This window comes from Gorilla gorilla, chromosome 1, assembly GCF_029281585.2.
Source record: "Gorilla gorilla gorilla isolate KB3781 chromosome 1, NHGRI_mGorGor1-v2.1_pri, whole genome shotgun sequence".
Lineage (NCBI taxonomy): Eukaryota > Metazoa > Chordata > Mammalia > Primates > Hominidae > Gorilla > Gorilla gorilla.
The window spans coordinates 187,154,491-187,298,669 of record NC_073224.2 but is presented as its reverse complement, the minus strand read 5'-3'; the positions used below and the strand labels follow the sequence as shown (position 1 = coordinate 187,298,669).

At 42.6% G+C, this 144,179-nt stretch overlaps 3 protein-coding genes, 1 non-coding gene and 3 pseudogenes across 5 annotated transcripts in view; 4 read left to right on the top strand and 3 right to left on the bottom strand.

Moving 5' to 3' along the window:
- The window catches only part of COA7 (cytochrome c oxidase assembly factor 7), a 13,976-nt gene extending 2,000 nt beyond the window's left edge, over nucleotides 1-11,976 (bottom strand). The window contains exons 1-3 of the mRNA XM_004025806.5: nucleotides 11,792-11,976; nucleotides 6,276-6,416; nucleotides 1-1,741 (exon numbers count right to left, since the gene is read on the bottom strand). The exon at nucleotides 1-1,741 is cut by the window's left edge and continues 2,000 nt beyond it. Of these exons, the coding sequence (XP_004025855.2) occupies nucleotides 1,293-1,741; nucleotides 6,276-6,416; nucleotides 11,792-11,897 (696 nt within the window). The 5' untranslated portion in view covers nucleotides 11,898-11,976 and the 3' untranslated portion in view covers nucleotides 1-1,292. The remainder of the gene's footprint in view (nucleotides 1,742-6,275; nucleotides 6,417-11,791) is intronic.
- Nucleotides 11,977-22,677: 10,701 nt separating this feature from the next.
- LOC101141323 (NADH dehydrogenase [ubiquinone] iron-sulfur protein 5-like) lies at nucleotides 22,678-22,998 on the top strand (annotated as a pseudogene).
- A 16,430-nt stretch (nucleotides 22,999-39,428) lies between these two features.
- Nucleotides 39,429-140,526, top strand: ZYG11B (zyg-11 family member B, cell cycle regulator). 2 transcript variants are annotated; one of them, XM_019018638.4, is made up of 14 exons: nucleotides 39,429-39,728; nucleotides 69,833-69,998; nucleotides 84,349-85,103; nucleotides 93,200-93,340; nucleotides 97,168-97,344; nucleotides 102,304-102,368; nucleotides 108,680-108,779; nucleotides 109,122-109,172; nucleotides 114,099-114,260; nucleotides 114,372-114,419; nucleotides 126,455-126,652; nucleotides 126,779-126,831; nucleotides 129,491-129,588; nucleotides 134,641-140,526. In XM_019018638.4, exons 1-14 carry the CDS (start codon nucleotides 39,699-39,701, stop codon nucleotides 134,829-134,831), a joined length of 2,235 nt encoding a protein of 744 aa, XP_018874183.1. In that variant the 5' UTR covers nucleotides 39,429-39,698; the 3' UTR covers nucleotides 134,832-140,526. The 2 variants fall into 2 exon arrangements, with proteins under 2 accessions (XP_018874183.1, XP_063554655.1); XM_063698585.1 differs by lacking the exon at nucleotides 39,429-39,728 and adding an exon at nucleotides 67,782-67,919.
- Nucleotides 67,697-67,838, top strand: LOC115932048 (uncharacterized; annotated as a pseudogene).
- LOC101139472 (small ribosomal subunit protein uS15-like) lies at nucleotides 85,453-86,005 on the bottom strand. Its single transcript, XM_055349069.2, has one exon. The coding sequence runs from the start codon at nucleotides 85,982-85,984 to the stop codon at nucleotides 85,529-85,531; it is 456 nt and encodes a 151-aa protein (XP_055205044.1). The 5' UTR covers nucleotides 85,985-86,005; the 3' UTR covers nucleotides 85,453-85,528.
- Nucleotides 114,494-114,645, top strand: LOC115932090 (uncharacterized; annotated as a pseudogene).
- Nucleotides 117,306-117,410, bottom strand: LOC115932195 (U6 spliceosomal RNA). Its single transcript, XR_004068517.1, has one exon. It is a non-coding gene; the product is annotated as a U6 spliceosomal RNA (small nuclear RNA).
- Nucleotides 140,527-144,179: the final 3,653 nt, after the last annotated feature.

Here is a 144,179-nt window from a genome sequence, read left to right as displayed (position 1 = left end):
GGGAGACAACAGAAAAAGCAAATTTTTTTTTTTTTTTTTGAGACGGAGTCTCACTCTGTCGCCCAGGCTGGAGCTGGAGTGCAGTGGCGCGATCTCAGCTCACTGCAAGCTCCGCCTCCCAGGTTCAAGCAATTCTCCTGCCTCAGCCTCCCCAGTAGCTGGGACTACAGGCGCCTGCCACCACGCCCGGCTAATTTTTTGTATTTTTTAGTAGAGACGGGGTTTCCCTGTGTTAGCCAGGATGGTCTCGATCTCCTGATCTCGTGATCCGCCCGCCTTGGCCACCCAAAGTGCTGGGGTTACAGGCGTGAGCCACCGTGCCCAGCCACAAATGTTCTTAAAAGGCACAACCACCACAAAGAACATACTCTCTACAGTACCTGGAATCTGGAAAGAACACTAACACAAACCGTAGGTCACTCAAAATTGTTCATTCACAGGGACAGTTAAGGCTCAGTTCCAGGGGACAAATGTGTCACAAAGTCCTTGTTTACAAACTCCTAGCTGAAGCTGCCTTGGGAAGAATCTGCTCCCTCAGCATGATGGGCAGTGCCAGGCGACTACACTGGAGGTGCTAATTTTTAACTGCCAATGTCTTTTCTAGACGATGGCAGGCTGATGTTTCATCTTCTTCAGCAACCCTGAAGCATAACAGCCTTTAAGCTGTATGTTGCACGTCCCTCTTGATCTCTGTGAATTTACTGAAAGATATGACTCTAAAGGCAAAATGAAGCCCACACCAATGATTATGTAAGTCAGAGGGTGGTAGCTGTGACTATTTAACTGTTCTTAGTTCTTTAAGACCTCAATTACGTAAACCGAGATACGTTCTGATTTTCAAGCCATCCTAACCAAAATAATAATGATGAAAATGATGATAGCTGATTCCTTTAGGCCCCGGGGCTGCTAATTTTTCAAACTTCCTGCTATCCTCCCTTCCCTACCACCAATCTCCAGGGCTGTCTAGTTTGCTCCTATTTTTCACAGAGTTGCCAGAGTTTGAAAACTAAGACCCCCATAAACATGGCTATCTTCACAGAACATCCAGATGAAGGAATATTGACTGTAATAAACATTGTACAGAACACCCAGGTAAAGGAATATTGACTGAAATAAACATCGTAGGCTATACTGCAGTAGCTGGGGCAATGGATCCATGTAAATGGAGCTACAAATTCAAGTCCCAAGTTTTTTTGCTCCAGCAGGTTGACCTTCAAGGGCTGCATCAGTCTTCAGAAACAGGAGCTGCCAGCCTCAAGCAGTTTGTTGCCTGGGAGGGAGGGTGGACAACATTACCCAAATGTTAAGGGTTGCACACCTTTCTGCTGTTCTTTGTGTAGCTGCTGGGCTCGATTTTTTAGCACCTCGGCCTTGGCCTCATCCTTATCAACACCATCTCCCAGCTTGTACATGCGACTGGCATTGGCACAGGCCCAGATATGACCCAGGTCACAGGCTTTCATGGAGTATTTACATGCCAGGTCCATGTCCTTGGGAAAGCCTGGGGCACCCTGCAGGAACATGGCACTGAGGTTGAAGCAACTGGAAGTATAGCCACCATCACAGGCCCTTGTGTAGTAGTCCCTGGCCTTTCCCAGGTCAGGCTGGCCATCCTCATTAACCTGTCCATCATGTGCCAGGAGGCCAACGTTGTGACATGCTGCTATTGACTTCTTCCCAGGCTTCTCACACGCCATCAAAAAGCACCTGGCGGCAGCTTTCAGGTCCTGGGTCAGACCACCTGAGAGGAAGGAAAGTAGGAAAAAATAAACCCAAGCCAGGGCACAACCTAAATGTCTCAGGCCAAAGTCAGCGAATAATTTTTTTTTTTTTTTTTTGGAGAAAGTGTCTTGCTCTGTTACCCAGGCTGGAGTGCACTGGCATGATCACGGCTCACTGCAGCCTCAACCTCTGGCTAAAGCAATCTTCCCATCTCAGCCTCCCCAAGTAGCTGGGACTACAAGCACACACCAACCACTATGCCTGGCTAATTTTTAAATTTTTTTGTAGAGACAGGATCTCACTATGTTGCCTAGGCTAGTCTTAAACTCTGGGACTCAAGCGATCCTCCCACCTTGGCCTTCCAAAGTGCTGGAATTACAGGCGTGAGCCACCACACCTGGCCAACAACAATTCCTGAATAAAGTTTAAGGCTGAGCACAGTGGCTCACACCTGTAATCCTAGCACTTTGTGCAGGATGATTGCTTGAGGCCAGGAATTCGAGATCAACCTGGGCGACAGAGCAAGACTTTACCTCAAAAAGAAAAAAAAAATGTCCATACTATGAGCTCAGGCAGCATGAAAGGTAGCCTGGCATAGTGCACAGACCTCCTAGCTTTCTCAGCCGTAGAATCTTTTATTCAAATGATACCTTATGAGGAAACTCAAACAGGTAAAGGAGGTGAAAATTGGGAATGATAATAATATCTACCTCATGGCGTTACAGTGAGAACATGGCATATGACAAGCACTTAATTGTTTATTAATTTAAACATACAGTGGGCCCTCCATATCCATGGGTTCAACCAACCACACATCAAAAATATTAGGGAAAAAATAACAACACAATTAAAAAATACAAAATATATAAAATAGAACAATTATTTACTCAGTATTTACATTGTATTAGATAGTCTAAGTCAAGATTGTCCAACCCATGGGCCTGGGATGGCTTTGAAAACGGCTTAACACAAATTCATAAACTTTCTTAAAACATTATGAAATCATTATTATTTATTTATTTTTTTTTTTATTTTTGAGATGGAGTCTTGCTCTGTCGCCCAGGCTGGAGTGCAGTGGCGTGATCTTGGCTCACTGCAACCTCCGCCTCCAGGGTTCAAGCGATTCTCCTGCCTCAGCCTCCTAAAATGCTGGGATTACAGGTGCATGCCACCACGCCGGGCTAATTTTTGTGTTTTCAGTAGAGACGGGGTTTCACCATGTTGGTCAGGCTAGTCTTGAACTCCTGACCTCGTGATCCGCCTGCCTCAGCCTCCCAAAATGCTGGGATTACAGGCATGAGCCACCTCACCTGGCCTATGAGATTTTTTTTGTGATTTTTTTTTTAAGCTCATCAGCTATCGTTACTGTATTTTATATATGGCCCAAGACAATTCTTCTTCCAATGTGGCCCAGGGAAGCAAAAAGATTGAACACCCCTGTTCTAAGTAATTGATTTAAAATACACAGGAGGCCAGGCGCGCTGACTCACGCCTGTAATCCCAGCACTTTGGGAGGCCGAGGTGGGCGGATCACCTGAGATCAGGAGGCTCAAGACCAGCCTGGCCAACATGGTAAAACCCCATCTCTACAAAAATACAAAAATTAGGCTGGGCGCGGTGGCTTACGCCTGTAATCCCAGGACTTTGGGAGGCCGAGGCGGGTGGATCACGAGGTCAGGAGTTCGAGACCAGCCTGGCCAACATGGTGAAACCCCGTCTCTATTAACAATACAAAAAAATGAGCTGGGTATGGTGGCAGGGGCCTGTAATGCCAGCTACTCGGGAAGCTGAGGCAGAATAGCATGAACCCCAGAAGTGGAGCTTGCAGTGAGCGGAGATCGTGCCATTGCACTCCAGCCTAGATGACAGAGCATAACTCTGTCTCAAAAAAAAAAAAAAAAGAAAAAAAAAAAGATGATTTTAAGTGTGAAAAGAGCATGGAGGAAAAGTATAGTGCAAGGCAGGCAAGCGGGGAACAGATCATGCAGGGTCACATTAAGGACCCCTGAATTTAATCTTAAAAACAATGGGAAATCACTAACAAATAATTTTAAGTAGAAGTGGTGGCAGGGCTCACTTTTTTTAGTTGTTTGTGTGTGTGCAAAACTTCAAATCTCCATGTACCATTACTCAATCTCAAAAAATATAAACATTTTAACATTATTCTTTTAAGTAACCATTCCAAATCCACCTAGAAATAACCATCATTATCATTAAGTGGACACCATTCCAGTCATCTTTGTAGCATGTGTTCAGATTAAATGCTGGCTAGTTGAATGGATACTAGATAGAAGCGTTTGGAAAAATTGGATCACAGATACTATTTGTAAGTAAAAAATTTAACTTTGATTTTACTTGAATTTATCAGAAGAAAATCAAACTGAAGTGAAACTAAGTAAACTGCTGACCTACAAATTAATATTTCTAGCCCATAGTGACATTTCCTAAATAAGCCACTAGGGCTATCAAGAGTTTAGAAAAAAATATTAAAAGGTTAGAATCATTTTTATTTGCATTTATTTATATTTATTTATTTATTTATTTAGAGACAGAGTCTTGCTCTGTGGCCGAGGCTGGAGTGCAGTGAAGCAATCTCGGCTCACTGCAGGCTCCACCTCCCGGGCTCAAGTGAGCCACTGCACCTGGCCTAAAATTTAGTTTAAAAAATTACAGTGGGGCCGGGCACGGTGGCTCACACCTGTAATCCCAGCATTTTGGGAGGCCGAGGCGGGTGGATCGTTTGAGGTTAGTTCAAGACCAGCCTGGCTAACATGGCGAAACCCCATCTCTACTAAAAATACAAAAATTAGCTGGGTGGTAGTGGCACACGCCCCTGTAATCCCAGCTACTCGGAAGGTTGAGGCAGGAGAATCACTTGAGCCAGGGGCTTGTGGTGAGCCGAGATCATGCCACTGCACACCAGCCTGGGCGACAGAGTGGGACCCTGTCTCGGGACCCTGTCTCAAAAAAAAAAAGACATCCTTGGCCAGGTGCAGTGGCTCACACCTTACCCTAGCACTTTGAGAGGCCAAGGTACAAGGATTGCTTGAGGCCAGGAGTTTGAGACCAGCCTGGCAACATAGTGAGATCCTGTCTCTATAAAAAATAAAAAATTAGCTAAGCATGGGGGCACGTGCCTATAGTTCCAGCCACTGGCGAGGCTGAGGCAGGAGGATTGCTTGAGCCCAGGAGCTCAAGGCTGCAGTGAGTTATGATTTTATCACTGCACTCCAGTCTGAGAAACAGAACAAGATCCTGTCAAAAAAAAAAAAAAGCTGCCTGTCAAAGGTCCTATTAGTTATTTGTGTGTGTGTGTGTGTTTTTGTGTGTGAGACAGAGTCTTGCTCTGTTGCCCAGGCTGGAGTGCAGTGGCGCGATCTCAGCTCACTGCAACCTCTGCCTCCAGGGTTCAAGTGATTCTCCTGCCTCAGCCTCCTGAGTAGCTGGGATTACAGGTGTGTGCCACCACGCCCAGCTAATTTTTTTTTGTATTTTTAGTAGAGACGGGGTTTCACCATGTTGGTCAGGCTGGTCTTGAACTCCTGACCTCATGATCCACCCGCCTTGGCCTCCCAAAGTGCTGGGATTACAGGCGTGAGCCACTGCGCCTGGCCTGTGGTGGTTTTAAATATGTCCATAAGTTCTTTAATATTCCTTCCTCTTCAAGAAGTGGAATTTAAGTCCTTCCCCTTAGTGTAGGCTACATCTAATAAATATGTGATAGAAATGAAAAGTGTGTGACTTCCAAAGATAGGTCATAGAAGACACTGTGGATTCTATCTTGTTGTCTCCTTTAAATTACTCACTCTGGGGGAACCCAGACGCCATGTCATGAGGACACTCAAGCAGCCCATGGAGAGAACCATGTCATGACGATCTGAGCTCTCCCAATAACAGCTGGTAAGGAACTAGAGGCCTCTGCTACCAGCCGTCAGAGTGAGTCATCTTAGAATTGGAAACTCCAACTTCAGTCAAGCCTTCCAATGTCTACAGCCCTGGCTCCCTGGCCAATGTCTTGACTATAACCTCATGAGATACCCTGAGGTACTCCCACTAAACCACTCCCAAATTCTTGACCCACAGAAACTATTGAGGTGATTTGTTATTTAGCCATAGATAATGTAAACACTATGCCAGTGATAACTACAATTAGAGTACAAGGAGAAAAGACAGAAGGAAGACAATAATTACTGACCCCTTACTCTGTGCCAAGCACATGCTGATGCCTTTTCCTATACTGTCCTATTTAATCCTCATGACCCTACAAAGCAAGTACTATTTCCCTCCAATTTACAGGTGATGTAACTGAGGCACAGAGTCGAAGTGATTGGCTCAAGGTCCCACTACTTGCAAATAGCATTCCCTAAGGTTTACCTAACTTGAAAGGCTGTGTTCTTCCCCCCATCACTCTGCTGAACTCCTACCTCTCCATCTTCCTGCAATGCACTTTCCCAATGCCTGTGAGACCCTTCTGCAAGAGCTTATCATGGGGCTCAGGTGTGAGGCCAGCACTGCTATCAATGACAAGGACCCAAAAGGCAGGCCCTCCTTACCTTTTCCAGTCACATAGTAGGCCCCCAGTTTGTAGCAGCTATCACTGTGCTGGTTCTCTTCACAGTTAAACTTCAACACCTTGGCAGCCTCATCAAAATTCTTCCGGATCCCTTCCAAATAGTCCACCAGCCGATAGCAACCTGCGAGAAGAGGGCAAGGGCTGTTCTTCATGTCTGGGGCTGCTGCTCGCAGTGGGGACTTGGGGGTAGGGGGTGCCCAGGTGTGGCAGGCCAGGCTATGTCTTTTAAGACAGCCCCTGTCCTCCTGATGTGTGGCAAGTTGACCTTACCACAAAGAATGTAGGTGGTGTTTAGCCATTCCTACAAATGGCATTGTCTCCCCACAGCCATGGACTGAGCAACGTATGGCTTGGGGAGACCTCAGCCCCTGCATTGGCTCCACCACTCACCAGCCCTTCTGCTCCCTGTCAGCCATGCCCAAGTATCCACTGACTTCCATGATTGAAACTTTGCTAGTTTTGGAATCTCTCATGAAGTTAAATGGTAAAAACAGTGAAAACCTAAAAGGCTCATAGGCTAGTCTTTGTAGCAGCAAGAAAAGGGTGCTGGGCCAGGCTCGGTAGCTCATGCCTGTAATCCCAGCACTTGGGGAGGCTGAGGCAGGAGGATCACTTGAGGTCTGGAGTTCGAGACCAGCCTGGACAGGGTAAAACCCTGTCTCTACTAAAAATGCAAAAAAATTAGCCAGGAGTGGAAAAATATAAAAAAATTAGCCAGGTGTGGTGGCGCACACCTGTAATCCCAGCTACCTGGGAGGCTAAGGCAGGAGAATCGCTTGAACCCAGGGGGCGGAGGTTGCAGCGAGCCGAGATCACGCCACTGCACTCCAGCCTGGGTGACAGAACGAGACTCTGTCTTAAAAAAAAAAAAAAAAAGAAAGAAAAAGAAAAGGGTGCTGTAATGACTATAGCTTACTCCTCAGCCAGGGTAGGAACATGAAAGCCAAAGAGAAAGAGTAGAGGCGGCAGCTTCTATGGAAATAGGCTCCACTTCCTTGGCAGTCTCCCAGTCCCAGTAAACCTCTTTCCTTAATCTCTCTCCCCTCTTCTTCACCCCCAGTGACAACATATATCTCTCATTCATTTTCGTTCAACAAATATTTGAGCATCTCTATGCATCTATGTACCAGACATGGTTCTAGATGCTGAGAATATACTCATTTGCCCTCCTAAAATTTACATTCATGGGGAGGAAATACAATAAGTAAATAAATGAACAAAATTTATTCAAACAGTAATAAATGTTATGATTATAACAACTCAGAAACAGGAAGTGAAATACTGCATGTCCTCACTTATAAGTGGGAGCTAAATACTGTGTACACATGGACATAGGGAGTGTGGAATAATAGACACTGGAGATTGGGAAGGGTGGGAGGATGGTGAGGGATAAAAAATTACCTAACGGGTACAAGTGCATTATTTGGGTGATGGTTGGTTACATTAAAAGCCCAGACTTCCCCAGCAATTTGGGAGGCCGAGGCAGGCAGATCACCTGAGGTCGGGAGTTCTAGACCAGCCTGACCAACATTGAGAAACCTCGTCTCTACTAAAAATACAAAAATATTAGCCGGGCACGGTGGCGCACGCCTATAATCCCAGCTACTCGGGAGGCTGAGGCAGAGAATCACTTCAACTCGGGAGGCGGAGACTGCGGTGAGCCGAGATGGCGCCATTGCGCTCCAGCCTGGGCAACAAGAGCAAAACTCCATCTCAAAAAAAAAAAAAAAAAAAAAAAAAAAAGCCCAGACTTCACAATCAGGCAATATATCCATGTAAGAAAACTGCACTTGTACCCCTTAAATTTATACAAATAAATAAATAAATGCTATGACTGAAATAAAACAGGACAACTGTTTGCTGTCAACTTTGGGTGAATGGCTAACAAAGACTGAGCCACTGGGGAGGGGCTCACCAAGGACTGTGACCTCAATAACAAGAAAGCACTAGCTATTTAAAGACAATGAAATGGGAGTGGGGCAGGGATTTGGAAAAAATTTAAAAATAAAAAATAAAAAATGAAATTAAAAGACAATAAAATGGGCAGGGGCACAAAGTCCTGGCACAAGGAACAGTAAATACAAAGACCTGAAAGAGAGAATAAGTTTGGCATGAATAAGGTACAACATAGCTGAACCAAGGAGGAGGGTCAGGAAATGAAGAAGGAAGGTAGGGACCAGACCACAGGCCTTGTGAAACAGGATGGAGTTATGATTTTTTCCAACTGAAACAGTAAACCACTGGAGGGTTTTAAGAAAATAAGTAATATGATTCAGGCCAGGTGTGGTGGCTCATGCCTGGAATCCCAGCACTTTGGGAGGCCAAGGCGGGTAGATCACTCGAGGTCAGGAGTTCGAGACCAGCCTGGCTAACATGGTGAAATCCCGTCTCTACTAAAAATACAAAAATTAGCCAGGCTTGGTGGCGCACGCTTGTAATTCCAGCTACTTGGGAGGCTGAGGCTGGAGAATCACTTGAACCCGGGAGGCAGAGGTTGCAGTGAGCTGATATCGTGCCACTGTACTCAAGCCTGGGCAACAGAGCAAGACTCAGTCTCAGGAAAAAAAAAAAAAAAAAAAAGCCAGGTGTGGTGGCACACGCCTGTAATCCCAGCTACCTGGGAGGCTGGGGCAGGAGAAGTACTTGAACCTGGGAGGCAAAGGTTGCAGTGAGCTGAGATTGCACCACTGCACTCCAGCCTGGGCAACAGAGTAATACCCTGTCTCAGAAAACAAACAACCAAAAAGCCACCAAAACCAAACAAACAACCCCACCCCCCAACAAAAATGTTACTCTGGTATATATGTTCATATATGCCTGAGTATGGAGGAATTTAAGTATGTGAGGGTATATAATTGGGCATTGATAACAAATAGGTTATTTTAAAATCTAATATTTAACATAACAAAATTGAAATTAAAATATCAGTTTATCTGCGAGTAGAAATGGATTTTAAGGGAGTAAAGTGCAAAGAGAGGGACAGGTTAGAAGGCGACTTCAGTTATCCAGGTAAGAAAGTGTGACATGCAAGGAACTACTACACCAGTCGCTACGGTAACTATAGCCTCTTCTCAGGTCTCGTAAAGTGCTGCAGCCAGTCCTTTTGATATATCCACCCTTCCCAATTCTAAGAACTTGCTTCTCAGACATGTTTTGCTCTCCATTGCCTACAGAGCAAAGTCTATATTCCTTACCCTGGCATTCAAGCCCTGACATACTGTGGGCCAGATTCCCGCTTCAAACGTACTACATCCTGACTTCAACCTTCCAAAAGATAGCACTTTGTTCTCCCACCCTCTCCTCCATTTAATCAACACTTGCCCAGCCCTCCAGACCTCCCCTCAAAGTCTTCCCTAACCACCCTGTTCCTTAGTGACCCCAATTCCTCTAAGTTCTTTCTATACTTAGGACATGGACCAGCTCTCAAAGAACAACCCCAGGTTCTTCTTTTTTTTTTTTTTGAGACTTTGTTTCACTCTTGTTGCCCAGGCTGGAGTGTGATGGCGCGATCTCAGCTCACTGCAACCTCCACCTCCCAGGTTCAAGCCATTCTCCTGTCTCAGCCTCCCGAGTAGCTGGGATTACAGGCGCATGCCACCACGTCCGGCTAATTTTTGTATTTTTAGTAGAGACAGTTTAATCATATTGGTCAGGCTGGTCTTGAACTCCTGTCCTCAGGTGATCTGCCCACCTCAGCCTCCCAAAGTGCTGGGATTACAGGCGTGAGCCACTGTGCCCGGCCCAACCCCAGGTTCTTTTTAAGCCATCATACTGCAGAGCAACTCTGTGTCATGACTATGTTATGATATGTATATGGTTGTGTTATGGTCTATGTTACGGATTAGCCTCAAGGAATAGCTATGTCATTTCTGCAAACTAAACTGACTAAACTGCAAGCTATTAGAAGGTAGGGCCAGTGTCACTTTTTTTCTTTTCTTTTTTTTTTTAGTAGCGACAGGGTTTCATCATGTTGCCCAGGCTGGTCTTGAACTCCTGGCCTCAAGTGATCCTCCCGCCTCACCTCAGCCTCCCAAAGAGCTGGGATTACAGGCTTGTGCCACTACACCAGTCCTTTATTTGAAAGAAAAAAAAAAAAAAGGCTGGGCACAGTGGCTCACACCTGTAATCCCAGCACTTTGGGAGGCCAAAGCAGATGGATTGCTTGAGGTCAGAAGTTCGAGACCAGCCTGGCCAACATGGTAAAACCCTGTCTCTACAAAAATACAAAAATTAGCCGGGCGTGGTGGTGGGTGCCTGTAATCCCAGCTACTTGGGAGGCTGAGGCAGGAGAATTGCTTTAACCCAGGAGGCAGAGGTTGCAGTGAGCTGAGATCGAGCCACTGTACTCCAGCCTGGGTGACAGAGTGAGACTCAGTCTCAAAAAAACAAAAAAATTAAAAAGTAGGCAGTGCGCAGTGGTTCATGCCTGTAATCAAAGGCAGGAGGATCACTTGAGCCCAGGAGTTGCGACCAGCCTGGACAACGTAGTGAGATACTATCTCAAAAAAGAAAGAAAATACAAAAAATAAAAATAAAGCAAGAAGAAGAAAACCACCCAAAGGTATTAGCTGCTCTGGGTGGACCCCTCTGGTCACCACCATCCACCTATACTCTTAAGTCAATTCAATGTTCACACAACACACGGGACACATTTGTGATTCAGGGCGTCTTCGCCAGCTGTTACCTATGGTAAGAACTGCATGGTTCACTCCCTTACCTTCTTCAAGGCTTTATTCAATTGCCACTTTCTCAGTGATCTTCCCTGATCACTCAATTTAAAACTGCCCTCCTGCCCTCCTGATACCCTTCACCCAGTCTTTTTTCCACGGCACTTACTACTTTCTTTTTATTTTATTTATTTTTTTTGAGACGGAGTCTCACTCTGTCGCCCAGGCTGGAGTACAGTGGCGCGATCTCTGCTCACTGCAAGCTCCGCCTCCCGGGTTCACGCCACTCTCCTGCCTCAGCCTCCCGAGTAGCTGGGAATATAGGCGCCTGCCACCACGCCCGGCCAATTTTTTGTATTTTTAGTAGAGACAGGGTTTCACCGCGTTAGCCAGGATGGTTTCGATCTCCTGACCTCGTGATCCACCCGCCTCAGCCTCCCAAAGTGCTGGGATTATAGGCGTGAGCCACGGCTCCCGGCCGGTACTTACTACTTTCGAACACGATTTCATGAATTACCTGAGGCTTATTGCCCGACTCCCCGCACTAGCTTGGAAGCTCCACGAGGGCAGGGAGTTTCATCTGTTCACCGATGGATCCCCAGTCCCTAACCCAAAAGCCCCAGCACGTCTCTTCCTACCCGCCCCGGCCTCCTGGCTCGGTCTTCCCGGGACACATCGCCCTTCCCAACACACGCGGTCACCGCGATCCACAGACCCCGTCCCCCGCCCGCCACGTGATTCCTTCTCCAGCCTCTCAGAGGTCGCAGACAAGACCTCTCCGGGCACGTCCCTCCCCGACGGGTCGCCGGGCTGCGCTGGAGCCGCTCACCGTCCGGGTCCTTCTCGTGGTAGCAGTGGTAGTTGCACTCCACCTCCATGTTCTCCAAAAAGGACTTGACCTGCTCCTCATCCTGGAAGTCCACCAAGCCGGCCATGGTTCGCGCTGGCCCAAAGACGGTCACGTGAGCCGGCGGAGGGGGCGGGGCGGGGCGTGAGGCTGACGCCAGCCGCGGCGCTCTCCCGGGATCCCGGGGCGAGCCAAGCGAGCCTGCGCTTCCCAGCAGCCATCGCGCCGTTGAGGGCGCTGGCAGCCACGCTTCCAGGGCTAACCGCCTTCCTGAAACTGGGGGCGGTCTCTTTGCAGCACCTTATCTATGCTCGCTTTGTAGCCTTAGTGATTTTCCACCTACAGTCATTTATCTATGTATAATCCCTAAGCGCCTACTGTGTGCCTCACCAGTGCATTGTTTAGGGATATGACAGCTAGGAATATGGTCCCTGCCTTCAAAGAACTTGGAGTTCAATAGGAAGACATTCGCTTTTCCATTCAGCAAGCATTTAGAGGAGCTTCTATATGTGCCAGGTGTAGCTGGACAAAGTGCAGTGAGCAGTCTGATTCATCTCTCTTCTTCCCAGACCTGTCTTGGCCACCAACATAAATTACCTAAGCAATGAATGGCTGTGGGAGATGTTGACTGGAACACAGTAGCAGTGAAGGGTGTAGCAACGTCACTGTTATAACACCTAGTACTCAAACAGTGCTGAACTTTGTTCCAGGCTCTAAATGCTTTATATGAATTAACTCATTTAATTCTCATTATGTATCATGTCACTGTAAACACACAGTGACACTGTGGGTAGGTATTATTATTATCCCTATTCTACAGATAAGAAAACTAAAGTACAGAGAAATTAAGTAATTTGTCCAAGGTCACACAGTGAGGGAGTTGGTATGCAATAATAATTTTTTTTTTTAATAAAAGAATGAATGAGGCCGGGCGCGGTGGTTCACGCCTGTGATCCCAGCATTTTGGGAGGCCGAGGTGGGTGGATCATCTGAGGTCAAGAGTTCGAGACCAGCCTGGCCAACCTGGTGAAACTCTGTCTCTACTAACAATACAAAATTAGCAGGGGTCTCTACTAAAAATACAAAATTACAGGGAGCACACCTGTAATCCTAGCTCTTTGGGAGGCTCAGGCAGAAGAATTGCTTTAACCTGGGAGGTGGAGGTTGCAGTGAGCCTAAATTGCGCCATTGCATTCCAGCCTGGGCGACAAGAGCGAAAAAGAATGAATGAGGTAGAAAAGGAACATGTCAAGGAGATGGGGAGGAGGAGAGGAAATTTACCTACATTTTGCTTTGTTTTCCTGCTCCTGTTCCTGCTAAGAATCATCAGTTCCATAAAGCCTAGATGGAAAGTTCTCCTAAGACAGCCACTTCCTATTCATCTTTTTTTTTTTTTTTTTTTTTTTTTTGAGACGGAGTTTCGTTCTTGTTGCCCAGGCTGAAGTGCAATAGCGCGGTCTCAGCTTACTGCAACCTCCGCCTCCCATGTTCAAGCGATTCTCTTGCCTCAGCCTCCCGAGTAGCTGGGCTTACAGGTGCCCACCACCGGCTAATTTTTTTTATATTTTTAGTAGAGACAGGGTTTCACTATATTGGCCAGGCTGGTCTTGAACTCCTGACCTCAGGTGGTCCACTGGCCTCGGCCTCCCAAAGTGCTGGGATTACAGGTGTGAGCCACCACACCCGGCTGACTTCCCATTCATCTTTGAATTCCATCCAGCCCTACTTTTGAATTCTCAATGGAGCTAAATCCATGGCTTCCCATCGCCTATAACAATGCCTTCCAAATGGCTCCATTATTAAGCTATCCCCAATGGCAGCAAAGAATGGACTATTTCCAACCACTTCTTTATTGGAAGGCAGCCAATAATGTCTGAAATCCCAGTTTTATTTTTTAAATTCATAGGATTTTACATTCAATTCCCCATAATACATCTTTCATAGGATAACAGAAGATTGCCTTTTCTCCCCCAAGCCTTTGAGTAAAATTGACATTCCAGGCAATATACCACATTTACCTGTGGTTTCTTATACCCTGATCACCTTAGGGGACTCCTCAGTACACATGGCCCAGGATGGGAATCCTTGAACTTTGGTTTGAGGTCATCTTCTTTAGGATGGCCTTCAAGACCCTGTGCAATCTGATTCTAGCCTTATATTCTGCCTCTCTTCCCCCACATCCCACCAACCTTCTGTTCTCTGAATAGATCCCAAGTTTGTGTCCCTGTTTACCTCTGCTCTTGATGCCTGGACCACCCTTTTTGACACAAATCGGAAATACTCTCCTATGTAAAGTCTTCCCAGACACAACAACTACACACATTCAAATTAGATTTAGATGCTCCCATTTTGGTGTTCCACACCACTTGGTTTATTCTGGTATAGTGTAGTAGGAAAGAAAGAACTGGCTTTGGAGTGGGGACAGATCTTAGTTCAGAATCCATGTTCCATGTTTATTAAATTGTAACCTTAAACCAACCATGTTTGTGAGTCTGAATCCTCTCCTGTAAATGCAGATCCATTTGTAATGGCTGTCAGAAGGACTACAAGTTCATGTATGCAATGTGCTTGGCAGAGCGCCCGGCTCAAAGTCATTCCTGTTCCAGGAATGTTTCTTGTCATGCCAATAATGGCATGAAAGTCTGTGTTCCCCACCAGACTGTGACCTCTGTGTCCTGTATGCTGGTCACAGGGCCAAGAATAGAATAGGGCTCGATGATAGAATAGAGCAGGGTGATGTCGATTACCAAAATCTGGGAATGTTTCCCTTTATTTTCTGAGTTGAACTGCATTGAAATGAGATCACCTGAGCGGTAGAGGGCACAAGAGAGTTAGTTGGTGATGAGAGGCTGAACCAAGTAAGAGGTCACTTTTTTTTGTTTTGCTCTTTCATCCAGGCTAGAGTGCAGTGGCGCGATTTTGGCTCACCACAACCTCTGCCTTACGGTTTCAAGCAATTCTCCTGCCTCAGCCTCCCGAATAGCTGGGATTACAGGCGCCCACCACAATGCCCGCCTAATTTTTGTATTTTTAGTAGAGATGGGGTTTCACCATATCAGCCAGGCTGGTCTCGAACTCCTGACCTCGTGATCCGTTTGAACTTACTGTTGCCTCTGCCCTAGAGTGCTTTTCCCCTGTATTTTTTTTTTTTTTTTTTTTTTTGGCTTGCCTTCTTAAGTTCTCTGCTTCAATTTGACATCGTCCATGTGGTCTTAGCTCATTCTTGTTATAATCACAGTGTCTTGATTGTGCCCAGCAATATTCGGTGCCCAAGTATTGTTGACTGAATTAAGAAGAGGGATTATCATTCCAAATAATTTGGTTTCCATTAATGGAACTTAGAATATCACTGACTCTTGGTCTTTTGACCCAGGTTTTTCTTAAAGCTATAAGAAACATTAAATGAAGGTCTAATTGACATACAGGAAACTGCACATAATTTTAAAGTAACAATTATGAGTTTCTACATATGTATACACCTGTAAACCATTATCACAATCAAGATAATGAGCATATTCATCACCTCAAAGTTTCCTCATGTGCCTTTGTACTTCATTCCCTCCCCAGCAACCATTAATCTGCTTTCTGTCACTGAAGATGGGTTGCATTTTGTAGGATATTATCTAAATAGAATGATACAGTAAGTACTGTTTCTTTTTGTATAGTTTCTTCGATTCGGCATAATTATTTTGAGATTCATCCATGTTACCACCTGTATTAATAGTTCATTCTTTTTGTTAGTGAATGACATTTCATGATGTAGATATATCACAATTTGTTTATCCATTTGGGTTTCCAGTTTTTGGCTTACAAATAAATCTGCTGTGAATATTTGTGTACGTGTCTTTGTATGGGCATTCATTTCCATTTTGGGGGTTCATACCTAGGAGTGGAATGGCTAGATCATATGGTAGGTATATATCTAACTTTAAGAAACGCCCAAACTGTTTTCTAAAGTGATTCTACCATTACATTCTTACCAGCAGTGTTTGACAGTTCTAGTTGCCCTACATCCTCACCATCATTTGATGTGTGGTCAGTCTTTTAAAATTTTAGCCATTATAGTGAATATAACAGTATCTTATTGTAGGTTTAGTTTGTATTTTTTTGAGTGACCAATAATGTTGGCATCTTTTCATGTGCTTATCTGCCATCTGTGTATCTTTGATGACATGTTTGTTAAAATCTTTCGCCCCCTTTTTATTGGATTGTTTTTTATTATTGCATTCTAAGAGTTCTTTATATATTCAAGTCCGTTATCAGAAGTTTTGCATATATTTTCTCCCAGTTTGGCCTGCCTTTTTTGTTTTTATAACAGTGTCTTTCAAAACCAAAAGTTTTTCATTTTAATGGTGTGTCTAGTTTATTGATTTTTTTCCTCTTGTTAATAGTTTGTGCTTTTTCTTTCGTATTCAAGAAGTCTTTGCCAAAGCCAAAGTCACTAAGATTTTATCCTATATTTTCTTGTAGAAATTTTATGGTTTAAATCTTATATTTAGAAAGCCTATGATCCATTTCAGATTAATTTTTGTATGAGGTATGAGATAATAGTTCAGGTTCACTTTATTGCATGTGGGTTTATAATTACTCCAGCACCATTTGTTAGAAAGATTATCCATTCTCGGCCTCCCAACGCGTTGGGATGACAGGCGTGAGCCACCGCTCCAGGCCTCGGGATAGGTCTTAATACCTCCTTTTTATAAAGGAGGTCCAGATAAGTAAAGTGATTTCCACCAGGTCACACAGCCCGCTAAACCTCTCCCAAAGGGTTACACGTTGGTAAAGGAGCCGCCCCGTGAGAGAGACCGGACCAATCACGTTTGCTGTGAGGTCACTTTGGAGGCCTGAGATTGGTGCTCGTGTCTAAACGGACCCGATCTTTCTGAGTGGCTGGTGCAGCTCAGGGAGGTTCCAGGTGGCTTGCCCGGGGGCTGCCCAGCTCGCCGTCCTCTGCAGATCCCCTCGGGACTCAGCATTGTGTGGGTTAGCCGTGGAGACGCCCTGCCCTTCCTGCTATGGCCAGTCAACCCCCTCAAGCCCGTGCCCGTAGAGCCTGCAGCCCTTCCTCACCTCATCACTCCCCATCCCCCCAAGACATGGAAAGGCCGTGACAGCTGCCAGCCCTGCACATGCTCTTGTTTCAACAGCGGCGATTGCACATCACGTAGTCCCCACGTGACCTGTCGGGCCTAGGGCAAGCGCAAAGCTTTCGGAAACCCGAATTATTGCAACCTTGACTTCCTGCCTGTCTCTGAGGCTCCCGGGCTGTGCTTTAAGCTGGACAGGCCCCTGCTTTACAGGGAAAAGGACCAAGGTCCAGAGAGGAAAGGGGCTTGTCCCAGGATACGCAGCAAGTTAGTGACAGAGTCATACTCTTCCCTCTGGGCAGGCACCTGTAGTCCCAGCTACTTGCGAGGCTGAGGCAGGAGAATTGCTTGACCCCAGGAGGCAGAGGTTGCAGTAAGCAGAGATCACACCACTGCACTCCAGCCTGGGTGACAGAGTGAGATTCTCTCTCAAAAAAAAGGGCCAGGAGGCCGGTGTGGTAGCTCACACCTATAATCCCAGCACTTTAGGAAGCTGAGGTGGGTGGATCACCTGAGGTCAGGAGTTCAAGATCAGCCTGACCAACATGGTGAAACCCTGTCTCTACCAAAAATACAAAAATTAGCTGGGCATGGTGGCAGGTGCGTGTAATCCCAGCTACGTGAGAGGCTGAGGCGGGAGAATCACTTGAACTGGTGAGGCAGAGGTTGCAGTGAGTTGAGATCGTGCCATTGCACTCCAGCCTGGGCAACAAGAATGAAACTCCATCTCAAAAAAGACAAAAAATAAAATTAAATTAAATTTTAAAAAGGCCGAGCATAGTGGCTCATGCCTGTAATCCCAGCACTTTGGGAGGCCGAGGCAGGTGGATCATGAGGTCAGGAGTTAAAGATCAGCCTGGCCAAGATGGTGAAACCCCGTCTCTACCAAAAATACAAAAAAATTTGCTGGGCGTGGTGGCATGTGCCTGTAATCCCAGCTACTTGGGAGGCTGAGGCAGAGAATCACTTGAACCCGGGAGGCAGAGGTTGCAGTGAGCCAAGATCGTGCCACTGCACTCCAGCCTGGGCAACAGAGCAAGACTCCATCTCAAAAAATAAAAAATAAAAATAAAAAAAGACATTTGCTGGAAATAAGCACTGGAATAGAGGTTTCAATACTAATTACTGTTCTGCCACTTCATAGTGTTTGTTCAGCTTTGGCTAAATCCATACCCTTTTATTCTCTTTTTAGATCCTCAGTCTTCTCATCTGTAAAATGGGACTCCCAATCTCTACCCCACCTTGATGCTGCGAAAAGACAAACCAACCTCAATACCTAAGTTTAAAGGGTGTTTTACATAACCATGAATGTGTTGTCTTGGCCAGGCGCTGTGGCTCATGCCTCTAATTTCAGCACTTTGGGAGGACAAGGTGAGAGGATCCCTTGAGCCTAGGAGTTTAAGACCAGCCTGGGTAACATAAAGAGACCCCGTCTCTACAAAAAATAAAAACATTAGCCAGGTGTGGCAGCATGTGCTTGTAGTCTCAGCTACTTGGGAGGCTGAGGCGGAAGGACTGATTGTGCCCAGGAATTTGAGACTTCATTGAGCCATGATTGTGCCACTGCACTCCAGCTGGGATGACACAGTGAGATCCTGTCTCAGAAAAAAAAAAAATTACCTCTCAAGAAGAACTGCTGAAAGCAGTGAAGGAAATAAGGTTTGTATATCTTTTTGCAAACCTTAAAACACTGTAAAAATTAGGTAGCACACTATTTCTAATGAGATAACTTTTTTGGGGGGTGGGGTGGAGTTTTGCTCTTGTTGCCCAGGCTGGAGTGCAATGGCGCGATCTTGGCACACTGCAACCTCTGCCTCCTGGGTTCAAGTGATTCTCCTGCCTCAGCCTCCTGAGTAGCCGGGATTACAGGCATGCGCCACCACACCGGCTAATTTTGTATTTTTAGTAGAGACAGGGTTTCTCTATGTTGGTCAGGCTGGTCTCAAATTCCTGACCTCAGGTGATCCACCCGCCTCGGCCTCCCAAAGTGCTGAGATTGCAGGTGTGAGCCACCGCGCCTGGCTCTAATGAGATAACTTATAGAACATTGTATGACTTACAAAGGCTGGACCTCAGACTACACTTTGAGTACCCAAGAACTAAATCCTTGCTACTAAAAGTGTGGCTTGAGGAACAGCAGCATCCATATCATTTGAGATCCTAGTAGACATGGAGAACCTTGGGACCCCCACCACACCTACTGAACCAAAATATGCATTTTAAAAACTATTATTATTTTCTTGAGATGGAGTTTTGCTCTTCTCACCTAGGCTGGAGTGCAATGGCACAATCTTGGCTTACTGCAACCTCCGCCTCCCAGGTTCAAGTGATTCTCCTGCCTCAGCCTCCTGAGTAGCTGGGATTACAGGCATGTGCCACCACGCCCAGCTAATTTTTGTATTTTTAGTAGGGACAGAGTTTCACCATGTTGGCCAGGGTGGTCTCGAACTCCTGACCTCAGGTGATCCACTTGCCTTGGGCTCCCAAAGTGCTGGGATTACAGGCATAAACCACCGCACCTGGCCTAAAATTATTATTATTTTTAGAGACTGGGGTCTCATTATGTTGCCCAGGCTGGGCTCAGGCAATCCTCCCACCTCAGCTTCCCAAATAGCTGGGACTACAGGTGTGAGCCACACTGCCCGGCCAGAATATGCATTTTACTGAGATCCCCAGGTGACACAGATACACAATAAACTTTAAGAAGCAATGCTGTAAATCACAGGATACATGCACTGGAATGATTTTGAAAATAATCTTCAACTCCCTCATTTTACAGGTGAGCTCACTGAGCCCAGGAATGAAAGGGACTTGTCTTTCTAAAAGACCTGTGTCACCCCCATTTGGAAACCAAAGGCTCCACAATGCCCACATCCTTAGCTCAGCATTCCAGGCCCTCCCATCTGGCCCCTACCGACCACTCCACTTGCTACTTCCCCACCTATACTAGACAAACCAATCCCTCTGACCCACTCCTCTTCTCTGAACTCCTCAGGCTGTTTTGTCTGTGTGGGCTGCTCTTCCCACCTCTCTCCAGTGTCAGTTCAAACTATGTTGCCCGACCGCTAGTCCTTGTCTAGGATGCCTTCCTAACCCTTACTGGTTGACAGTGGGCTGTGGTTAGCCAGCTGAGGGCTCCTCCACTTCCCGAAGCACTGTGGTCATCGCCTGTTTTACCAGACTGGGAGCACCTTAAAGATAGGAACCAAATCTGATTTCTTTATTTGCCTTCCAGGTCCCAACACAGAGTGAAGCACTTTGTAAGTGCTCCGTTTATGCTATGTGGTTAATAACTTATAACAGCCTCCAGATCTAATTTTTTTTTTCTTTTTTTTTGAGATAGAGTCTCATTCTGTCCCCCAGGCTGGAGTGCAGTGGCGTGATCTTGGCTCACTGCAACCTCCACCTCCCGGGTTCAAGCAGTTCTCTACCTCAGCCTCCTGAGTAGCTGGGATTACAGACACCCACCACCACGCCCGGCTAATTTTTTTGTATTTTTTTTAGTAGAGAGGGGGGGGTTTCACCATCTTGGCCAGGCTGGTCTTGAACTCCTGACCTCACGATCCACCTGCATCAGCCTCCCAAAGTGCTGGGATTACAGGCATGAGCCACCGCGCCCGGCCAACTTTCTGCTTTTAAGACTATGAAATCCCAAAGAGTAGGGACCTGATATTCTCTGCCTGCTCCATCTCATTCATGAGACTCACATGCCAGAGCACAACGGGCATGTGTTCACCACCTAAGCTGGCTGGCTCGGCTTCTGATTATAGCCATTCCCATAATGTGTGTGTGGACCCAGCTCACTGCAGCATGCTCATGGAAATCCAAATGAGGAAGAAGGGTTGCAACACCAAGGACAAGGAAGGGATCAGGTTTCAGGACAAATCATCTCAAGTCAAGGGTGAGATTTACTGCCTTCTAAAAAAAGCTCACAAGATTTCAAGCTGTGACCCCAAAAGTCTATTCCTGAGCCCTCCTGCCTGCACATAAAAACTGACACAGTGAGGTGCTCAGCCCATGTTGTTGAGTGAAAAAATTAATCTGGACTTCTAAATGTAACCAAATACTGACTGTCAGAAAAAAGCAGTTGTGCCAGAAGAGAACTGGAACTAAATGTCACATGGCATTAAAGTCTACGCCCCTAACCTTTGGCCACAAACCTTGCTATCCGCCCCAGCCTGCCTTTCCAGCTTGTTCTCTTCCCTCCCATACACACTCTTTGAACCTCATCCCAAATTATTTGTTGACCCTATAAACATCACCTGGTTTCACATTCCAGTGCCTTCACACATGTGATTCCCTATGCCTAGAATGCTCTTCCCTCTCCGTTAATTAAGGTAATTATTTTTCCTTCAAAACCCAGGTCAAGGCCAGGCACGGTGGCTCACGCCTGTAATCCCAGCACTTTGGGAGGCCGAAGTGGGCAGGTCACCTGAGGTTGGGAGCTCGAGACCAGCCTGACCAACATGGAGAAACCCTGTCTCTACTAAAAATACAAAATTAGCAGGGCATGGTGGCACATGCCCACAATCCCAGCTACTTGGGAGGCTGAGGCAGGACAATCGCTTGAACCCAGAAGGCGGAGGTTGTGGTGAGCTGAGATTGTGCCATTGCGCTCCAGCCTGGGCAACAAGAGCGAAACTCCGTCTCAAAAAAAAAAAACCAACAACAACAACAACAACAACAAAAACCCAGGTCAAGTAGTGCCTCTTTCAGGAAGCCTGCTCTGACCACTGACTGCCCCCACCACCAGGCTGGTTGCCTCTGTGCTTTAGCAAGTGCTCTGCTTCCTTTTTTTTTTTTTTTCTTTTTTGAGACAGGGTTTCACTATGTTGCCCAGGCTAGAGTGCAGTGGCTATTTTACAGGCATGACCATAGTGCACTGCAGCCTCAAACTCCTGGGCTCAGTCTATCCTCCCGCCTCGGCTTCCTGAGTAACTGAAACTACAGGCATGAGCCACCACACACAAACATGCTTCTTTTTATAAGAGTACTTACCATGTTCTTTTTCTGTTGTCTTCCTTCCCTTCCTACTAGACTTGAGTACCTTGAGGGCAGGGCCTGGGTTTTATCTATTTCTGTGTCCTCAGTGTCCAGCACACAGCATGACACAAAGGAGAGGTATTTATTGAGCACATGCCCCGTGAAAAGAATGTGCAGTAAAAGAGTTATCATCAGGGAATTTACTCCCACACCACCAAGGAATTCCTAGTTTAGGAAAGGCTCTTTTTGTTGGAGAATAAATTATTTACAAGCATCTGACCTCCTAGGAAAAGGCTAGAACAGTGAATAGTAGATGACAGGTGAGAATGACTAGGGAAGTATAATTTTATCACCATTCCAAAACACACATACATTGTTCCTGGTAGATGCATAATTTGTAGGAGATGGACACAGCACCCTCTTATAGAAGGGTCCCCTGGGCCGGGTGTGGTGGCTCATGCCTGTAATCCCAGCACTTTGGGAGGCCAAGGTGGGCGGATCACCTGAGTTCAGGAGTTTGAGACCAGCCTGGCCAACATGGCCAAACCCCATCTCTACTAAAAATACAAAAATTAGCCAGGCATGGTGGCACACACCTGTAGTCCCAGCTACTCGGGAGGCTGAGGCAGGAGAATCACTTGAACCCAGGAGGCAGAGGTTGTGGTGAGCCAAGGTCATGCCACTGCACTCTAGCCTGGGTAACAGAGTGAGACTCAACCCTGTCTCAGACAAAAAAAAAAAAAAAAAGGAGGGGGGTGGGGGCCAGAAAAGAGACAAGGGCATGAGCATTGGATCGCCATGCCTTTCTTGGATGTGCTGAAAAGGTTCAGCCTTAACATAGATTGATGGTGGACAATCCAAAGTGCTGAACAGCCCTACAAGATTCCTGCTCGATGCCAGGCTTTTCAAAAAGAATGGATAGAATGTGCACATGGAATCGTTAGTATCCAGGCAGAGAAAGAGTGCAAGATAGAATATGATGATTTTGTAGAGTGTATACTTCAGCAGAAAACGATGAGACGTCTGAGTACCATTAGGAAGCAGCGGGATAAGCTGATAAAGGAAGGGAAGTACACCCCTCCACCTCACCATGTGGGCAATGCGGAGCCTTGGCCCTGAACAGAGCAGCTGCTGATGTCTGGAGGCTGATTTTCCTGTCCTCTGTTCTCCACTGGAAAGGTTGTTTACAGAAAACCTCCTTGTCAAAGTGTGTAAAAATAAAGGATTGCTCCATTCCCCACCCCCCAAAAAAATAATGTCTAGCTTGCAGGATTTGCAGGAGGATTTTATAATAATAGCCAATACTTATATAGCAGTTACATCTTGCCAAGTCCTATTTTTTCTTTCTTTTTTTTTTTTTATTTTTTGAGACAGAGTCTTGCTCTGTCGCCCAGGTTGGAGTGCAGTGGCACGATCTCTGCTCACTGCAACCTCTGCCTCGGGGGCGCAAGCAATTCTCCTGCCTCAGCCTCCTGGGTAGCTGGGACTACAAGTGTGCACCACAACGCCTGGCTAATTTTTGTATTTTTAGTAGAGATGGGGTTTGGCCCTGTTGGCCAGGCTGGTCTTGAACTCCTGGCCTCAATAATCCACCCTCCTTGGCCTCCCAAATTCTGGAATTATATGACTAAGCCACTGTGGCTGGCCTTGCCAGGTCCTATTTTAAGAGCCTTCTATATGTAATAGTATGAATATATAGTAACTCAGTTAATCTGGTAGATGCTATGAGTTAAGTAAGATTATCACGCCAATTTTATAAGTAAAGAAACAGACACGGCTGGGTGTGGTGGCTCATGCCTGTAATCCCAGCACTCTGGGAGGCCGAGGCAGGTGGATCATGAGGTCAGGATTTCAAGACCAGCCTGGCCAAGATGGTGAAACCCCATCTCTACTACAAATAATAAAATTAGCCTGCAATGGCAGGCTCCTGTAATCCCAGCTACTCTGGAGGCTGAGGCAGGAGAATTGCTTGAACCTGGGAGGCGGAGGTTGCAGTGAGCCGAGATCGTGTCACTGCACTACAGCCTGGGAGACGGAGTGAGACTCCATCTAAAAAAAAAAGAAAAGAAAAGAAACAGACACACAGATGTGTCACATAAATTCTCTAAGATCACATGGCTAGTAAATGTGGAGCTGAGAGTGAAACCCAGGCAGAATGGCTTGCTGTAGAGTCCATGCTCCTAACAAGTACTGTACTCCATGTCACCCCTCCAATAAGAAAATTACATAAAAGTGAAGGTATCTGCCCATAATAAGGCATAACAAATATTGATAATAAGAAAGGTAATCCAGTGCCCATAGTTGATGAGATGAAATAAAATGGATTAATATTAAGGAGTAAAATATTACCTTATTGCTCCTTTTTAAAATGTCTTAACTATTACATACTCTTGCAACTGGAAGGTTTTCTGTCTGAGGTCTGGGTTAAGATGCCTAAAGGTAAACTGGCTTTGCCTTCTCTTGAGGAAATGAAAAGGTTCTTAGCACTTGAGCCAGAGGGCATTTGAGGGACAACAGGATACCATGAAATTAATTCCTTCCAGTCAGGCCATGTTCTGGGCCCTAAAGAGAGAGATAAATCTAGCCGGGCGTGGTAGCAGGCACCTGTAATCCCAGCTACTCAGGAGGCTGAAGCAGGAGAATGGTGTGAACCTGGGAGGCGGAGCTTACAGTGAGCCGAGATCGCACCGCTGCACTCCAACCTGGGTGACAGAGCAAGACTCCGTCTCAAAAAAAAAAAGAAAAAAAAAGAAAGAGGTAAATCAAATCCAGTCAATGCTCCAGAGGAGCTCTCAGCCTATTCGGGAAGGCAAACGAAAGGCACAATCCCAACAGAGTAGACTCTTCAGAGGGAAGCTCATGAAAGACAATTAACCTAATTATGGAAGGGTGATCAGGAAAGGCTGTGAGGAGGAGATGCCTCAATCTAGTAGTAAATGCAAGTGGAAGGCACATTTGAAGAAAGCAAGAAAGGGTTTCCTGGTGGAAAGAAAGCCATGAGCAAATACACAAAGGCTTAAAGTAGCACTATATATTCCAAGAGCTACGAGTAATTCAGTATAGCTAGAGCAGAGCCAGAAGACATAGAGTGCAAGTGTTGATGCTCAAAGCATAGAGACAGGCCAGATGGAAAAGTGCCTCAATTGTCAGATTAAGAGTGTGGCCCTTGGCCAGGCACAGTGGCTCACACCTGTAATCCTAGTGCTTTGGGAGGCCAAGGTGGGTGGACAGCCTGAGCTCAGGAGTTCAAGACCAGCCTGGGCAACACAATGAAACCCCATCTCTACTAAAATATAAAAAATTAGCCAGGTGCTAGTTTTTAGCCAAGATGGTGAAACCCCATCTCTACTACAAATAATAAAATTAGACAGGTGCAATGGCAGGCGCCTGTAATCCCAGCTACTCTGGAGCCTGAGGCAGGAGAATCGCTTGAACCTGGGAGGCGGAGGTTGCAGTGAGCCGAGATTGTGCCACTGCACTCCAGCCTGGATGACAAGAGGGAAATTGCCTCAAAAAAAAAAAAAAAAAAGGGCCCTTATTCTATAGGAGTTGTAGAGCCATTGAAAATTCCTGAGGCTGGGCGTTGTGGCTCATGCCTGTAATCCTAGCACTTTGGGAGGCTGAGGCAGGAGGATCATGAGGTCAAGATATCAAGACCATCCTGGCCAATATGATGAAACCCCATCTCTACTAAAAATACAAAAATTAACTGAGCGTGGTGGCACATGCCTGTAGTCCCAGCTACTTGGGAGGCTGAGGCAGGAGAATCATTTGAAGGTTTGAGCCTTGAGAGAGCTTTAAAGCACATTGAAAGATGCTCAACATCATTACTCATAAGGAAAATGCAAATTAAAACCAAAATGAGATACTACTTTGCACCCACTGGGATTACTGTAACAAAAAAGATGAACAATAACAAGTGTTGATGAGGATGTGGAGAAATTGGAACTCTTAGACACTGCTAGTGGGCATGCAAAATGGTACAGCTGTCTTGAAAAACAGTTTAGCAGTTCACTAAAAAGTTAGAGTTGGCAGGGCATGGTGGCTCACACCTGTAATCCCAGTATTTTGGGAGGCCAAGGTGGGCATATCACAAGGTCAGGAGTTTGAGACCAGCCTGACCAACATGGTGAAACCCTGTCCCTACTAAAAATACAAAAATTACCTGGGTGTGGTGGTACACACCTATAATCCCAGCTACTCAAGAGGCTAAGGCAGTAGAGTCACTTGAACCCGGGAGGCAGAGGTTGTAGTGAGCTGAGATCATGCCACTGCACTCCAGCCTGGGCGACAAAGCGAGACTCCGTCTCAAAAAAAAAATAAGTAAGTTAGAGTTACCACCTGACCCAGCAATTCCACTCCTAGGTGTATATCCAAGAGAAATGAAGGTAAATATTCACATAAAAACTTGTCCACCAATGTTCATAGCAGCATTATCCATAGTAGCCAAAATTGGAAACACCCCAAATGTCCATCATCTAATGAATAAATAAACAAAATATGATACCCCCATACAATGGAATATTAGCTATAAAATGGAGTGAAGTTCTGATACATATTGCAACATGAATGAATCTTTAAAATATAATGCTAAATGAAAGAAGGCAGATACAAAAGGCAACATATTGTATAATTTCATTAATATTAAATATCCAGAATCGGCCCTGCGCTAATCCCAGCACTTTGGGAGGCCCAGGCAGGAGGATCCCTTGAGCCCAGGAGTTCAAGACCAGCCTGGGAAACACGATGAAATCTCGTCTCTGCAAAAACCACAAAAAACTAGCTAGGCATAGTGCTGCACAACTAGTAGACCCAGCTACTCAAGACACTGAAGTGGGAGGATCACCTGAGCCTAGGAGGTCGAGGCTGCAGTGAGCCCTGGTCATGCCAGTGCACTCCAGCCTAGGTGACAGAGCGAGCTCCTGTCTTGAATATATATATATATCTCCAGAATAGGCAAATCCACAGAAATAGAGTGTAGGTTAGTGGTTACCAGGGGCCACTGAATTGTACACTTTAAAATATTGAGTTTTTTATGGCATGTGAATTATAAAGACTTGCACCAGAGTGACCCATGAGGAAAGAACAGCAATGCTGTAAGCTCAGGCTTCAAACAGGGGAACCCATCCTCCCGGAGGGTCATGAAGATTTTCGATGGGGTACACAAGCATGAATAATTTTATGGTAATCACTTCTCACAACTCTGATGTGTATACTCTTCCTTAACATTAATCTGCCTGAGAATTTACCTTTCACTTCTCCACTTTCGCAATAGCTTTTCCTTTGCTTTTAAAAGAAAAGCTATACCTTTCACTTATCCTGAATACTGTATTACTGTGAGGGTATTGTCCTGGGGTTGAAAATGTCTAGAGCCAGCCTGGCCAACGCAGAGAAACCCCATCTCTGCTAAAAATACAAAAATTAACCAGGTGTTGTGGTGCGTGCCTGTGGTCCCAGCTACTTGGGAGGCTGAGACAGGAGAATCGCTTGAACCTGGGAGGCAGAGGTTGTAGTGAGCACAGATCACGCCACTGCTCTCTAGCCTGGGCTACAGCGAGACTCTGTCTCAAAAAAAAAAAAACGAGAGAGAGACAGAGAGAGGGTCCAAAGATAAAGATTGTGATGAGTATGTAGAATGTTTTCAGACTTTAGACATGAAATAATTTTTAGTTTGACAAGGTTTAGGGTACAGCCATGGGAGTGGGTGGCTGAAGTGAAAGGGAGACTCATTAGATTAGAGGATGTCAAGGAGCAGAGAGGCCGGATAGCTGGATGGGTCATTGAGGTGGATGTTCAAGTCACCCAAGCTGTTGTAGGATTGTAATAGCCCAGTTGCTCTCAAACTTTAGTGTGAGTCAGAATCACTTGGAAGGCATATTAAAATATAGTTTAGCCAGATGCAGTGGCATGCACCTGTAGTCCCAGTTACTTGGGAGGCAGAGGCAGGAGAATCGTTTGAGCACAGGAATTCTGGGCTCTAGTATGCTATGCCAATCAGTTGTCTGCACTAAATTCAGCATCAATGTGGTGATCTCCCAGGAGCAGAGGACCACCAGGTTGCCTAAGGAAAGGTGAATTGCCAGGTTGGAAATAAAAAAGGCCAAAACTCCTGGGCTGGACAGCAGTGAGATCACGCCTGTGAATAGTCTCTGCACTCCAGCCTAGGTTACATAGCAAGACCCCATCACACACACACATCCCTCACACATACACACACAACCACACACATAGACACACCACACACACACACACACACACACACACACACACACAGTTTACTGGGCCTTACACCCAGAATTTCTGATTCAGTTGGTCTTGGTGGCCCAGTAATTTGCATTTCTAACAAGCCTCACCTGGGAACAAGGGTCGGGCCCACACTTTAGCAATTATTGGAGTAGAGTGAAGATTGAGTCAGGCGTCAAGGTCTTCTATGAATGTATTCAGTTGATGACAGCAATGAAGAGGGAGAGATAGCAACCTTAAATGGTTGATTTAAAATATGACCCTAACACTTGGATGTTTCACCTGGTAGCCAGTTCTTTGCCCACCTTGGCCACATATTTCTCCCTAACCACAGCAGAAGTTTGGGCAACCTTCAGCTCTCCTCCTTGGTTTTAAACTCTGTGTCCAAGGGCTTTAATTTCCTTTTTTTTTTTTTTTACAGATGCTATTTTTTCTTTTTTTTTTTTTTTTTTTTTGTATTTTAGTAGAAACGGGGTTTCACCGTGTTGTCCAGGCTGGTCGCGAACTCCTGAGCAATGCGCCCGCCTCGGCCTCCCAAAGTGCTAGGATTACAGGCGTGAACAACTGTGCCCAGCCAAGGGCTTTAATTTCATATTCTATGGAATACTCTTCACCTTGATGTTTGAATCAGAAATAGCTGGAGCCAGCTTTATTCTAAAACCAGCAACTTCAGGGAGAAAAAGCAGACTGAACTGCCAAACTGCTTTCCACCTCCAGAGATTTCACTATGTGTTGCGGGGTGAGGAAAGGAAAAAAAGCCAGGTGCGGTGGCTCATGCCTGTAATCCCAACACTGTGGGAGGCTGAAGCAGGTGGATCACTTAAGGTCAGGAGTTCAAGACCAGCCTGGCCAACATGGTGAAGCCCCGTCTCTACTAAAAATACAAAAATTAGCCAGACATGGTGGCATGTGCCTGTAGTCCCAGCTACTCCGGAGGCTGAGGCAGTAGAATTGCTTGAACCTGGGAGGCAGAGGTTGAGGTGAGCTGAGACCATGCCACTGCGCTCCAGCCTAGGGTACAGAGGGAGACTCTCTCTCAAAAAAAAAAAAAAAAAAAAAAGGTAAAGCTAATACTAGAGAGGTAATTTATAGAGTAAACGAATAATAGAAGGCACATTTCTCAAACTAATGTTCTTTCTGACAGTAAATATGTTTTGCACATTTATGTAATTTTCTGAAATGTAGTTCACAAGCTATAGAAGTTAACCTTCCTTATTTACATTAAAAGTCAGTAAATTGCTGGGCACGGTGGCTCATGCCTGTAATCCCAACACTTTGGGAGGCCAAGGCAGGAGAATCACTTGAGCCCAGGAGTTTAAGACCAGCCTGGGCAACATAGGGAGACCATGTCTGTACAAAAAGTAAAAACAATTAGCTGGTCATGTTAGCATACGCCTATAGTACCAGCTACTTGGGAGGCTGAGGTGTGATGATCATTTGGGTCTGGAAAGTGGAGGCTGCAGTGAGGGTTGTCATCATGCCATTGCACTCCAGCGTGAGAGACAGAATGAGACCCTATCTCAAAAAAAAAAAAAAAAAGGTAAACAAAATACAAGAAGGACTTGTAATTTATAGAAAAGACAGAGCGTGGTAAAATGTAATCTTGCTGAAGACCTTAGCGTCAGCCTAATCAGTCACATAAGCAGGCCTGGTTTGGCTGGGCACAGTGGCTCACGCCTGTAATCCCAGCACTTTGGGAGTCCAAGGCAGGTGGATCACCAGGTCAGGAGTTCGAGACCAGCATGGCCAATATGGTGACACCCTGTCTCTACTAAAAATACAAAACTTAGCTGGGAGTGGTGGCAGGCACCTGTAGTCTCAGCTACTCGTGAGGCTGAGGCAGGAGAATCACTTGAACCCAGGAGGTGGACGTTGCAGTGAGCTGAGATCACACCACTGCACCACTCCAGCCTGGGTGACAGAGTGAGACTTCATCTCAAAAAAAAAAAAAAAAGAAGGCCTGGTTTACATCACTGTACATATATACATACACATATAAGTCCAAGGAGTTTGTTTTCTTTCTGTATGAAACGTTCATTTTGTTGTTCCTTTCAATCAAGATAGGTTGAAAAGATACTTAATTGCTTTTTAATCTACCTTTTTCTTCTCTGGATATATAATTTCCGATTCCAGGCTGGCATGGTGGCTCATGCCTGTAATCCCAGCACTTTAGGAGGCTGAGGTGGGTGGATCCCTTGAGGCCAGGAGTTGAAGACCAACCTGGCCAACAGGGTGAAACCCCATCTCTACTAAAAAAACAGAAATTAGCCGGGAGTGGTGGCTCATGCCTGTAATCTCAGTACTTTGGGAGGCTGAGGTGGGCAGATCACTTGAAGTCAGGAGTTTGAGACCAGCCTGGCCAACATGGTGAAACTCCATCTCTACTGAAAATACAAAAAAAGTAGCCAGGTGTGGTGGTGCACACCTATAATCCCAGCTACTCGGGAGGCCAAGGAAGGAGAATCGTTTGAACCCAGGAGGTAGAGGTTGCAGTGAGCCAAGATCGCACCACTGTACTCCAGCCTGGGCGACAGAGCAAGATTCCATCTCTAAATAAAATAATAATAATAATTACTAATTCCATAGTCAGGAGTTCTTACCAGCTCCCCTATGAGGTTTTGGAGCCATCATGTCAAGAGGACTTTCCATGTATACTCTTAATATCTCAGAATTCTTATGGCCCATGTTAAATATTAGATACTTCCTGTCTACCCTGGAGTCATAGGTGCCTAAATAAATCAAGACTCTAGGGGCCAGGTGCAATGGCTCACGCCTGTAATCTCAACACTTTGGGAGCCGGAGACAGGCAGATCCTTTGAGTCCAGGAGTTCGAGACCAGCCTGGCCAACATGGCAAAACCCCGTCTCTACTAAAAAGACAAAAATTAGCCGGGCGTGGTGGTGCATGCCTGTAGTCCCAGATACTCAGGAAGCTGAGGTGGAAGAATGGCTTGAACCCAGGAAGTGGAGGTTGCAGTGAGCTGAGGTCATGCCACTGCTCTCCAGCCTGGGTGACAGAGATTAAGCACAGAGCCAGAATGTTAGAACTGGTGGAGAGCTTGAAGTTCACCCCTCCTGACCACTTACCCCCTCAGGACACTTTACAGATGATCAAACCTAGCCCCTATCCCCAAAGGGAGAGGAAAGATTTGTCCAAGGCCTCAGCATCTCAGGGTGCCAGATGCCTAAAGGTCATCAAATCACACCTCCCCAGTATCAGAGCCAGGGACTAGAATTCAATCCTGACTCCTGGTACAGTGCTCCTTAGTCTTTGTTGTTGTTGTTTGTTTTTTGAGACAGGGTCTCACTCTGTCACCCAGGCTGGAGTGCAGGGGCACGATCTTGGCTCCCTGATTCTAATTAACTCAACAAAAATTTAAAAAAAAAAAAACAACTGTACAGACCCTTTTAAAATTAGAACATTAAAAAAAAAGTTTTTTTTTGAGAAGAAGTTTTGCTCTGTCGCCCAGGCTGGAGTGCAGTGGTGTGATCTCGGCTCACTGCAACGTCCGCCACCCGGGTTCAAGTGATTCTCCTGCCTCAGCCTCCTAAGTAGCTAGGATTACAGGCACCCACCACCACAGCTGGCTAGTTTTTGTATTTTTTAGTAGAGATGGGGTTTAGTAGAGATGTGGGCCATGTTGGCCAGGCTGGTCTCAAACTCCTGACCTCAAGTGATCTGCCTGGCTCCTTGGCCTCTCAACGTGCTGGGATACAGCCTTGAGCCACTGTGCCCGGCAACAACTTTTTTTTACATTAGCCAAGCATGGTGGTTTGTGCCTGTAGTCTGAGGTACTCGGGAGACTGAGACAGGAGGATTGCTTGAGCCCAAGAGGTTGAGGCTGCAGTGAGCCATGAGTGTGCCACTGCACTCCAACCAGGGTGACAGAACAAAACCTTGTCTTAAAAAAAAAAAATTAGAACATCAATAAAGCCATTTCTCATTGTAAAAATTATTTTTACTTGTAGAATAAGTGGCTCTAAATTACTACTTTTAAAATTATTGATTTACTTTAAAAATAGGTTATATATTTTCATGATTAAAAAAATCAGGTCGGGTGCGGTGGCTCACACCTGTAATCCCAGCCCTTTGGGAGGCTGAGGCAGGTGGATCACTTGAGGTCAGGAGTTTGTGACCAGCCTGGCTAACATGGTGAAACCCTGTCTCTGCTAAAAATACAAAAATTAGGCAGGCATGGTGTCACGCGCCTATAATCCCAGCTACTCAGGAGGCTGAGGCAGGAGAATTGCCTGAACCCAGGAAGCAGAGGTTGCAGTGAGCAGAGATTGTGCCACTGTGCTCCAGCCTGGGTGACAAAGTGAGACTCTGCCTCAAAAAACAAAAACAAAAACAAAAATTAGCCAGGTGTGGTGGTCGGCACCTGTAGTCCCAGCTACTTGGGAGGCTGTGGCAGGAGAATCACTTGAACCTGTGAGGTGGAGGTTGCAGTGAGTAGAGATTGGGCCACTGCACTCCAACCTGGGTGACAGAGCAAGACTCTGTCTCAAAAAAGTAAAAATAAATAAAAAATAAATAAAAAGATACAAAAGATTATATACTATGAAAATCTCCCTCCTACGTGTCTCTGGCCATCCAGTTTTCTTCATTGCAGAAATGATGTAAGTTTCTGCTAAATTCTTCTGGGGATATTTTATGCATATATAAGCAATTATGAACGGATATTACTATCATCGGTTCTTACAGGAATATTAGCATGCAATACATGCTATTTAGGGCATTGCTTTTTCACTTAACAGTAGATTTTGAAGCTATTTCCCTATTAGTAGACAAAAAGCTTTCTCATTCTTTTTTAAGGCTGTAGATTATGCATTGTATAACTACACTGTTATTTAACCAGGTCTGTATTAATAAACATTTAAGCCAGGGACAGTGGCTCACGCCCATAATCCCAGTGCTTTGGAAGGCTGAGACAGATGGATTGCTTGAAGCCAGGAGTTTGAGACCAGCCTAGACAACATCAACCAGACCCCATCTGTACAAAAAGTTAATTTTTTTTTTATTTTTTCTGCCATGCCTATAGTATCAGCTACTTGGGAGGCTGAGGTGTGAGGATGGCTTGAGCTCCAGAGTTCAAGGATGCAGTGAATGATGATTGCGCCACTGTACTCCAACCTGGGCAATAGAGTGAGACCCTGTCTCTATAAATAAATAAAATAAAAATAAAACATTAAGTTGTTTTCAATCTTTTGCTATTACAAATAAGGCTTGAGCATGTGTATAAATTAAACTTTTAAAAGTGAAATTGCTGAAATAAAAAAAGGGAAATTGCTGGGTCAAAGGGAACATGCATTTAGACAAGTTATAAATGCCACCGTTAAATTATCCTCCATAGAAGTTATCCCAATTACACTCCCAACAACAAAATACGAGCATACCTGTTCAACATCACCCCTCCTTTCCACACAGTATCTTATCAATCATAGATCTTTGCCAATCTGGCAGATGAGAAATAGTAATTTCAAAGAAATTCTAATTTGCATTTATCTTATTATTATAAGTAAGAGTGAGCATTGAAGAGCCATTTCTATTTCTTTTTCTGTGAACTATCAGTTCACATCTTTTGTGCATTTTTCCCCTTGGGTTTTGTTCTTACTGATTTCAGCTCTGAATACAAATATAAACATTATTCATTTTCCTATATGAAATGCATATATATATACATATAGTCATTTGTTATCTGACTCTACTTATGGTGACTTTTGCCTTACATTTTTTATTTCTACATAGCTGAATTTATCAATCTTTTCTGTTATGGCATCTTGGTTTTGTTTTGTACTTATTTATTTATTTATTGAGATGGAGTTTCCCTCTTTTGCCTAGGCTGGATGGAGTACAGTGGCGCAATCTTGGCTCACTGCAACTTCCGCCTCCCGGTTTCAAGGGATTCTCCTGCCTCAGCCTCTGGAGTAGCTGGGATTACCACCATGCCCGGCTAATTTTTGTATTTTTAGTAGAGACGGGGTTTTGCCATGTTGGCCAGTGTGGTCTCGAACTCCTGACCTCATGATGTGCCCACCTCAGCCTCCCAAAGTGCTGGGATTACAGGCATGAGCCACCGTGCCCAGCTCTTGTTTTGTACTTAAAAAGACCTTCTTCACTTTAAGATTCTAAAAAATTCTCCCATGATTCTTTCTTCCAGTGTGTTATGGTTTCCTTCTTTCTTTTTTACTTTTTTTTTTTTGTTTTTTTTTGAGACAGAGTCTCGCTCTGTTGCCCAGGCTGAAGTGCAGTGGCGCGCGATCTCGGCTCACTGCAAGCTCCGCCTCCCGGGTTCACGCCATTCTCCTGCCTCAGCCTCTCGAGTAGCTGGGACTACAGGCGTCCGCCACCAGGCCCGGCTAATTTTTTGTATTTTTAGTAGAGACGGGGTTTCACCGTGTTAGCCAGGATGGTCTCGATCTCCTGACCTCGTGATCCGCCCGCCTCGGCCTCCCAAAGTGCTGGGATTACAGGCGTGAGCCACTGCGCCCGGCCTTTTTTTTTTTTTTTTTTTTTTTGAGACGGAGTCTCACTCGGTCATCCAGGCTGGAGTGCAGTGGCTCGATCTCAGCTCACTGCAATCTCTGCCACCCAGGTTCAAGCGATTCTCTTGTCTCAGCCACCCGAGTAGCTGGGATTACAGCCGTTGCCTGTAATTTTTGTAGTTTTAATAGAGACGGGGTTTCACCATCTAGGTCAGGCTGGTCTTGAACTCCTGACCTTGTGATCCACCTGCCTTGACCTCTCAAAGTGCTGGAAGCCACTGTGCCCGGCCTAATTTTGTATTTTTAGTAGAGATGGGGTTTCACCATCTTGGCCAGGGTGGTCTTGAACTCGACTCAAGTGATCTGCCTGCCTGGGCCTCCCAAAGTGCTGGAATTACAGGCGTGAGCCACCATGCTCGGTCTTCTTTTTTACATTTTAATATTTGATATATTTGAAATTTGTCTTGGTGAATAGTGTGAAGTATAAATCCAAGTTAAAATTTTCTAGATGTCTATCCAGTTATTCTAACACCAAATACAATTCCACCTTTTGCTTTCTGACTTGAAATGCTACCTTCAGTATTATACTAAATTCCTAGGTAATTTGGATGTATTTTTGATCTGTTTGTGCTTCATTGATTGCAAATCAAGCAAATCAACTGTGACTCCATTCTTTCTTGATGGCAGAACCCTTATTTATTTATCTATTTTTGGAGATAGGGTCTTACTCTGTCACACAGGCTGGAGTGCAGTGGCGTGATGATGCCTCATTGCAGCCTCGACCTCCAGGGCTCAGGTGATCCTCCCACCTCAGTCTCTTGAGTAGCTGAAACTACCACCATGCCCAGCTACTTTTTGGTATTTTTTTGTAGAGATGGGATTTTGCCATTTTGCCCAGGCTGGTCTCAAACTTTTGGTCTCAAACCATCTGCCTGCCTTGGCCTCCCAAAGTGCTGGGATTACAAGTGTGAACCACCTTGGCTGGCTAGAACTCTAATTTTTTTTTTTTTTTTTTTTTTTTTTTTGATAAGGAGCCTCTGTGTCGCCCAGGCTGGAGTGCAGTGGAGTGATCTTGGCTCACTGCAACTTCCGCCTGCCGGGTTCAAGCGAGTCTCCTGCCTCAGCTTCCCGAGTAGCTGGGACTACAGGTGCGCACCGCTACACCCAGCTAATTTCTTTTGTATTTTTAGTAGAGATGGAGTTTCACCATGTTGGCCGGGCTGGTCTTGATCTCCTGACCTCATGATCCACCCACCTCAGCCTCCTAAAATGCTGGGATTACGGGCCTGAGCCACCACACCCAGCCTAGAACTCTGATTTTTAATGACGATTTTCCTCCACTACAAGCAAGTCCTTAGGCAAAGTAACTCACAGATCAGACGGAGAGTAAATCATGATTGGTCTAAGCTACTATTGTTGGTCCTATTCTCTTTGGTATTTATTGGCTTATCCATGGTACTTGAGGGGAAGTCTATTGAGTAACTACTAAGAAAAATTGTAGCTTATTAGACATATAAGGGGATATGTTTAGCTGGCAGTTAGATATATAAGTATGAAATTCAGAATGCAGATATAATTTTGGGGTTATCACAGCATAGATAATATTTAAAATAATGTGATGGGATAAGATTATCAAGGAGTGTACATGCAAAAGACAAAAAGTCGAAATATTGAGCCTTGGGGTACTACAGTATTTAGAGGTCAGAGAAATGAGGAGAAACTAGGAGCAGCCAGTGAGATAGAAGACCCGAGGGGGTGAAATGTCATGGTAGCCAAGGAGGGGGAAGTAATGAGCTGTGTCTAGTGATGTTGGTAGGTCAAGTAACACGTGGACTGAGAATTGACTGGTGTCAGCAAATGGACACCACTAGTGACCTTGACAAGAGCATTTCAGTGGAGTGGAGGAGGTAAAAGCTTAACCAGAGAGGATCTCACCGAAAATGAGAAAAAGGAAGTCAAGGCCAGGCGAGGTGGCTCGTGCCTGTAATCTCAGCATTTTGGGAGGCCAAGGCAGGCAGATTGCTTGAGCTCAGGAGTTCAAGACCAGCCTAGGCGACATGATGAAACTTCATCTCTACAAAAAATACAAAAATTAGTTGGACGTGGTGGCACATGCCTGTAGTTCCAGCTACTTGGGAGGCTGAAGTGGGAGGATTGCTTGAACCCAGGAGGCTGAGGTTGCAGTGAGCTGAGATGGCACCACTGCACTCCAGCCTAAGCAACAGAGTGAGACCATGTACAAGCCACCTTTGTGAGGCATTTTGCAGAAAAGAGAATGGAGAAATGGGGCAGTAGGTGGGGGGTCAAGTCCAGTCAAGAGAGGGTTTTTTTTTTTTTTTTTTTGAGATGGAGTCTCGCTCTGTTGCCCAGGCTAGAGTGCAGTGGCACGATCTCGGCTCACTGCAACTTAAGGGAGGGTTTTTTGTTTGATTGTTTTAAGATGGAAGAAATAAAATCATGTTGCTATAGCAATGAGAGGTAATAGCAGAAAAATAGCAATGTAGGCGAGAGGAATAATTGTAGATAGGTGTCTTTGAGAAAGTGACGTGGTATGAGACCTAGTACTTGAGCTTCTCAAAGTGTGATCAATGGACTAGTGACCATCTAGAAATGGTTTTTCACCAGTTTGTGACAGCAATTCAGAATTAATATTTTGAAACTTTTATAACAATTTGACAGAAAAATGTTACGCGTGTTGGGTTTAATAATAAAAATTCTGCCTAGCGTAGTCAAATTCATAGAGATAGAAAGCAGAACAGTGATGGCGAGGGATTGGGGGAAGTTAGGAATGGGGAGTTATTGTTTAATGAGTACAAGCTTTCAGCTTTGCAAGATAAAAAAGTTCTGGAGGCCTGGCACATTGGCTCACGTCTGTAATCCTAGCACTTTAGAAGTCTGTGGCAGGAGGATTACTTGAGCCTAGGAGTTTGAGACAAACCTGGGCAACACAGTGAGACCTTGTCTCTACAAAAAAAAAAAAAAAAAAAGTAGCCAGGCGTGGTGGTATGCGCCTGTAGTTCTAGCTGCTTAGGAGGCTGAGGTGGGAGGATTGCTTCAGCCCAGGAGTTTGAGGCTGAGTGAGCCATGATTGTGCCACTGTACTCCTGATGGGTGACAGGGTAAGAACTTGTCTCAATAAATAAATAAATAAATAAATAAATAAAAGAAAAAATAAAAAGTTCTGGAGCTTCTTGATGGGGATGGTTGCACAACAATGTGAATGTATTTAATACCATTGAACTGTACACTTTAACATGGTTAAGCAGGTTTAAAAAATCTGGGCTTGCATTTTGGATGCTTGTTTTTAAATTTTAATTTTTTCTAGTAATTAATTTTGATTGTATTTTACAGAAATTTAGTTTTGTGATTGGGGATAAAACCTGGGTCTTTTAGCACAGATGCTTGAGAACTGAGGAGGATTTGACGTTAGCTAAAAGACAAATAATTAACTTGTAGTAAGGAAAGGAAGGCAGAGAGAGCATCAAAGCAGAGTTACAGGTTCATTGGAACTCATGGTGGGTGCTGGGAACTTGCAGATGTTCTTTTTGGTTTGTTTGATTTTCTTGTGAATTGGAAGCAAAATCATCAGCTAAATGAGATGAGGGAGGAAGTGTCGGAGGTTTGAAGAGACAGGAGACTTGAAATAGTTACGTTGCAAGGTGGGAGAGTGTGTGAAACTGGAGAAATGTGGTAGGGTAGCCACTCATTATGGCCCCTTGAGAATAATGATCTCAAATTTACGGGGAGTCAGTCAACCACTTTTGGCTTTTTCTCCACCCACTCCATTGCTGGAGTTCTGTCAGTACAAAGAAAGCAGAGAACGACTAGAGAAATGAAGGTAATACTGAAGAAATCGACTTCATATACCTCATGTACTCACTTTCTTCCCCAAACAGCTTAGATTCTATTAGATTCCATTTCATGACGGACGATAGAATCTAAGCTGTTTCAGGAAGAAAGTGAGTACATGAGGCCAGTGTGGGGAGGAATAGCGAAAAGGTAGTTGGATCAATGGATTTGGGGTCTTGGAGTTGAAGTTTTTGGAGTTGGAGTATTATCAGACAGAGTGAGCTAGAAAGGAAGAAGGTTGTGGCCGGGCGCAGCGGCTCACGCCTGTAATCCCAGCACTTTGGAAGGCCAAGGCAGGCGGATCACCTGAGGTCAGGAGTTCGAGACCAGCCTGGCCAACATGGTGAAACCACGTCTCTACTAAAAATACAAAAATTAGCCGGGTGTGGTGCCGGGTGTTTGTAATCTCAGCTACTCGGGAGGCTAAGGCAGGAGAATCACTTGAACCCGGGAGGTGGAGGTTGCAGTGAGCCGAGATCGCACCACTGCACTCCAGCCTGGGCAACAAGAGCGAAACTCCATCTCAAAAAAAAAAAAAAAAAAAAAAGAAAGAAAGAAAGGAAGAAGGTTGCGATGGGAGTTAGAGGATTAAAATTGAGATTGTAGAGAAGTTACAATTATTCGTATGAGCATGAGAGTGAGAGGCTGAGCCAAGAATGATCCCTAGAGAAGAATCTGAGAGGCCAGAGGATTGGAAGAATTAAGCGAATTTTGAAATAACCAAGAGTTATGACAATAGTAGTAATGAATGACAGTGAACCAGAAGCCCAAATCTTAGAGAATGATGGTGAATGACAGAGGAGTCTATAGGTGACCGAAGCGAGCGATGCTCTAATCTCTCGTCATGATGTAATATTTAAAGCTTTTCATATTTTGAAGGGATGCTAGGATTTGGGGGTGTGTGGCTCCTTTAAGGGCCTGGGAGGGGGAGAAGCTGGAGGTCGGGCTGGGGGGGCGGGACCCCTCGTCTGAGTCTGCGCATTGAGAGCGGAGGTGGGTCCAGGCGCGGGCTCGCGCGCCCGGGCGGGTCCTTGCGGGGGCGGAGTCTGCGCTCCGGTTCGGGCTGCGGCTGCGGCTGCGGCTGCGGCTGCTGGTGCTACACTTCTACCTTGAGGGAAAGAGGCCGAGGCCTGGGCCAAGCCCGGAGCCGCCGCTCGCCGGAGCCTCCTGGAGCCTCCGCGCCGGCTCAGCCTGGGGGCGGGCTCCGGTCCGGCCCGCCGCCGCACCCAGGACGGAGGCTGCATGCCCGAGGACCAGGCCGGCGCAGCCATGGTGAGGGAGCAAGGCCTGCCCTAGCCGCAGCCGCCCGCCACCCTAGCCCCCGCCCGTCGCGCTGGCCCCTGCGGTCTTGCCCCTCCCTGTCTCTGGTGTCCCCTCGGGCTCCCTGCCTTTACCTCTCTCCCTTGTTACCGCCCCCTCGGTGTTCAGCTCCTCCTTCCCCGTGCTCCCCCATTCACCTGCTTCGGTGAACCCCTTTAGGTGACACCCCCTGAATCTCCCTTCTCCCCGATGACATCCTTTTTATCACCCCCAGTGACAGCCTTTTTCGCATTCCCTTTGTCGCCCACTCCTTGTCCTTTAACCCTAACCCTTCCTTTCTTTCTCCTCTATCATTTTGCCTTTTTTTCCTCTTATGTGATTTTTACTTTCCCTCCTTTCCTCTCTAGTTTTCGCTGCTCTTCCTTGCTCTTCTCACCCCTCTTCACCATTTTATCTCCACTGCCCCCTTCTCTCCGTGTTCCTTCTCCCCTTCGTCCTCTCCCATCCACGTTTCCTCTTCCCTTATCGGATGCCTTCGCTCGGTTCGCCGTCGCAGCTGTCCCCATTTCCTTCTACGGGCTTCAGGGGTCTAAGCAGGAACAATTTGAGGACTGTTGCTTCCCGGGAGCTGTAGGGCGGGCAGATAGGGATTTATAGGCTTGCTTCTTCCTTTTCGTTTTTGGAGGCATTGAAGAGATTCTGGAAGCCTGTTCACCTAGTGTCATTTCAAAACCGAAGTGGTGGTGTGTTACAGAGCAGTGAAGTGAGGGCCAGCATGCATACTGTGACCTCAGGAGAGATCTAGTCTTTTGACAGAAATAGCTAAAAAATGTTTTGAATTTCTTTTTTATTTTGAGCATCTTTTAATGTGGAGGTGCAGTTGGAGAAGTTTAAAAATACTTATTTACAAGCTTGGCTATTATTACTTAAAACAAATGATTTGTTTTCATTTGGAGGCAGAGACCAAGGGCATTTGAGAACTGACAATCAGGTTGGCAGGTTGTGACAGTCTCTTTAAACCTTCTAAAGAGTTCATTTGTTTTGCCCTGTCTGCCTTTAGTTGGGAGAACCTTATATTTGCAAATTTTCTTTCTGTTTGAAAATAGGTTGAGGCTTCAGTTGGTTTTTTCATTGAGTTGGGTTATAAGTTGTTTGCTGTACATTTATTGAAAACATTGCTCCATCATATGCAACAAGCTAAATTTTGGTCTCTGGGAGGAATAAGGCAAAACTAAGTCCTGATAATTATGTTCCCCTAGGAGGTTAGTCAGTTTCTTTTTTTCCCTCCAGCTATTTTTTAGAAAAGTAATATACTATAAAATTATTTAATCTATGAATTTTCCCTAACTCGCTCCTGCATTTTTAGTCTGTCATTTTCCTGTGTTTGTCTCCTTCACTTTCACACACTGTTGTTGTATGCTAACCTGTTTCTCCCTGTGGAATGTAAGTTCTAGGTAGCAACCGTGCCTTACTTATTATTCCAAGTGCCCAGGCCAGCTAGGTGCTTGAATGATTCACTTTATGGTCTCATTTCCCACCTGACTAATATAAACTTAAACTGAAATTTGAGGTAACTAGTGGACTACACAGAAAGAGTGAGTTTGAGAATTGTTGTTTGGAGACGATCTTGCTCTGTGGCCCAGGCTGGAATGCAGTGGCACAATCATGGCTCTTTGCAGCCTTGAACTCCTGGGGTCAAGTGATCTTCCCACCTCAGCCTCACAAGTAGCTGGTACCACAGGCACGGACTACCGTGCCCCGCTAATTTGTAAAACTTTTTGTAGAAATGGAGTCTTGCTGTGTTGCCCAGTCTGGTCTTGACCTCCTGGATTCAAGCCATCCTCCCACCTAGGCCTCCCAAAGTGCTAGAATTACAGGCATGAGCCATCAGGCCTGGGCAGAGAATCTTAATTTTGATGCAAAAATGATATTGAGTGAGGTACAATGATATACTTTTCAGAATAAAGAGCTGTCCTACCTAAGACATTACACTGCTAGATTTTTGAAAGTGTGGGCCCTTCCATTGAGAATAAATGTATGAGAGGGAGGAGTTATGAACTCCCCTTTGAGGTATTTAGGATCTAAAAGTGTCCTTTGAGCTGGGCCTGAAAGTTGAATAGGATTTATATAGATCATTTTGGGAAGGGGAAGAATGCCTCATTGTGAATGTGAGTAGCAAGTAGAAAGGATCCCCTCACAGAGATTTTTTTTTTTTTTTTTTAAGAAAGAAAGTAGGAAGGAATTAGGATGCATTATAGGAAGTAGTATTACCCTTATATAGCATGGAAGGATGCAAGGATGAAGATGTGTAGTAGGAAATGAGGCTAGCAAGATACTGTCTTAGCCCATTCAATCTACTGTAACAAAATACCATTAACTAGGTAGCTTGTCAGCAACAGAAATTTATTTCTCAGAGTTTGGAAGGCTGGGAAGTCCAAAATCACTTCCCCAGTGGATTCAGTGTCTCGTGAGGGCTCTTCCTAAGTCACCTTTTCACTGTTTTCACACATGGTGGCAGGGGCCAGGCAGCTCTCTGGAGTCTCTTTTATAAGGGCACTAATCCCATTCATGTGGGCACTACACTGGTGATCTAATCACCTCCCAAAGGCCCCACCTCCTCATACCATTACCTTGGGGGTTAGGATTCCAACATATGAATTTAGGGAGACAGAAACGTTCAGACCACAGCAGACATATTAGGTATGATTATGTTTTAAACTCTGCATCTAATTAACTTGATTTTTCCTGCTTGTTAAAACATATACACACAGAGTAACAGTGTATGTATGGGAGAGGTGAGGAGAAGGCAGAATATTAGCTTATTTTGAGCTAGGAATTATCAGTGGAGGCCACTTTCTCCTGCAATATTTTTGTAGGTAATAAATACAGTTGAATGAATGATTATTATAAAGCTTTGTATTTTATATTTGTTAAATGTTAATTAGGTTGTGTTTGAATAGTTGAGATGTTTAAGATGAATTCTTGGCAGGGCGTGGTGGCTCACACCTGTAATTCCAGCACTTTGGGAGGCCAAGGCAGGCGGATCACCTGAGGTCAGGAGTTCGAGACCAGCCTGGCCAACATGGCAAAGCCTCGTCTCTACTAAAAATACAAAAATTAGCTGGGTGTGGTGGCACACGCCTGTAATCCCAGCTACTCGGGAGGCTGAGGTAGGAGAATCACTTGAACCCAGGAGGTGGAGGTTGCAGTGAACTGAGGGCAGGGCCTGAGAGGTTGCAGTTCTTTTTTTTTGAGGCAGGGTCTTGCTCTGTCCCTAAGCTGAAGTGCAGTGGCATGATCACAGCTCACTGCAGCCTTGACTTCCCAGGCTCAAGCGATCCTCTCACCTCAGCCTCCCAAGTAGCTGGGACCACAGGTGCCCATCATCACACCTGGCTAATTTTTAAATTTTTTTGTAGAGATGGGGTTTCGCCATGTTGCCTAGGCTGGCGTCAAACTCCTGGGCTCCAGTGATCCTCCTGCCTCAGCCTCCCAGAGTGCTGGAATTACAGACGTGAACTACTACAAAAATTTGCATTTCTGTCAAAACCCACATAATGCTGATGCTGCTGGTCTGTGAACCACAATTTGAGAACTACTGGTCTAAGACATAGTCCTTACTTTTAATTAATCTAATAATGTTTGTGGAGTGTCTTTGACTGTGTTGACACTGGGGAAATCACAGATAGTAAAATAGATGTGACCTCTGGCATTTTTCATCTCATGTATATAGAGTAATTTTATTTTATTATTTATTTATTTATTTTGAGATAGGGTCTGGCTCTGCCACCTAGACTGGAGTGCAGCTGCGTGATTACGGCTCATTGCAGCCTCAAACCCCTAGGCTCAAGCAGTCCTTCCAGCTCAGCCTCCCGAGTAAAGCTAGGACTTCAAGTGTGCTCTATTATGTGCAGCTGATTTTTTGTTTTTGTGTAGAGAAGAGATCTCCCTGTGTTGGCCAGGCTGGTACCAAACTTCTGGCCTCCAGTGATCTTCCCGCTTTGGCCTCCCAAAGTGCTGGGATTACAGGCACAAGCCACTGCATCCAGCCTTTATACAGTAATTTTAAATGTGAAGAGTTTTAATATATCTTGAGTGTGCTGAAAAAGGACAAGTTGATAGCTGGGCATGGTGGTGCATGCCTGTAGTACCATCTGCTCTAGAGCCTGAGGTGGGAGGCTCACTTGAGCCCAGCAGTTCAAGGCTGCATTGAGTTATGATCATGCCACTGCACTCCAGCCTGGGCAACAGAGCGAGACCTCATTAAAAAAAAAAAAATAGCAAGGAAAGAAAAGAGAAGTTGTGGAATAATGGAATGGAATAGTTAGGAGTAGCTTTGCAGAGGGTCTTACTTTCAAGTAGAGAACTGAGGGATTAAATTATAGGAGTTATGTAAAGAATAGTCCAGATAGGCCGGGCGCAGTGGCTCATGCCTGTAATCCCAGCACTTTGGGAGGCCGAGGTGGGTGAATCACCTGAGGTCAGGAGTTCAAGACCAGCCTGACCAATATGGAGAAACCCCGTCTCTACTAAAAATGCAAAAATAAGCTGTGCATGGTGGCAGGTGCCTGTAATCCCAGCTACTCGGGAGGCTGAGGCAGGAGAATTGCTTGAACCTGGGAGGTGGAGGCTGCAGTGTGAGCTGCGATTGTGCCACTGCACTCCAGCCTGGGCAACAGAGTGAGGTTCCATCTCAAAAAAAAAAGAAAAAAAAAAAAGAGTCCAGACAGAAGGAGCAGCATGTGCAAATGACCTGTGGTGATACTCTCTCTTGCCTGCCTAACTCTAACATATCCTGGAGTTCTCCATTCAAGGAACTCAGGGAAACCCTGTCCAAAAAACCTAGGTCACTCTCCTCTTTATTATGTAGCACTTTTTCGTAGAATACATAGCAACAGGAATTTCATATTTCTTACTATAATTATTTGATTAGAGTCTCTTTCCATGTCCAGAATATAAAAATCATTGATAAAGAGATGATTTTTGATCAGCTCCTAAGGGCTAGGTGATGTTCTAGGCACTGTGATTACAGAAGTTAAAAAAAGACATGGGGTACAGGGAGGGGATACACAATAAATACATCTATAAATGTATAATGACAATAGTTATATAATAAATACTAAGAAAAAATAAACCAGGCTAAGATATAAAGTGATATTGTGTGTGTGTGAGAGGGCAACTATTTTAGATAGGATGGTTAAGCAGCAACACTAATAGCTTTTATTTATTTATTTATTTTTGAGACAGGATCTCACTCTGTCACCCAGGCTGGAGTTCAGTGGTGCAACCACGGCTTGCTGCAGTCTCGACCTCCCAGGCCCAAGCCATCCTCCCGCCTCATCCAACTCAAGCAGCTGGGACTACAGGCGTGCAGTACCACGCCAGGCTAATTTTTGTATTTTTGTAGAGATGGGGTTTCACCGTGTTGCCCAGGCTGCTCTCAAACTCCTGGACTCACGTGATCTGCCCACTTCGGCTTCCCAAAGTCCTGGGATTACAGGCCTGAGCCACCGTGCCCAGCCTATTTTTTTCTTATGACAGTGACATTTTGAACTAAAAAGATGGAAGTTATTATTAATATCAGTAAATGTGTTCTTGAAACTTGAAAAAGGATGTGTGTAGGGGAATCAATAATTAAATTGAAATCCCTTCCAAGCTTATGCTTTTGAACCATAAGTCTGAGCAGTCTCATGCCAGTATGAATCAGAGTTATTCAGAAGCACAAGTGGAGAAATGTCCTACAATAGGAGGGAAATCTTACTAAATTTCCTTCTTGCTTAAAAGAAAATTATATCTTGTATACAGAGATTAAATATTAACACTAGTGGCATTCTATATCTCCCCCTACTATTAGACATATAATTTATTAGCTGACTAAAATTCTAAATTAATAATTTGGCCGGGCGTGGTGGCTCACGCTTGTAATCCCAGCACTTTGGGAGGCCAAGGCAGACAGATCACGAGGTCAAGAGATTGAGACACTGTGATTACAGAGGTTAAAAAAGACACCCCGTCTCTACTAAAAATAGAAAAACTAGCTGAGCGTGGTGGCACATACCAGTAGTCCCAACTACTCAGGAGTCTGAGGCAGGAGAATCGCTTGAACCCAGGAGGCAGAGGTTGCAGTGAGCCGAGATTGTGCCACTGCACTCCAGCCTGGCGACAGAGCAAGACTCCATCTCAAAAAAAAAAAGGCCACCTTGGCCAATGTGGTGAAACCCTGTCTCTACTAAAAATACAAAAATTAGTCGAGCGTGGTGGCGGGTGCCTGTAATCCGAGCTACTCCGGAGGCTGAGGCAGGAGAATCACTTGAACCCGGGGGAGCGGAGGTTGCAGTAAGCTGAGATCGAGCCATTGCACTCCAGCCTGGGCAAAAAGAGTGAAACTCCATCTCAAAAAAAAAAAAAATTATTAATCCAACATAGGAGGTTATTTTCCTTAGATAAAGCTCATGCGTGGAAGCAATTGTATACAAAGACAGAATTATTTCCTATTTCAGTAAAATTTACAAACAAGCCTCAGCTAGTTCTCTGTAGGATCATCATCTAGTCATTTTCAGAGTATCTTGCATTGAATTTCTGTACGTAAAATTATCTTAAGTTACTGAGAAAGTTTTATCAAATTTTACTCTGTGGTAAAATTTGTATATCAAACCTTTTATAGGTTCCCTGATTTCAAAATAATAGTAATATCTCTTAAATAGAATGTTAGTTTTTATTCTTTTTTATTAAATGTGTTTGTTCTAGAGGTCGTGCTTAATGATTTCCAAGAGTATATTTTTTGTATAGTTTTTGTGAGGCTGGGCATGGTGGCTCACGCCTGTAATCCACATCTATAATCCCAACACTTTGGGAGACAAAGGTGGGTGGATTGCTTGAGCCCAGGAGTTCGAGACCAGCCTGGACAAGATAGTGAGACCCTGTCTCTACACAGAATGAAAAAATTAGCGCACATCTGGGGTCTCAGCTACACAGGATGCAGAGGTGGGAGGATTGCTTGAGCCTAGGAGGTTGAAGCTGCAGTGAGCAGGGTTCATTCACACCACTGCACTCCAGGCTGGGCAACAGAGCAAGACACTGTAAGATCAATCTATCAATCAATCAGAGATATCTTGATGTATCATTTAAGAATCATGATCAGATAAATGTACTCATTTATTCTTTTATTTCATCATCAATGTACTTATATTTCTTGTCTTTAACAGTTTATTATACAAAGAAAAGCTACTGCATTCAGTGTTCAGATTAAGTTATAACAATGGAATGACTTTATCATGAGCCATTCTCCTAATTCCCACTAATTGACACACATTCAGTAGATAAATTGTTGGATACTCTCAAACTATTCTATTTTTATAAAGGAGAAAATTTTAGGTAATTATTAAATATTCAAAAATATACAAATTGAAATAGACATAATTTTTTTTTGTTTTGTTTTTTCATAGTGACAGGGTCTTGCTCTGTGGCCCAGGCTGGAGTGCAGTGGCGTAATCATAGCTCACTATAACCATGAACTCCTGGGCTTAGATGATCTCTTGCCTCATCCTCCTGAGTTGCTGGGACCACAGGCATATGCCAGCATGCCCAGCTAATTTTTTTTATTTTTGTAGAGGTAGGGTCTAGATTATGTTGCCAGGCTGGTCTCAAACTCCTGGGCTCAAGTGATCCTACTGCCTCAGCCCATCAAAGTGCTGGGATGTCAAGCCATGAGTCCGGCAGACATCAATATTGAATGTAATGATGTGAGCCTATAGATGAATTGGGAAATGCCGGCTAAAACACTGCTTTTTTCATAGGTCCTAAAACTAGCTCTTAAAGTATATTTAATAAGCGGTAGAAATAGTCATTATTAACAATGGAATAAAAGGTGTTTTTTTTTTTAAAGAGTCTCAATCTGTTGCCATCTCAAAAGAAAATAAAAAATAAAAAATTAGCTGGGTGTGGCAGCGCATGCCTGTGATACCAGCTACTCAGAAGGCTGAGGCAGGAGAACCACTTGAACCTGGGAGGCGGAGGTTGCAGTGAGCCGAGATCGCGCCATTGCACTCCAGCCTGGGCAACAAGAGTGAAACTCTGGCTCCAAAAAAAAAAAGTGATTTGGCAGTATGAGTTCAAGAACCACAAAATTGTACACACTCTCTGACCAATTTTCTTTTTCTTTTTCTTTTATTTTGAGATGGAGTTTCGCTCTTGTTGCCCAGGTTTGAGTGCAATGGTGCAATCTGGGCTCAACACAACGTCCACCTCCCGGGTTCAAACGATTTTCCTGCCTCAGCCCCCCGAGTAGCTGGGATTACAGGCATGTGCCACCGTGCTCAGCTAATTTTTGTATTTTTGGTAGAGACAGGGTTTCTCCATGTTGGTCAGGCTTGTCTTGAACTCCTGACCTCAGGTGATCCGCCCGCCTTGGCCTCCCAAAGTGTTGAGATTACAGGTATGAGCCACTGTGCCCGGTCCAAATCACTTTTTTTTTTTTTTTTTTGAGACGGAGTTTCGCTCTTGTTGCCCAGGCTGGAGTGTAATGGCGCGATCTCGGCTCACTGCAACTTCCGCCTCCCAGGTTCAAGCGGTTCTCCTGCCTCAGCCTCCCAAGTAGCTGGGATTACAGGCATGTGCCACCATGCCCGGCTAATTTTGTATTTTTAGTAGAGACGGGGTTTCTCCATGTTGGTCAGGCTGGTATCGAACTCCCAACCTCTGGTGATCCGCCCGCCTCGGCCTCCCAGAGTGCTGGGATTACAGGCATGAGCCACCGTGCCCGGCCCAAATCACTTTTCTAAAGCACTTTGAAGAAGAATATGTCTTCAGCACTTAAGTATTTCTCTTTGACAAACTTAATGCTACAAGGATTATTCTCACACTAAGTAATTGTGATTAAGATTTTTCAGGCTCATAAATGAAAGAAAAAGAAATTGTATAGTAACTAGGCAAGGGTGGAATGAGAAAAGACTGGGGGCGTGCCACTCTTCCTACTCAGAATTTTTTTTATTTTGAGACAGAGTCTCTCTCTGCCACCCAGACTGGAGTGCAGTGGTGCGATCTCGGCTCACTGCAGCCTCCGCCTCCCGAGTTCAAGTGATTCTCCTGCCTCAGCCTTCTGAATAGCTGGAACTACAGGCGCCCACTGCCATGCCCGGCTAATTTTTGTATTTTTTAGAAGAGATGGGGTTTCACTATGTTGGCTAGGCTGGTCTCGAACTCCTGACCTCAAGTGATCTGCCTGCCTTGGTCTTCCTACTCAGAATTTTTAAATTCATCCCTATTGTCTGAGACAATAGACCCTGTGAAGGTACCTTTTTAACACTGAAAACCTTGAGAGACAGGACAGTAACATACTTTCAGAACATATTAATTGTGGGGGAGAAAAACCAAAAAGCAGGTCCAGTAGGAATTCAGTAATATTTTAAAATGATACTCTGTTAAGTCTAACATCTATTATGCATTAAAAATATCAAGATATTATTGTGTACAGAGTGTACTTGATATGCATGGGAATTTGTGAACTCCTTAAGATCCTTGTGGAGCCTGCAGTTTCGGCCCTGCTAGTTTACAGTGGTCTTACAGGGCTGCTGTGCTATACAGATTGTACTGCACAACTCAGCTAACAGCCATTCATATAGACAGCAGTGATTCTACAGAGATCTGTATCCCGTGTACTTGGTGATGTCTAGCACATAGTAGGGACTCAGCAAATAGTTGTTGAATGAAAGTGTTTTATTTATTTATTTATTTATTCATTTATTTATTTTTTGAGACAGAGTTTCTCTCTGTCACCGAAGCTGAAGTGCAGTGGCGTGATCTCAGCTCACTAGAACCTCTGCCTCCCAGGATCAAGCGATTCTCCCACCTCAGCCTCCTGAGTATCACAGGCATGCACTACCATGCCCAGCTAATTTTTTTCTTTTTCTTTTTCTTTTTTTTTCTTTTTTTTGAGATGGATTCTTGCTCTGTCACCCAGGCTGGAGTGCAGTGGCACCATCTCGGCTCACTGCAACCTCGGCCTCCCAGGTTCAAGCAATTCTCCTGCCTCAGCCTCCTGAGTAGCTGGGATTACAGGCACCTGCCACCATGCCCAGCTAATTTTTGTATTTTTAGTAGAGATGAGGTTTCACCATGTTGGCCAGGCTGGTCTCGAACTCTGACCTCAGGTGATCCGCCCACCTTGGCCTCCCAAAGTGCTGGGATGACAGGCGTGAACCACCACGCCTGGCTAATTTTTGTATTTTTTAGTAGAGACGGGGTTTTGCCATGTTGGTCAGGCTGGTCTCGAACTCCTGTCCTCAAGTGATCTGCCCCCTTTGGCCTCCGAGAGTGCTGGGATTACAGGTGCGAGCCGCTGTGCCTGGCCTGAAAGTGTTTTATGTAGTATACTAGGATCTTTATGATCTGATCTTTTTTACTGCTTTAGCCTTATTTCTCATTTTATGAGAAAAAATCTTTACATTTTATGCTCAGTAATACTGCATGAACATTATGCTGTTTTTTGTGCCTCTAAGTTTTGCTTACACTGTTTCTTTTGCCTGGAATGCTGGGGTTTCACCATGTTAGCCAGGCTGGTCTCTAACTCCTGACCTCAAGTGATCCACCCACCTCGGCCTCCCAAAGTGCTGGCATTACAGGCGTGAGCCATTGTGCCTGGTACTACTTCTTAATTATTAAACCTTCAAGTGTCCCTTTATGCCCTACCTCCTTTGTGAAGGCTTTGGTTGCCTCCAGGAAACCTTGGGTTAGGCATTTCTGTATGCCTCTCCTGTACAGTGTATGTGCCCTGGTTATAGCAGTTGTTTTCTGTGGTATTATTATTTGTTAATGAGGCTGGCTGTGTCTCCAGATTGTGAGCTCTTTGAGGGCAGGACAGTGCTGTGTTTTTACAGTTTCATGTCATAAGCACTTAGCATAGTGCTTGACATGTAGTAAGTACTTATCAATATTGAACTGAACAATATTGGCTGGGCATGGTGGCTCACGCCTGTAATCCCAGCACTTTGGGAGGCTGAGGCGGGCGGATCACCTGAGGTCAGGAGTTCAAGACCACCTGGCTAACATAGTGGGAGCCCATGTCTACTAAAAATACAAAAATCAGCTGTGCGTGGTGGCATGCCTGTAATCCCAGCTATTCGGGAGGCTGAGGCAAGAGAATTGGTTGAACCCAGGAGAGAGGTTGCAGTGAGCCAAGATCGTGCTATTGCACTCCAGCCTGGACAACAAGAGCAAAACTCTGTCTCAAAAAAAAACATAACAATACTGAGCAGTACAATGTTTGATCAGTGTGTGTTTGATAGAGAATTGCATAAGGTAATGTTAACTGAGATGTTGTGATAGATGAAAAAAATTGAACACTCTACAGGTCCTCTGAGGGGAAAAGAGGTTGGGTAGGTTAGAAATGTTAGATCGGATAGTTTCTTTTACTAGCCTAAATGGCACTTTTGACCTAGGATAAATGTTCTGTCCACAAGGATTTAACAGGAAGAGCTGAGAAGACAGCCTCGTGATTTTGAGATGAATTGCGAAGCAGTATCCCTTTGTATAAACACTTGAAAGTCACTTGTCTGTATAATTTGTAGAGGTGTTCTTCCAGAGAGTAGAATGTTTAAACTCAGAGAGTAAATAATCAGTTACTGCTAAATCTAGAGGGGTGGTTAATTCTTTCAAAAACTTTTATTAACTTTTTCTTTATTTTTATTTTTTTGAGACAAGGTCTTCACTCTGTCGCCCAGGCTGGAGTACAGTGGTGGCATCTTGGCTCACTGTAGCCTCTGCCTCCCAGGTTCAAGCAGTTCTCTTGCCTCAGCCTCCTAAGTGGCTGGGAGTACAGGTGTTTGACACCATGCCTGGCTAATTTTGGTACTTTTTTAGTAGAGTCCGGATTTCACCATGTTGGCCAGGCTAGTCTCCGACTCCTAAGCTCAAGTGATCTGCGCGCCTCGGCCTCACAAAGTGCTGAGATTACAGGCGTGAGCCACTACACCTGACCTTAATAGCTGTATATAAAGATCTTTTGTTTTTTCTGTTATCTTCAGTTCTCCTTTGTATAAATGTTTTTCTTAGCTTTCCAGTGTCTTAATGCCTATTCAATGTCATATTTTTCTTTTCTAAGGAGTTTTTTTTTTTTTGAGTTGGAGTTTCACTCTTGTTATCAAGGCTGGAGTGCAATGGTGTGATCTTGGCTCACCGCAACCACTGCCTCCCCACAACCTCACCTCCCAAGTTCAAGTGATTCTCCTGCCTCAGCCTCCTGAGTAGCTGGGATTACAGGCATGCACCACCACACCTGGCTAATTTTGTATTTTTAGTAGAGATGGGGTTTCTCCATGTTGGTCTCAAACTCCCGACCTCAGGTGATCCGCCCACCTCGGCCTCCCAAAGTGCTGGGATTACAGGTGTGAGCCACCATGCCCGGCCAGGACTTTTTTTTTTAAAGCTGGAATATTCTTGGTTATATAACATTTATAATTTTCATTTCATAGGCCCTGTAACCTTTTTTTTTTTTTGGAGACAGAGTCTCACTGTATCACCCAGGCTGGAGTGCAGTGACACGATCTTGGCTCACTGCCACCTCCACCTCCGCCTCCTGAGGTCAAGCGATTCTCCTGCCTCAGCCCCCGAGTGGTTGGGATTACAGTTACCCCTCACTACGCCTGGCTAATTTTTGTAGTTTTAGTAGAGACAGAGTTTCACCATGTTGGCCATGTGGGTCTTGAACTCTTGACCTCGGGTGATCTGCCCACCTCGGCCTCCCAAAGTGCTGGAATTACAGGTCTGAGCCAGAGCCACAGTGCCCAGCTGGCCCTGTAAACTTTCACAAGTCATTTTAACTCTCTATGCCTCCATTTTTAAATTTGTAAAATGAAAAGGTTATATTAATCCTCTGTGTGATTCCTTCCATCTCTTAAAGAAAAGGTAGTAAGATTCTAGCAAGTTAAAGGCAAGTACTATAGTAGAGTAGATACATTCTATTAGCTGTAGATGGGATCTGGGCAAACTGTTTTTATAGGCTTAAATTTTGTGTAAACTTGAGCTCTAACCTCTCAATGTATTACCCACCTTTTTCACACCAGAGACCTTTTATTTCAATTAAGTTAATATTTGCAAAGTACTTTGTTTTATTTATTTATTTTAATTTGTTTTTTTTGAGAGAGTCTCACTCTGAAGCTCTGGCTGGAGTGCAGTAGCCCGATCTTGGCTCACTACCACCTCTGCCTCCCAGGTTCAAGTGATTCTCCTGCCTCAGCCTCCCAGGCGCCCACCCCCATGCCTGGCTAATTTTTATATTTTTAGTAGAGATGTGGTTTCACCATGTTGGCCGGGCTGGTCTTGAACTCCTGACCTCGAGTGATCTGCCTGCCTCAGCCTCCCAAAGTGCTGGTATTACAGGCATGCGCCACGCTCCTGGCCCTTGTTTTAAAGATATTTTCATGGATATCCCATTTATTCCTCATTACTATTTTGTGGGATAGTCAGAGGTTTAGCTTCAATTTTTCAGATAAGGAAACTGAGAAGTTAATTGACTTTCCTAAGGTCACACAGCTACTAAGTAGCAGAGCCAGAACTGACTGTGCAAGCCCAGTGTTCTTTCCATTATTAACCCCACTTCTCTGTTTACCTTATTATATTTCAAAACTCCTGGTTATTGTAGGTAACAGGAAAATAGTGCTAAAGTATCTCTTTGAGTGGACAATTCCTGTGATCTGCTCAATGGCCACTGACCTGAATTTTTGTTTTGTTTCCAAGAATAGCTTTATCACATGACGTTAGATGAAAGAGGAGGGCATTTATGTAGCTTTCCAGCTCTTGATCTTTTTTAGGTAGAACTCTACCTCCTTGCCCTTTAGCACATATCCACTTGCCATAGTGGCCAGGCCTTAAAGTGATATGTGCAAGAAGCTTGCTTTACTTGCTTTTCAATTTGTCATCTAGGAGTCTCCAAAGAGTAGTTGGTGTTCTTTTAAAAAGAAAAACAATTCCCCATAGTTTATACCAAATAGTTCAGTATATCCGTACCCTTAAACACAATGTTATCTATTGTCTGTGATCTATGCCCTTGGCACTACCTTCTTTTTTTTTTTTTTTTTTTTTTTTTTGAGACAGGGTCTCTGTCACCCAGGCTGGGGTGCAAGTGGCACCATCTCAGCTCACTGCGACCTCCGCCTCTGGGGTTCAAGCAATTCTCATGGCTGAGTCTCCTGAGTAGCTTGGATTACAGGCATGCGCCACCACCCCCAGCTAATTTTTTGTGTTTTTAGTAGAGACGGGGTTTCACCATGTTGGCCAGGCTGGTCTCCAACTCCTGGCCTCAAGTGATCTGCCCACGTTGGCCTTCCAAAGTGCTGGGATTACAGGTGTGAGCCACTGCGCCCTGCTGGTACTACCTTCTTGACCTTCCTCTTTGTCTGTAAAATGATTGCAGTTGGGGCGGGGGAGGGTAAAGGGATTAGATCATCTCTAAGGTTATAGTAGATGTTTATTTCTGGAAGCCTGACTTGGTTGAATTTGTAATAGAAAATAAAAGTTTTTGCTGGGCGGGGTGGCTCATGCCTGTAATCCCAGCACTTTGGGAGGCCGAGGTGGGTGGATCACCTGAGGTCAGGAGTTCGAGATCAGTCTGGCCAACATGGTGAAACCCCATCTCTACTAAAAATACAAAAAGTAGCCGGGTGTGGTGGCATGCACCTGTAATCCCAGCTACTCGAGAGGCTAAGGCAGGAGTATTGCTTGAATCCAAGAGGCAGAGGTTGCAGTGAGCCGAGATTGCACAATTGCACTCCAGCCTGGGGCAAAAGAGTGAGACTTCGTCTCAAAAAAAAAGAAAAGAAAAGAAAGTTTTTTAAAAACCCAAACAACTAAGAGGAGATTTTCCATGGAGTATTAGGATGAGAAGTCAGAGATATCTAACATCTCAATTTCTCATAGGTACCTGTGAACTCAAATGATACTTGAGTGCCTTTCAGTTTCATTTTGGTTTCAAGGCTAGACTTGGGACTTAATATTTCTCTCTGGATACGTAGTCTTTTTCTCTAGAGGCAAATGTGTATTTTAGTTATGCTTAACAGTAAATTCATGCTTGACTTTTCATTTATTCATGCAATAAACATTTAGTGCCCACTATGTAGTAGGCATTGTTTCAGGCTCTGAGAATACAGTAGAGAAGAAAACGCGGGGTTTTTTTTCTATGCAGCTGATATTCTGTGGTAATAACATTTATTGAGCAGGTAGTATATGCCAGTTACTGTTCTTAGTGTGTTGCATTTAGAATTTATTTAATTCTGACAACAATCCTATGACATAGGCACTGCTCTTGTCTTCATTTTACAATCATGAAACTGAGGTTCAGGGAGATTAAGTACTTTGCTTAAGGTTATATAGGTTGGTAAATGGTAGAGGTGGCATTTTAATCCAGGCAGTCTGACTCCCAAGCCCACACTCTTCATCATAGTATTACATAGTCTTTTAGAAAGATGTCCATAAAAAATCTATTTCTGTCATTAAATTGTCGAGTTTGTAATTTTTGTAGTCACCTGATTTCTGGCCCAATCTTTAGAAAAAAGTCACCCAAAGATACAATAAAGGAGCATTGTGAAAGCCCTTGTGTTCTGTTACAGGAATTGTCAGTCTTAGGAAGCTTTTGGGTAGGACATCTTGAGCCTGATTCTTACGAGTTGAGAGACCAGGCATGGTGACTCACGCCTATTACCCCAGCACTTTGGAGGCTGAGGCAGGAGGATCACTTGAGCCCAGGAGTTCAAACCTGAGCAACATAGTAAGACCCCGTCTCTACACAGAAACAAAAAATTAGCCAGACATGATGACACGTGCCTGTAGTCCCAGCTATTCGGATGGCTGAGGTGGGAGGATCTCTTGAGCCTGGGAAGTCGAGGCTGCAGTGAGTTGTGATTATGCTATTGTACTCCAGCCTGGGTGACAGAGCAAGACCCTGTCTCTAAAAAAAATAAAAGATAGAAAAAGATATAAAAGAATTTTTTTTGTATTTTTTTACAGCTGTACAGTGTGTTTATGTTTTGTTACTTCAAGAGTCAAAAAGTAGGCTGGGAGCGGTGGCTTACGCCTGTAATCCCAGCACTTTGGAAGGCGGAGGCGGCCGGATCACGAGGTCAGGAGATCGAGATCGTCCTGGCTAACATGGTGAAACCCCGTCTCTACTAAAAATACAAAAAATTAGCCGGGCGTGGTTGCAGGCGCCTGTAGTCCCAGCTTCTCGGGAGGCTGAGGCAGGAGAATGGCCTAAACCCGGGAGGCGGAGCTTGCAGTGAGCCGAGATCGTGCCACTGCACTCCAGCCTGGGCGACAGAGCGAGCATCCGTCTCAAAAAAAAAAAAAAGAGTCAAAAAGTTAATAAAAAAGTAAAAGTTCTGGGGGCCAGCCCCCGCCTGGCCAGCCGCCCTGTCCGGGAGGGAGGTGGGGGGCGCCTCCACCCGGCCGCCGCCCTGTCCGGGAGGTGGGGGGCGCCTCTGCCCGGCCGCCCCATCTGGGAAGTGAGGAGCCCCTCTGCCCGGCCGCCACCCCATCTGGGAGGGGTACCCAACAGCTCATTGAGAACGGGCCGTGATGACGATTGCGGTTTTGTCGAATAGAAAAGGGGGAGATGTGGGGAAAAGATAGAGAAATCAGATTGTTGCTGTGTCTGTGTAGAGGGAAGTAGATGTAGGAGACTCCATTTTGTTCTGTACTAAGAAAAATTCTTCTGCCTTGGGATGCTGTTAATCTATAACCTTACCCCAACCCCGTGCTCTCTGAAACATGTGCTGTGTCCACTCAGGGTTAAATGGATTAAGGGCGGTGCAAGATGTGCTTTGTTAAACAGATGCTTGAAGGCAGCATGCTCGTTAAGAGTCATCACCACTCCCTAATCTCAAGTACCCAGGGACACAAACACTGCGGAAGGCCGCAGGGTCCTCTGCCTAGGAAAACCAGAGACCCTTGTTCACTTGTTTATCTGCTGACCTTCCCTCCACTATTGTCCTATGACCCTGCCAAATCCCCCTCTCCGAGAAACACCCAAGAATGATCAATAAATACTAAAAAAAAAAAAAAAAAAAGTAAAAGTTCATAAAATCGCTAAGAAAGTTACAGTAAGATAATGTTAATTTATTACTGAAGAAAGAAAAAGTTTGCTCAGGAGTTCGAGACCAGCCTGGGCAACATAGCAAGACCTTGTCTTTACCAAAAATAAAAAAAAATTAGCTGGGTGCTTTGGTGCACACCTGTAGTCCCACCTATTCCAAAGGCTAAGGTGAGAGGATCGCTTGATTCCAGGAAATTGAGACTGCAGTGAGCTATGATCACACCACTGTACTCCAGCCTGGGTGATAGACTCTGTCCCCACCCCCCAAAAAGAAAAAACATTTAAATAAATTTAGTGTAGCCTAAGTATTTATAGTCTACAACAGTGTGCAGTAATGTCCTAGGCCTTCACATTCACTATCACTGATTCAACTGATTTATTCCAAGTACCTTCCAGTCCTGCAGGCTCCATTTATGTTAAGTCCCCTCTACAGGTGTACCATTTTTTATCTTCTATGCCTATTTCTACTGTACCTTTTCTTTTCTTTCTTTTTTTTTTTTTTGAGACGGAGTCTCGCTTTGTCACCGAGGCTGGAGTGCAGTGGCACAACTGATCTCAGCTCACTGCAGCCTCCGCCTCCTGGGTTCAAACGATTCTCCTGCCTCAGCCTCCCCAGTAGCTAGGACTACAGGCACAAGCCACCACACCCAGCTAATTTTTTTATTTTTAGTAGAGATGGGGTTTTACCATGTTGGCCAGGCTGGTCTCAAACTCCTAACCTTAAGTGATCTGCCCACCTCAGCCTCTCAAAGTGCTGGGATTACAGGTGCGAGCCACTGCATCCAGCCTTTTTCTATGTTTAGATTTTTCAGATACACAAATACTTAACATTTTGTTACAGTTGCCTACAGTATTCAGTACAGTAACATGCTGTACAGGTTTTTGCATCCTATCTACCACCTCTGTGATCACAGAATGACAAAATTGCCTAATGACACATTTCTCAGAATGTATTCCTGTTGTTAAGCAACACATGACTGTACTAATATTATCCCCACTCTACATAGGACAGAACTGAGTGTCAGAAGAGCTAGGTAATTTGCCCATTGTGATAACACTAGAATTCAACTTCAGTTCTACTGTTGTTCTTAACTACGATATTTCTAGAGAAGGGCTGGGTGCCGTAGCTCACGCCTGTAATCCCAGCACTTTGGGAGGCCAAGGCGGGCGGATCACGAGGTCAGGAGATCGAGACCATCCTGGCTAACGTGGTGAAACCCCGTCTCTACTAAAAATACAAAAAGTTAGCCGGGCGTGGTGGCACGCGCCTGTAGTCCCAGCTACTCAGGAGACTGAGGCAGGAGAATCTCTTGAACCCGGGAGGCGGAGGAGGTTGCAGTGAGCTGAGATCGCGCCACTGCACTCCAGCCTGGCAGAGCGAGACTCCATCTCAAAAAAAAAAAAAAAAATTTCTAGAGAAGTCATTTTTGTGCCTCAGCTTTCTTAACTGTAAAATGAAAATTTTAATACTTTTTCTTCTACTTTATAAGGTTATTGTGAGTATCAAATGAAATCAGGATGTGAATATGCTTTGTTTACTGTAAGGCATTGCTACCAGCATAATTCACAAAGGATATTTTTTCTTATAATTAACCAAAACATAAACCTCATTGCTCAGAGATTCTGAAGTCCACAAGTGCTCAGAATGTTGAAATGCTTCTTTGCCATGGCTCTGGCAATACAGTAACAGAATGAAGCTTTTAATACACCAAAACAAACTAACCAACAAAACAGATAACTGACTGAGTCTTGGGGAAATTACTGAGAATACCTCTAGTTGAGTGTTGTGTAAATGACTAAATACTTCAAGGCAGGAGCATTTAGTAAGACCAATAAAAACCGGAGTGGGGGTTGTGGGAAGGAAGGGTAGAGATTAAAAGAAAGCTATGAGAAGGTTTAGGAAGAGCTAATGGATTGAGATTCCTTTTTTGCCTTGTCTTCATTGCCCCATGCTCTCTGGTATGCCTTGCTTTTATAAGAAGCTGTGGTTCAAGAGCAGAGGATCTGCTTATAGGTAGTTCATTTATTCATACTTACTTCTTACTCAGTAGACACTGAAACATTTACTCTGTAAGCATAGGGGATATGGAGATGTATAAGGCATGGTTCTAACCTGGTGGTTTTCTTTGTTTTTGTTTGTTATGGAGTCTCACTCTGTTGCCCAGGCTGGAGTGCAGTGGCGCGATCTTGGCTCACTGCAACCTCCGCCTCCCGGTTCAAGCAATTCTCCTGCCTCAGCCTCCCGAGCAGCTGAGATTACAGGCATCCACCACCATGCCCAGCTAATTTTTGTATTTTTAGTAGAGATGGGGTTTCACCATGTTGGCCAGGCTGGTCTTGAACTCCCGACCTCAAGCAATCCAACCATCTCAGCCTCCGAAAGTGATGGGATTACAGGTGTGAGCCACTGCATCCGGCTGTTTTTTTTGTTTTGTTTTGACGGAATTTTACTCTTGTTGCCCAGGCTGGAGTGCAATGGTGCAAACAAGGGGAGAATCGCTTGAATATTTAACTTTTTTTTTTGTTTTTTTTGAGACGGAGTCTCACTCTGTCGCCTAGGCTGGAGTGCAGTGGCACTCGATCTCGGCTCACTGCAACCTCCACCTCCTGGGTTTAAGCAATTCTCCTGCCTCAGCCTCCTGAGTAGCAACTACAGGCGCGTGCCACCACGCCCAGCTAAGTTTTTGTATTTTTTTTAGTAGAGACGGGGTTTCACTGTGTTAGCCAGGATGGTCTCGACCTCGTGATCCGCCTGCCTTGGCCCCCCAAAGCGTTGGGATTACAGGTGTGAGCCACCGCACCTGGCGAATATTTAACTCTTTAAGTTATGACCTGTGTGGTCTAGTCTTAGTGCAGTGTCATAATCCATGGAACACAATCCTGCAACCAAAAAGTCATTTTGAAATAACTCAGAGTCTTTATTTGCATTTCTTGAAACATCATGAAGTAGAATAGAGTTCACAGATACACCAAGCAGAATTATTAACCCTTTCTGTATCCCCCAAACCCAGCATAGTCCCTGATATTTACCTATTAGAAGAACAAAAAGGAGAATGAGTTCAAATTAGGAGAGTGATAAAGGGACTTCCCCAGTTTCTGAAAAATTGTGCCAATTTGCACTCCGACCAGCAGTATTTGAGAGGACCAATCTGGGCAAACTTTACTTGAAAAATTCACTTTATCAGGTTTATATCATGTCCCAAAAAAACACTATATTAACCAAAAAAATAAAGATCGGCCACTGTGTGTGGTTTTTTTTTTTTTTTTTTTTTTTTTTTTGGCGGCTGGAGTTGTTTTTCCTATTTGCTATAGAATATATTTTCAGCCATTGCTCAGGGACTGTGTCACTCTGCTTGCTGTACTTGAGGTAATTACAGGGCTTCATTATCTCTTCTGACCATAATTAACAGATCTGGGTTAAATCTGGGATTTATTTTTGGAGTTTTTTTTTTTTTGGTGGGTAAGGTCTTAACTCCCCCTCCATCCTTTCTCTCCATCTGAGAGGCCTTATGGGTTAGACAAAGGGCATGATATTTGGCATTGAAGATTGGTTCAAGGTCCAGTTCTGCCACATTCTAAATATATGAACTTGGGTACATTATTATTTCTGAGTTCCAGCATCCTCATATACAAAATGGTATCTAGTATAGAAGTTCTACAAGAAAGTTGTGAGGGGTAAATGATACAATGTGTGTAAGAAATGTGTTGTATGAATGTTGATCAGTCTTTCAAAGAACACTTGCCTGTCTACTAGGGTGCCAGATGTTATACTAGGTTCTGGGTATTAAGAAAAAGTCAGCACTGATTTCCTGTTTGATTCTTTACTACATTTCATCAATTTTTTTCTGCAAAATATTTTTCACTTTTGATTTTTTTTTTGCATTTTCATTGCCTGTACTCTAATCCATAGCATCATCACCTCCTGTCTGGGCCACTGTAACTAGTTAGTCCCAAGTTGTATTTTGGCATTTATTTCAAAGCCAGACTAATAATTGTTCTGTTTGAGAGATGATATGGTGTAGCAGAAAAAGTATGGACTTCATTATTAACAGACCTGGATTTGTATCTTGGCCCCACTTTCTACAGTATGTGACACTGGGAAAGTTCCTTTACTACTCTTTTAATTTGAACTCACTCTTTTTTTTTTCTCTTTCTCGTAACAGGTAAAAATCAGGGACTGCATGTGGTTCTAGGGATAAAGGAAGGGTTAACAAGTTCCTCCTACTTGAAGAGTTCATGGCTGAATGGGGTAAACAGATACAGTCATAGATAACCATGGTGTAACATGGAATTGTAAAAGAAAACTAGCTTGGGAATCAGATATAAAGGGCAGTGTATGTAGTGGTAAAAGCACAGATTTAACTCTAGAGTCAGATTGCTTGGGGTCTAATCCTGACTCTACCATTTATTAGCTCTGTAATCTTGAGCAAATTACTTAAACTCTCATAGCCTCAATGTCCTTATCTGTAGAATAGGGATACTGATGGAATTTAATTTATAGAATTCTTATGAGAAATAAATGAAATTATATATGTAAAGCACTTAGCATAGTTAATAGCATATAGCACATAGCATATATTAGCATATAAGTGCTCTACAATTATAATTATGATATTGGTAGAGTAGTTAAGAACTTAAAAATATAAGCTTTGGCCTCATTCTTGTGTTGAAGTCTGGGTTTAGCAATATATTGGCCATGTGAATATGGGGAAGAGATTTAACCTAAGCCTTATTTTCCTCATCTTTGAAATGCAATAATGTAATTGTGCTCGGCTCAGGATGTAGAAATGGAAAGAGATCTGCAGCAGGACCTGATACAGAATAAATGCCTTGTAAAAGATAGCTGTTGTGATTTTTATTCTTGCTCTGCCATCTGCTAGCTGTTTTATCTCTGATATGTAAATTAATCTTTCTGAGCCTCAGTTTACTTTTGTTCAAAACAAAGTTGTTTATTGAAGATTGAAAATATTTATGAAGTACATAGATTGGTGGCTGGCACCACACAGTTGTCATTCAGTACACAGTAGCTATTGTTAATGGTACAATTTAATTTAATTTAATGCTGAGAATAAAATTAATTCTGCCTTAGAAATTAGGAAAGACATCACAGAAGTAGTGAGCTTTGAATTTTGAAAGATGAGGCTGGCTGGGCATGGTGGCACATGCCTGTAATCCCAGCACTTTGGGAGTCCAAGGCGGGCAGATCACCTGAGTTCAGGAATTCGAGAGTAGCCTGGCCAACATGGTGAAACCCTGTCTCCACTGAAAATCTAAAAATTAGCTGGGCGTGGTGCACGTGCCTGTAATCCCAGCTACTTGGGAGTCTGAGGCAGGAGAATCACTTGAACTGGGAGGTGGAGGTTGCAGTGGGCACAAGAATCACTTGAATGGGGAGGTGGAGGTTGTGGTGAGCCAAGATCACACCACTGCACTCCAGCCTGGGCAACAGAGTGAGCTTCCATCTCAAAAAAAAAAAAAAAAAAAAAAATGGCCGGGCGTGGTTGCTCACGCCTGTAATCCCAGCACTTTGGGAGGCTAAGGCAGGCAGATTGCCTGAGGTCAGGAGTTCAAGACCAGTCTGGCTAACATGGTGAAACCCCGTTTCTACTAAAAATACAAAAAAATTAGTCAAGTGTGGTGCCACGTGCCTGTAATCCCAGGTACTTGGGAGGCTGAGGCAGGAGAATCGCTTGAACCCGGGAGGTGGAGGTTGCAGTGAGCCGAGATCGTGCCATTGCATTCCAGCTTGGACAACAAGTGCCAAACTATCTCCAAAAAAATAAACAAAATACATAAATAAAAAAAGAAAGATTAGTGAGATTTTTGCCATAAAAGGACTAACAAAAGCTCTGAGGTGTGAAAATATCTGTTACAGTACTTAAGGAACAGTAAGTGCTAGGTTGCTTAAACATGCAGTTTAGTGTATCTGGCAGGTAGCTTGTTTGGGACAGGGAGAAGGGAACAGTGAGAAAGGCTAGAGAGGAAGGTTGGAACTAGCTAGGAAAATGTTTCGAATACCTTGCTAAAGTGTTTATAATTTATAGGTCTCTCTTTTTCCAACTTTTACTTGTAACAGCTGAAGAAACTAAACTTGCTGGGGAATAGAGGAGGGAATTACTTGAAGCCAGTGTTCAAACAGGAATTTCTTGGTGATCTTGTGGGGTTTATTTTTTATTTATTTTTTATTTTTATTTTTTTTGAGATGGAGTTTTGCTCTTGTCGCCCAGGCTGGAGTGCAATGGCGTGATCTTGGCTCACCGCAACCTCCGCCTCCCGGGTTGCCACCACGCTTGGCTAATTTTTGTATTTTTATTAGAGACAGGGTTTTGCCATGTTGGCCAGGCTTGTCTTGAACTCCTGACCTCAGGTGATCCGCCTGCCTCAGCCTCCCAAACTGCTGGGATTACAGGCATGAGCCACCGTGCCCATCCTTATCAATTTTCAAAATACAGAGTTGATTTTCCCTGGTGTCCTTCAAAGATAACTAGTTGGTTTTTATTTTGTATCATTATGAACTCATGAGTTGAACATATTTGAGGTGCAATTCACTGTAGTTTTCAGCCGTTTTCCTGATCTTTGAAATGTGGAATTTGGATAAGATGACCTCTAACCATCATTAACATTTTGATGTATTTATTTCTAGTCTTGTGTTTACACTTGTTTAAACTATTTATTTTGTTTTAATTTAGTTTTGAGACGGAGTCTTGCTCTGTCACCCAGGCAGTAGAGCAGTGGCACAATGTTGGCTCACTGCAACTCCGCCTCCGGGGTTCAGGCGATTCTCCTGCCTCAGCCTCCCAAAATGCTGGGCTTACAAGTGTGAGCCACTCTGCCTGGCCCCCAGCAACTAATTTTTTTTTTTTTGAGACGGAGTTTCACTCTTGTTACCCAGGCTAGAGTGCAGTGGCGCAATCTCGGCTCATTGCAACCTCCGCCTCCCAGGTTCAAGTGATTCTCCTGCCTGCTGAATAGCTGGGATTACAGGCATGGGCCACCATGCCTGGCTAATTTTTGTATTTTTAGTAGAGACAGAGTTTCACTGTGTTGGTCAGGTTGATCTTGAACTCCTGACCTCAGGTGATCTGCCTGCCTTGGCCTCTCAAAGTGCTGAGATTACAGGTGTGAGCCATCGTGCCTGACTCTGGCAACTATTTTTAATAACAGCTTTATTGAGATATAATTCACATACCATGCATTTCACCTATTAAAGTGTACCCAGTTCAGTGGTTTTTAGTATATGCAGCGTGGTGCAACTATAGCCACAATCAATTTTAGAACATTTTCATCACTCCAAAAAGAAGCCCTGTGCCCACTAGCATTCACTTTCCATTTTCTTCTAACCCACCTTCCCTCTAACCCTAAGCAACCAATAATCTCCTTTCTGTCTCTGTAGATTTACCTCTTCTGAACAGTTCTTACAAATGGGATCACACAATATGTGGTTTTTTTGTGACTGGCTTCTTCCACTTAGCATGTTTTCAAGGCTCATTCATGTTGTACAGTACATCAGCATTCCTGTTTTGCTAAGTAGTATTCCATTGTGGGGCTGTACTATATTTTGTTTATCCAGTCATCTGGTTTTTGTTGTTTTTGAAATAGAGTCTTGCTCTGTCACTCAGGCTGGAATGCAGTGGCGCCATCACGACTCACTGTAACCTCCCACTTCAGCTCCTGAGTAACTAAGACTACAGATACCTGCTACCACACCCAGCTAATTTTTGCGTTTTTTGTAGAGATGGGGTTTCACCATGTTGCCCAGGCTGGTCTCGAACTTCTGGGCCCAAGTGATCCTCCCAAAGTACTGGGATTACAACTGTGAGCCACCATGCCCACCCCATCCCACCCTACCCATTTATCAGTTTTGATGGATATATTTGGGTTGTTTCTACTATGATATAGTTAAAAAAAAGAAAAAATAGCCAGCGTGGTGGCTCACGCCTGTAATCCCAGCACTTTGGGAGGCCGAGGCGGGCAGATCACTTGAGGTCAGGAGTTTGAGACCGGCCTGGCCAACATGGTGAAACCCCGTCTCTACCAAAAATACAAAAATTAGCTGGGCGTGGTGGCATGTGCCTGTAGTCCCAGCTATTCTGGAGACTGAGGCAGGAGAATCACTGGAACCTGACGTGAGGCAGAGGTTGCAGTGAGCCAATATTACACCACTGCACTCCAGCCTGAGTGACAGAGCAAGACTCCGTCTCAAAAACACACAAAAAATCCCCCAAAATTTGGTCTTCATACCCTATTTCTTGCACGTTAGCTCCCAAACCCCTTGGAAGCTCTGAAGTGAAAAGAGTTTTTGTATGCTAATGAGTTGACAGGTGTCCAGGAGCCCCTAGATAACTTCTTTCTGGGCTGGTTGCCAGAAGGACCAAGGCATGTGATAGGAAAAACAACATTTTTTCCTTCTTTATACTCCTTTATATTCACACCACTCTTAATACTTTTGATACCAAACCATATAGTAGGAGAAAACAGTTTTCTCCTACTGTGCTCTCAACACAGAACACTTCTGTGACCAGATGTGTGGTTTGTTTTTTTTTTCCCTGTACGGAGCAATTCTCCTATTCTCAGCAGACATCAATTGGGTGCCCTAAAATTTACCTCAGTTCTGACAGTAACCAGCGTTAACATAGACCTCACAGGTGAGGGGCTCACTTCCACAAGATGGCCTCCCTTAGATGCCAATTCAGGTAGTAGGTCTCTGGATTAACCACAACACCTGTCAGTCTTGGCTACAAATTGGAGGTTCCCACACCTCCCTCCCTGGGTTTGATAATTTGCCAGAGTGCTCACAGAACCCATGAAAAGTTTACTTACTTCAATACAAAGGATATTTTAAAGGATACAAATGAACAGCCAGATGGAAGAGATACATAGGGCAACCTATGGGGGAAGGAGCTTGAAGCTTCCGTGCCTTCTCCAGCACACCCTACCCCACCCCTAGCACTTCAATGTGTGCAGCAGCCTGGATACTTTCCAAACCCCATTTTTGGGTGATTTTGTGGATGCATTATTACATATGCATGATTGATTAAATCATTGGCCATTGGTTATTAACAACTTTGAGTCCCTCTCCCCTCCCTGGAAGTTAATGGCAAGTGAAGTGCCTTCCTGAATTCTGTGAGTCATATTAGCAGATTATCAAACATGAGGCCCTCCTCAGGGGATCTTGGAATCCCACAGTTTATAGTTCATTGGTCAGAAGTACAAGTGGAAATCTGGGACTTGTGACTGGCACCTGCAGTGGGGACAGTGGCCTAAACTCTAGTGCTATGCTAATTCTGGGTAGTTAGTGTCAGAATCGAATTGAGTTGTAGGATACCCAGTTGGTGTCAGAACTGGTTGTTGGCGTGGGAAAAGCCCAGAAATTTGGTGTCAGTAGTGTTGTGAGTAAAAACAATTCGGACCTTTTTTTTTTTTTTTTTTGCGGGGGGGGACAGAGTCTCGCTATGTCGCCCAGGCTGGAGTGCAGCAGCATGATCTCAGCTCACTGCAACCTCTGCCTCCTGTGTTCAAGTGATTCTCCTGCTTCAGCCTCCTGAATAGCTGGGATTACAGAAGTGCACCACCACACCCAGCTAATTTTTGTATTTTTAGGAGAGACGGGGTTTTACCAAGTTGGTTAGGCTGGTCTTGAACACCTGAGCTCATGATCCACCCACCTCAGCCTCCCAAACTTCTAGGATTACAGGTGTGAGCTGCCGTGCCTGACCTCAGACCACTTTTTAACTATTATGAACAATGCTTCTGTAAACATTCATATACAAGATTTTGTGTGGACATGTTTTTATTTCTGGGTATATACTTAGGAGTAGAATTGCTGGATCGTATTGGTAACTCTGTTTAATTTTGTAATAAACTGCTAAGCTGTTTTCCAAGGCAGCTGCAACATTTTTATTTCCACCAGTAATGTATGAGGTTTCCAATTTTTTCTCCCATCAGCAATTATTGTCCATGGTTGTTCTTCTTCTTCTGGTTGTTGTTGTTGTTCTTTTTTTTTTTTTTTTGACAGAGTCTCGCTCTGTCACCCGGGCTGGCGTGCAATGGTGTGATCTTGGCTTATTGCAATCTCCACCTCCCAGGTTCAAGCAATTCTCCTGCCTCAGCCTTACCCTAGTAGCTGAGATTACAGGCATCTGCCAACATGCCTGGCTAATTTTTTGTGTTTTTTTGTTTTTTTTGAGACAGAGTTTCGCTCTTGTTGCCCAGGCCGGAGTGCAATGGTGCGATCTCGGCTCATCGCAACCTCTGCCTCCCGGGTTCAAGTGATTCTCCTGCCTCAGCCTCCCAAGTAGCTGGGATTACAGGCATGCACCACCACGCCCAGCTAATTTTGTATTTTTAGTAGAGATGGGGTTTCTCCATGTTGGTCAGGCTGGTCTCGAACTCCTGACCGCAGGTGATCCACCCGCCTCGGCCTCCCAAAGTGCTGGGATTACAGGCGTAAGCCACTGTGCCTGGCCACTTTTTCTATTTTTACTAGAGACGGGGTTTTACCGTGTTGGCCAGGCTGATCTCGAACTCCTGACCTTAGGTGATCTGTCTGCCTCGGCCTCCCAAGTATTACAGGTGTGAGCCACTGTGCCCGGCCCCCTTTGCCTTTTTTTTTTTTTTTTTTTGAGATGGAGTCTGGCTCTATTGCCCAGGCTTGAGTGCAGTGGCACCATCCTGCCTCACTGCAATCACTGCCTCCTGGGTTCAAGTGATTCTCCTGCCTCAGCCTCCCAAGTAGCTGGGACTACAGATACCTACAACCACACCAGCTAATTTTTGTATTTTTAGTAGAGACGAGGCTTCACCTTGTTGGCCAGGCTGGTCTCAAACTCCTGACCTCAGGTGATCCGCCCACCTTGGCCTCCCAAAGTGTTGGGAGGCCACTGCACCCGGCCTACCTTTGACTATTTCTCGGCCTTTTGGCTAAGATCAAGTGTAGTATCTGTTCTTATCAGTTTATTTTACATTTATTTATTTTTTGAGATGGAGTTTCCCTCTTGTCGCCCAGGCTGGAGTGCAATGGCGCAATCTCGGCTGACTGCAACCTCCGCCTCCCGGGTTCAAGCGATTCTCCTGCCTCAGCCTCCCAAGTAGCTGGGGTTACAGGCATGCGCCACCACACCTGGGTAATTTTTGTATTTTTTGTAGAGACGGGGTTTCACCATGTTCCTCAGACTGGTCTCAAACTGCTGGGCTCAGGCAATATTCCTGCCTCAGCCTTTCAGAGTTATGGCATTACAGGCATTAGCCACCGTGCCCTTTTCACTTTCTTTATGGTGATCTTTGAAGCACAAAAGCTTTTAATTTTTTTGAAATTTAATAGATACACATTGGTGTCATATCTAAGAAACTTTACTGATCTAAAGCCCGGACTTTTTACACCTATGTTTTCTTCTAAGAGAAACAATCGTAGCTCTTATATTTAGGACCTTGATCTATTTTGTGGTAATTTTTCTATATGATGTGAGATAGGACTTTGTCTTTATTCTTTTGTATGTTGATGTCCAGTGGTCCCAGCATCATTTGTTGAAAAGCCTATTCTTTTTTTTTTTTTTTTTTTTTGAGACGGAGTCTTGCTCTGTCGCCCAGGCTGTGGAGTGCAGTGGCATGATCTCGGCTCACTGCAAGCTCTGCCTCCTGTGTTCACGCCATTCTCCTGCCTCAGCCACCGGAGTAGCTGGGACTACAGGCGCCCGCCACCATGCCTGGCTAATTTTTTTGTATTTTTAGTAGAGATGGGATTTGACCGTTTTAGCCAGGATGGTCTCGATCTCCTGACCTCATGATCCGCCCACCTCGGCCTCCCAAAGTGCTGGGATTACAGGCGGGAGCCACTGCGCCCGGCCAAAAAGCAAGCCCATTGAATTATCCTGGCACTCTTGTCAATATCAATTGACCACGAACGTAAGTTTATTGCTGAACTCTGAATTCTAGTTCATTGATCTATGTGTCTATCCTTATGCTGGTGCCATACAGTTTTGATTACTTTAGTAATCAAAGTCTTTCAACTTTGTTTTTCTTTTCCAAGATCGTTTTGGCTATTCTAGGTGTTGCATTTCCATATGAATCTTAGGATAAGCTTGTCTTTTTTGTTTGTTTTATGAGATGGAGTTTCGCTCTTGTTGCCCAGGCTAGAGTGCAGTGGCATAATCTCAGCTCACTGCAACCTCTGCCTCCCAGGTTCAAGCAGTTCTCCTGCCTCAGCCTCCCAAGTAGCTGGGATTACAGGCATGTGCCGCCACACCTGGCTAATTTTGTATTAGTGTTTAGTGGAGACAGGGTTTCTCCATGTTGGTCAGGCTGGTCTCGAACTCCCGACCTCAGGTGATCCACCTGCCTTGGCCTCCCAAAGTGCTGGGATTACAGGCGTGAGCCACCACACCCGGCTTTTTTTGTTTTTTGAGACAGAGCCTCACTCTGTCACCCAGGCTGGAGTTCAGTGGCATAATCTCGGCTCACTACAACTTCCGCCTCTTGGATTCAAGTGATTCTCCTGCCTCAGCCTCCTGAGTAGCTGGAACTACAGGCGTCCACCACCATGCCTAGCTAATTTTTGTATTTTTAGTGGAGATGGGGTTTTGCCATGTTGGCCAGGCTGGTCTCGAACTCCTGGCCTCAAGTGATCCTCCCACCTCGGCCCTACCCTATTTTTAAAAAATAGCTCTCTCAGCTTCATACTCATGTCTGAACAGCATATTGTGATGCTTTAGTTGGTTACAAGCTTCCTAAGCTCTGAGGTCTTCCGCTCACCATCCCTGACTGATTAGAACCCCCTGCTGTGTGCTTACTTAATACCCAGTGTGTCCTATATTTTAGTACTAAAGGGGCTGTATGTAAATGTTTGTTTGTGTTTCACTTCTATTGCTTCTTGAGAACATAGATCACAGATTGTATTCCACTGCCTTACACAGTGTCTAGCATATGATAGACACTAAAGAAATACTTGTGAAATGAGTAAATGAATGTTTTGTTCTCTGCTTTTCTGGAAATTAACTTGTTGGTTTTTGTGTTTCTTTTATATTTTTCCCTGGGCTCCAAGGAGGAGGCGTCTCCCTATTCCTTACTTGATATCTGCTTGAATTTCTTGACTACTCACCTTGAGAAGTTCTGTTCAGCCAGACAAGATGGAACATTGTGTCTGCAGGAACCTGGAGTATTCCCACAGGAGGTGGCTGATCGACTGCTTCGGACCATGGCTTTTCATGGTAAAAAAATAAACAGAGGAAACAAAAATTATGTGCTGTTAATTGGATTTGATTTTGAAGTGCTACAGTAGCCATTTAATTATTTTCTTAGAAATAACTGAGAAGGCCAAATGAGCCTGATTCCAGGACTATGAATTCATTTATTTTTACCTATCTTGCCTCTTACTGTGTAATTTATAATAAACATTTTTCATTTTTTTTTTTTTCCTTGACAGGGTCTCACTCTGTTACCCAGGCTAGAGTGCAGTGGTGCAAACACGGCTCACTGCAGTCTCAACCTCCTGGGCTCAGGTGATCCTCCCAGCTCAGCCTCCCGTGTAGCTGGGACCACAGGCTTGTGCCACCACATCTGGCTAATTTCAACATTTTTCATTTCTAATGGGGCAAACCTTTTTTTTTGACTTTGAGAAGTCTTTTTTTTTTTTTTTTTTAAATTTTTTAAGAAACAGGGCCTTGTTCTGTTGCCCAGGCTGGAGTGCAGTAGCACAAAACTCCTGGGCTCATGTGATCCTCCTGGTTCAGCTTCCTGAGTAGCTGGGACTATAGCTTGGCTAATTTTTTTATTTTTATTTTTGTAGAGATAAGGTCTCACTCTGTTGCCAAGGCTGGCCTCAAACTCCTTTCCTCAAGCAATCTTCCAACCTTGGCCTCCCAAAGCACTGGGATCATAGGCATGAGCCACCATGCGCAGGTGAGAAGTCATTCTTATGTCAGAAATAACTCCTATAACTTGTATCCATTTGGAGGTTTGCCAGTATAAAATACCTTACATCGGGCCGGGCGTGGTGGCTCATGCCTGTAATCCCAGCACTTTGGGAGGCCGAGGCAGGTGAATCACCTGAGGTCAGGAGTTCGAGACCAGCCTGGCCAAGATGGCGAAACCCCATCTTTACTAAAATACAAAAATTAGCTGAGTGTGGCAATACATGCCTATAATCTCAGCTACTCGGGAGGCTGAGACAGGAGAATCGCTTGAACCCAGGAGACAGAGGTTGCAGTGAGCCGAGGTTGTACCACTGCACTCCAGCCTGGGCGACAGTGCAAGACTCTGTCTCAAAACAAACAAGCTAACAACAACAAAAAGCCTTATGTCTTCATTTGACAGTGGGAGAATTATTACTGTTATGGAAAAACTAATTTCTGATTTTGACCTTTGAGATGGGAAATCACAGCCAATTTAGTACTTTGATTTTCAAAAACCAATGCTGAAAATCAACTGGGAAGGTCTTATCTGTGTAGTTTTGCTTATGTACGGAGTATTTTTGTTACTTCAAGTTTTAATTTGAAAGAGATATATCTTGACCGGGCGCAGTGGCTCACACCTGTAATCCCAGCACTTTGGGAGGCCAAGGTGGGTGGATCACGAGGTCAGGAGTTCGAGACCAGCCTGACCCACATGGTGAAACCCCATCTTTACTAAAAATACAAAAATTACCCGGGTGTGGTGGCGCACACCTGTAGTCCCAGCTACTCAGAGGGTGAGGCAGGAGAATCGCTTGAATCCAGGAGGCGGAGGTTGCAGTGAGTCGAGATTGTGCCACTGCACTCCTGCCTGGGTGACAGAGCAAGACTCTGTCTCAAAAAAAAAAAAAAAAAAAGATACACCTTTATATCTTTACAGTTGATAAACTCATAAGTATGGAATATGATTTGTCCACAGCTATAGAATAGAATGTAAATTTGCCAATAATAATAGCTGTCATTTATTGAATGCCTATGTGCCAGGGATTTTACATGTATTTTCGTGGAATTTTCACAAAAACTCTATAAGGTAGCTATTATCATTCCCGTTCACATATAGATAAACTGAGGTTCAGAGAAGTAACTTCCTGAGGGTCATACTGCAAGTAAATAGTGGAGTCCTAATTCATGTGCAAGTCTGTCCAATTTTAAATATATGCTCGTTCCACTGTGCCACACAGCCTTCCTACACCTATATTAAAGGTATCCCTGCTCCTGGATGCCACATACTGGTTTATACTTTTGCTGTGGCTTTATATATATAAAACTATTAAGTATAAGTGCCAATAATGTGTTCCAAGAAAGAGTAGGATGAAATGAGGCTGTAACTGAGGTATTTTGGAATAATTTAGGAAAGAAGACGACCTCTACATTGCTTGTTTTTCACAAAGTTTCTCATGCCCGCAGTCTCTTTGAATTTTTCCAACCTGTCATAGGAATTAGGGTAAATTTCTGTATTATATATGTTAAAGTTAAAAGTCCCTTACACAGCTGCACAACAATTTAAGAGATTATGCCAGTGCTAGCATTTCTTTCTAATCTCAATTTAATGATTATGCTCAGTATATTATTATTATTATTATTATTTTGAGATGGAGTCTCGCTGTGTTGCCCAGGCTGCAGTGCAGTGGTGCAATCTCAGCTCACTGCAGCCTCCACCTCCTGGGTTCAAGTGATTCTCCTGCCTCAGCCTCCTGAGTAGCTGGGACTACAGGTACCCACCAACACACCCAGCTAATTTTTGTATTTTTAGTAGAGACGGGGTTTCACCACGTTGGCCAGGTTGATCTTGAACTCCTGACCTCAAGTGATCCGCCTGCCTCGGCCTCCCAAAGTGCTGGGATTACAGGCATGAGCCACCGCACCCAGCCAGTGCTCAGTATATTAGATTAAAAAAAGAAAACTCATCTTGTAAATCAAAAGAACAAATGCTAAGGCCTTAACTTTGCCAGATTCAGTTATCCTTTGGAAATGTAACTACTGCTTGCTAATAGTAGTAGTTAACATTTATTAAATGCTTATTATTATATGTCAGGCACTATAGCGAATGCTTTATATGGATAAGATAATAGGAGTGGGTTTTAAGCAAGTCTAACTAAATATTTGTCCTCAGAGTAATGTCTTTGAGAGGCTACATGCTTGAAATGTATTTTCTACCTCTTCTTTTCAGACTGCCTTCAGATGAGGAAACTGAGGGTCAGAAAAATAACTTGTTGTCCCTAATTGTGTTACCCTAGTGTGATTACCTGTCTTCTTCATCAAGAAGGGTTCTGAATTATTTAATCTCTTTATACAAATCATTTCCATCTTCAAACAGTCAAGATTTGATACTACTGAGAATATGCAAAGAAACATGTTGTCAGTTCTTATCTCAATTTGTAAAAGTTGCTTTATACATTTTTCTTCGTGTTTGAAAATATTCATACTGGGAAAAAAGTTATTCAGTTGATACTTTTATTTTTTATTTGTTACTGTTACTATTTTTTCCTTGAGACAGAGTCTTGCTCTGTCACCCAGGCTGGAGTGCAGTGGCGCGATCTTGGCTCACTGCAACCTCTGCTTCCCAGGTTCAAGCAATTCTTGTGCCTCAGCCTCCGGAGTAGCTGGGGTTACAGGCATGTGCCACCACACTTGGCTAATTTTTGTATTTTTTTTTAGTACAGATGGGATTTCACTATGTTGGCCAGGCTGATCCTAAACTCCTGACCTCAAGTGATCTACCGCCTAGGCCTTTGAAAGTGCTGGGATTACAGGCGTGAACCACTGCTCCCGCCTTGTGAATACTTTTAAAATTGGTAATATCAGCCAAGGGCAGTGACTCACGCCTGTAATCCAAGTACTTTGGGAGGCCAAGGCAGGCGATCCGCCTGAGGTCAGGAGTTTGAGACCAGCCTGGCCAACATGGCAAAACCCTGTCTCTACTAAAAGTAACAAAAATTAGCCCGGCGTGGTGGCGGGCGCCTGTAATCCCAGCTACTGAGGAGGCTGAGGCAGAGAGAATTGCTTGAACACGGAGGTGGAGGTTGCAGTGAGCCAAGATTGCACCATTGTACTCCAGCCTGGGCGACAAGAGTGAGACTCTTAACAACAACAACAACAACAAAAACAAAAAACTGGTAATATCATACTGTTTCTAATAGCATATTGATTTTAGAAAATGTTTAACATATACATTTAAAATTTTTTTACTTATTTACTCAATTCAAAGGATCAATGATATTGGTAGCAGTCTTTTTTGTGTGTTAAAAATTTTCTTTTTCTTCTTTTATTTTTTGTAGAGACAGGGTCTTGCCATGTTCCCCAGGCTGGTCTCGAACTCCTGGCCTCAAGTTAGCCTCCTGCCTCAGGCTTCCAAAGTATTGAGATTACAGGCATGAGCCAACATGCCTGGCCTACTTTTTTTTTTTTTTTTTTTGAGATGGAATCTCACTCTGTCGCTCAGGCTGGAGTGCAGTGGTGCAGTCTCAGCTCACTGCAGTCTCTGCCTCCTGGGTTCATTTGATCCTCCTGGCTTAGCCTCCCAAGTAGCTGGGACTACAGGTGCCTGACACTATGCACAGCTAATTTTTGTATTTTTAGTAGAGACAGGGTTTTACCATGTTGGCCAGGCTGGTCTCGAACTCCTGACATCAAATGATCCACCTGCCTTGGTCTCCCAAAGTGCTGGGATTACAGGTGTGAACCACTGTGCCTGGTGCTGGCCTATTTTTAAATTGACATATAATAATTGTACATATTTATGGGGTATGTAATGATGCTTCAGTACATATAATGTATAGTGATAAGATTGGAGTAATTAGCATATTCATCATCTCAAATATTTGTATTGGAAATATTCACTATCATCCTTGTAGCTATTTGAAACTATGAATTATTGTTAAGTGTAGTCATCATACAGTGTGTAGGACACTAGAACTGACTCCTCCTGTCTAGCTGTAATTACGTAACCTTTAATCAATCTCTGCCTATCCTCCTCTTCTCTCTACAAGTCTCCAGCCTCTGCTAACCTGTTCTACTTTTACTTCTATGAGATCAGTTTTTTAGCTTTCACATATGAGTGAGAACATGCTGTGTTTAACTTTCTGCTCTTGGCTTATTTCACTTAACATAATGTCCTCCAGTTTCATTCATGTTGCTGTGAATGACAGGATTTTATTCTTTTTGATGGGTGCATAGTATTCCATTATGTATGTACACCACATGTTCTTTATTCATTCATCTGTTATTGGACACATAGATTGATTCTGCATCTTGCTATTGTGAATAGTGCTGCAGTAAACACAGGGGGTACAGATGTCTCTTTGATAATTTTGATTTCCTTTCCTTTGAATAAATGTCCAGTAGTGGGATTGCTGGATATGGTAGTTCTATTTGTAGTTTTTTGAGGAACCTTCACACTGCTTTCCATAGAGTCTGTACTAGTTTACATTCCCACCAACAATGTATAAGAGTTCTCTTCTCTACATCCAGTATTTGTTATTTTTTGTCTTTTGTTAATAGCCATCCTGAGGTGAGATAATACCTTGTTGTTTTGATTTGCATTTCCTTGATGATTAGTGATGTTTAGTAATTTTTTTATATATTTGCTGGCCATTTGTATGTCTTCTTTTGAGAAATATCTATTCAGGTCATTTGCCCACTTTTAAATTGGATTGTTTATTTTTCTGTTGAGCTGTTTGAGTTTCTTATATATTCTGGATAATCTACAAATATTTTCTCTCATTCTGTAGGTTGTCTTTCCACTCTGTTGATTGTTTCCTTTGCTGTGGTGTGCAGAAGCTTTTAGTTTGATATAATCCCATTTGTCTATGTTCGTTTTTGTTGCCTGTGCTTTTTTTTTTTTTTTTTTTTTTTGACAGGGTCTCACTCTGTTACGCAGGCTGGAGTACAGTGGTGTGGTCATGGCTCACTGCAGCCTTAACCCCCCAGGCTCAAGCAGTCCTCCTGCTTCAGCCTCCCAATTAGCTGAGACTATAGGCATGTACCACCCTGCCCAGGTAGTTTTTAAAATTTTTTGTAGAGGCAGGGCCTTACCATGGTTCCCAGGCTGGCCTTGAACTCTTGAACTCAAGTGATCCTCCTGCCTCGGCCTCCCAAAGTGCTAGAATTACAGGCATGAGCCACCATGCCTGGCCTGTGCTTTTGAGGTCTTGTTCATAAAATCTTCTCAGATGAATGTCCTGAAGTGTTTCCACTATATTTTATTTTTTTTCATTTGTTTTTTTGAGACGAAGTTTTGCTCTTGTCACCCAGGCTGGAGTGCAGTGGCGCCATCTCAGCTCACTGCAGCCTCCGCCTCCCAGGTTCAAGCGATTCTCCTGCCTCAGCCTCCCAAGTAGCTGGGAGTTACAGGTGCCTGCCACCATGTCCAGCTAATTTTTGTATTTTTAGTAGAGACAGGGTTTCACCATGTTGGTCAGCTTGGTCTCGAACTCCTGACCTCAGGTGATCTGCCAACCTCGGCCTCCCAAAGTGTTGGGATTACAAGTGTGAGCCACTGCACCTGGCCCTCTGCTATATTTTCTTCTAGTAGTTTTATAGTTTTGGGTCTTACATTTAGGTCTTTGATTCATTTTGAGTTGGTTTTTGTAAAGGTGAGAGATTGGGGGGGCGTCTAGTTTCATTCTTTTGTCTGTGGATATCCAGCCTTCCCAGCACCATTTATTGACCAGACTGTTCTTTTCCCAGTCAATGTCATTGGTGCCTTTGTCAAAAATCAGTTGATCGTAGATATGTGAATTAATTTCTAGAGTTTCTCTTCTGTTTCTGTGTGGTCTATGTGTTTATTTTTATGTTGGTACTCTCCTGTTTTGGTTACTGTAGCTTTATAGTATATTTTGAAGTCTGGTAGTATGATGCCTCCAGGTTTATTCCTTTTGCATAGGATTGCTTGGGCTATTCATGGTCTTTTGTGGTTCCATACAAATTTTAAGATATTTTTTCTATTTCTGTGAAGAAAGTCATTGGTATTTTGATAGGAATTGCATTGCATCTGTAGATTGCTTTAAGTAGTAGGTATAAAAGCAGTTTCTTTTAGAATTATTTTTTATTTTAAGAGGCAGGCTCTCGCTGTGTTACCCAGACTGGAGTGCTGTGGTGTGATCTTGGCTACTTTGAAATTTTTTTGTAGAGACAGGGTCTCACTGTGTTGTCCAGGATGGTGTCAAACTGCTGGGCTCAAGCAATCCTCCTGCCTCAGCCACCCAAAGTACTAGTATTATAGTTATGAACCACCGCACTCAGCCAGTAGCAGTCTTAATTAAAATAAATCTGATGTTAGAGTTCTACTTATCGGGGTCTGTGATTCTCTTGTCATAATCTTTTCTCATTGTATCTGTGTCTGCATGCTAAACATTTTCCAGGAAATATGGGCATAAGAGCTAGAAATCAGAGTGAGAATTTTAGCATCTAATGATAATGTTTCTGTGTCATACTGTCAATCTAATCTAAATTTATAAATCTTGACATGTTCAGCCTTCTGGTTCAGGATAAAACTGAAAATTTGAAACATTATGAATTGCTTCCTTGACTAACCAAATAGACTTTCTAGGTGCTTGAAAGCTTACACTCCCAGGCTAGCACCCCACTTATTTGTAGATCACATTGCTGGTCACTTCAGCTGTCTGTCCTAAATCAGAAAGAAAGAAAAAATGCTTTGGGACACAATCCTTGTATTTATGCATCTGTATTTTACTCCTTGAAAGAAGCCCTTGAGTTATCATTTAGAGCATGTTGATTCTTTATTTTATTTTATTTTATTTTTGAGATGGAGTCTTGCTCTGTTGCTAGACTGGAGTGCAATGGCACTATCTCGGCTCACTGCAACCTCCGCCTCCCAGGTTCAAGTGATTCTCCTGCCTCAGCCCCCTGAGTAGCTGGGATCACAGGCATGCACCACCATGCCTAGCTAATTTTTTTTTTTTGTATTTTTAGTAGAGATAGGGTTTCGCCATGTTGACCAGGCTGGTCTCAAACTCCTGACCTCAGGTGATCCACCTGCCTCGGCCTCCCAAAGTGCTGGGATTATAGGTGTAATTTACCACACCCAGCCAAGATTTTTTTAAAATAAGAAAAGAGCATGAGTTCTATAAATCGGTCCTAGGTCTGAGTCCTGGTTCCAACATTAATTTGCTATTTGACCCTGGATAAGTTACTCTGCAAGTCTAAGATTCCTCATCTGTAAAGTGTTGATAATTATAACTCCCTCACAGGGATTACTGTGAATATTTAAATAAGACAATGAATGCAACATGAATCTTGCTTTCATGGAGCATATAGTCCAGTGGGAGACACAATTAGGAAGTAAACATATAGAATTACAGCTTGTGCCAGGTTCTCTGAGGGAAAAAGAACACTGTTCTCTTAAGAAGAATAATAAAGGAAGGGAGATGTTTTAACTTGGATGATCAGAGAAAGCTTCTAAAGTGGTGATACTAGACTGAGACCTGAATGACAAGGAGGGAAGTCAGTAACATAAAGGCGGGCTCCTCGGCACTGCCCAGGAATTCTGGAGTATTTCCCCAGTTAACTAGTGTTCCTAACAGTAGTTTCAGATGTTCTTTGCTCTTCTCAGACTTTCTACCATTTATCTTAGGAAGAAAATTGAAGCCATCAGATAAAATTCCCTTAACTCCATGTAAACCACTGCTTCCAATTTTTTCTGAGTGATCTTTTTTTTTTTTTTTTTTTTTTAAATAGAGATGGAGTCGCACTATGTTGGCCAGGTTGGTCTTGAACCCCTGGCCTCAAGGAATCCTCCTGCCTTGGCCTCCCAAAGTGCTAGGATTATAGGCGTGAGCCACCACATCCAGCCAATCTTTTTTTTTAATTAAAAAAATTATTTTTTGAGACAAGGTCTCATTCTGTTTCCCAGGCTGGAGCGTAGTGGCATGATCATAGCTCACTGCAGCCTTGAACTCCTGGACTCAGGCAATCCTCCTGCCTCAGCCTCCTAAGTAGCTGAGATCACAGGTGCATGCCACCAACATCTGACTAATTTTTAAAAATTTGTAATGGAGATGATGTCTTTCTATGTTGTGCAGGGTGGTCTTGAACCCCTGGGCTCAAAGCAGTCCTCCCACCTCAGCCTCCCAGTTACAGGAATGAGCCACCACACTCAGTTTTTTGTTTTTTGTTTTTTGTTTTCTCCCAGTCAGGGTCTTACTCAGTCACCCAAGCTAGAGTGCAATCATAGCTTACTATAATCTCAAACCCCTGGGCTCAAGCGATCGTTCGACCTCAGCCTCCCGACTAGCTAGCTAGGACTACAGGTATGCACCACCATGCCCGACTAATTAAAATTTTTTGTTGTTGGGATGGAGTCTTGCAATGTTGCCCAGGCTGGTCTCAAACTCCTGGCCTCAGGTAATCCTCTTGTCTCATCCTCCCAAAGTACTGGGATTATAAGCATGAGCCACTGTGCCTGCCCATTATTTCTTTAAGTACTTTTTCAACCACACTGTCTTTCTCCTGTCCTTGAGATATTCCAGTGACGCAAATATAGCTTTAGGTTTTTGGTTTTGGTTTCTTTCCCATTCTGTTCTTGTTATTTAAATTAGGTAATTTATGTTGTTTTATCTTCTAGTTCACCAATCTTTTTTCTCTGTTCTGTATTTTACTGTTGACCTCAAGTATTATTATATTTTTCACTTCTAAATTTTTTATTTGATTCTTTATATCTTCTCTTGCCTTGCTGAGTCTGTTTTCATTTTTTTCTTATTAAATTTTTTTTTAATTTTTTTTTTTTTTTTGAGACGGAGAATCTTGCTCTGTCACCCAGGCTGGAGTGCAGTGGTGCGATCTCGGCTCACTGCAACCCCTGCCTCCCAGGTTCAAGTGATTCTTCTGTCTCAACCTCCTGGGTAGCTGGGACTACAGGCGTGTGCCACCATGCCCAGCTAATTTTTGTATTTTTAGTAGAGATGGGGTTTCATCATGTTGGTCAGGCTGGTTGCGAACTCCTGACCTCATGATCTGCCCGCCTTGGCCTCCCAAAGTGCCACCGCGCCTGGTCTGTTATTCATTTTTTTTCAAGCATGTTTGTTTACTTTTGAAAATTTAATTGCATTTTTTATGGCTCCTTTAAAATCGTTGTCAAATAATTTTAACATTTCTGTTACCTTACTGTTGGCATATGTTGATTATCTCTTTTTGAGTTTGAAGTCTTACTGGTTCTTAGTATGATTCAGAGTAATTTTTTATTGAAACCAGGACATTTTAGGTGATATGAGACTTTTCTGTTTTAGTTTGAGTCACTGACGTCACTCCAGCAGTGGAAGGCAGGAGCACTGCCTTGTTACTGCCAGATTGGGGTTAATGTTCTTTTTAAAAATTTTTATAGGCCAGGCACAGTGGCTCACGCCTGTAATCCCAGCACTTTGGGAGGCCGAGGCGGGCGGATTACGAGGTCAGGAGATCGAGACCATCCTGGCTAACACGGTGAAACCCCGTCTCTACTAAAAATGCAAAAAATTAGCTGGGCATGGCAGCGTGTGCCTGTAGTCCCAGCTACTCCAGAGGCTGAGGCAGGAGAATGGTGTGAACCCGGGAGGCAGAGCTTGCAGTGAGCCCAGATCGCGCCACTGCACTCCAGCCTGGGTGAAAAGCGAGACTCCGTCTCAAAAAAAAAAATTATTTTATTTTATTTATTTTATGTTATTTTTATTTTTTATGTTATGTTATATTATTTTGTTATGTTTTATGTTATTTTATTTTATTTTATTTTATGTTATTTTGTTATTTTATTTTATGTTATGTTATTTTGTTACGTTATTTTATTTTGTTATTTTATGTTATTTTATTTTGTTATTTTATTGTATGTTATTTTATTTTGTTATGTTATTTTATGTTATTTTATTTTGTTATTTTATTTTATGTTATGTTGTTATTTTATTTTATGTTATGTTATATTACGTTATGTTATATTTGAGGTGGAGTTTCGCTCTTGTTGCCCAAGCTGGAGTGCAATGGTGCGATCTCAATTCACTGCAACCTCCGTCGCCTGGGATCAAGCGATTCCCCTGCTTCAGCCTCCCAAGTAGCTGAGATTACAGGCAGGCACCATCAGGCCTGGCTAATTTTTTGTGTTTTAGTAGAGACGGGGTTTCACCATGTTGGCCAAGATGGTCTCGATCTCCAGACCTTGTGATCCATCCGCCTCGGCCTCCCAAAGTGCTGGGATTACAGGTGTGAGCCACTATGCCCAGCCAGATTAGGGTTAATGTTCTTTCTGGTTCTCCACTTGACTTCTCTTGACACCCAAGGTGCAGGGCTATGCAGAGGTTGGAATTCTGACTCCACACTAGGACTCTATTGATACTTCCCTAACTGAGAGGGGTATGGGTATGTCATTTCTGCTTCCCAGTTGGCTTCTACTGACACCATGTTGGGAGGAGGTGGCCTTATTACTGTTGGGCAGTTGTGAAAGTCCTGACTTTCCACTAGACTTCCTATGACAGCACCCCAGCAGGGAAGCAGGTAGAGAACTTCATCGCTGCTTGATGAGTGTTGAAGTTCAGGCTCCCCACATGGTATCTACTGACATCGTGGTGGGGGATAGTTCTTACTACCCAGCAGGAATGAAAGTCCTTGCTCTCTACTCAGACTTCTCTAACACCTCACCTGTGGGCAGATTGGGGCAAGTAATTACAGCCTGGCAGGAGTAGAAATCTAGGCCCCTATTGGCATTTGCTGGCATGGGTGGGGCCGCAGTTTTTTCTGTCATGTTTGGCTGAAGTAGAGCAGTTACTGTCTACTAGCTGTTTCCTGTCTTACTAGTTGCTCCTTTCCTGGTACGTTGGCTAGAGTGAGCAGATTTTGGGGGAGCTTTTTTGTCTGTGCCCATTGGTGTTTCCAGGCTGCTGGCTCCTTCAACTTTAGATGTGGGATATATGACCAGAAAAAAACCAGGAACTTTTCTGCGTTGTTCCATGGGTCCCAAGGTCCCCCCTAGCTGATCTGCTTTCATCTCTTCACCTTTCAGAGTGATCTAGCTCCAGCTCACCTTCAGCCTCATTTCTTCTGTCCCATTTGCATGCTTATATCCCCAGAAATGCACTGCATCTTATGGCTCTAGCTATTTCTTATGTTCAAGCAATATAGAAAGAACTACTTGCCATTTCCTAACCCCGTGATATGCTTTCACATCTTTAAGACTTTGCTTATGTTGTATATTCTTGCTTTAATATACCTAACCTTCTTCCTCTTTTTGTTTTTTTTTTGAGATGGAGTCTTGCTCTGACGCCCAGGCTGGAGTGCAGTGGCGCGATCTCGGCTTACTGCAGCCTCCGCCTCCCAAGTTCGAGTGATTCTCTGCCTCAACCTCCCAAGTAGCTGGTATTACAGGCGTGCACCACCACACCCATTTAATTTTTGCATTTTTAGTAGAAACGGGGTTTTGCCACATTGGCCAGGCTGCTCTCGAATTCCTGGCCTCAGGTGATCCGTCCGCCTCGGCCTCCCAAAATGCTGGCATTACAGGCATGAGCCACTGCACCTGGCCTACTAACCTTCTTTCTCTATCTTTGAATTCTTCCAGCATTTTCAAAGGCCTTACTCAAAGATCACCTCTCCCATCAAATGTTTTCCAGATCTTCATTCATGATGGTTTACTTCCTTTTCTTTGTTTTTGTGATACTTTATACTTGACATTGATATACCATATATCTCATTTTGTTATGGCTGTGTGTGTCTTTTTTACTCCATGGGATTATGAATCCTTTGATTATAGGGGCATATCTTATTTTTCTTTGTATCTACAACATTTAGAGTACTTGACATATAGTAATTGTTTAATAAACTGTTTGCTGAATGGACCCCATCATGAAATTTACTCTCCTGAAATAGAGTGCAGGTAATTTGAAAGGCTGTCTTTAGAACCACATTGTTTAATCGAAATGTAATTTTAAATTTACCAGTGGCCACATAAAAAAAAAAAAGAAAAAGAAACAAGTGCAACTAGTTTTAATAATTTTTATTTAACCCAATATATTAAAAAATGATCATTTCAACCTGTAGTATATATAAAAAATTGAGATACTTTACATTATTTTGTTGTATTAAGTCTTCACAATCTGGTGTATATTTTGTACTTTATAGCTGACCTCACTTTGTACCACCTGCTTTTCAAGTGCTCTCCAGCTGTGTGGAGCTAGTGACTATGTATTGGGCAGCACAGCTCTAAAATGTAATGGAGTTCTTAATATGTAATTAGTCATTTTTGTCCACTTTGGCAGGTTTTGCAGAGGACTTTCTTGATTTTAACTGTGTAACTGTAATTAAGTCTGCAAAACTCATTAGAGAGTAGTGCTCCCTTTTAAAAACACCTCATTTCTAATTTAAGGGTGACTGGCTGGCAGCCTAGCTACATTTTGAGTATGGGCCAGCTAAGATGCCGCCTTAGAGTTCCTCTCATGACTTCAGGCTATTTATTTGCCTGTCCTCAACTGCTCATTCACCCCATACTATTCTTAGACTACCTGTTTTTGGCATGATTGTTACTTCTTTCGCAGTCAGTGTCGTTTAGTTGATATGTGATATGTTGATGTGCCTCCAGAGTATCATATGCTTGTGACACTGTTGATTGGTAGACAGGTAGATCTCAAAGGCACTTCAAGAGGTTACTGTGTCGACTTCATTTACATTCATCTGCGGGGGGGGAGGTGTGGGGGGAAGCTGTAACTACTAGATTTTTTTTTTTTTTTCAGAGACGGGGTCTCACTCTGTCACCCAGGCTGGTGTGCAATGGTGCAATCATAATTCACTATAACCACGACCTCCTGGGCTCAAATGATCCTTCCATCTCAGCCTCCCTAGTAGCTGGGACTATAGGCATGCACCACTGTGCCCAACTCGTTTTCAGTTATTTTGCAGAGATGGGGTCTTGCTATGTTTCCCAGGCCTAGATCACTTTTATAAGGTTTGAGATCTGGCTAGTGGTTTATTAGTGAATTACAAGGCATTAAGTGCATGCTAAATATATTATGTGTTATGTGTTTGTATAATAATATGTTAAGGTGAATTTAAAGGATAGGCTAGAAATGTATTGGTAACAAATCAAATACCTTAACACAAGGTTTATACCTCACTTGTAGTACATAAACTCTGCAAGTCCATAGAGGATTCTGCTTCATGGTCACCCTAGGGTCCAAACTGATGGAAGGTTTCTCCTCATATAACTATACTCTCTAGAACGTGAAGGCTCCTCGTTTGTCATAGCAGGAAAAGACAGCATGGAAAATCATGCTGTCTCAGGTGCTTCAGCATATAGTCCATTGGCCAGAACTAGGCACATGGCTCTAGCTAACTCCAGGGATGGGCTGGGAAATGTAGTTGTCTGGTAAGGTAAGAACTAGATGTTAGTGGATATCAATAATGTCTGCCACAGTCCTGATTCTGCCACTTGCTAGCCCTGTGATCTTGGAAAGCCACTCTCTGAGCCCCAGTTTACTCATCTACAAGTTGTAAACAATAATAATCTCACCTAAATGAATTGTGATTATCAGACGAGATACTGTTACATGGGAGTGCTTTGGAAATGTAAAGTGTGATGGAAATTTTGGCTATTCTTTAACTGTTTTTTGAAGTTAAAATGCTGCTTGTTTTTCCACAGGTCTACTGAATGATGGAACTGTGGGTATTTTTAGGGGCAACCAGATGCGCTTAAAGCGAGCCTGCATTCGCAAAGCAAAGATCTCTGCTGTTGCTTTCCGGAAAGCTTTCTGCCACCACAAGTTAGTGGAACTTGATGCCACAGGTGTGAATGCTGATATCACGATTACAGACATTATCAGTGGGCTTGGCAGTAACAAATGGATCCAGCAGAATCTCCAGTGCCTGGTGCTGAATTCATTAACTCTCTCCCTCGAGGATCCTTACGAGCGCTGCTTCAGCCGGCTTTCTGGCCTTCGAGCTTTAAGCATCACGAATGTTCTCTTTTACAATGAAGACCTGGCTGAAGTTGCCTCATTGCCAAGATTAGAGAGCTTGGATATTTCTAACACCTCGATCACAGACATCACTGCTCTACTGGCATGCAAAGACCGACTCAAGTCTCTAACCATGCACCACTTGAAATGTTTAAAAATGACAACTACCCAGATACTGGATGTAGTTCGGGAACTCAAACATCTGAATCATCTTGATATCTCAGATGATAAACAGTTTACATCAGACATAGCTCTTCGCTTACTAGAACAAAAAGACATCCTACCTAACCTTGTTTCTCTGGATGTTTCTGGGAGAAAGCACGTGACAGATAAAGCCGTTGAAGCCTTTATACAACAACGTCCAAGCATGCAATTTGTAGGTTTGCTGGCTACTGATGCTGGTTACTCTGAATTCCTCACAGGCGAAGGACATTTGAAGGTTAGACTTAAAAAATGTATTATTTTGTCAGGCTGACCAATATCTTAGTTGCATAAGACTCTATTAAAGATGAATGTCTATAATATATGGAACATGTTCATGAAACAGGGCCGCATATAGTTGAAAGGCTTAGAGTTCTAATTAAAATCTCAGCTTCATGACCCAGAACAAGCTATGATGTCACTTCGAGTTTTTATTTCTTTATTTGTAGAATAGATATTATTCTTACCTTGCAGAATTCTGAAGATTAATAATAATCTATGTAAAGTGCAAGTCACATAGTAGGTCCTGGCTAAACAATAGGTTGTCTTATGATGATAATGTTTAGCTATTTTGAACCATTTACATATACTGTTTTTTTGTTTTTGTTTTTGTTTTTTATTTTAGTTAAACAATCATTTTATTGCTTGAGTACACAGACAAATTTATGCGACCAGGGCAGAGGCTGTAGATGATTCATATTTCCAATTGGGAGGGAGGACTCGCTTGGTCTTATAATATCGAGCCAAACGGTGAATCCAGCTCTCTATCAGAATCAGATGGAATTTAGCATCCTTATCCTTTCTGTTCCTCTCAAGATGCTTTTGAACATCAACTGCTTTCTTAATTAAATGGTAGAGATCTTCAGGAAGATCAGGAGCAAGTCCCTTAGACTTAAGAATTCTTAAAATTTTATTGCCTGTCACAAAACGTACTTGTGCAACACCATGTGAATCTCTCAGGATTACACCGATCTGTGAAGGAGTAAGGCCCTTCTTGGCCAGTTTGTAAATCTGCTCCTTCACGTTGTCAGATGTCAACTTCAACCAAGTGGGGACGCTGCGTCGATAGGGTAAAGCCGACTGGGACAGGCTTTTCCCAGGAGCATGCATGCGACCCATGATGGCGGCGATCAGGCAACGAAAGGCTTGTTTTTTTTTTTTTTTCTTTTGAGACGGAGTCTAGCTCTGTCGCCCAGGCTGGAGTGCAGTGGCGCTATCTTGGCTCACTGCAAGCTCTGCCTCCCGGGTTCACGACATTCTTCTGCCTCAGTCCCCCGAGTAACTGGGACTACAGGCGCCCGCCACCACACCTGGCTAATTTTTTGTATTTTTAGTAGAGACAGAGTTTCACTGTGTTAGCCAGGATGGTCTCAATCTCCTGACCTCGTAATCTGCCCGCCTTGGCCTCCCAAAGTGCCGGGATTATAGGCATGAGCCACCACGCCCAGCTACATATACTGTTTTTAATGGATAACTTCAGAGAAACTAACGACACCCCGTGTTGAATTGAATACCTAGTGGAAGATCAAGTTTTCTAAGGAGATCTCTACTGTAGAAATGGTAGAATTTTGCTTTTCCTAAGATTTCTCATGCCTAATGGTTTAAATTTAGTTTAACAAACATCAGTTGGATTTGGTAGAGCTTGGGATTCAAAAATGAAAATGAGGCTGGGTGCAGTGGCTCACACCTATAATCCCAACACTTTGGGAGGCAGAGGTGGGCAGGTCACTTGAGGTCAAGAGTTCAAGACCAGCTTGGCCAACATGGTGAAACCCCATCTCTACTAAAAATACAAAAATTAGCCAGCCATGGTGGCATGTGCCTGTAGTCCTAGCTACTCAGGAGGCTGAGGCAGGAGAATCACTTGAATCCAGGAGGCGGAAGTTGCAGAGAGCCAAGATTGTGCCACTGCACTCAAGCCTGGGTGACAGCGTGAGACTCCGTCTCTGAAAAAAAAAAAAAAAGAAAATGATATAGGATCTGCCTCCAAGGAGCTTAAACTAATGGGAGTGGTGATTATATGATTAGAAATACATTTTTATATTTATACCTTTTATAGATATATGCTTTAAACTATATATATATATATATTTTTTTTTTTTTTTTTTTTTGAGATGGAGTCTCGCTCTGTCGCCCAGGCAGGAGTGCAGTGGTGTGATCTTGGCTCACTACAACCTCTGCTTCCCAGGTTCAAGTGATTCTCCTGCCTCAGTCTCCCAAGTAGCTGGGACTATAGGCACACACCACCACGCCTGGCTAAGTTTTTGTATTTTAGTAGAGACGGGTTCACCATGTTGCCAAGGCTAGTCTCGAACTCCTGAGCTCAGGCAGTTCGCCTGTCTTGGCCTTCCAAAGTGCTAGGATTACAGGAGTGAGCCACCACCCTCGGCCTGGTTTCTCTGAGAAATTGATGAATGAGTGGAGATCTTAAGATTGAGTAGCTCAGTAGAGAGCATTCCAGGCAGACAGAATAATATGTGCAAAGACTGCGTTAGGAAGAGAGGTGAGACCCAGGCATCAGTATTTTTTAAAGCTTAGATGATTGCAGTGTCCAGCCAAACTCATGAATCACTGTTTTACAATAACTTTTTTTTTTTTTTTTTTCCTCAGAGGCAGGGTCTTGCCCTGTTACCCAGGCTGGAGTACAGTGGCATGAACAGGCTCACTGCAGCCTCTACCTCCTGGGCTCGAGTGGATCCTCCTGGCTTAGCCTCCTGTGTGTAGCTGGGACCAGAAGCATGTGCCACCATAACTGGCTAAATTTTTTTTTTTTTTTTTTTTTTTTGAGATGGAGTCTAGCTCCGTCACCCAGGCTGGAGTGCAATGGCGTGATCTCGGCTCACAGCAACCTCTACCTCCCAGGTTTTGATGAATTTCCTGCCTCAGCCTCCTGAGTAGCTGGGATTACAGGTGCCTGCTATCATGTCCAGCTAATTTTTGTATTTTTGGTAGAGATGGGGTTTCACCATGTTAGCCAGGCTAGTCTTGAACTCCTGACCTAGGTGATCTGCCTGCCTCGGCCTCCTAAAGTGCTCGGATTGCAGGCATGAGCCACTGTGCCTGGCCTAATTTTTTTTTTTTTTTTTTTAGTGTTTTTGTAAAGATGGGTTCTTGCTCAGTGATCCTCCCACCTTGGCCTCCTAGTTTTGGGATTATAGGTGTAAGCCCCTGAGCCTAGCCTGGCTTTCTTACCATAGAATTTCCAGCTCTGTCATCAGTATTTCCCCACTCGATTTTCTCTTCTCACTATTTCCCTACTCAGTTTTCTCTTCTGTTACCATCAGTTTCCTGAACCTTCCATTTCTCCACAACTAGAATTCTTCCATTTGTTGGCCACCTTATCCCATACTTGGATTATCTACCATGCTGTAGCTCCCAACTCATGAGAACATTGAAAATCTGCTAAACCCAGTGTTAGTTTTTAGTCTTCATTTTATTTGACCCAAAGTAAAATGGTATTTGTCGTAATTGATCTTTGCCTCTTCCTTGAGATACCTTTTTTTTTTTTAACTTAGCTTCCAGGATATCATACTTGTCTTGTTTTTTTTTTCCTACTTGTCTTGCTACTAAGCCTCAATTTCCTTTGTTGGTTCTTCCTCATCTTCCAGGCCTCTAACTGTTGGAGAGTTCTGCACCTCAGTCCTTAAATCTATATGCCGATGACTCCTAAATTTGTGTCTTAACTTAGAGCTCTCCCTTGAAGTCAGACTCCTATATTGAACTGCAGTAATCAACATGCAGTGAAGGTACATAAATGTTTTTTGGCCAGGCGTGGTGGCTCATGCCTTTAATCCCAGCACTTTGGGAGGCCGAGGTGGGAGGATTGCTTGAGCTCAGGAGTTCGAGACTAGCCTGAGCAACATAGTGAGACCCCCATCTGACACCTGTAATCCCAGCACTTTGGGAGGCCAAGGCGGGCGGATCACTTGAGGTCAGGAGTTCAAGACCAGCCTGGCCGACGTGGTGAAACCCCGTCTCTACTAAAAATACAAAAATTAGCCAGGCATGGTGGCACATGCCTGTAATCCCATCTATTCAGGAGGCTGAGGCAGGAGAATTGCTTGAACCTGGGAGGCGGAGGTTGCAGTGAGCCAGCATTGTGACACTGCACTCCATCCTGGGTGACAGAGTGGGTCTGTGTCTCAAAAACAAAAAACAACAACAAAAAGATATCTGTTAATATCCCTGCTCTTGAGGAATTCTAGTCTAGTGGAGAAGATACAGACTAACTTAAAAATAGCTTTAGTCGGCCAGGCGTGGTGGCTCACGCCTGTAATCCCAGCACTTTGGGAGAAAAAATAATATACTTATAATTTGAGCAGCCAGATGTGAGGGTTTGTCACTGGGTAGAGAAGTGTTGTTCACTGAATAAAACATAGAGGCAATGTCTGGATGCAGTGGCTCACGCCTGTAATCCCAGTGCTTTGGGAGGCTGAGGCAGGCGGATCACCTGATGTCGGGAGTTGGAGACCAGCCTGACGAACATGGAGAAACCCCGTCTCTACTAAAAATCCCCAAAGAATTAGCCGGGTGTGGTGGCGCATGCCTGTAATCCCAGCTACTTGGGAGGCTGAGGCAGGAGAATTGCTTGAACCCAGGAGGTGGAGGTTGTGGTGAACCAAGATGGCGCCATTGATTTCCTGCCTGAACAACAAGAGCAAAACTCTGTCTTAAAAAAAAAAAAAAAAAAAAATATATATATATATATATATATATATATGCAATAAAATTGGCTTAGAGCATGCCTATAATCCCAGCACTTTGGGAGGCCAAGACATGTGGATCACTTGAGGCCAAGAGTTGGAGACCAGCCTAGCCAACATGATGAAACCTTGCCTCTACTAAAAATACAAAAAAATTTAGCCAGGCATGGTGGCAGATGCCTGTTGTCCCGGTTACTTAGGAGGCTGAGGCAGGAGAATCACTTGAACCTGGGAGGTGGAGGTTGCAGTGAGCCGAGATTGTGCCACTGCACTCCAGACTGAGCAATAGAGAAAGACTGTGTCTCAAAAAAAAAAAAAAAAAAAAAAAATTGGCTTAGAGTGTTTAACATTCCAGTAACAAGAGTTCTTTAATTTTATATTCAAGGTAACTTGAGGATATATCTCGTATAAGAGATTTATAAAGCTGTTGGAACCAACCAAATGTGGGTAAAGGAAGAATAAAGTCTGATTTAGATTATTTTATATTTCCCTCTTAGAGTTTTTTTCATTTCACATTTCAGTGTTTTTTGTTTTTTTCTGAATTTATAAGAAAAAGTTCTGGGTGATTCAATGAACTGAACACTTTGAAAAATTTTATTAAATACCCATTTGTATATGTGAATATGTAGTCCAAACCAGTTTGTGTATGTATGTTATACATAAATAGAAAGTTTAAAAAGGGTTTAAAGAAGTAAAGTAATGGAGGCTGGAAATGGTGGCTCATGCCTGTAATCCCAGCACTTTAGGAGGCTGAGGTTGGCTGATCATTTGAGGTCAGGAGTTCAAGACCAGCCTGGCCAACATGACGAAATCCTGTCTCTACTAAAAATACAAAAATTAGCCGGGCGTGGTGGCGGGCGCCTGTAATCCCAGATACTCAGGAGGCTGAGGCATGACAATTGCTTGAACCCGGGAAGTAGAGGTTGCAGTGAGCCGAGATCGTGCCACTGCACTCCAGTCTGGGCGACAGAGCGAGACCGTATCTCAAAAAAAAGGAAAAAAAAGAGAAAAGACGTAAAGTAATGGAAGTAAAGAAACTTTTATTATTATTTCAACAATCTTAGAAATTCTTCATATGTACCCTTGTGTCATGTGACATATATCAATACTGTAGTCTAATTCATTTCAGACTCTTGTAGCATATCCTATTAATGGTTGAAATGTCAGCCATGATACATCCCTTCATTTCCTCAAAGCTGCATATTCCAATCTGAATGTTTATAGGCTTTTTTGTTTTTTTTGATAAAGAGTCTCACTCTGTTGCGCATCATGGAGTGCTGTGGCACAGTCATGGCTTACTGCAGCCTCAAATTCCTGGGCTCAAGCAGTCCTCTTCAGTCTCCCAAGTAGCTGGGACTACAGGCATGCACCATCACACGTAACTAATTTTTCTTTTCTTTTATAGAGACAGGGTCTTACTATGTTCCCCAGGCTGGTTTTGAACTCCTGGGCTCAAGCGATCCTCCTGCTTCTACCTCCCAAAGTGCTGGGATTACAGGCATGAGCCATCATGCCCGGCTGAATATTATATGTTTATATACAACTTAGTTACTGAGTAATATATTTTTAAAATATTTGATTACTTTTGTGTCACACTGTATAATGTTACTGCCAAAAAAGACTAAATCTTCCCCTTATTATGAGATAGTCGCTCTGAATGACGTTTTTTGGCATTTTTTAAAACTTTATTGTAAAGTAAAACAGAGACAAAGGCAGTAAATAATTATGTAGCTTAATGAGTTGAAAATAAAGTGAACACACTTGAGACCATCACTCAGGTTAAGTAACAGAACTTTGTCATCTACCCCAAAGCTCGCTTCGGCCTCCCAAAGTGGTGGGATTACAGGCGCGAGCCACTACACCCAACCATGTCCTTTCATTTCTTTATAATTTTATGACCCAACTATTTAGGCACCTGTATAATCTTGTCTGTTTAAAACAATTTGATGTCTTTTGAGTATCTTTTAGTTTATAGGTTTCTCCTCATCCGTTTTTTTTCCTTATAATTTGTTTATTGAAGAATCTATTGTTTGGATTTGTAGAGTTTCCCTCAGTCTGGATTTGATTGTATTTGTTGGTGTTTTGTAGAGAGAGGGTCTTGCTGTGTTGCCCAGGCTGGTCTGGAACTCCTGGGGTTAAAGTGATGCTCCTGCCTCAGCCTCCGAAAGTGCTGGGATTACAAATATAAGCCACTCTGCCAGCCTGGATTTTGCTGATTGTATACTAATGGTGCATCTTTCTCTTTGTATTTTCTGCAAATTGGTAGCTGGATTTGGAGGCTTAATTAGACTTACATTAGATCCCTTTGGCCAGACCCTTAGGTGTTGTATTCTTACGTTATGAGGTACATAAATATCTAGTTGTTTCTGTTTCTGTGATGTTAGCGGTTATTGACACTTAGTAGCTAGATCTATCAATTCATTGGGGATTATGGTGATATTTTAATCATTTATTTTTCACTTACTAGTTGGATTACTTTTATAAAGAGCCACTTTCTGCTACCTATATTTGGTTGCCCAATGGCACCTGAACCACATTTTAAGATAAGTGTATTATCTTAAAATAATATACTTTTATGTTGGGAATCCCTAGAAAGATTTAATTTTAAACAGAACCTCTTGGTGCTGAAAAGGTGAGTGATAAATCTGGGGAAATTAATTGATACATTTATTTGATGAATACTTATGGAGAAAGTATTCTGAGCCAAGCATAATGCTAGCTATTGCGGTACAATGGTGAATGGATCAATGTAGTGGGGGATTATGATAATAGCTCTGAAAGAGATGTTTCAGGGGACCTAACTTAAATCAGTGGCTCAGCAAAGACTTCTCTAAGAAAGTGTCCTTAATTTGAACAAGGAAGAATGAGTAGAAATTAGTCAGGTAAAGAGAGAAAGGAAGTTTTCAGTCAGAGAGGACATTGTATGCGTGGTCCTTTGCTGAGAAAAAGTTTGACTTACGGAAAGATGAGGAAAAAAGGTCATACAGCTATAACATTGTGAGCTAGAGGGAGAGGATTAAGAGGCAGATAGGATCCTAATCAAGCGGTAGGGCCTTATAATAGTGTTAAATATCTTGAGATCTATTTGAGGTATAATACAGAAAATTTCGCCCATGGTCTTATGCTAGGTTCTGAGCCTATCTAATATACATCTCTTCAAGACAGATATACCTGTTTAAGATGACTAATCTGGATAGATTGGAAAGTATAGTCATTTTTATTTGATCCCAGCTTTACATAACTATCCAAGATACCATGTATACAAATGATATTTATTTATTTATTTAGAGACAGAGCCTTGCTGTGTTGCCCAGGCTGGAGTGCAGTGGCGTGATCTCAGCTCACTGTAACCTCCGCCTCCTGGGTTCAAGCGATTCTCCTGCCTCAGCCTCCTGAGTAGCTGCAGTTACAGGCATGCACCACCATGCTTGGCTAATTTTTTATTTTTAGTAGAGATAGAGTTTCACCATGTTGGCCAGGGTGGTCTCGAACTCCTGACTTCACATGATCCACCCACCTTGGCCTCCCAAAGTACTGGGATTACAGGTGTGAGCCGCCGCGCCTGGCCACACATGATATTTAGATAGAGAAAGAGAGAGAATTCTAAAAGCTAATCTGGTTATGTTCACAGGTGTCTGGGGAAGCCAATGAAACTCAGATTGCAGAAGCACTGAAGCGTTACAGTGAACGGGCATTCTTTGTTCGGGAAGCTCTATTTCATCTTTTTAGTCTGACTCATGTGATGGAAAAAACAAAGCCAGAAATTTTAAAGGTAAGAATAAGAAACTGGATATGAAATTTTTGAAATGATCTCCCTGGGCAGATGATTTTTTGAAGAAAATTGGTGAAAATTTGCATTTAGTCTTTTTTTATTATTTATAATGTGATTGATGACGTGTGATTTCAATCATTAGCTATAAATGAGAGAGAAGATAGTTGTACAATGTTATTGAAGTTTTACAATCATCTCATTAAGCAATATAAATGTCTTGTAGTACATATTTATCTACCTAAAACCAGTGACCACCATGATATTTTATCACCAGCTACTGTAGAAAATGAAAGTATATGACTGGAATCAGGACACTGTATTGTATATTAACCCTATATTGCTTCCCAAATAGATTTTTTAGAAACACAATATTGCGCCAAATATGGTAGTTCATGCCTGTAATCCTAGCACTTCAGGAGCTGAGACAGATGGGTAGCTTGAGCCCAGGAGTTCGAGACCAGCCTGAGCAAGGTTGCAAAACCCCATTCCTACAAAAAGTATTAAAAAAATACAAAAAAAGAGAGAAGTAAAGACAAAGAAAGCAAATATTGAAATTCCATAAGGTACTTTTCCATGCTGTTTAGAACCTACTATGCATTCTTAACTGATTTACATTACTCCGCAATTAAGTTTTTTTTTTTTTTTTTTTTTTAAGACATAGGGTCTTACTGTGTTCCCCAGGCAAGAGTGCAGTGGCTGTTCACAGGCCTCAAACTCCTGGGCTCAAGCAATCCTGTCTCAGCCTCCCAAGTAGCTAGGACTACAGGTGTATATCACAGCACCTAGCTATTTTAACCAAAACAGCTTTTGAAGGGCAAGAAAGGAGATTTCTTAATTTTATTGAATGCTTCAGGCAACATTTATCAAAATGTGGTCCTTTGGGCCAGGATGCAGTGGCTCAGACCTGTAATAACTTTGGGAGGCTGAGGCAGGTGGGTCACTTGGGGCCAGGAGTTCTAGACCAGCCTGGCCAATATGGCGAAACCCCATCTCTACTAAAAATACAAAAAATTAGCCAAATGTGGTGGTGCACGCCAGTAATCCCAGCTACTCAGGAGGCTGAGGCATGAGGAACCTGGGAGGCCGAGGTTACAGTGAGCCGAGATCGTGCCACTGCACTCCAGCATGAGCAACAGAGCAAGACTCTCTCAAAACAACAACAACAACAACAACCAAAGTTGTCCTTTAACCACTAGAAGTCTAGGATGTTGCTTATTTAAAAAGCTTATTTGTGGCCAGGTGTTGTGGCTCACACCTGTAATCCCAGTACTTTGGGAAGCCAAGGCAGGCAGATCACTGGAGCTCAGGAGTTCAAGACCAGCCTGGGCAACATGGCAAAACCCCATCTCTACAAAAATTACAAAAATTAGCCAGCTGTGGTGGCACGTACCTGTAGTCCCAGCTACATGGGACACTGAGGCGGGAGAATTGCTCGAGCCAGGGAGGCAGAGGTTACAGCATGCTGAGATCATGCTACCACACTCCAACCTGGGTGACAGGAGTGAAACCTTGTCTTAAAAAAGAAAAAAAAAAGATATTTGTAAACCCCACCCCCAAAAATTTAGATTCAGTAGGGCTAGATGAGGCACAGGAATCTACATTTTAATAAGCCCCCAAGATAATTCCAAGGTAATTCTTACGCACGTTCAATTTTGAAAACCAATGAGCTTAGGACTCTTATATTTGGCACCTCATTTAGTGGGCACAGTTCCAAGAGATGGGTTTTATCTTCTGTTTTACAGATTATGAAATTGAGGTTCTGTGACGTTAAGTAATAGTAAGTCAGTGGCAGAGCCACAACTTGACATCCTACATATCTTAAATTCTGAGAATGAGGTGCTTGGGTAGGAACCAGTAACATTTTAGTCCTTAGGATATTATCACCAACACCTGTCACTCCTTTTATATATATCAGAGGATGTTGGCACTTGGTATATGAATTGTCTTTTTTTGTTTTGTTTTGATTACTGTGAACTGAGCAACAGAAGACTAGATCTCTAGTCTTGATCTGAAATATTCATTCAGACATTCAGAGAATGATTCAGAGATAAATGAAAGAATATAGGCTATTTATTTATTTATTTGTTTATTTATTGAGGTAGCATCTCACTCTGTCACCCATGCTGGAGTGCAGTGGCATGATCATGGCTCACTGCAGCCTCGACCTCCCTCCTGGGCTCAAATGATCCCCCTTCCTCAGCCTCCAGAGTGGCTGGAACTACAAGCTAATAACACCATGCCTGGCTGAATTTTAAAATTTGTTATTATTATTATTGGTTTTTTTGTAGTGATGGAAACCCACTCTGTTGCCCAGGCTTGTCTCAAATTCCTGTGCTCAAGTGATTCTCCCGCTTTGGCCTCCCAAAGTGTTGGGATTATAGGAGTGAGCCACTTTTATTTTATTTTTTTAAAGATACAAGATCTAGCTGTATTGCCCAAGCTGGAGTGCAGTGGTGCACGATCATAGCTCACTGCAACTGCAACCTCAAACTCTTGAGCTCAGCAATCTTCTGCCTCAACCTCTCGAATGGCTGGGAGTATAGGTGTGTGCCATCACACCTGGCTAATTTTTCAAATTTTTAAAGATAAATTTATTTATTTATTTTTGAGACAGTGCCTCACTCTGTCACCCAGGCTGAAGTGCAGTAGTATGATCATAGCTCACTGTAACCTCAAACTCCAGGGCTTGAGCAATCCTCCTGCCTAAGCCTCCTGAGTAGCTAGGACTACAGGCCCATGCAACCACACCGGGCTAATTTTGTAGAGACGGGGTCACACTATGTTACACAGGCTAATTTTTAAAAATTTTTTTGTAGAGGCAGGTTCTTGCTGTGTTGCCCAGGCTAGTCTCGAATTCCTGACCTCAAGTTATCCTCCTGCCTTGAGCTCCCAAAGTTCTGTAATTACAGGCATGAGCCACTGCACCTAGCCTAGGCAATTCCTTTTTTTTTTTTTTATTTGAGACTGAGTCTCACCCTATTGCCCAGGATGGAGTGCAGTGGTGCTATCTCAGCTCACTGCAACCTCTGCCTCCCATGTTCAAGCGATTCTTCTGCCTCAGCCTCCCGAGTAGCTGAGATTATAGGCACCTGCCACCACACCCAGCTAATTTTTGTATTTTTAGTAGAGACGAGGTTTCACCATGTTGGCCAGGCTGGTCTCAAACTCCTGACCTCAAGTGATCCACTTGCCTTGGCCTCCCAGAGTGCTGGGATTACAGGCATGAGCCACCATGCCTGGCCCCAAGTGAATTTTTGTATTGTTTTATACAGATGGGGTTTCACCATGTTGCCCAGGCTGGCAGTTTTCTTAGTGTAGTTGAAAGCAAGATCTTCAGCTGATAGTGAGGAATGGGAAGGATTTGTTGGGGGTTTGAGGGCAGAGGAAAAAGTGAGAAATAGTTGTCTAGGCCAGGGGAAGTGAATGGATTTTATTGCACTTTAACCTCAGCAGTGTTCTCAGGGAACTGAAGATTGAAATTTGAGAGTGGAGTGTGCTCTATTCAAGTCAGTGAGAATTTATTCACTGCCTTCCATATAACAGGCACCATAAGTAGGTCTTGGAAATACAAAGATGAGTGACCTGTGTGAAAAAGATTCATTAGCTTTACAGAAAACCCCTAGATATGAATAGCTGAATACCTGCCTTGGTGAGGTAGACTGGAACTATTTGTGAGTAACTGCTATATCCTAGGCTCTTTGCACATGAGGATGAAAAAGAAACTTATGACATCTTTGAAATTACTATAGACCAACAAAATAATTCTGCTCTGTGAAGAGGGCTTGTATTTATAAGGTGAATTAAGGGGACTAATTTTTTTTTTCCAGCTTGTGGTTACTGGGATGAGAAACCACCCTATGAATTTGCCAGTGCAACTGGCTGCAAGCGCCTGTGTATTTAACTTAACCAAGCAGGATCTTGCTGCAGGAATGCCTGTCCGACTCCTGGCTGATGTGACCCATTTGCTGCTCAAAGCCATGGAACATTTTCCCAATCACCAGCAGGTAAGCTTATGTGAATTCCTTTTCAAATAGTCCTTGTAGTGTCTTCTACTCATCTCCTACAGTTCAGTTTAATAGACCAAGGCTGGAAATTCAAATGCCTTTGGAGGCTGTGGTATGACTGAGTGTAAGAAAACAGAGAAGTGGACACCAAAGGAGTATATTCCGTGCCTAAAAGCACCTAAATCCATATATTGGGGGACATAATACAAGCCATACAAAACTCATCTTCCTCCTAGATCTTGAGTTTGTGATCATTTCAGCAGATGGGCACAGAGGATCTGTTCTGGGCTAGGCACTATCAAATGCTGGGATACATAAATGATTAAGACATGTCTTTTCCATTTCTAGCAGTATGGTAGAAGGTGTAACCTGTCTTATACTCAGGATGAATACTAAAAATGTTGCTTAATTTTTTTGTTTTTTAAACAGAGTCTTGCTCTGTTGCCAGGCCAGAGTGCAGTGGCGCGATCTCAACTCACTGCAACCTCCACTTCCCGGGTTCAAGTGATTCTCCTGCCTCAGCCTCCCAAGTAGCTGGGATTACAGGCGCGCACCACCACATCCAGCTAATTTTTGTATTCTTAGTAGAGACAAGGTTTCAACATGTTGGCGAGGATAGTCTCCATCTCTTGTCTTTGTGATCCGCCCACCTTAACTTCTGAAAATGCTGGATTACAGCCACCTCACCCGGCCCTTAACATTTTTTTTTAGGTCATTTGAAATTGACCATTGAGTTGGCAAGTTAGTAAAAAATACTCAGAGGCTCAAAACCAAGTAAAAATGGCAAACCACATTGGTGAGTAGATCATTGAAGCCAGCTTCCCTCGTTGAGGGCAGTTGCCAAACTAGATGAAATTTAGGCTTTGATTTTCATGGCCTCTGGAAGCCCGTCAGACAGAAGACTCCTAGCATAAACTATGACTTCCTCCCCAGAGATACATTCTTACAAAAAGGGAGCTATAGATAAGTCTGCCTATGTTACAGAAACAACAAAAGAATAAGCCCAAAGAAAGTAGAAGGAAGGAATAACAAAGATGAAAGTAAAAATTAATAAAATAAAAAAATACCATTATTTTAGAGAGGATCAATAATTCCAAGAATTGGTTCTTCGAACATATTTAATAGTATTGAAAACTCATTGGCAAAGTTGATCAGGGAAAAATGAGAAAGGATGCATATAAAATAAATAAGGTTAGGAAATGGGGTGGGGGAAATGGGAAGTCACTGTAATGGGTATAGAGTTTCCTTCTGGGGTGATGGAAATGTTTAGGATGATGAAATTGTGATGGTTGCACAACTCTGTGACTCTACTAAAATCCATCAAATTGTACACTTTAAGTAGGTGAATCGTATGGTACATGAACTGTATCTCAATAAAGTCGTTATATATTTTTAAAAACAATGTTCACAGTAGGCCAGGCATGGTGGCTCACGCCTGTAATCCCTGCACTTTGGGAGGCCGAAATAGGAGGATCACTTGAGCCCAGGAGTTCAAGACCAACCTGGGCAACATAGTGAGGCCCTATCTCTACAGATAATAAAAAAATTAGCCTGGCATGGTAGCACACCATCTGTGGTCCCAACTACTCAGGAGCCTAAAGAGTACATGCCTAAAAGCATTTAAATCCATATGTTGAGGAATTGTTAGAGCCAGGCACTCAAGGCTGCCATGAACTGTGATCAAGCCACTGTACTCCAGCCTGTGCAACAGAGCGAGACCTTGTCTCAAAACAAACAAACAAAAAAGAATGTTCAGGCCGGGCGTTGTGGCTCACGCCTGTAATCCCAGCACTTTGGGAGGCCAAGGCAGGCATATCACATGAGGTCAGGAGTTTGAGACCAGCCTGACCAACATGAAGAAACCCCATCCCTACTAAAAATACAATATTAGCCGGGGCGTGGTGGCGCATGCTTATAATCCCAGCTACTCGGGAGGCTGAGGCAGGAGAATCGCTTGAACCCAGGTGGGGGAGGTTGCAGTGAGCCAAGATCGCACCATTGAACTCCAGCTTGGGCAACAAGAGCAAAACTCTGTCTCAAAAAAAAAAAAAGTGTTCACAGTAGCACTGTGTAACTGTGTATAATGATAACAAATTGGAAACACCAAACACCAAATGTCCATCAGCCTGTGTTTAGTCACACATCGGAATACTTAGAAGCAGTGAATGATGAATGAATTACAATTCCAGATGACAACCTTGATCAATCTCAATTACAAGTTGGGTATTTTAAAAAATGCAGAAGAGTACATACATGTGATTCAATTTACTTACAGTTCAGAAACTTGCAAAATTATATGGCACATTATTTAGGAATATAAATACATGTTTTGATAAAAAGCAAGGGACTGTTAAACACAAAATTTAGGCTAGTAGTTCCTCTGAGGGGAAATGAGAGGGAAAAGAGGGGGCCAAATGGGGCTTGCTAATAGTACTATTGGTAATAGGTTCTTTTTCTGAAACTGAGTGGTAGGTACACCTACACAGCAGTAGTATTCACTGTATTATTATTCCTTACACTTTTGCTACTCAAAGTGTGTTCTGCTAACCAGCTGCGTTGGCAACCCCTGCAAGCTTGTTAGTAAGGCAGAATCTCAAGATAACAGACTTACAGAATCATCTATATTAAGACTCCAAGTGATTTGTATACACATTAAAGTTTGAGAAGCACTGCCTTATGCCTACATATATTTTGTAAATATTTTTCTGTATTTCTTATTTAGTAAAAACATTTAAAAACAACTCAATTAAAAAAAAACAACCCTGGGAATTCACCTGTTAGTTGGAAATGCAAATACTGTAAACTATTATGAAATTTTTTTAGCTATTTTAACTAAGTGCTACAGAAAGTTGAGAATGATTAATTCTGCTGGCTGGATTGGTGTATGGACAAAGGTACCAGGCAGGATTTCAAAGGGGAAGTGACATTGACTCACATCTTAAAAAATGAGTAAGATTTCCCATGGAGAAAAGCAGAAAAACAGTGGACCTATGCCTACATATATTTTGTAAATATATATGTGAATGTGCAGGCATTCCAGGAAGGGCAGGTTGCATGTGACTGGAGTGTAGGAAGGGCAGTGTAGGATGAGGCCAGTGATATCCAGGTTAGGGCCAGATTTGATGAATGCCAGCATAGGAAAGTTTGATTCCACATTGAATTCCTTAAAAAAAAAATTTAAAGAAAATTCCTAAATACTTGCATAGTTCAGACTGTAGCCCCCAAAATCAAAACTCTAGCTGGGCGGAAATTGAAGACTACAGCAAAAGTCTTTCTCTTTTCCATTTCTACCTGTGGTGCTTTTCAAATGCAGTAAGGCATAGATTCAGTGAAATTTATCTTCTGTTATTAAGTTAGCCATTAGTTCAGTTAAGCTTAGCAGCTCTTTGTTGAATTCAGAGTATGTGCACCTGTGCTAAGTTCTAAGCATTCAGATACAGAAACACATAATGTAGCATGGTGTAGCAAGTACTAAGAGAAACAAGTGCTGTTGGGAGCCCAGGAGGAGCACTTAGGACAATTTGAAAATTAGAGGTTGTGCACTGTGGCTTGCCTTTAATCCCAGCACTTTGGGAGGCTGAAGCAGGAGGATTACTTGAATGCCAGGAGTTTGAGGCTGCAGTGAGCTATGATTGTGCCGCTGCATTCCAGCCTGGGTGACAGAGCGAGACCCTGTCTCAAAAACAAACAAACAAACAAACAAAAACTAAGAAGTCTTCCTCAATGAGGTAATATCTCTGCCCTGAGTTGAATTGTGAAGGAAAATTAGGAGTTTTCCAGCTAAAGGAACAGGAGGGATGGGCTTTCTAAGCGGAGGTAATTAGAATAGCATTATTGCCTTTCTTACTTCTATGGATCCTGTACAAATTATCGTGTTTATTTGGGAGGAGAAAAATGGTGAAGGAGGAAAGTTATGCCACTAATCAATCTGCCAGATTATGATTCAGATTTAAATGGATCCTCAAGCAGTGTCTGTCCTAGCACCTTGACCATCTGTGATGAATATAAAACTTCCTGAGAAACCCTCTTAATTAATTACACTTGTACCTAACCCATTCCATATCATTCACCTGGGATTTACTACCACTTTGCCTTTTCTCTGCCATTTCTTCTATTATGTAATCTTTCTGCATCTTCCATGAAGCAAATAGGGTGTTCATTTTATATCTGTTTTTCTATTTCTTGACTAGCTGTATATATCCCATTAACTGACCTTTGGCTTCTATGATTGAATTCCCTATATTAAGTCTTTTTAGATAAGAAATCTTCCAATCGTACACAAAAACCTTTAAAAAATATTAAAGCCATTTGTCCAAATAAAAAAATTTTAGTAGTATATACACTGTGACTTTTTTTTAAGCCCACACTTATTTTCTTATTTTGCTTCACAGGAATAACTTGAATCACCTTTCTATTATGATGGTGCACCTTGACTGTGTCAATTAATTATTCATATTTTTATTTACTCTTGTTTAATTGTGCTGGTCTAAACTTTATTTAAAAGATAGAGCCAAGTCTGTCAGTCACTCTTTAGAGGCCAGTGTGTAGAACACTACCCCCCGTGTACTCTATGTTAGAGTCTTCCAAGCAAGCTCGTCTATATTTGATGCTATGTCAACAGGTAAAACTTTCAGCCACTGTTTTTGTCATGCTCTCTATCTCAAAAAATACAGAAGACAAGGTTACTTCATAGGCCACCAGAAAGAAGGAGATTATCTGTAATTATCCTATTTATTGCCCTATTTCTCATCTAATGGAAAAGAAAAAAAAGGTACAAGTAAACTTGTATGGGTCTCCTGGAACTCAGCCTTTCAATACTAGGGGGGCAGATAAAGATTGTAAGAAATAACTGGTGTTTCATCAGTCTTCTTCTTTTTTTTTTTTTATGGAAGCTACCATGGTTAAAATACAACAAAGTGATATTTTATTTAGGATTTTTTTCTTCCTTTGATTCTTTAGTTACAGAAGAATTGCCTCCTTTCACTTTGCAGTGACCGGATCCTTCAAGATGTTCCATTTAACAGGCAAGTGATAGCTCTAGAACTTAAAGTGGGGCAAAACAGAATGTTAGAAATCTGTCTTGAGTCATTTCTTAACCATTTAGGATATCCCTTTTATAAGATTAATTGAATAGATAGAATTGTGGGTTATTTTATAGAATGCTAAATCTACTTTCTTTAATTTAGTGGCTTTGACATTCATGATAGCAAATTGACCCATGTTTTCATAGTCCTTTGCTTAGGAATTTATGTTGGTTATAGTTTTCAAGATATCCACATGATATTGTAAGCTATGAACATTATTATCCCCATTCAAAAGATAAAAAAACTAAGGCATATATAGAGATTCATTGTCTTGACTATGGCTTTGTGTCTAATAACTGCAAGGTTAGTAAGATGCAGGTTTGGCCAGGCACAGTGGCTCATGCCTATAATCCCAGCGCTTTAGGAGGCCAAAGCGGGAGGATCCCCATGTCAGGAGTTTGAGACCAGCCTGGTGAAACCCTGTCTCTACTAAAGATACAAAAAATTAGCCAGGTGTGGTGGCACGTGTCTGTAATCCCAGCTACTCGGGAGACTGAGGCAGGAGAATCGTTTGAACCCAGGAGGCGGCGGTTGCAGTGAGCCAAGATCGCGCCATTGCACTCCAGCCTGGGCGACAGGGCAAGACTGTCTCAAAAAAAAAAAAAAGACATAGGTCTTCTAATTCTAGGTCCAGTGTTCTTTTTTTTTTTTTTTTTTTTTTTTGTAACATGTCTCTTATTATTATCATTATTTGGTATTGAATTATGGAAGAAACTTTTTAAGGAGAGGTTAAGGGAGGCCATATAACTAGATTCCATTAAATATAAAGGGGTCCTTTGTTTTCTAAGATGTAATTTTGGAGCTTAAATTTTTTTTTTATTTTACTATTTTAAGATATAATTTTTCTTTTTCTTTTTTTTGAGAAAGGGTCTCACTCTGTCACCCAGGCTGGAGTGCAGTGGTGCAATCTCAGCTCACTGCAACCTCCTCCTCCTGGGTTTAAGTGATTCTCCTACCTCAGCTAACTGAGTAGCTGGGATTACAGGCATGTGCCACCACGCTGGGCTAATTTTTTGTATTTTTTGGTACAGACAAGGTTTCACCATGTTGGCCATGCGGGTCTCAAACTCCTGACCTCAAGTAATCCACCCGCCTCAGCCTCCCAAAGTGCTGGGATTACAGGCGTGAGCCACCATGCCCAGTCTTAAAATATAATTTTTTAACAATGGCATTTTGAAAAGGAAACTTATACTTCATTATTTAATGAAAAGTATGTTTCTCCAGCAGCAATTTTTTATTTTATTTTATTTTTTTTGAGATGGAATTTCACTCTTGTTGCCCAGGCTGGAGTGCAATGGTGTGATCTCGGCTCACTGCAACCTCCACTACCTGGGTTCAAGCAGTTCTCCTGCTTTAGCCTCCCAAATAGCTGGGATTACAGGCATGTGCCATCATACCCGGCTAATTTTTGTATTTTTAGTAGAGATGGAGTTTCACCATGTTGGCCAGGCTGGTCTCGAACTCCTGACCTCAGGTAATCCACCCACCTTGGCCTCCCAAAGTGCTGGAATTACAGGCATGAGCCACTGCGCCTGGCCTTCAAGCAGCAATTTTACTGTAATTTACTTTTATTTGAGTAACAGAGTACACTTATCTGGCATGGCTAAGGAAAGAGGGGTTCCATTTTTTATTTGAAATAAACAATTTGGATAAAAATATAACTACGTATATCTCATGTAGATTGCTAATTTTATTTTGGAAATATTGAACCTCTGTGCTCATCATCGTAACAAAGTCTAAGGTAGGAAAGACATAGTCACTCTCCTAAAGATTATATTCTACTCCTTAATATTTTCTTAAAGGGCTAGATTATAAATACTCTAGGCCTATGGGCTATAGAGTCTCTGTTGCAGCTATTTAACTCTGCCATTGTCCCTCAAAAGCAGCCATAGGTAATATGTAAGCAAATGGATATGGCTGTGTTCCAACAGAACTTTACAAAACAGGCAGCCAGATCCACAGGCTATGTAGTTTGCTTTCCTCTCATCTAGCCAATGCAGTCTGCTAGAATTGACCTTCTTTGTGGTCAGAGGCTATGACTGATTCATCTCTTTGTCTCTAGTGCTTGGGTGGATATTTAGTGGATTGATGGATGAATGAATGAATGAATATTACATGAGACAGAATTTTTCATAGAAGAGGTGTTAATGAAATGCATTGTGCCCCCACACAAGGAAGGAAAGATTCTGTCTGACTGATGATCATTAAGGATTTCCTGTTAGTTATGGCACTTGAGATAAAAACGATAAAAACTAACATGTATGAAGCACTTACTACTGCCAGGCAGGCATTGTGCTAAAGTGTTTTATGTAAGCTTATTCAGTCCTCAGAACAATCCTGTGAAATTATTACTCTTATGATCTTCATTTTACAGATGAGGAAATAGAGACATAGAAAGGATTAGTAACTTGCCCAAGGTAATAAGATAGTAAGTAGCAGAGTCTAGATTTAAATTCAGTCTGACTCCAGGGCCTCCATTTTTTCATCCATGCTATGTTGTTTTGAAGATGAGAGCTGGTTGAATTGTTTTATGTTGTTGAAACTGCATGAATAAAGGCACAGAGAAAGTCAATTATATTAGTAAAAATTAACTTTCATAAAGAACTTATTTTGTGCCAAATTCTGTACTAAGTCTTAAGCTTCTATGTGATATCATTTAATCCTCATGACAACCCTATGGAATAGGTTTTTATTTTATTTATTTATTTATTTATTTATTTATTTATTTATTTATTTATTTATTGAGACAGAGTTTCGCTCTTGTTGCCCAGGCTAGAGTGCAATAGCAAGATCTCGGCTCACTGCAACCTCTGCTTCCCAGGTTCAAGCAATTCTCCTGCCTCAGTCTCCTGAGTAGCTGTGACTACAGATGTGCGCCGCTACGCAAGGCTAATTTTGTATTTTTAGTAGAGGTGGGGTTTCACCATGTTGGCCAGGCTGGTCTCAAACTCCTGACCTCAGGTGATCTGCCTGCCTCGGTCTCCCAAAGTGCTGGGATTACAGGTGTGAGCCAGCACACCCAGCCTGGAATAAGTTTTTGTTACTGTTTTACAGATAAGAATGTTGAAGTTCAGCGAGGTTAAGGAATTTGGTCAGAGTCCCAAAGTTAGGCCAGGTGCAGTGGCTCATGTAGAATGTAATCCCAGCACTTTGGGAGGCCAAGACAAGTGGATCACTTGAGGTCAGGAGTTCTAGAGCAGCTTGGCCAACATGGTGAAATGCTGTCTCTACTAAAAATACAAAAAATTAGCCAGGTGTGGTGGCGGCTCCTAGCTACTTAGGAGGCTGAGGCAGGAGAATCCTGGAGGCAGAGGTTGAGGGAGCCAAGATTGTGCCACTGCACCCCAGCTTGGGCAACAAGAGTGAAACTCCGTCTCAAAAACAAACAAAAAGTTAATAAGTGGTGGAGGTGATATTGGAATCCAAGCTGACTCCAAAGTGCATGATGTTCTTAAAAACTTGACTGCATTGCCTCACGATAAAATAATTTATTTTATTGTTATCATTAACATTAAGTAGAACTAGAATTCAAACCCAGAACTGACTTGAGAATCTCTACACTTTACCACTAGCCTGTGTTACCTCATACTTGTGGGCATGTGTGAAGACTAATGAACAATCTGCTTTGCAGAAAGCATAGGGTAGGCAGGAAAAAGCTTGATATGGCCCCACGCTAAAGTCCTAGAATGCTTTGAGTATGGGAGTGACATCATACCTAAGTCCTCGGACAGGTTTCTTTCTTTCTTCCTTTTTCTTTCTTTCTTTCTTTCTTTCTTTCTTTCTTTCTTTCTTTCTTTCTTTCTTTCTTTCTTTCTTTCTTTCCTTCCTTCCTTCCTTCCTTCTTTCTTCCTTTCTTCCTTTCTTTCCTTTCTTTCCTTTCTTTGTTTTCTTTGTTTTCTTCCTTTCCCTTCCTTTCCTTTCCTTTCCTTTCTTCTTTCTTCTTTGTTTTTTGAGATGGAGTCTCACTCTGTCGCCAGGCTGGAGTGCAGTGGCATGATCTCGGTTCACTGCAGCCTCTGCTTCCCGGGTTCAAGTGATTCTCCTGCCTCAGCCTCCCGAGTAGCTGAGACTACAGGCGCGCACCACCACACCCAGCTAATTTTTTCTATTTTTAGTAGAGACGAGGTTTCACCATGTTTGCCAGGATGGTCTCTATCTCTTGACCTTGTGATCCGCCCACCTGGGCCTCCCAAAGTGCTGGGATTACAGGCGTGAGCCACTGCTCCTGGCCAGAGGTTTATTTCTAATGTGCAGGCACACATTGATTGGAAACTAGTGGAGACAGGGAAGCCAATTAGGAATATATTGTAGAAGAATGCAAGTAGTGGGCCTAATCAGAAATGGCCTTGGAAACAGAAAGAAGGTAATAGTAAATTTAAGAGAAGTTGTACAGTAGTAATCTACCTGAAAATAATCATTCAGTCAACATATATTAAACATTATTTATGTTTCGATCACTGTATTGAGTGCGTGCGTGGCATAAAGGGCTAAATAGGATATATAGTCCCCGCCCTCAAGGAGCTTACTGGCCAAATGGGGATTCAAGTGAGTGTGCAGATGACTGTGGATCTCTGACAGCTATACCTAAAGTACTAAGGAGCTAAGAAGGCAGTGATCAATGTGTCAAAGAAACCACCTCAAAGGCAGTGATTTTGATCTGAGTCTTAAGGATGAAACTGTGGGTAAGATAATCAGATGTATTCCTTGACCTCATCTTGATTTTTCTCCTTGTATCCCACATTGAGTTCTTTGGCAAATCCAGCTCTATCTTCAAAATTTATCCAGAATTCATCCATTTCTCTTCACTTCCATTTCTATCACTTGGAGTAGACTAAAAGTGATTTCTCTCCTGAATTACTGCAGTAGCCTCAGAACTGCTCTCCTGCTTCTGTCCTTGCCCTCCTGGAGTTTATTCTAAACACAGATGATCGAGTAGTCCTGCTCATGTCATATTCCTGCTCAGAAGCCTTCTATGGCTTTCCCTCTCATTCAGAGTAAAAGCTAGTTCCTTAATGATATGGTTTGGCCCTGTGACGCCACCCAAATCTCATGTTAAATTGTAATCACCAGTGCTGGAGGTGGGGCCTGGTGGGAGGTGATTGGATCATGGGGGTGTTTTCTAATGGTTTAGCACCATCCCCCGAGTGCTGTCTTGTGATACAGTTCTCCCGAGATCTGGTCGTTTAAAAGTGTGTAGCACCTCCGGCTTTGCCCTTCCATCGACTTCACCCATGTAGGATGTGCCAGTCTCGCCTTCCACCATGATTGCAAGTTTCCTGAGGCCTTCCCAGTGGTGCTTCCTTACAGCCTGTGGAACCATGAGCCAATTAAACCTCTTTTCTTTATAAATTACCCAGTCTCAGGTAGTTATTTATAGCAATGCAAGAATGGACTAATAACTAGACTCTATGTGATCTGGTGCCTCTGTTACCTCTCGCTTTATCTCTCAGAACTCTCCCTTGTTCTCTCTGCTCTGGCCTCACTGACCTCCATGCTATTTGTTGACGTTTCTATGCCCATACCCACTTCAGGGCTGTTGTATTTCTCCTCCCCTCTGCCTGGAATGCTTGTCCCCTAAATGCCCATATGGTTCTTTCTTACTTCCTCAAAAGTTTCAATGAGGCCTTCCGTAGCCACCCTACATAAAATTTCAACATTTCATATCCTCTTTTCCTGCTTTATTTATTTTTTTCCGTAGCATATGGTCAGTACCTAATCATACTATATATTTTACGTATTTATCTGATTTATTACCTGTCTTCCTCACTAGAGTGTAAGCTCTATGAAAGTAGGGACATTTTTCTGTTTTGTTCACTATTCTATCTCCAGCACTAAGAACAATATCTGGCACAAAGCAAGAGTTTAATATATGTTTGTGAATGAATGAATGAATGTTTCTGTTGTGTTAGGGGCTATGAGGAACCCAAAAAATACTTAAATTACAACTATAATATGGAAATCACTATAATTTAGAAATACAGAATAGAAATATGTTATAATTCTAGAAGATGAAATGCCAAATAGTTGGAATCATATTTTCCAAACTCTTCTTTCTTTACAAAATGTTGTCAGAATTAATATTATGGCATCATCTCTAAAACACTAAGTGTAATTGTTACTCTCTACCAGTTAAGAGGAATTTTCCCTTGCCTTTTCACATATTTAAGTTGTAGCATCAGTTCCTAGCTGGAACTCTGAAATTGTGCCTGGGCCTCCACGATTAATTCATGAAACCCTTTTTGTGTTTTCAGGTTTGAAGCAGCCAAGCTTGTCATGCAGTGGCTCTGCAACCATGAGGATCAAAACATGCAAAGGATGGCAGTTGCTATCATTTCCATCCTGGCTGCCAAGGTACCTGAACTCTTGCTGAATAATTTTCTGTAGGCAGCTGTTTCTCACTACATTTACTGTTTCCCCCCAAAATCTGTGTGCCAGAAACATTAGTAAATCTCTCTGCCAGCCTGCTTATTCAAGCTACATTCGATATTGCAGAATTTGGCTGGGCACAGTGATTCACACCCGTAATCCCAGCACTTTGGGAGGCCGAGGCAGGCCTCCCAAAAACAGATACGCAGCAGAATTCCAAGTTGATCAGAGATTTTAGTCTCACCTTTGGAGTGAGGTACAGTGAATGATATTAAACTCACATTAATGAGTTCTTGGACATTGAATTTGTTTTTTACTTGCTTGCAGCTTTCTACAGAACAAACTGCACAGCTTGGTACTGAGCTCTTCATTGTCAGGGTAAGTCTATAATCTCCTCCATTCAGGCCACTAGATAGTCATGTTTATTGTTTTCAGGCAGTATTGTATATTTTCTGACATTTTATATATATATAATTATAATATATATAATTATATATATTTATATAATTATTTATATATTATATATTATTTATATATTATATATAAATTATTTTTATATTATATATAAATAGATATAATATATATAAATTTATATATAATATATACTTATATATAAATATATATTTATATTATATATAAAATATAATATAAATATACATATAATATATATAATATATATTTATAATTATATATTATATGTAATACATAATAATATATGTAATATATATTTATAATATATATTATATGTAATACATAATAATATATATTATATATAATGCATAATATATATTATATATAATATATAAATATATATAATATAATATATATTATATATAATATATAAATATATATAATATAATATATAAATATATATTATATAAATATATATAATATATAAAAATATATAATATATAAATATATAATATATATTATATATAAATATATATAATATATAAATATATATAATATATATATAATATATAAAAAATATATATATATATTTTTTAGACAGAGTCTCGCACTGTTGCCCAGGCTGGGAGTGCAGTGGTACGATCTCGGCTCACTGAAAGCTCCGCTTCCTGGGTTCACGCCATTCTCCTGCCTCAGCCTCCTGAGTAGCTGGGACTACAGGCGCCCGCCACCATGCCCGGCTAATTTTTTTGTATTTTTAGTAGAGACGGGGTTTCACCATGTTAGCCAGGATGGTCTCGATCTCCTGACCTTGTGATCCGCCCGCCTCAGCCTCCCAAAGTGCTGGGATTACAGGCTTGAGCCACCGTGCCCGGCCAACATTTTATATTTTAATAAAAATTTTTTGTGGCTAGGCATGTGGTGACCCACACCTGTAATCCCAGCACTTTGGGAGGCCAAGGCAGGAGGGGATCACTTGAGGCCAGGAGTTCAAGAACAGTCTGGGCAATCTAATGGGACCCCTTCTCTACCAAAAAAAAAAAAAGTTGGACATTGTGGCACATGCCCGTGGTTCCAAGTACTCAAGAGGCTGAGGTGGGAGGATCACTTGAGCCCAGGAGGTCAAGGCTGCAGTGAGCCGTGATTATGTCACTGCACTCCAGCCTGGGTGATGGAGTGAGACCCTTTCTCAAAACAAACAACAAAAAATTTTTTTTTGGTTACTTGTAAAGAAGTGAATTTCTTTCTTTTCATATATGCAGCTTTACTCCTTAACAGAAATGGAAAAAGCCCTGACCTAGGAGTCAGATGACCTAGGATCTAGCTTGTAAACTCACTTTGTGAATTTGGGAAAATTACTTGAACCATTGGGGTCTACATAAGTATTAAGATCCTATCTAAGGCCAAGCACAGTGGTTATGCCGGTAATCCCAGCATTTTGGGAGGCCAAGGCAGGAGGGTTGCTTGAGCCCAGGAGTTCAAGACCAGCCTGGGCAATATGAGACCCCATCTATACAAATAACTTAAAAATTAGCCAGCCATGGTAGCACATGTCTGTGGTCCCAGCTACGCAAGAGGCTGAGGTGGAAGAATTGCTTAAGCCCAAGTGGTCAAAGTTGCAGTTAGCCGTGATGGCGCCACTGCACTCCAGCCTGGGTGACAGAACAAGACCCTGTCTCCAAAAATACAAAACACCTATCTAATTCTAAAACTGTGATTTTTGTTATTTATATAGAAAATGTAGAGACTCTGTTACAGGCGTAAGGTTGTGCTGTATGCTTTGGGAAAGCAGATACACGATTTTGCTTGGTTACAATCAGTTGAGGAAATAAGACTAGTAAACCACGAAAACTTTAAAAAGCTTTAAAGGGAGTAGATATAAACAATGTCTTAGGGAAGACTTAGAGGCAAAAAGTATATTTAAACATGCCTGTTAAAATCCTGGCATGAGGTGTTTGAATAGTAATACTACATGGAAAAGTCAAATAAGAGACTCCCTTTTTCCATGACATAAATTATGTATGTAATGAGAAAGTAAACCATTCATTTGATAAATATGTATAAAGTACCCATGATATCAAATGAATGATACTTGCTACCTTACTAGATGTTAGGGAATTTACACTGAATTATAATTATGTAATTATAATTCACACTGAGTTGTATCTATAAATTCTACCCATAACAGTGCAATAGAAAAAAAATAGCTATGTAGATATGGTTGTAACAAAATCTAAAAACTATAATAATAGAGATAAGAACGAAAAAAATACGCCGGGCATGGTGGGTCACACCTGTAATGCCAGCGATCTGGGAGGCTGAGGTGGGTGAATCACAAGGTCAGGAGATCGAGACCATCCTGGCTAACGCAGTGAAACCCCGTCTCTACTAAAAATACAAAAAATTAGCCGGGTGTGGTGGTGGGCGCCTGTAGTCCCAGCTACTCGGGAGGCTGAGGCAGGAGAATGATGTGAACCCAGGAGGTGGAGCTTCCAATGAGCCGAGATAATGCCACTGCACTCCAGCCTGGTCGACAGAGCGAGACTCCGTCTCAAAAAAAAAAAAAAGAAAGAAAGAAAAAAATAGCTGGGCACAGTGGCCCACGCCTGTAATTTGGGAGGTTGAGGTGGGCAGATCACGAGGTCAGGAGTTCGACACCAGCCTCATGGTGTCGAACATGGTGAAACCCCATCTCTACTTAAAAATACAAAAATTAGCCAGGTGTGGTGGTACGCATCTGTAATCCCAGCCACTCAAGAGGCTAAGGCAGGAGAATCGCTTGAATTGGGAAGGTGGAGGTTGCAGTGAGCCAAGACTGGGCCATTGCACTCCAGCCTGGGCAAGAGAGTGAGACTCCGTCTCAAAAAAAAAAAGAAAAAGGAAAAAAATAATGTTATAAAGAGAGAGAAGGCTATTCGGGAATAATGAAAAGGGTAGGAATTCTGGAGTTGACATATCTGGATTTATTTTCAGTTATGTCTCTTACTAGCCATGTATTTTGGGCAAATCACAATTTTCTTTGGGGTGATAAAAAGTACTTAATACAGTTATTATGAAGATTAAATGAAAAGAAAAGCTCATGCTTGTAATCCCAGAACTTTGGGAGGCTGAGGTGGGAGGATCACTTAAAGCCAGGAGTTTGAGACCAGCATGGTCAACATAGCAAGATTCTGGCTCTAATAAAAAAAAAAAAAATTAGCTGGGCTTGGTGACATGCACCTGTAGTCTCAGCTACTCAGGAGGTTGAAGCAAGAGGATCGCTTGAGCTTGGGAGTTCGAGTCTACAGTGAACTATAATTGTGTCACTGCACTCCAGCCTGAGTGATAGAGTGAGATTCCATGTCAAAAAAAAAAAAGAAAAATGATTAACTGAGGTAGTATATGCTAAGTACGTAACACTGAATATAATATACATTAGATAAGTAGAAAAAGATGCTTATTTTGTTTATTTTACTATTTTCAGGGGTGACAGTTTTAAAAAATGACCTCTTATTGCTATATATGTCTCTCAGTAATTTTGGTATCTTCAAAGATTTTTTAGGAAATCTACTCATATGCTTTGGGAGGAAATCGAGCTTAAAGAAGGAATTAGTAGCCTGGGCACAGTGGCTCATGCCTGTAATCCTAGCACTTTGGGAGGCCGGGGTGGGTGGATTACCTGAGATCAGGAGTTCGAGACCAGTGTGGCCAACATGGTGAAACGCTATCTCTACTAAAAATACAAAAATTAGCCAGATGTGGTGGCATGCGCCTGTAATCCCAGCTACTTGGGAGGCTGAGACAGAGAATCACTTGAACCCCGGGGGGGTGGAGGTCGCAGTGAGCTGAGATTGCGCCACTTCACTCCAGCCTGGGCAAAACAGCAAGACTCTGTCCCAAAAAAATTAAAAAAAAGGAATTAGTAATAGTAGTGATACCTAACTATACCTACATGTTTATGTTTCTTCAGTTTTTTTTCCTGAATTGTGTATAGCCACTAGTATTATGTTCATTAATGTTTTCTTATATCTGTTTTAACAGAGCTTCCTTTTTTACCTCCAAAAGTATAATCTAAAAATTGAATTATGGATGCCTTATGTAGTTTTAAAACCACTTACTTTTCAAACATAAATTTTTTAGGGTAAAGCTATGATAGAACTAATTTACACCTGGAATTTCAAAGCTATTATCTTCTTGTTTTTTTGAAAGGGAGGAAGGGGAAAAGGAAATAAAAAGGGAAGGGGAAAGGGGGAAAAATAAGAAAAAGGAAGACAGAGGTACTGCAGCATCTGCTCTCAGGGAAGGCTGAGGAGGGAGGGGCTATTATCTTATTTATAGTCAACATAGACTTTAATTCTTTTATTGTATGTAGTTTTTCCTTTCTTTTTCTTCTTAAGGAAAACTTGGAGTTGGATAGATTAGGTCTTCCTATTCTTACTTTCTCTGACTAAATTGACTACGAAGAAATTAGTTAATATTTCTCAGACTCAATTTTCTCTCCTAAAAAATGGGAATAACAGTACTACGATATAGAATATAATTTGCTAATCCTTAATAAATGTTAGCTTCATTTGCCCTTCTCTTCCTTTGCCTTTTTAATTCTAGAATCTAAAATAAGTATATGCTGTGACTGAATGAGTAAGATAGTTAACCGAAGTTTTAATCATTTTGCCTATGTTATTTATGGGTGATTACATTATAGGTATGATCAGAATAATATAGAAGTATTTATGAAAATCTTATACATTTTTCTTGAAGAAAAGTTCAGTCCAAGGGGCTGTTTGTTGTAAGTACCTTTACAGGAAATGCTTTAAGCCATGAGACTAATCCTCATGGACTTGGGGTTATTAATCACCATAAATTGTAATAACAGTTCAAAAATGAAAACTTATTTCTGTTGTTTTTTTTTTTCAGCAACTTCTTCAAATAGTGAAGCAGAAAACCAATCAAAATTCAGTGGACACTACATTGAAATTTACTTTGAGTGCACTTTGGAACCTCACAGATGAATCGCCAACCACTTGTAGACACTTTATTGAAAACCAAGGGTTAGAACTCTTCATGAGGGTTCTAGAGGTTAGAATGGGAATTTAGCTTACAGTTTTGATATTTATTAATTTATTTACTTTAGCATTTATTTTATATTTGGTTCTTTAGGTAATTATAGGTTTCTTTTTCTTTTTACAGTCTTTCCCAACTGAGTCATCCATTCAGCAGAAAGTTCTAGGACTTTTGGTAAGATATAAGCACTTCCTGCTAAGTTCCAAGCTGTATTTATTTTCTGTCTGAAGTAACACATTGAAAGTTGCAGCTCTGCAGTGGCAGTATCATAGCCCCTTATCTAAGGCACGATCATTGCTAATTGAGAACTATTCCCAATACCTCGCCATGATGACTTGAAATATGGTCTGCAATAGCAATTTCTTTCTTTCTCTCTTTTTTTTTTTTTTTTTTTTTGAGACAGGGTCTCACTTTGTTGCCCAGGCTGGAGTGCAGTGGTGTGATCACAGCTCACTGCAGCCTTGACCTCCTGCTGAGCTCAAGCAATTCCCCCAACTCAGTCTCCCTAGTAGGTGGGACTATAGGTGTGCACCACAATGCCCAGCTAATTTTTGTATTTTTTGTAGAGATGGGGTTTTGCCATGTTGCCCAGGATGGTCTCAAACTCCTGAGCTCAAGCAATCCTCCTACCTCGGCCTCCCAAAGTGCTGGGATTATAGGCATGAGCTGCCCAGTCAGCAGTGGCAATTTTTGACAATTTCTAGGCGAATGAACAAAAAAAGAAAGAGAGAGAGAAAGAAAGAAAGTTGCTGCTATGATACTTGTAACAATGACATTGGAAAATAAATATTATTAAATTTAAAAAGACTATAAAAATATATCACGAGGTCAGGAGATCACGACCATCCTGGCTAACACAGTGAAACCCTGTCTCTACTAAAAATACAAAAAATTAGCTGGGTGCGGTGGCACGTGCCTGTAGTCCTAGTTACTCCGGAGGCTGAGGCAGGAGAATTGCTTGAACCCAGGAGGTGGAGGTTGCAGTGAGCCAAGATCACACCACTGCACTCCAGCCTGGGCAACAGAGCAAGACTCCATCTCAAAAAAAACCCTACAACTTTATTTTTTTTTTTATTTTTTATTTTTTTATTTTTGCCACTGTGTATATATATATATATATTGGCCCAGTGCGGTGGCTCACGCCTGTAATCCCAATACTTTGAGAGGCCTAGGTGGGCAAATAACCTGAGGTCAGGAGTTCATGAACAGCCTGGCCAACATGGTGAAACCCCATCTCTACTGAAAATACAAAAATTAGCCAGGCGTGGTGGCAGGTGCCTGTAATCCCATCTACTTGGGAGGCTGAGGCAGGAGAATTGCTTGAACCTGGGAGGCGGAGGTTGCAGTGAGCTGAGACCACGCCATTGCACTCCAGCCTGGACAATAAGAGCGAAACTCCATCTCAAAAGAAAAAAAAAACCACAACACATATATGTGTGTGTGTGTATATATATGTTTATATATAAAGATTTTTGCCACATTAAAAGGAAAAATATAATACGCATATGCTTCTTTATATTTTTTGGTATTGTACAAAGTTTCACATTTTACTTTTTTAAATTTATTTTTGAGACAGAGTCTGTCACTCTGTTGCCCATTGTGCAGTGCAGTGGCACAATCACGGCTCACTGCAGCCTTGACCTGCCAGACTCAAGCAATCTTCTCACCTTAGCCTCCAGAGTAGCTAAGACTATAGGCATGTGCCACCATGCCCAGCTTATTTGTTTATTTATTTTTGTAGATTTGCAGTCTCGCCATGTTGTCCAGGCTGGTCTCAAATTCCTGGGCTCAAGCAGTCTTCCTGCCTTGGCCTCCCAAAGTGCTGGGATTACAGGCATGAGCCACCACACCTGGCCTTGTGTTTTACTTTTATAATTGGTAAAACAGATCTCATTAAAAAATGTTATCAGGCTGGACACAGTGACTCATGCCTGTAATCCCAACACTTTGGAAGGATGAGGTGAGAGAATTGCTTGAGCCTAGGAGTTTGAGACCAGCCTGGGCAACGAAGCACAACCCCATCTCTACAAAAAGTGAAATAAGAAAATTAGCTGAACATGGTGACGTGTACCTGTAGTCCCAGCTAGTGGGGAGGCTCAGGCAGGAGGATCACTTGACCCTAGGAGTTTGAGGGCTGCAGTGAGCTGTGCTCATCCTACTGCACTCCAGCCTGGGTGACAGAGTGAGACCCAGTCTCTTAAAGAAAAAAAAGTCATTAACCTACAAGTGTTCTTAGATTCTGTGTTTGATAGTTAATGATTACTACTTAAAGACTGCTTATGAAGGCCGGGCATAGTGGCTCATGCCTGTAATCCCAGCACTTTGGGAGGGTGAGGCAGGCGGGTCACCTGAGGTCAGGAGTTTGAGACCAGCCTGCCCAACATAGTGAAACCCCATGTCTATTAAAAATACAAAAGTTAGCCAGGTGTGCTGGTACATGCCTATAATCCTAGCTACTCAGGAGGCTGAGGCATGAGAATCGCCTGAACCTGGGAGGTGGAGGTTGCTGTGAGCCGAGATTGCACCATTGCACTCTAGCCTGGGCAACAGGGTGAGACTCTCAAAAAAAAAAAAAAACAAAAAACAAAAGCCTGCTTACAAATCACATATTTCTTAACATATTGGATATGGATTAAAGTAAGCCCTCTAGGATTTTGAGACAAAGGTAAAGATCAAATGTTTTATCAGCTTAATTGCTGTAACAGGCAAAGTGTCTATGTGGCAAAAGCCATTTTATTTTATTTTTTATTTTTGAAAAAAATATTGGTCAGGTGCGGTGGCTCACGCCTGTAATCCCAGCACTTTGGGAGGCTGAGACGGGCAGATCACCTGAGGTCGGGAGTTCGAGACCAGCCTGACCAACATGGAGAAGTCTCGTTTCTACTAAAAATACAAAATTAGCCGGGCATGGTGGCGCATGTCTGTAATCCCAGCTACTCGAGAGGCTGAGGCAGGAGAATCACTTGAACCCGGGAGGCGGGGGTTGCTGTGAGCCGAGATCGCACCATTGCACTCCAGCCTGGGCAACAAGAGCAAAACTCTGTCTCAAAAAAAAAAAAAAAAAATATGGAACACTTTGCACATTTACATGTATCCCTGCACAGGGGCCATGCTAATCTTCACTGTACCGTTCCAATTTTAGTATATATGCTGTCAAGTGAGCACAAAAAAGCAGACCTCTGCTCTCAAGGAATTAGATTATGGGAGGCATAGATTAGTGAGTTAAAAAATGTAAATTGGAGCTTGTTTTCCACATGCAAGCAGTGAGGAGATGGATTTTTAGGAAAGCTGAGGACTGCCATTTAAGGAAGACCTATCTGTTGTTGTAGCCTTTATTATATAAGGTAGAAAATGGAAAACAACCTAAATGTCCAGTAATAGAGGAATTATTAAATAAATTACAGCATTTGATTGTTTTATTCAGGGTTAATATGATTATTTGATACAGAAGTTGGCTCAGGTCATCTGAAATGGAAAGGTGAAATTTATTTTAAATATTTGTGGGTCGGGTGCAGTGGCTCATGCCTGTAATCCCAGCACTTTGGGAGGCTGAGGTGGGTGGATCACGTGCGGTCAGGAGTTCAAGACCAGCCTAGCCAACATGGTGAAACCCCGTTTCCACTGAAAATACAAAAATTAGCCAGGCGTGGTGGCCCATGCCTGTCCCAGCTACTCGGAAAGCTGAGGCAGGAGAATTGCTTGAACCTGGGAGGCAGAGGCTGCAGTGAACCAAGATCACGACGCCACTGCACTCCAAGCCTGGGCAACAGAGCAAAACTCTGTCTCAAAAAACAAAAACAAAACAAAACAAAACAAAACAAAAAAGACTTCATCTCAAAAAAAAACCTATATATTTTTTTAAATTTCCAAAGGAATACATGTTGTTATAACTAGCGAAACAGTGCAAAACTGTATTTAACATCCTTAAGGCTCTGTCTCCAACCTTTCGTCATTTTTATCTCCATGAAGTTATTAATGTTAATATAACTTTATATGTTTCCTTCCATATTTTTCTGTTACCTTGTGATTAAATTTTTTCAATAATTTAATTTGAGATATTTATTCTAATTTAATTATTTATGGTCGGAGAATATGCTTTGTTTGGTTTGAGTCCTTCTGAATTTATTGAGACTTGTGAATGGCCAAGGATATGGTCTATTTTGGTAAATATTCCATGTACACTTGAGAGGAATGTGTATTGTCTTATTATTGGGTATAGTGTTCTATAAATGACAATCAGGTCACTGATTGTTAACTAGCTTGATTAATTAACACTAATTAATAATTAGATTGTACAGTGTCACAGTTGATACTGTACAATTCTACCACATCCTTTCTAATTTTCTGCCTACCTGTTCTATCAATTATTGACAAAGGAGTTTTGAAATCTCTGACTGTAATTGTAGATGTATGTTTCTCCTTACAGTTCTATCAGCTTTTTCTTCATGTATTTTGAAACTCTATTATTAGATGTATAAACATTTAGAATTATGTCCTCCTGTTTAATGGACTCTTTTACCATTACCAAATGACTTTCTTTACCCCTGCTAATATCCTCTACTTTGAAGTCTGCTTTGATACTGATATAGCCATTTGTACTTTCTTTTGACTAGTGTTAGCATAGTATTTCTTGTTTTATCCTTTTACTTTTAACCTATATTTGTCTTTATATTTAAAATGTATTTCTTGTAGATAGCATATACCTTGCATCCTGCTTTTTCATCGAGTTTGAAAATATCTGTTTTTTATTTGGGGTATTTGGATTATTTACATTTCCTGTGATTTTTAAATTTTTTTAAATAATAAAAAATAATAATTGTGTATGTGGAGTACAATGTAATTTTTTTTTTTTGAGACAGAGTCTTGCTCTGTTGCCCAGGCTAGAGTGCAGTGGTGTGATCTCAGCTCACTGCAACCTCCACCTCCTGGGTTCAAGCGATTCTCCTGCCTCAGCCTCCCCAGTAGCTGGGATTACAGGCGCCTGCCTCTGTGTCTGGCAAATTTTTGTATTTTTAGTAGAGATGGAGTTTTGCCATGTTGGCCAGGGTGGTCTCAAACTCCTGACCTCATGATCTGCCCGCCTCAGCCTCCCAAAGTGCTGGGATTACAGGCTCACGTGAGCCACCGCGCCCAGCCTTTTTTTTTTAAGTAGAGACTGGGTTTCACCATGTTGTCCAGGCTGATCACGAACTTCTGACCTCAAGTGATCCACCAGCCTCGGCCTCCCAAAGTGCTGGGATTACAGGCGTGAGGCACCATCCCAGCCCAATGTGATGTTGTGATGTGTGTGTTTAATCACTGTGGAATGATTAAATCAAGCTAATTAACATATCCATGACCTTACATACTTACTGTTTTTTGTAGTGAGAGCATTTAAAATTTACTCTTGGCTGGGTGCAGTGGCTCACACCTATAATCCCTAAATTAATAATAATGTATAGTTCAGAATTGCTGAGAGTACTTTTTTTTTTTTTTTTTTTTTTTTGGAGACAGGTTCTCACTCTGTCACCCAGGCTGGAGTGCAGTGGCATGATCTCAGCTCACTGCAGCCTCGACCTCCTGGGCTAAAGCAATTCCCCAACCTCAACTTCCTGAGTAGTTGGAACTATAGGCGCACACTACCATGCCCGACTAATTTTTAAATTTTTGTATTTTTGTAGAGATGGGTTTTCGCCATGTTGCCCAGGCTGGTCTTGAACTCCTGAACTCAAGTGATCCACCCACCTTGGCCTCCCAAAGTGTTGGGATTATAGGTGTGCACCACCATAGCCTGGTGTCATTTTTCTTCAACCTAAAAGACATCCTTTAACATTTCTTACAGTGTGGATCTGCTGATGATGAATTCTTCAGCTTTTGTCTGACTGAAAACATCTTTGCTTAACCTTTGTTTTTGAAAGATACTTTTACCAGGTATATAATTCTAAATTGACATTTCTTTAAAGATACTGATTAGCTTTTTTCTGACTTCTTTCTAATGAAAAATCTGGTGTCATCATTATCTTTGTACTTACGTATGTACACGTTCTTTTCCTCTGGCTACTTTTAAGATTTAAGATTAGTTGGCCGGACACGGTGGCTCACGTGTGGAATCCCAGCACTTTGGGAGGCCAAGGCGGGTGGATCACCTAAGGTCAGGAGTTCGAGACCAGCCTGGCCAACATGGCGAAACCCCATCTCTTCTAAAAATAAGAGAAATTAGCTGGGTGTGGTGGCAGGTGCCTGTAACCCCAGCTACTCGGGAGGCTGAGACAGGAGAATCGCTTGAACCCAGGAGACGGAGGTTGCAGTGAGCCGAGATCACACCATTGCACTCCAGCCTGGGCAACAAGAGCGAAACTCCATCTCAAAAAAAGAAAAAAAAGATTTAAGATTAGTAACAATTTTGAATATTTGATTATATGTGTCTTGATGTAATTAACTTCATGTTTCCTATATTTGGGATTTATTGAGCTTCTCAGATATATAGGTCTATAGTTTTCATCAAGTTTGGAAAGTTTTTAGCCATTATTTCTTTTTAAAATTTTTTTGTACAGGTGGGATTTTGCTGTATTGTCCAGGCTGGTCTCAAACTCCTGGCCTCAAATGATTCTCCCACCTTGCCCTCCCAAAGTGCTGGGCTTACAGGAGTAAGCCACTGTGACCTGCCCATTTCCCTAAAATAAATTTTGCAGCCCTTCTCCCCACATTGGAGTCCTTTGGAGACACTAATTTGCACGTTAAGCTGCTTGACATTGTCCCACATGTTACTGATGCTCGTTAATGTTTTTGTTCTTTTGTATTCTGTGTGTTTCAGTTTGGATAGTTTCCCTTGCTATGCCTTCAGTTCAATATTTTTTTCATCTGCAATATCTAATCTGCTACAATGCCATCTAGTAGATTTTTTCATCTTAGACATTGTCATTTTCATCTCTACAAGTTCAATTTAGGTGTTTTTTGTATCTTCCATGTTACTACTTTTTGAATATATGAAATAAAATTTTAATAACTCTTTTAATATCCTAATCGGCTAGTTTTATTTAGTATCTGTGTCAGTTCAGGGTCAATTTCAAGTGATTATTCTCCTCATTATGAATTATGTTTTCCTGATACTTGGCATGCTTAGGTTTTAATTTACTTTTTAAAAAATTTATTATTTTTTAAATTGTGGTAAACAACGTAAAATTTACCATCTTAACCATTTTTAAGTGTATTGTTCAGTGGTATTAAATACTTTTATAATGTTGTAGAACCATCACTACCACTCATCTCTGTAACTGTTTTCATCTTGTAAAACTGAACATCTGTAACCATTAAACAATACTATTCCATTCCCCCATTCTGCAGCCCCTGGTAACCACCATTCTATTTTCTGTCTCTATGATTTTAACTCCTTAACTACTTCATGTAAGTGGAATCATACAGTATTTGTCTTGTAACTAGCTTACTTCACTTACAATATTGTCCTCATGGTTCATTCATGTTGTAGTGTATGTCAGAATTTCCTTCCTTTTTAAGGCTGAATAATATTTCATTGTATGTATAGACCACATTTTCCTTATCCATCCATTTGTTGGACACTTGGGTTGCTTCCTTGGTTTTGCTATTGTGAATAATGCTTCTATGAAGATGAGTGTACAAATGTCTCACCACAACCTCCGCCTCCCAGGTTCAAGCAATTCTTCTGCCTCAGCCTTCCTGAGTAGCTGGGATTATAATCCCTATAGGCATGCACCACCCCGCCTGGTTAATTTTGTATTTTTAGTAGAGACGGGGTTTCTCCATGTTGGTCAGGCTGGTCTCAAACTCCCCTCAGGTGATCCGCTTGCCTCTGCCTCCCAAAGTGCTGGATTATAGGTGTGAACCACTGCGCCCAGCCACAAATTTCTCTTTTAAGACTCTACTTTGAATTTTGTGGGGTATAGTTCCAGAAATAGAATTACTGTATCGTGATAATTCTATTTTTAAATTTTGAGAAACTACCGTACTGTTTTCCACAACAGCTCTACTGTTTTACATTCCCACCAACAGTGTCCAAGGGTTCCAATTTCTCCACATTCTCACCGCTTGTTATTTTCCATTTTTTTTAATAGTAGCCATTCTAATGGGTCTGAGATAGTATCTTGTAGTTTTTGTTTGCATTTCTCTGATGATAAGTGGTGTTGAGTATATTTGTATGGGTTTATTGGCCATTTGTATGTCTTCTTCGGAGAAATATCTATTCAATTCCTTTGCCCATTTTTAAATTGGGTTGTTTGTGTTTTTGTTGTTGTATTTTAGGAGTTCTCTATATATTCTGGATATTAATCCCTTATCAGATATATGTCTTGCAAATGTTTTCTCCCATTCTGCTTGGTAGTTTTTGATTGAATGCCAGACATTGTGAATTTTTACCTTCTTGGTTGCTGAATATTTTTGTTTTTCTATGAATATTCTTGAACTTTGTTCTGGGATGCAGTTAACTTACTTTTAAACATTTTGATCACTTTGATCACTTGCTTTTTATGATTTATTAGGAGGTTCCAGAGCAGTGGTCAGGCTATGGCTAATTATTCTCTGCTACTGAAACAAGACCTTCCTGAGGACTCTACCCAGTGCCTTGTGAATGAAAGGTTTTTCCATACTGGGTGATGAGAATATGTGAGAACATGCACTATTCTTGGCCCTCTGTGAGCACTATGCACTTTTCTCTAACTCTTTAGATGGTTCTTTTCCTGCCCTCATCTTCCTTGTGTTCATTTTATTATCATTACTCTGCTGAATAGAGTGGGACTCTACAGATGGCTGGACTCACTTTATGTGCAAATTCCCTTCTCCCTGGTGTTCTGTCCTGTGAGTTACCTTCATCTCTGTGGACTGTTCACCTCATCTCCTACTCCATTCAGTCTACTGAGCTCTGCTTCAGGTCTGTATCCCTGTGCTACAGCCTGGAAACTTTCAAGGCAATAGCTCACTTTGTTTTCCATCCAGTAAAGGACACTAAGAGTCGCTGTCCTTTATTGCTTGTGACCAGTATCTTGAGAATTGTTTTTCCATATTTATTTGGATTTTTTAGTTGTTTCAGGCAGATGTGTAAATCTTGTTTTTACTCCACCTTGGCCAGAAGCAGGAGTGCTCATCAATTCTCAATTTAAAAACAAGAAATTGGCTGGGCAGGGTGGCTCACACCTGTAATCCCAACACTTTAGGAGGCCAAGGCGGGCGGATCACCTGAGGTCAGGAGTTCAAGACCAGCCTGGCCAACATGGCGAAACCCTGTCTCTACTAAAAATACAAAAATTAGCTGGCCATGGTGGTGGCTGCCTGTAATCCCAACTACTCAGAGGCTGAGGCAGGAGAATCACTTGAATCAAGGAGGCGGAAGTTGCAGTGAGCTGAGATCCTGCCATTGCACTCCAGCCTGAGCGACCGAGCAAGGCTCCGTCTCAAAAAAAAAAAAGAGAGAGAGAAATTTATCTTTCATATTTACTCACATTTCTCATTCTATTCTTTTCTTACATTTATTATCCTATAGGTGTGCTATCAATGACTTCTCACTCATGTGTTGTTTACCTAACAGTTTTTTATTTTGCTTTGATTTTTTGAATGATAAATTTTTGGTTGGCTATTGAAGTCTAAGTGGTCAATTTTTTTCTGTTGAATCTTTGGGTTTATAATTTTTATCACATTTTGCAAAAATTTGGCCATTATTTCTGCAAATACCTTTTTTCATACCCTCTCTAATCTCTGCTTCTTCTATGACTTCAGTTATAAGCATGTTAGACTTCTCGACATTATCCCACAGGTCCCAGAACTCCACTATTGGCTTTTTTCCCCAGTCTGATTTTTTCTTCTGTGCCTTGATTTGGATGGTTTCTATTTCTTTGTGTGTGTGTGAATAGAGACAGGGTCTCCCTATGTTGCCCAGGTTGGTTTTGAACTCCTGGCCTGAAGTGATCCTCCCACCTCAGCCTCCTGTGCTGGGATTACAGGTGTAAATCAGCATGCCCTGCCATGGATGCTTTTTCTCTGTTGTTTAGTCCACTGATTGTTTTTCCGGAAGCATCTCATCTGCTGTTAATCTCATCCAATATATTTTGCTTTTCAGATACTTAGTTTTTGTTTTTTTTTAATTTCTATAATTTACATTTAGGTTGGCCAGGCGCGGTGGCTCACACCTGTAATCCCAGCACTTTGGGAGGCCAAGGCGGGCGGATCATGAGGTCAGGAAATCGAGACCATCCTGGCTAACATGGTGAAACCCTGTCTCTACTAAAAATACAAAAAAATTAGCCAGGCATGGTAGTGGGTGCCTGTAGCCCCAGGTACTCGGGAGGCTGAGGCGGGAGAATGGTGTGAACCCGGGAGGCGGAGCTTGCAGTGAGCCGAGATCGTGCCACTGCACTCCAGCCTGGGCGAGAGCGAGACTCTGGCTAAAAAAAAAAAAAAAAAATTTACATTTAGGTCTTTCTTTTCTTTTTTTTTTTTTTGAGGCGGAGTCTCGCTCTGTCGCCCAGGCTGGAGTGCAGTGGCGCGATCTCGGCTCACTGCAAGCTCCGCCTCCTGGGTTCACGCCATTCTCCTGCCTCAGCCTCCCGAGTAGCTGGGACTACAGGCGCCCGCCACCACGCCCGGCTAATTTTTAGTATTTTTAGTAGAGACGGGGTTTCACCGTGTTAGCCAGGATGGTCTCGATCTCCTGACCTCGTGATCCACCCGCCTCGGCCTCCCAAAGTGCTGGGATTACAGGCGTGAGCCACCGCGCCCGGCCTAGGTCTTTCTTATATCTTCATTTTCTCCCTTCATGTTTATGTCTGAATTATATTTATAATATTTATAATAGCTGCTTTAAGTCCTTGTCTGCTAATTCTATTATCTCTGTTATTTTTTAGTCCATTTCTGTGGATTGATTTTTCTCCTGGTTATGAATCATATTTTTCTGCCCCTTTGTATGCCTGGTAATTTTTTTATTGGATGCCGGTCCTTGTGAAATGTAACTTGGTGATTGCTAGGTTTTATTATTTTTCTCTAAAGAGTCTTATACTTTGTTCTTGCATGCAGTTACTTGCAGATCAAGTTGCTCTTCTTGAAGCTTGTTTATGTGTTATTTTATTTTATTTTATTATTATTATTATTATTTTGTGAGACGGAGTCTCGCTCTGTTGCCCAGGCTGGAGTGCAGTGACACAATTTCCACTCACTGCAGCCTCCACCTCCCAGGTTCAAGCAATTCTCCTGCCTCAGCCTCCCGAGTAGCTGGGATTACAGGCACATGACACCACGCCCAGCTAATTTTTCTATTTTTTTAGTAGAGATGGGGTTTCTCCATGTTGGCCAGGCTGGTCTCGAACTCCTGACCTCAGGTGATCTGCCTGCCTCAGCCTCCCAAAGTGATGGGATTACAGGCGTGAACCACTGTGCTTGGCTGTTTTTTGGTTTGTTTGTTTATTTGTTTGTTTGTTTGTTTTGAGATGGCATCTCTGTCTCCCAGGCTGGAGTGCAGTGGTGGGATCTCAGCTCACTGTAACCTCTGCCTCCTGGGTTTAAGTGACTCTCGTGCCTCAGCCTCCCAAGTAGCTGAGATTACAGGCGTGCACCACCACACCTGGCTAATTTTTGTGTATTTAGTAGAGACGGGCTTTCTCCATGTTGGCCAGGCTTGTCTTAAACTCCCAACCTCTCAGGTATGAGCCACCACACCCAGCCCTATTTATTTGTTTTGTTAGAGTGGCGTCTTATCAGACTTTACCCTACGGTTCATATATAATTTAGCCCTACTACTATCAAATACTTTGCTTATTATAAGGTCTCTTGAGTCTGGCTAGTGGAAATGTGAACTACTCCTATCCTTGTGTGACTTTGGGATTTATTCATATACTACTTTCTGGTAGTTCTTTCCCTAGCCTCCTGGAGTTTCACCCTTGTCATTACTGAGCCAGAGATTTGGGGTACAGGTCATGTGTGCTCTGTCTCTGAGTGTGGAGCTTTGTCCTTTCCAGCACTCTGTTCTACAGAGTTTTGCTGCTTGACCACCCTGAACTATGATCTCTGTTTCAACAAAACTGCTACTTTGTCTTTGGCTTACTCTTACCTTCATTGCAGTCTGTAAACTGCCCTCATTTGAATACTTTCTCTCAGGGAAATACTTTTCTTTCACCTTCCTGAATTGCCTGTTATCCAGGGCCTAAAAACAGTTATCTTAACCATTTACTATACATATTACATTAATTTTTATATTTTCTTTTTTTTTCCAGAACAATATAGCTGAAGTACAAGAATTACATTCTGAATTAATGTGGAAAGATTTTATAGACCACATCAGTAGTCTCCTACACAGTGTGGAAGTGGAAGTCAGTTACTTTGCAGCTGGAATTATTGCCCATTTAATATCAAGAGGTGAACAAGCTTGGACATTGAGTCGTAGCCAGAGGAATTCTCTGCTGGATGATTTGGTAGGGTCATTCCATACCAACAAAAGACATTCATAGTGGTTAAACTATCAAAGCCTCATAATGTAGTAAATAATGCAGTGCTAAATAAATATTGTAATCCTTTCTTCTGTGTCTTTTGTCTTCCAGCATTCAGCTATTTTGAAATGGCCAACTCCAGAGTGTGAGATGGTAGCATACAGGTAATTAGTATCATAATTAATAGTAAACCAGCAACCTAGTCTAGAGATCATTCCTAAGAGTCATTCCTACTAGATGCATAATTTTTCCCTCAGGCATCTCAGTATTGGTTATTTATTTATTTATTTATTTTGAGACAGAGTTTCACTCTGTCGCCACGGCTGGAGTGCAGTGCATGATCTTGGCTCACTGCAACCTCCACCTCCCAGGTTCAAGCAATTCCCCTGCCTCAGCCTCCCGAGTAGCTGGGATTATAGGCGCCCACTACCATGCCCGGCTAATTTTTGTATTTTTAGTAGAGACGAGGTTTCACCATGTTGGCCAGGCTGGTCTTGAACTCCTGACCTCAGGTGATCTGCCTGCCTGGGCCTCCCTAAAAGCTGGGATTACAGGCGTGAGCCACCACACCCAGCCAAAAGTATTGGCTTTAAAAGAAGCAAAGTATTTTGACTTTTTTCTACCACCTATCACTCTTCATGTTTCCTTCATTTCACATTTGTTGAAGACAAGTGCTAGGAATTTGTTCTATGCTCTTGAAATTCAAAGATGAACAAAGACATGGTGTCTGCACACAAGAATTTTATATCCTTGTGAGGGAGAGTGAATGTGGATCAGATAAAATACCGTTATGCCAAATGTCCATAGAATGTTATGAAATTAAAGGTGAAGCCCAGCAGGGTAGCACATACCTGTAGTCCTGGGAGGATCACTTGAGCCCAGGAGTTTGAGGCTGCAGTGAGTTATGATTGCATCACTGCATTCCAGCCTGAGTGACAGAGCAAGACTCCAAATGTAAACACACACACACACACACACACACAGACACACACACACACACACCTTTCAGAGGAAGTGAGTTGTGACCTGAGTGTTGAAAGATAAGGAGAGGCAGGAGATTTTTAGGAAGAAAAAGCATCGTATTAATGCAGGAAGGTCTAAAATAAAATGACACATTGAAGGAATTAGAAGTAGCACCAGATTCGGGCCGGGCATTGTGGCTCATGCCTGTAATCCCAGCACTTTGGGAGGCTGAAGTGGGTGGATCACTTCAATCCAGGAGTTCGAGACCAGCTTGGCCAACATGTTGAAACCCCTGTCTCTACTGAAAAAACAAAGTTAGTGGGGAATGGTGGTGCACACCTGTAATTCCAGCTAATTGGGAGGCTGAGGCATGAGAATCGCTTGAACTTGGGAGGTGGAGGTTGCAGTGAGCTGAGATGGCGCCACTGCACTGCAGCCTGGGTGACAGAATGAGACTCTCAAAAAAGGAATAACACCAGATTTGGTTGGGGAAACAGTTTGTAATAATTTATTAAAGGGCATACTGGGCCTGGCATGGTGGCTCACACCTATAATCCCAACACTTTGAGAGACTGAGGTGGTAGTATCACTTGAGTTCAGGAGTTGGAGACTAGCCTAGGCATCATAGTGAGACCTCATCTCTACTAAAAAATAAAAAAACCTGGGCATGATGGCATACACCTGTAGTCCCACCACTTCGGAAGGCCAAGGCAGGTAGATCACTTGAGCTCAGCTGTTTGAGACCAGTCTGAGCAACATAGTGAGACCCCGTCTCTATAAAAAATAAAAAATTAGCCGGTTGTGGTGGCACATCCCTGTAGTCCAAGCTGCTTGGGAGGCTAAGATGGGAGAATCGCTTGAGCCTGGGAGGTTGAGGCTGCAATGAGTTGAGATCGCCTTACTGCACTCCAGCCTGAGCAACAGAGCGAGACCCTGTCTCAAATAAATAAATAAATATAAAAATAAATAAATAGGCCGGGCGTGGTGGCTCATGCCTGTAATCCCAGCACTTTGGGAGGCCGAGGCGGGCGGATCACGAGGTCAGGAGATCGAGACTATCCTGGCTAACACAGTGAAACCCCGTCTCTACTAAAAATACAAAAAAAATTAGCCAGGTGTGGTGGCAGGCGCCTGTAGTCCCAGCTACTCGGGAGGCTGAGGCAGGAGAATGCCGTGAACCCAGGAGGCGGAGGTTGCAGTGAGCTGAGATCGCGCCACTGCACTCCAGCCTGGGCGACAGAGCGAGACTCCGTCTCAAAATAAATAAATTAAATAAATAAATAAATAACAAAAATTAAAAAGTGCATACTGGATGCCTAACTGTTTGTAATTAGATAACTTGATAATTAAATTACTAATTACCTGAAGTATTTAATTTTTATTCAACTTACTTTTTTTGTTTGGTTCATAAATGCTGATGTTGCCAACATTTTTTTTATTTCTCCAACTTATGTTCTACCTATTTTTATTCAGACCAGTAGAAAATAGAAGGGATAATTATACATCTTTTTCATAGTGTTCTACTAGTTAGTTATCACCTAATTTCTCTATTTCTTAGTTTCCAAACCAAGGTCTACTTATCTTCAAATGTGTATCTTTAAGACTAAAAAGTGCTTTTGGAAAAATTTTTTCTCTTTCACTACCATGTTCTAATCACCTTCCATCTTCTGTACTGAGTCATGTCTGAATGCAGTCTTCTCTGAAATGGTTAAGACAAAGAAATGATATTCTATAGCTCATTTATATTAGTCTAAATATAATAGGATAAAATTTTGAAAATGGAAAGTTTAGGAATCACTGCTTTAGGAAATTACGCTAAATATGGGATGTAACTTTGATTCTTTTCTTTTGAACCTTTAGGTCCTTTAATCCATTTTTCCCATTACTTGGCTGTTTCACAACACCAGGAGTCCAGCTATGGGCAGTTTGGGCCATGCAACATGTCTGCAGCAAGAATCGTATGTACCAAAAAAAAAGAACTGTGTTTTTTTTCTTTAAGTGAAATTCTCATTTCCCAGGAAAGATATTTCTAAATTGTGTATTAAAGTGATTTTTAAGAACACTGACTTAAAATGTAAGGCTATCTTAGGTTATAAACTTAAGGTATTCTTTTTTTTTTTTGAGACGAAGTCTCGCTCTTGTTCCCCAGGCTGGAGTACAGTGGCGCGATCTCGGCTCACTGCAACCTCCGCCTCCTGGGTTCAAGCGATTCTCCTGCCTCAGCCTCCCGAGTAGCTGAGATATCAGGCACCTGCCACCATGCCTGGCTAATTTTTGTTTTTTTTTTTTTTTTTTTTTTTTAGTAGAGACGGGGTTTCACCATGTTGGCCAGGCTGGTCTCAAACTCCTGACCTCAGGTGATCCGCCCGCCTAAGCCTCCCAAAGTGCTGGGATTACAGGCATAAGCCACTGTGCCTGGCCAACTTAAGGTATTCTTTCAGAATGAGCATGGTGTAACTAGGCACTGAATAACAGTGGTGAATGAGACACTGTTTTCACATCAAGGAATTTAAAGATTAGGAGACTACAGTGAGTCCATTTGTTGAGTAAAAGGTCTTAAGTAGATCCACTGTTTATGGTACATTCCTGTGCCCAATTCTCATTCACCCAAAATTCTGTTGTTCAAGATGTCGCTCCCAGCACCCACGGTTTCTGAAGAAGCAAAGTGTTTGAATCAGGTTCTATATTATTCTTTGAAAGCTACGATGCAACTCTTATTTATTTATTTAGAGACAGGGTCTCTCTCTATCACTGGAGCTGGAGTGCAGTGGCATAGTAACAGCTCACTGCAACCTTGACGTCCAGGCTCAGATGATCCTCCTGCCTCAGCTTGTAGCTAGGACTACAAGTGCACGTCACCATGCCTGGCTTTTTTTTGTATTTTTTGTAGAGACGGGGTTTCATCATGTTGGCCAGGCTGGTCTCAAACTCCTAGGCTCGAACGATCTGCCTGCCTCTTCCTCCCAAAGTGCTGGCATTACAGGTGTCAGCCATCAAGCGTGGCCTAATTATTTATTAATATAAACTCATTCCACAAATGATTTGACACAAGAAATACACAGAACCACTTTAATAGTAAAGTGTGTGTGTGTGTGTATATATATATATATATATATTTTTTTTTTTTTTTTTTTTTTTTTTTTTTTTTTGAGATGGAGTCTCACTTTGTCACCCAGGCTGGAGTGCAGTGGTGCGATCTTGGCTCACCACACCCTCCACCTCCAAGGTTCAAGCGATTCTCTTGCCTCAACCTCCAGCGTAGCTGGGACTACAGGCCTGCACCACCACACCTGGCTAATTTTTGTATTTTTAGTAGAGACAGGGTTTCACCAGTTTGGCTGGGCTGATGTTGAACCCCTGACTTCAGGTGATCCACCGACCTCGGCCTCCCAAAGTGCTGGGCTTACAGGTGTGAGCCACTGTGCCTGGCCTATTTTTAGTTTTAATTAGAAGTAAGGAAAAATAATTTTTCAAAAATTATAGGGGCCGGGCATAATGGCTCATCCCTATAATCCCAGCATTTTCTGAAGTTGAGGTGAGTGGATCACTTGAGCCCGGGAGTTTGAGACCAGCCTGGGCAACATGGCAAAACCTAGTTTCTATAAAAGATGTAAAAGAAATTAGCCAGGTGTTGTGGTGTGCTCCTGTAGTCCCAGCTACTTGGGAGGCTGAGGTGGCAGCATCATCTGAGCCCAGAAAGCAAGGCTGCAGTGAGCTGTGATGGCACCATGCACTCTGGCCTGGGTGACAGAGTGAGACTCTGTCTCAAAAAGAAAAAAAAAAATTCTAGGATAGAGGGAAAATAGTCAAATGTAGACTTGTAGGCCATGCATAGGGATTTTTGTGGCTCTGCTGCAAGTAAAAAGCGACATCGTTCTCCATATAAGAGGGAAACATTCCATATCCTTGTCAGGGGAGATGGGGAGGGGAGAGAATTTTTTACGAGAAGTTAACTATGAATTAAATTTCTTCTATTGGACCTTAATAGGGGGCATACTATAAAGGGCCTTATATAGGATATGTGAGAGTTGTTTTTACTAATATCCTTATAGCAGAAGTAGTAACATTTTGTGAGATTTTCGCTTGGGTTTTTTTTTGGAGACGGAGTCTCACTCTGTTGCCCAGGCTGGAGTGACACGATCTCAGCTCACCACAACCTACACCTCCCAGATTCAAGCATTTCTCCTACCTCAGCCTCCCGAGTAACTGGGACTACAGGAACACGCCACCATGCCCAGCTAATTTTTGTATTTTTAGTAGAGGCTGGGTTTCACTATTTTGGCCAGGCTGGTCCCGAACTCACCCGCCTTGGCCTCTCAAAGTGCTGGGATTACAGGCATGAGCCACCACGCCCAGCTCCTTCTCTTGTATTTGATGAAAACTCACTGCATACCACAAAAAGGCAATGCAGTAAAAGCTCTTCTGTGTCAGATAAAGAATAATTCAATGAATGGGATGTGACCGAGAAAACTGCCTTGTACCCACCTGAACTCCCACCTGGAGGCTTATCCAGTCCTTCCTACTAGATTACTCAGAAGCAGAGTTGTTCACTCATAAATCGAAAACTGCCTCTTTAGCTACATTAAACTGTCTCTGCCCTAAAGTCGTTTTCTTTTTACTGTATCCACAGTTTCTGAGGACTCCCAAATTTCTTAACAGTTGATCCCATCATATTCCAGTCTCTAATCTATAGGTTCCTTTCCTCATAACTCAAGGAATGGACCTTTCACAGCTCAGTAGGAGAAAATAAAACATAATAAGTAAATAATGGTGCATTTTCGGCTGGGCGCGGTGGCTCATGCCTGTATTCCCAGCACTTTGGGAGGCCAAGGCGGGTGGATCACGAAGTCAGGAGATCGAGACCATCCTGGCTAACATGGTGAAACCCCATCTCTAATAAAAATACAAAAAATTAGCTGTGGCTTGTGGCACACATCTGTACTCTCAGCTACTAGGGAGGCTGAGGCAGGAAAATCACTTGAACTGGGAGGTGGAGGTTACAGTGAGCCGAGATCGCACCACTGCACTTCAGCCTGGGCGACAGAGTGAGACTCTGTCTGAAAAAAAAAAGAAAATAATAATAATAGTGCATTTTCACATGAGTATTTATTTTTGTCACTACTTTTAGGTATTAGAGTTATTTAGGTTTTACTCTATGGAATGACAGCCCTGAATAATTTATTTTATTTTATTTATTTTTTTTGAGACGGAGTCTTGCTATCGTCCAGGCTGGAGTGCAGTGGCGTGATCTCGGCTCACTGCAAGCTCCGCCTCCCACTTCACGCCATTCTCCTGCCTCAGCCTTCCAAGTAGCTGGGACTATAGGCGCCTGCCACCACGCCTGGCTAATTTTTTTGTATTTTTAGTAGAGACAGGGTTTCACCACGTTAGCCAGGATGGTCTCGATCTCCTGACCTCGTTATCTGCTCGCCTCGGCCTCCCAAAGTGCTGGGATTACAGGTGTGAGCCACCGCGCCCAGCCCCTGAATAATTTATTCTAAAATGCACTGTAATTTGGGGAATATTAGAATATTTTGTCTCCAACTCAGATAGTTGAGGTTCCTACCTTGCGGGCTTATTTTGTTTATATTTAAATGGAATTCACTTCTATTTGTATTAAAATGTTTTAATGTGGCTGGGTGTGGTGGCTCACACCTGTAACCCCAACACTTTGGGAGGCTGAGGCAGGCAGATCACTTAAGGTCAGGAGTTTGAGACTGGCCTGGCCAGTGTGGTAAAACCCCACCTCTACCAAAAATACAAAAATTTAGCCAGGTGTGGTGGCTGGTGCCTATAGTCCCAGCTACCCAGGAGACTGAGGAAGGAGAATTGCTTGAACCCGGGAGGCAGAGGTTGCAGTGAGCCAAAATTGTGCCATTGGACTCCAGCCTGGGCAACACAGCAAGCTGCAGTGAGCCATGATCACACCACTGGGCATGAGCCATGATCACCCCAGCCTGGGCAACAGAATGAGACTGTCTTAAAAAAAAAAAAAAGTCTAATAAAATATTTCAAAAATTTAAAAATTGTATGTGCAGTATGAGTGCCATTAAGTTTTTAAAAAGCATAGGAAATGCAGCCTGGCATTATGGCTCATGCCTGTAATTCTAGTACTTTGGGAGGCTGAGGCGGGAGGATTGCTTGAGGGCAGGAGTTTGAGACCAGCCTAGGCAACATGGTAAAACCCCATCTCTACTAAAAATAAAAAAATTAGCCAGGGGTGGTGGCATGTGCCTGTATTTCCAGGCTGAGGCACAAGAATCGCTTGAACCCGGGAGGCGGAGGCTGCAGTGAGTTGAGATTGCGCCACTGTACTCTGGCCTGGGCAACAGGGCAAGACTCTGTCTAAAAAAAAAAAAAAAAAAAAAGCATAGGAAATGCATAAAAATGTAACAACACTTACCTGTGATTTTGGGTCAAAGGTAGTTATGATTGTTTTTATTTTTTTAATACAGATTGTACATGTCTTGAGGTTAGAAAAATCAAGCTAGCTATTTACTGATTGAATGTGTAGGCCTTGCACTGTAGACATAACATCAGTATAGAGGTTATTTATCAAGCTGTAGCATGTTAGTGATCAATAACAAAACAGCTAAAAAAAATGGCTCCTAGAAGTCATTTTTTTTTTTTTTTTTTTTTTTGAGACGGAGTCTCGCTCTGTCGCCCAGGCTGGAGTGCAGTGGCGCGATCTCGGCTCACTGCAAGCTCCGCCTCCCGGGTTCACGCCATTCTCCTGCCTCAGCCTCCCGCGTAGCTGGGACTACAGGCGCCCGCCACCACGCCCGGCTAATTTTTTGTATTTTTTAGTAGAGACGGGGTTTCACTGTGTTAGCCAGGATGGTCTCGATCTCCTGACCTCGTGATCCGCCCACCTCGGCCTCCCAAAGTGCTGGGATTACAGGCGTGAGCCACCGCGCCCGGCCTGAAGTCATTTTTTTATGGAATAATTTTCAAGTGTTTTAAGAAAAGCTATTTCTCCTGTTTTGTGTGTGTTTTTTTTTCTTTTTCAGCTTCAAGGTATTGCAGCATGCTGATTGAAGAAGGAGGATTGCAGCATTTATACAACATCAAAGATCATGAACATACTGATCCCCATGTCCAACAGATTGCTGTGGCCATTCTGGATAGCTTAGAAAAACACATTGTGCGCCATGGGAGGCCACCTCCCTGTAAAAAACAGCCCCAAGCCAGACTAAATTGATAGCCATAAGTATTGGATAGTTGAATCACAGGAATCCTTTTTGTGATTGGTCCATTTGGAATATCTCACCCTCCCTGATGTTTTGGGGGTTTCTATGACAAGAGTCATAAAATCAGTTTGGGATTGATAATGTGTAGTACTGCCCATGTGAACAGTCTCTAATTTGTCTTGTGATTTTTAACTTATGAGTCAAGAAGGGTCTCTTCCTTTATCATTGCCTTCTAGGAAATTTTCCACATCTTTCAGTGTTTGAACTTACTTGTGCTTGAGATTCTACAGTTTTATGGTAAAGTTTGCACGAACCCTTAGGCCAGACTTTTCTGATCTCAGAGTCCCTTCCAATCAATTTGCAGCTTCACATAAGCTGTTGACCTGATTTCTGACACTGCTTCAGTTGTAAATTTTATACTGCTTCTGTATAAAATGCCTTTCTTCTCTATCTGTGTATCTTTTATAAGATGTCCTTCTTAGTGTGAAAGAAGGGAAATGTGGATCATCTTGTGGAAGCTAATCACTGGCAGGAGCCTGGATGGCTGGCGGAAAGATATATGAGAAAGAAAAATTATGAAGGGAGAACAGAGTGTAGGAACTGGGAATTGCTTTCATGGTATAGGTTTTAAAATGAGACAGGCTACCCTTCGGGAGCCCACCTCTCTTGAGGCGGTGAGCAGAAGCTTGTCCTCCATATTTATACCTAGAAGTGTGGACTGCTGGTTCCTGCACAGACTGCTGGTTATTCACTAGGAATATTTCCCCAAGCACCACAGTATAAAATACTACAGCACTCTGTGTTAAAGACTAACTGTCTACATCTCCATATGTTGTAGTGTTGTGAAAATGTGATTTTAAAAAATTATCGCCAGTTAAAACAGGCTATTCTTTTCCTCTATTTCAAAGTCATTTTTGTTCAGTGGAATAGAGACAACAACATGGTGTTAACCTCTCAATTAAAATACAATTGACACCAGTAAATTTTGCCATAAAAAGTTAAAATCTCTTGTTCAAAATATGTGTTAATCTTCTTAATGTGTTCATGTTAGAGAAAGTGTCCCCATCTCACTGCCAAAAATGGAAGAAAATAATTAAACTCTTTAAATGATTAAATGTAATGATTCTACTCGCAGTGCATAACAGCACATATTTTTGACAGATTATTTTTTAGACAATTACCTTTCCTTAAGGTATCTGATACAGTATAGTAAAGAATCACTTATATCAGTAATAGCACTTGAGAGATAGCAAGTCACCAAGAAACTTAATTTTCATTTAAAATTTTATTTTGTGAATAAGGTCAATCTACAATCCCAGATAACTACATTTTTTTCATAGATGGCCAGTGTTTTCAATAGAGATTTAAAATGGAATATTAAAATTATAGTGATTATTCAGAAGCATTTTAATTTAGAAAGGAGCTGGTTTGTTAGTTCACTGATGACATTTTTTGACAAACATTTTATACCATTATCACAATAATCAGACTTGAATTTTTTTGGAGTTCCTTCATGTGAATGAAAACTGAGTTAAAAGAAAGTAGGCATTTAGGTCTGGATGCAGTGGCTCATGCTTGTAATCCCAGCACTTTGGGAAGCTGAAGCAGGACGATTGCTTGAGCCCAGAAGTTCAAGACTAGCCTGGGTAACATAGTGAGACTCAATCTCTACCAAAAAAAAAATTTTTTTTTTTTTAATTAGCTGGGTGTGGTGGCACCTGGGAAACAGAGCGAGACACTGACTCAAATATCTAAATAGATATTTAGAATCACGGAAAACCATATTAAATGCTGGGTTAATGCTGACTTAATTGGCTTAAGGAATTTTTATAGGCGTAAGATAAATTTTCACAGACTAAGTTTATTTCAGACAAAATAGAGAATTCTTTTAAAAGTTTTTTTTTCCTTTTCTGAATGTTAATGTCTAAGACAAAGTTCAGAAAACGAGATGGCCTGTGGTAGTTTGGAAATTGCTAGATATGTTGACCGTTTCCAGGTCTTTTATCTAGTGTAGTTAAGGGAAAGCCTATTTAAGAAGTTTGGCTTCAAGTTGCTGTTTTATAAGACAAAAGTGCATATTTCTTTACAGGCTAATGCTAGGTTTTTGTCTTTAGAAATTATTTTCAGAAATTGCTAAAAGTGTACAGAAAACAGTAAATCCCTTCTTTACTCAGAATAACTTCTTAATAGATGAAGCATCCAAAATATTTAAAAGCAAGGGTGGGCGTAGTGGCTCTTGCCTGTAATCCCAGCATTTTGGGAGGCCGAGGCGGGCAGATCACTTGAGATCAGGAGTTCGAGACCAGCCTGGCCAACGTGGTGAAACCCCGTCTCTACTAAAAATACAAAAACTAGCTGGGCATGGTGGCTTTTTGCGCGCCTATAGTCCCAGCTACTCGGGAGGCTGAGGCACGAGAATCATTTGAACCCAGGAAGTGGAGGTTGCAGTGAGCTAAGATCGTGCCACTGCACTCCAGCCTGGACAACGGAGTGTGAGACTCTGGGGAAAAAAAAAAATTAAATTTCCTACTTTTTTTCTTTTTGTAGAGACAGAGTTTCACTCTGTCGCCCAAGCTGGAGTGCAGTGGCACAATCATACCTCACTGCAGCCTCTTGGGCTTATGTGATCCTACCCCCTCAGCCTCTGGAGTAGCTGGAACTACAGGCTAAATTTCCTACTTTGTAAACATCAGTAGTGGCCAGATACTTCTGAGTCTTAAAAGCATAATAGGCCGGGCGCGGTGGCTCACGCCTGTAATCCCAGCACTTTGGGAGGCCGAGGTGGGTGGATCACAAGGTCAGGAGTTCAAGACCAGCCTGGCCCAAATGGTGAAACCCTGTCTCTACTAAATATACAAAAATTAGCTGGGTGTGGTGGCGGGCGCCTGTAATCCCAGCTACTCAGGAGGCTGAGGCAGGAGAATCGCTTGAACCTGGGAGGTGGAGGTTGTGGTGAGCCAATATCATGCCACTGCACTCCAGCCTGGGTGACAGAGTAAGACTCTGTCTCAAAAAAAAAAAAAAAAAAAAGCATAATAATTTATTACATCCCAAATATATAAAAATTTGAGTGCCTTCGCAGTTGGGATGGTTCCTAAAATTGCGTATAGAATTAAGGCACAGAATTGTGTGTAAGGTCCTGAATCTGGCTAAAACACAGTGGATGTATATATTGGAATTATGAGGCATAAGTGGCCAGTATCTATAGTTAGAATCTACAAGGCCTCCCTTTTGCACCTGTAGACTAGAATGTAACTGTTATTGGTGCCTTTGAGTGTTATCTCTCAGTGGCTAGAGGTGCTGTTTCAAGCACAATTTAGACTAGGGTTGAACCACTCATTGTTCAAATCATTGGTGGGCTCCAACGTAAAATATCACTACATCAGTCCACAAGCAACATTAAGGAAATCTAAAGGAAATGGAATTTGACTTTTTAGAGTATAATGATGTTCTAGGGCATAATGAGGAAAATTTTTAAAAAATAGATTATAATGATACATATTGGTATCATTGAGTAAGACAACAGATTTGAGCAAATACAATTAAGGCGTCTTATTTTTTGCATCGAGTAATTATTGCTGTGGTCTTTCTACTCCGCAAAATAATTTTTTCTTTTTGCAGTTGAAAATTAACTGCATTATTAACTAATTAATAAAATAAATCAAGTGGTATAAGGGATTAGTTTACCCTCAAGCCGATGACTCCGTGGCTACTGATCTTAGTTAGTTTAGGATTTTTAAAAAGCATATCAGACCCCCAGTTTCAGGAATTGAGTATAAATATTGCTTCTTGTCACCCCGGGACAGTAATGCCTTATAGTGGCACTAGTCACCTTAAGTAGATTACACATGGTTGAGGTGAATAAAGCTGCATGGGAATTTGCTTTCATGATATATTTCATTTGCAAACTTCTACATAATCAAGTTTTATGTTTAAAACCATCGGTTCTATATATCTAGCTTTAGGAAGTTGCCCTTACAGGTGGGACCTTTTGTGTTAATCTGTTTTCTCCCCAGTCATCTTATTTGGCTATGTTAAAAAAAAAAAAAAAAAAAAGCGAGAGAGAGAGATGGTGTCTCACTGTGTTGCCCAGGCTGGTCTCGAACTCCTGGCCTCAAGTGACTTTCCCACCTCAGCTTCCCAAAGTGCTGGAATCACAGGCATGAGCCACAGTGCCTGGTCTTAGCTGTGTTTTTAATTATGCCATGCATCAACATAACACCGGGCCATCTTCCTATCCCATATGTTTAATGAAAACATATTTTATGTGCTAAATTAGGTTAATTTACCAGAGATTTAGCTTAGTGTTTTTAAACGTATTACCCCTATAGAACAATGTACAGCTGCACCCAAGGTTAAAAAGAGGTAGCAGGGAAAACAAACTTAAACTCTTTGTATATGGTGAAACCCATCCCTCTCCTGCCCTCTAATGGTATGTTTACATTATTTCGTTATTATACAATGTTTGTAGTGGTATAAACAGTATTATTAAACTGAAGGCATAAGTTAAAGGAAGTATGTTACTTTGAGCTGATGTAGGCTCTTCCACTTTTATCTGTATTTTACTTATTAGGGGACTTTGTATTGCTAGGGTTTCAGAATACTAACTTTGACACAGCTCCCAGAGAGGTTTGCAAACTTTTAGTTTCCCTCTCAAATCCATGGTAGTAGTTTCAAATGAGTTTGTGGATAATGGATGTTTAGTCCTTATCATTTGCTGTGTTTTGACAGTTTTTAATTTGCAGTATTCACTCACGAACTATTTTATTTTAGGAATAATGCAAAACCAACCTTCGTCCGGTGATGAGAATAGCCGTATGATAAGAGAATTTGCTCATCGTGCTTTAAATGAGTAACTGTTTTATCTTATTTAGTATTTCATAGACTTTGCATGATATGGTACACTCCTAATTATGCATTCTTTGGTTTCCAGATCTTAACCTAAGATACTTTGTTAACTGACTGGTAGCCTAAGAAAGAGACTTTTCTTCCTGTTTTTCTCTCTCCCCATTTTTTGGGGTAAGTTTTGCAAAGATCAGTGCTGCTTCTCATGACTCTAAAGTAAAGCTCTTTTGGATAGCACAGCCTAACTTTACAGCTAGACAGAATGGCCATTAAGAATATTTCCAAAATCCAAGTTTATCAAAATTATTTTGTGGGAAATCATAAATCTGCTTTATTAATATTATGTGTTTAATTTTGGACTTATTTTGGGAAAAACTGTTCAAATTGGGTCCTTTTAAGCTTATTTTAAGCAGCCTAGAAGGAAGAAGCTACTTAGCTAATGAAAGCTGAGACACTTTAATAAAAGCAGGATCTTAAGAGCATTGTTTTTCCTTAAAAACTTTATACTGTCAGATAATCTGCAACAACAAAAATTAAGAAATCCCTGACTTTTGTAGAATTCCCACTGTCAAATTCTCACTGACTTATGAGTGTGAGAAAAGTTATCTTTTGTTTGAATTCTGATAGAACAGTTTAACTCCTTTCTAAGGATATAAAAAATTCATTGGGAAGTGTGTATGTTTCAAAGACTCTCAATTATCTGGACTGAAGGCACTGTTCTCACTATGGCCAGATGAATGGGAGTATTCTGTACATGAATCATGCTATATTTTAAATCAGGACATCACTTAAGTATTAATGTTGTGTGTACAGATTTTTGTTTTGGGATTTTTTTTGCCTAAATAAATGTTATAAATTTTATGTAAAGTGTGTCTTGTCTACTTTTATTCTAGACATTTGGCTTTAAAAGTTAATATTAATGCAAACTTCAAATTCCTTAGTGATCCACTTGTAATGATTGCTTTCTGAAAAAGGCTACTTTTACTGGAGAAGTTTTTATTTTTATTTTATTTTTTGAGACAGGGTCTTACTCTGTCACTCAGGCTGGAGTGCAATGGCATGATCGTGGTGCATGCCACCACACTAGGCTAATTTTTTAATTTTTTCTAGAGACAGGGGTCTCCCTATGTTGCTCAGGCTGGTCTGGAACTCTTGTCCTCAAACTGTCCTCTCGCTTCAGCCTCCTAAAGTGCTGGAGTTACAGGTGTGAGCCACCACGCCCAGCCTGCAGACATTTTTAATACTGGAACATCATCCATTTCCTTTTTTTTTTTCCCCACTCAGCAATGGCCTTGAACATTCATTTCCTTAAATACCTATGCTAAGTACTATTTAAGAGTTGTAACTTATATAACTTATAAATACTTCAGGGAACTTAAATTTACTGGAGAAGAGTAAATATTAAATAAACAGATAAATATTGCATAACAGTATATTAAAGACCAGTCCTCAATACTTGTAGAGAGACAGAGACCACACCTAATCCAGACTGGACACCCATTAGACAGTCCAAGAAGACTTCCCGGAGAGAAGATTTGAGTTAACATTCACACAAAGATTGAGATAATTAACTGGCATAACATATATTGTTTAAGTGCACTTAGGGGGGATCCTAAAAACTGAAGTATTATATTCTTATATTAATATAAGGACTCCATGGCTGGGAAGAATCCTTAGTGATTTTAGTTTCAGAACCTTCATTTTACAGTTAAAGAAAATAGGTGTGGCTGGGCATGATGGCTGACACCCTGTAATCCCAGCACTTTGAGAGGCTGAGGTGGGAGGATTGCTTGAGCCCAGGAGTTTGAGACCAGCGTGGGCAACAAAGACCTCATCTTTACAAAAAATAAATAAATTAGGTCTACAGAGTATTGGGGAGCTGAGGTAGGAGGATTGTTTGAGCCTGGGAGGTCAAGTACTCCAGCCTGGGTGACAGAGCTAAACCCTGTCTTAAAAAAAAAAATTAAAAGGTAAAATGTGTTTGTTGAAGTCACATAGCAAGTCAGTGACAGACTGCACGACAATGCTTTTTTTGTTTTTTTGTTGTTGTTTTTTTTTTTTTAGATGGAGTCTCACTCTGTCACCCAGGCTGGAGTGCAGTGGCACAATCTCAGCTCACTGCAACCTCTGCCTCCCAAGGTTCAAGTGATTCTGCCTCAGCCTCCCCAGTAGCTGAGATTACAGGCATGCAGCACCATACCTGGCTAACTTTTGTATATTTAGTAGAGACAGGGCTTCACCATGTCGGCCAGGCTGGTCTTGGACTCCTGACCTCAGGTGATCTACCTGCCTTGGCCTCCCAAAGTGCTGGGATTACAGGCGTGAGCCACTGAGCCCCGCCTGCACTACAATTATTTCCAAATTCTCAATATGGTGGGTTTTCCTCTCCATGTCCCACCACATTGGTGCACAATAATATGAGATTTTTTAGATTTGGGGTAATATGTGATTAAGCATCAAATGAATGGTACAGAAAAGAACATGCTCCAAGGAGGAAAGGGGATTGACTGTTGTTGAGGATGGTGTTAGAGGGCAGTGTTAGTGTGTAAATGCTATAGAGCTGGCCAGGCACGGTAGCTCATGCCTGTAATCCTGAGGCAGGTGGATCACCTGAGGTCAGGAGTTGGAGACCAGCTGGCCAACATGGTGAAACCCCATCTCTGCTAAAAATACAAAAATTAGGCCGGGCGTGGTGGCTCACGCCTGTAGTCCCAGCACTCTGGGAGGCCAAGGCTGGTGGATGATGAGATCAGGAGTTCAAGACCAGCCTGACCAACATAGTGAAACCCTGTCTCTACTAAAAATAACGAAAATTAGCCCAGTGTGGTGGTGTGCGCCTATAATCCCAGCTACTCGGGATGCTGAGGCAGGAGAATCGCTTGAACCAAGAGGCAGAGGTTGCAGTGAGCCAAGATCATGCCACTGCACTCCATCCTGGGCGACAGAGCGAGACTCCATCCCAAAATAAAAAATAAATAAAAAATGAAAATACAAAATTAGCACGTGGTGGCTCACATCTGTAATCCCAGCTACTGGGGATTCTGAGGCAGGGGAATCGCTTGAACCTGGGAGAGGAGGTTGCAATGAGCGGAGATCACGCCACTGCTCTCCAGTCTAGGCTACAGAGTGAGACTGCATCTCAAAAAATAAATGCATGCTTTAGAGCTGTTAGTGGTCACTACAAATACTACTGCTTCACCAATAAAAATGAGATTAGATGTGTTAGGGTGATTGTCAAGTTTGTTTTGTTTTGAGATGGAGTCTCACTCTGTCGCCCAGGCTGGAGTGCAGTAGCGCAGTCTTGTCTTGGCTCACTGCGACCTCCTCCTCCTAGATTCCAGCGATTCTCCTGCCTCAGCCTTCCGAGTAGCTGGGACTACAGGCGTGCACCACCATGCCTGGCTAATTTTTCTATTTTATTTATTTATTTTGTTTTGAGACAGAGTTTTGCTCTTGTCGCCTAGGCTGGAGTGCAGTGGCACAATCTCAGCTCTCTGCAACCTCCGCCTCCGAGGTTCAGGGGATTCTCCTGCCTCAGCCTTCCGAGTAGCTGGGATTACAGGTATGAGCCACCACGCCCAGGTAATTTTTGTATTTTTATCAGAGACGGGTTTTGCCATATTGGCCAGGCTGGTCTCGAACTCCTGACCTCATGATCCGCCTGCCTCAGCCTCCCAAAGTGCAGGGATTACAGGCGTGAGCCACTGCACCTGGCCTAGCATAACTTTCACAGATAATTTAAAGTCTGTTGTGTAATGATAGCCTTTAAAGTAGAATTTGCTGTAGAGCCTATTATGAGGGAGACATTGCTAATTATTGCCTCTTTTATTCTAAACCATGGAAAAAGGACCTAACAAATGATGTCCTGGTAGAAGAGTGAAGGCCTCCTGGCAGTGTTCGCTTTAATCCATGATGTGGGTTAAGAGGAGTTTTGCTGATTATGAGGCAATGTATGTACCACTAAAGTTTGTCACCTACACTGGGCCTTCATCTTTTATCTATTAAAGTATAAGGTTATTCACGTATAAGGCTGTCTGCAAAAATCCTTCACAAATAAAAGTATGCCCTAAAAGTGCACATAACAGACCCTCTTTTCATTTCTATTATTCATAGAAGCATAAGCAAGGAAAAAATATTCAAAGATAAGAGTCTCATGATAGTAGAAGTCTTGATCTGTGATCTTGGGAAAAGCTGTTCACATCAAGGATGCCATCTTCTTCTGGGGAGAAACATTTCTAGTCGGTTTTACCTTAAGGGTTCCAGTGGGTGTACTGTTCCAGGAGTGTGGAGGGACCCTTTTCAGTTGTGAGATTATGAACCCAAGGTTCAAGGCTCCAGAGTTTTGCTGTAGTGTGGACGACAAGGACAATCTTTCTCTGATGTTCTCAGAAGATCCAATCTTCTAGGCCAGGCACGGTGGTTCATGCCTGTAATCCCATCACTTTGTGAGGTCGAGGTGGGCAGATCGCCTGAGGTCAGAAGTTCAAGACCAGCCTGACCAACATGGAGTAATC

Bases quoted from the DNA above. Each gene is read 5' to 3' on its own strand.
- ZYG11B (XM_019018638.4), top strand. From the start codon at position 39,699: ATGCCCGAGGACCAGGCCGGCGCAGCCATG. The intron at 114,261-114,371 runs GTTAGAATGGGA...TTCTTTTTACAG, and splicing joins TCTTCATGAGGGTTCTAGAG to TCTTTCCCAACTGAGTCATC. The intron at 126,832-129,490 runs GTAATTAGTATC...TTGAACCTTTAG, and splicing joins TGTGAGATGGTAGCATACAG to GTCCTTTAATCCATTTTTCC.
- LOC101139472 (XM_055349069.2), bottom strand. From the start codon at position 85,984: ATGGGTCGCATGCATGCTCCTGGGAAAAGCCTGTCCCAGTCGGCTTTA.